The following is a 121954-nucleotide window of genomic DNA, read 5'->3' as shown; positions in this document are numbered from 1 at the left end:
TTTGGAACCCCTACCTAGTGTTGTTCTCCGACGCGTCTTCCACGGGGTGGGGAGCAACACTAGGGGGGAAGGAGGTGTCAGGCACCTGGAGAGGGGAACAGGTGTCCTGGCACATAAATCTCAAGGAACTTGCAGCAATTCATCTTGCGCTCCAGTTCTTTCAGGAAGAAGTCTCCAACAAAGTGGTGCAGATCAACTCGGACAACACCACAGCCCTGGCATACCTCAGGAAACAGGGAGGAACCCACTCTCGGTCTCTGTTCATCCTTGCGAAGGAAATCCTGTTATGGGCGAGGTCACACAACGTCACTATCCTGACAAGGTTCGTATCAGGAGTGGAAAACGTACGAGCAGACCTTCTCAGTCGGCAAGGTCAACTGCTGCCGACGGAATGGACCCTCCATCAGGACGTATGCCAGAGGCTGTGGAAGTTGTGGGGATGTCCTCTCGTGGACATATTCGCAACTTCCAGAACAAGGAGACTTCCGCTGTACTGCTCACCGGTTCTGGACCCAGGAGCAGTGGCAGTAGACGCCCTTCTTTGGGACTGGTCGGGACTAGACTTATACGCCTTTCCCCCGTTCAAGATCCTAGGGGAGGTAATGAGGAAATTCGCGGCATCAGAGGGAGCGAAGATGACCCTCATCGCCCCCTTCTGGCCGGCGACCGACTGGTTCACAGAGGTAATGTCCTTCCTGATAGACTTTCCGAGGACTCTGCTCCTAAGGAAAGATCTACTCAAACAGCCCCACTTCGAGAGGTACCACAAAAACCTCCCCGCTCTGAGTCTGACTGCGTTCAGACTATCCAGAAGTTGGCCAGAGCAAGGGGTTTTTCAAGATCTGTGGCAAAGGCGATCGCCACTGCAAGGAGACCTTCCTCTATTGCTGTGTACCAATCCAAGTGGGCTGTTTTCAGAAGTTGGTGCAGGAAGAAGGGCATTTCCTCCACCTCAACCTCTGTGAGCCAGATAGCGGACTTCCTTCTTTACTTGAGGGAGGAAGTGGAATTAGCGGTGCCTACGATAAAGGGCTACAGGAGCGTGCTTTCCGTAGTCTTCAGGCATAGAGGACTGGACTTGGCAAATAACAGAGACCTTCATGATCTCCTCAGATCTTTTGAGACTTCGAAGGTTCCTCAGCCTAAAGTACCATCTTGGAACTTAGACTTGGTTCTTAAGTTCCTTATGTCAAGCCAGTTCGAACCGCTCCACTCCGCTTCGCTTAAGAACCTAACGAGAAAGGCCCTTTTCCTAACTGCTCTGGCGACGGCGAAGAGAGTTAGCAAGATCCAGGTTATAAGCAAACATATTGGGTTTAAGGACCACAGTGCTGTATGTTCTTTGAGCCCTATGTTCTTAGCAAAGAACGAAAACCCTTCCAACCCTTGGCCGAAGACGTTTGAAATCAAGGGTTTGACAGAGATCGTGGGACGTGAACCAGAGAGAGTCCTGTGCCCTGCCAGGGCTCTCAAATTCTATTTAGAAAGAACTAAGGACTGCAGAGGCCCTTCTGATAACTTGTGGTGCTCTGTGAAGAAACCAGATCTTCCCATGTTGAAGAACGCACTGGCGTTCTTCTTGAGGAACACTATTAAAGAAGCCCATGCCACATGCAGTGATAGTGGCATGAAGCTTCTAAAAGTGAACGCCCTCGAGGTGAGGGCTGTCGCGACCTCGGTAGCTTTTCACAAAAATATGGCACTCAGTGACATTTTGAGTGCCACATATTGGCGAAGCAATTCGGTGTTCGCTTCACACTACCTGCTGGAGGTGAAAGCAACATACGAACATTGCTACTCGCTAGGACCATACGTTGCTGCAGACACTGTTTTGGGGGCAGGAGGTAGCACTCATCCTATCCTTTAGTGGTTAGGTGAGTTTTTAATATTGTGTGTTTTTTGGTTGTGGGGTCGACCGCCTGGGGTGGATCTCCCTTCCTTTAGTCTAGTCTAGTGGGATACCTTTGGTAGACTAGGCCAGGTGGTTGTTATTACTTCGTTGCCCTCATTGTATGGTCAATGGTCTTGTCACATCGTGGTCACGCCCCCGTTGACAGATCATTTGGAGTGCACCAGCTATATAGGTCTCTACCTCGCTGGCAACTCTAGTAAAGCAGAAGCAGACTTGGGTGACAGTAATCACGAAGTCAGCTATGCTAACAGGTAAGGAACCATGATATCAATTATCTGCATGTATATGTTTCCTAAATCTTCTATTCTGTCTCGTCCCACCACCAAAGGTGGGATTCAGCTATATATATATCTGACAGGTAAGTTTCATGAACAAAATGATATTGTAATGATACAATAAAGTTTGTTCATACTTACCGGGCAGGTATATATATTCAAAGTACCCACCCACCTCCCCTCAGGAGACAGTGGAAATAAAAAATATGAATAGAAAATGGGAATGGTTCCTGATCCCCGCCTGCCAGCGGCGGGAATGGGTACTAATCACCTGACTCCCACTACGTGTGTCGTAAGTTTTTAAAATTCTGTCGGACTTTGGAAAATACAGCTATATATATATCTGCCAGGTAAGTATGAACAAACTTTATTGTATCATTACAATATCATTTAGAGTAAATACATTAACATATTCACCTGTTCCCTGTATTCCTTATAACAAAAATCCAAAATGACCCTCATTTGACCATGTCTGTTATTAAATGTGGTATTGGTAAGGAATTTATTAGTAGTATTTGATATTCCTTGGCACCATTACTTGGAGTTGAGAATGAATCTCATTCTGATTTATTTTGGTGCAGACACAGGAAATGGATTTGGATGCTGTCAATTTGTTTTAGACTGGAGAACTTTAATTTACTTTTAATTGAATGTGTGATAAGATAGAGAGAGGCTTTTGTTTTTAGAAGGTTAAAGAAAAATTATGCAAGTTTGAGGGAGTAACATTTGATTATAATTGTAAAATATTAGCTTAAAACATTATACGGTATATTGGACAATTTCTGGTGTCATGTCACTCCATATCACAAAATGCACAAATGCTCGGCCTATTTTTAGAAGTTGATGTCTTCTTGGATTCTTGTTCAGAAACTTAAAAATTATTTGAATATGCATAAGCTATTCCAGATTGTAACATAGCACAAGGTAAAGATAAGTAAATCTCTTTTAGCTATAAAATTTGTAAAATATGAATGCAGCATGTAAGAGCAGTTTTGTCCTGTAAAAATAAATTGTCAGTACATTTTACATGCAAGAGAAAGGTAACTATTTTTACTGCAGTTTAAATGATAGGAAACTATTACTATACGAAGGACACAGATTGCTGAGACCAAGGAAAATAAATTATGTCAAGAATTCCAGATACCAAAGAAAAATTCCCCATTTGGTTTACAAATTTCTTGATAGAATATGGCTTTAGTTAATTCAGACATGAGTTAGTGTTTATGTTTTGGTGTTTTTTCAGGTGTATTAAATTCTTCAGACGATTTACATAGTGGAGAAGATGTATATGAAGCCATTGGAAGTTTGCTGGAAGATGCAGTTGGAGTGGAGAGAGAAGGAGAAATACGGTGAGTTGCTCATGTCAGATACTAGTTTTACAAGTCAAGTGTTTATTTATTATTGTAAGGTTGGTAAAGTTCGAACAAACGAATTTTGATTTGGTTATTAAACAGGGATTTGACTACCCTTTTATGCTTCCCATAAAGGAAGTGATATTCAGTTGTCTGTCAATAATTAGTGCAGTTCACTTTTTGGAGGTATGGTTACCCAGCTTTGCAGCTTTTCATTATATTTTTTCATGAAATGTTAGTGATAAATTAGGGAATTTACTGTTAAGGAAAAGTTGTGTTGGACAGTTTTTCAACCCATCTTTTGTATGGCTTCCACACGTTTTGCAAACAGGACATCCCTTTATAGGCTTTGTGGTCACTCAGCAGAACTAAATGTGTTGTCCTATTCTAAATGCATTACTACCAAACTGAAGCCTTTGTCATGCACAGTATACTGAGGCAAGATCCATAGTGTTAATTCCCATTTTATGTGGAACCACATATTTAAGGAGCAAGATAATTGTTGGAAAAATTATTATTGATTTTTTACCTGTAGGGGATTAGTGCCATCAGTGCACCTCACATGCTGCATTGTAGGCATTATGTAAGTGTTTTTTTTACAGTCCTGTTTGGCCCTAGCTGCAACCCCTTTCATTTCTTTTACAGTACCTCCATTCCCCTATTATTCTTCTTATTCTTACTCTCCATCTTCCCATAACCATTGTTTCATTGTCCAAATGTAAGGATGTCCTCCTGTTACACCTTGAAAACCCTCTACTCTAAGTTTCCTTTTCAGCACTGAATGACCTTATAGGTCCTAGCACTTGGCTCTTGGCCTAAATTTAAAATTCTATTCCTTTACTGTTGATTTTTTTATCACAGTGTTCCTTATTTTCCTAGGATTTTGTATGGCAAGAAAGTCTGTAAATTAACATGGCGAGATAGATATCAGACCACAATATGATAAATGAGATGTCAGTGATAAAGTGCTTGACTTATTATGATTTCTTTGTTAGCAGCCATGCCAATATCACTTTATTATAGTCAGTGGGTAATGACGTGCTTGTAAAAATATGTACTACAACTGCATTCCTAAAGACTGATTTAGAGCCCTGTCAAAATTTTAAATGATCTATAAAATAATTTTAAATCACTTCAAGAAAGAATATGAAGTTCAAAATTGAGAATTGAGAATTCTTTATTATTTGGCTAAGTTGCTTAATAGATTAAGCTAATTTCAAAGTATTTTGTCTTTTACAGGAAATTGTGTGACATGTTTGTACCAAATGTATCCATATCAAATGGTACCACCAGCGCTACTGCAGGAAATCGAATATTGGATGCCCCTGTTCAGTTGTCAGAAATGGCAGCCAATATGGAGCAGGAAGAAGAAGCTATAAAATCAGTGTGGTCAAAGGATCGAGATGAAGCTCTTGTAAGTTTGTTTTTTTTCTTTCTTTTTTCTAGGCTATTTTGTAGGGAGTAATTTGTAATCAGTTCTTTGACATACAACTGTTGCCATCATTCCGCATTATAGTAGTCACCACTTTAATAGTGCTCATTGCTCATCTCATAATTTTCCCTCACATTGTGTAATTGCTTTAACTATCTTGTTCCATTTTCAAGTCTTATTTAAGAACAAATCCTTTTGACAAACCCTATTTGAGTCTATCCATGTGGCTCAGTAGTGTTGTTAAACTTATTTACAATTTATTGATGATTGCATGGTGGTGGTTTGAAAAAATCAGTAATTTTAGAGAATTGCCAATGTTGCATGCCATCGTCAACTTGACATCTCATTCTAGATAGATGTGCAATATATAGCTAGTACAAGTAAAATCTCTAGTAACAAATTGACTTGTGATTATTTTTTACAGAAAGTTGACCAGCGAAAGCTAGATAAAGCTGAAGCAAAACTGAAAGAAAAGAAAGAGAAACGAACAAACTTGGATAAGAAAGATCAACCAGCCATTATCATAGATATGGCTACAGCATCCCAGGTAAGCATCTCTCTGTAATAGCACTGCAATCTGTTGGATTTCAGTTTCTTTACATTAACACAATTCATTAAGTTACGAAAACCCTATTTGCCAGCTGAGTAAGGGATAGACCATTCAGAAAGAATATCTTGTAAATGTAGTCAGACTCCATTGTTTTGTTCATGTTCTTGAAATGGTATTTATCACATTATCACTTTTACTCTGTTCAATTTTGAATTATATTTTCACCATTTTATAAGTTTTTTTTATTTTAGCTGAAATTATTGCTCACGTTTGGAAATATGGTTTACATAATGTTTGTATGTTTGAAAATTATGAAAGCGTAGCAGTGTATTTTTGCAATGCCCAAGACTTTTTATACATAATGCAAATCTGGATTTGAGTTGGCAGATACTTAGATTTTATGTCTTCTGATGGGGAAACAAAATTTCAAGTTTTCAAGCACCAGAAAGTATTGTTACACTTCAGCCCTTTTGCAAATGAATTATCATGGGTCATTTTGTAGTATGGGAGGTACTCTGGAAGTTGATTTTGCAGTAAAGGAAAAGGAATGTAAGCTTCATGTTGCTAATGGTCTTACACATTGTGGAACTCTCCTGAAGCTTCCTTATTTGCCTAGTCTTTAAAAGACCAGGATGTTTCTTTTTAGAAAAAGGGCTCTTAACCGATTAAATTTTGCAGTACTATAAGAAGAGACTGTATTTCACCATTTATGTGGCAAATTATTTTTGTTAAGAAAAAATAGGCTGATTTCATAATAGGTTTACAGAAAATTCTGTTTGACAATTTTTAGAACTATGTAAAGATTAACATATCTAACTGGTTTTAGAATATTAAAAACCTTGCATGTTGACAGTATTTTCAGCTTTTAATATGAAGTATGCAACCTACTTCTTATATATGGGCATCTTTGAAGTGCAAGCTACTTTGTTGTTGAAGCTGTTAAAGGTATGAGTGGGGAGTACAAGGAGAAACCTTTTTACTCACTTGACTCAACCACACTTTTTCCTCAGCTGCTGTGAAGTTAACAGATGGCTGTTTTGCAGCATAAACTACGTTGCTGAGATTTAGTGTTTTACCTTGGGAGAATTTTGTATGGTTAATTGTTGCAGAATGATATGTAGCATACATGTTTTTTAGTCTGCGGTTGCGACTGAGTGTAGGTCGCATTTAATGAGAATAGGTCCTGTGTGGTAGGATCATGTCTTCCATGATGTTGATCTACATGTGTTTATGCCAGTTGCAATGGATGGGATTGTTCCAAATCTACTATTAAAAGTTAGGAATGGCTGGGAAGCTTTTGAATTAATATCTTATTTCCATGTAGTGTTGAAAGCTAAAATTATTAGTTACGTGAACCATATATCTGACTTGCATGTCAAAAAGAAAATGTTAGATAACATCATGGAACCTTTGCAATTAACAATACATTTATATTTCTTGTAGATAGCTGTCTATCTCTGGTGAATACTCTAACTAATGGGACAATAGTATGGATACAAAATGACAATAGACATTTTTGTGAGGTCTGAATTCATATCAGAACCTGAGTGCTTAGCTTAATCAATGAAATTAAAATTGTAAATATAGACCAGTTATTCAGCTTCTTACTGGCATATTGTGATATGCGAATGTAATTTGTTTCAGGTTGTCAGTAAAAAGGAAAGAGTCTTAGATGCTAAAGGTGGCTGCAACACTAAAGACATCAGAATAGAAAGTTTCGATGTAGCATTTGGCGAAAGGTATGTATGTATAAAGCAAAACTTTTAAACTTGTTCAGTTTTCGTTTAAAGGATTGGTGTATATGAAATTACATTTTTAAACAAGGTTAATGATACTAAAGTTTTTGTATGATACTCTAGGTGGTTTTGTATGCATTATGTATCAGTAGCCACAAGTGTTTGTACTGGTGAATTGAAGCCTTTATGAAAGATATTACTAGATTAAAAGTTTTTTAGATTACCCTATTCTCATGCCCCATTTAATGTAATCACTGCTGACACTGTGTACTGGGGCTGTTTAATACAGTTTCTGATACTGTAATAATTTGGAAAAATGTCACAAACTATTAAAACCAAGGAAACTAAGCTGCAAAATTTAATTTTTTAATCAATGATGGCTTGTATGAGATTCATGGTTATAAATAACCATTCCATTGATTTCTATTTTAAGACTTGCATTGGGTGACCCTAAGAATATATTTTTATAAATATGGGATGAATTGCTTTATAGATTAACTTATTGAGTCTACTTAGTCACTTTTCCAAGCTCGTAAGGTTTCAACCAAAGATCTTGTTCATAACTGAGAGGTGAAAATTGATGCAAAGGAAAATGAAAGGAGTTAGCCATTTAATTTTGAAAGGACAATATTGAACAAATGAAAAGTAAAAGGCAGACGGTGATGCAGCAAAGAACTTGCAGTGTTTACTTAAATGTGCCACGCAAAAGACATCGTAAGTGGGACCTCCTACAAGGAGTGATGGGTGGAAATTTTGAATCAAAGTAATGTTACAGAATCTGGACTACACTTTGCACTGCAGTGGCTAATCCTTGGGGTTCATAATTGTTGATAGAATTCATATCTCCTATATCAAAAGATGTGAAGTAACAAAACCATTGTTTTATATTTGTGTGAAGAGCAAAGCCATTACTAGTGTATTTATGTGAACCATAAATATCTTGTTTTGTTAATTAGGTATAACTACTCAGTTTTCTATGACACTGAATACAGAAATTTCTTCAAATTATTTCAGGATCTTAAAGTGCTTTGTTGAGCATTGTTGATGTCTTTGTTATTAAGGCAGCTGTTGTAATTTTTATTTACTCATGATTTATGAGTAGTCTGTGCTTTAATTTGAATAGCCATTGTTACTTTTATCTGTTTTTCCCACTTTTCAGGTTCTTATTCAGAATGCCACCATATCTTTGGCTTTTGGAAGACGATATGCACTGGTTGGTAGGAATGGTTTGGGGAAAACGACATTATTGAGAATGATATCCAGGTAAATATTTAATTTGCATGTTGTGTGTTCATTTACAGTGAGGTTCTTGAAAAATATCTCAAGTTATATAGCTCCTTCAGAACAAAAATGTGTAAGCTTTAAATCTAGAAAGAAATATTAGAGGAATATTATTCAATGATTCAATTGATAGGACAATAGTGTCAAGTAATATGAAAGTGCAAATTGAAATAATCACGGTGTTATCAACTAATGAAGAAAATTATTGATTAGCATTTGTGAAGCTCTTAAAATCCACCACAGCACAGTGTGAATGCTACATATGATTCAGAACAGCCTTGTGAGAGCTTAATGGTATGGGTTAAGGAAGGAAAGATAGTAATCTTTTAAAAATACTATATAATTAACATTATACATTTTCAATATGATTCACCAGTTTAACCAGACCATTGACTTCAAAATTTAGTTCTCAAGTGGAGGGCCAGGCACGGATGCCGTTATTAGTAGTACTATATTGGGGAATTTTTTTACATGAACGTGACCTTTGAAAGAAATTGCATATAGCATTCATGAATTTGAAGCTTTCATTTTAATTATGTGAGTCAAATGTGCTCTTTATGATTATATATATATATATATATTATATATATATATATATATATATATATATATATATATATATATATATATATATAATATATATATATATATATATATATATATATATATATATATATTTTATATTTGAAAATACTGAGATTGATTTACCATGTTAATGGATGCAATTTTTCTTTCAGCCGATCGTTACGCAATCCCCTCCCAGTCATGTGTCCGTCTTACATGTTGAACAAGAAGTGACAGGTGATGACACAATAGCCTTGGAAAGCGTACTGGAATGTGATGTTCAGCGTAACACACTGCTTAAGAAAGAAAAGGAAATTCAAGCGAGAATGGCACAGGGGTAATGACCTTTGTTGTTTACTTAAATAAAAACACAAAGTACAATATAAAGAAGAAATGATGATGGGAATTTTCACTTTTTACTTACATAGGTATTTATAAATAAATCTCTTGGACGTGCACCAGGTAAATGACTCAACCTCTTTCTTTTATGTGGTAATTGATGATTTTTTAAGTATGCTGGAAAAATACTGATGCAGAAGCAAAATTGAATCTGCAAATGTACTGGCTAGTTAATTGTAGAAAATGAAGACAGGTAATGAGGGTAAAAGATAGAAATTATTGTAATGATTTTATATGTCAATGCTAGATGTAGTATATTCTTTGCTCTTCTGCTTAAAGAATTTTTGTAATTATCATTCTCAGTCTGTAAAATTAGTTCTTTTTTTTGAAGATTTATAGAAAGTTTATGGTTTTGTGGTACGTTTTATTATTTAAGATCCTGCGCTCCAGTCTTTTGGATAATGAGATTGATTGAATGACTCCTTTTCAACAGAGATCCCGACGAAACGTTGTCATCTCAGTTATCGGAGGTATATGCAGAGTTGCAAGCCATTGAAGCAGACAAAGCTCCGGCTAAAGCAAGTGTCATTCTTAGTGGTCTTGGGTTTAATCCTGAAATGCAGACAAGAAAGACAAAAGAATTTTCTGGTGGTTGGAGAATGAGAATAGCATTAGCCAGAGCACTGTTCTCCCAGTAAGTTCAACTCAATATGTTACCTATTTCCTCATAAGTGACTTACCAAACAATTACATTAGCTGTGTGCTTTCTTACGCATACAGCTAATGTAATTGTTTGGTAAGTATATGTGAAACCTTATTTTATCATTAAAATATCATTTTCACATAAGTGACTTACCAAACAATTACATTAGCTGTATGCTTAAGAAAGTGTACAGCTAATGTAATTGTTTGGTAAGAGTATGTGAAACGTTATTTCATCATTAAAATATCATTTTTTGAAAAAAGATTTACAGTATGTATTTTGCAATTTTTAATTTTTATCTTGTTATACTTTTTTGTATTCTTAAATATTTACTATCTTGTAATCTTTACCATGGCAGGTTTTTAGGATATTCATAAATTAAGTTCATTATGACCCTATCATTCTGGTCATTATTGAGCTTCTTTCACATTTATCTTTTGGAAAATTTGTAATTAATTCTCTCTGTGTAGAAGAAAGATTAAATTCAAAATTTTTTTTCCAGAAACCTGATTTATTGTTACTTGATGAACCTACGAACCTGTTGGATATGAAAGCCATTATTTGGTTAGAGAATTACCTCATGGGGTGGCCAACGACATTGTTAGTGGTCTCTCACGATCGTCACTTTCTGGATATTGTGCCAACTGATATATTGCACCTTCACACTCAGACCATAGACACTTATAAGTAAGATGTATTGCTCATTTTATATTTTATTTTTTTTGTACAAAATATGAAAAATGTATAATAGAATCTGTTCATCACTTATTTAAATGTATGCTATGCTCTAAGAAAGAATTATAGAGTGTATTCAAGTGTAGTAACTGGGTATATAATATTTTTTCAGGGGTAATTATGAAAACTTCGTTCGACCAAGAATGAACGTCAGAAGAACCAGCAGAGAGAATACGAAGCCCAGGCTCAGTTCAGAGCCCATGTGCAGAGTTCATAGACAAATTCCGTTACAATGCTAAGCGTGCGTCTTTAGTCCAGTCGAAAATTAAGATGTTAGAAAAGCTGTAAGTATATTCAGTATTTATTTTGAAAGGAAATATTAATATTGCAGAGTAATAGAATTGTGTCTTTAATTTTGGTAAGGTCTTGTTTTTATAATGTTCACCACTTTTTCCTTCTTCATCTTACAGACCTGAACTTAAACCTGTAGAGAAGGAAACTGGGGTAGTTTTACGTTTCCCCGAGGCTGAAAAACTGAATACGCCGTATTGCAGTGGATGAGGTGCAGTTTGAATACAAGAAAGGCACTGTAATTTTCTCAGGCGTTGTCAATCTATCTGCTGCCATGAACTCTAGAATATGTATTGTGAGTATACCTTCATTGCTTTTAGTCAGAAAGATATAGGTCCCATTTTAAATGAATGGTTCAGAGTTCAGATTAGAATGCTAGATTAGGTATTCATCTAATGAAATTAGTGTTGGGGTATTCTTATTCAGTGGCATATTTTATGGTGGAGATCATGATTGGGTAGAATTGCTGCATTGCAGAATTCAGTCTTGTAACAGGGAACTTTTTTTTTTTTTAAAGCTTGAGAGCCTTATCTGCTAGTAAATAAAGTTTTGCATGTCTCCCTCCTATGTGAGCCCCCTCATACACAAGTTAACCACCACTATCATGATTATTAGATATTGAAAACTTTGTCTTCTTGTATACTGAGCAACTCAGGTGAGAAACATCGTAATTGAGTTGTGGTTTGCATTTGTAAAATTAAATTTAAATTAAGTAGTTTAAAAATCACTTTCAAATATTCATGGCGTTCATTCTTAAACTTTCTAAATATTCATGTCATTTATTATTTAACTTATATTCACAGGTTGGTGAAAATGGCACAGGTAAAACTACGCTATTAAAGATTCTTTTAGGAGAATTGAGTCCTACCAAAGGTCATAGAGTCTGCAATAGGTAAGATTTGTCGTCACCATTATCATTAACTGTCATGCATGAAATTTGCACAGTTATTTTTATGTACCCATTCCAGCATGAATTGCCATCTTATGCAGTGCTTTTATCACTGTCCCTTTTCTGTGAATTTCTTTGCCTACCTACTAAAACCATCTCATTGTTTGAGATTTCACTCTGTTTTCATGCTGGATGCTACACCTCTCTTATACTTATTCATTTGTAATATCTCCCCACCTCTGCTCCTCCAGCTGTTTAATCTCGGCAATTTTATAGTTGTGCATCTTCAAAAATTGAGTGTCTTTTGTGTATCAGTTACTCATTACAAAACCAGCAGGATATTTTATATTCAGCTTTGAAAGGCAGTTATAATTTAAGTTACAAGAAAAAATTAACACCAATCATTCATAATTGTAAATGATATTTAAGGATGTTTCACTATCTTTTTTTATACTTGATTCCTTTTATGAAAAGTGATGGCATTTTTAGGTAACAGAATATTTTAAAAGATGGATTCTTAAGGTAAGAAATTAGCTGGACCTATTTGATAGCGCCCTTGCAGCTGATGCAACTAGGTTATCTTCCTTCCCTGTTGCCATCTTTGCACAAGTTACTACCCTGTGTCTTACATCAAAATGCCACAATTTTTTTTATTACTGTGTGTTTATAAGCTCTTTATGTAAAAATTTTAAGTTTTGGTGAAAGTTCTCTGTATCTGCCTTGACATTTATCATACTCATGTTACCCACTTTATTTGTTTACTGTATATTTATAATTAAATATTGTGATCTCTTTTCATTTTCAGGTCGTTACGTATAGGATATTTCACACAGCATCATGTGGATCAGCTAGATATGAGAGTATGTCCTGTAGAGCTACTACAAAATAAGTACAGAGGTGAGCAACTGACCTGTCACTCTACAAAAATATTAAATCTTTTAAAATGGTAATATTAAATCTTTTAAAATATGTCAAGTTTATGTATAACTTTGGTTGACCATTGTAAAATAAAAGTTGCATTAAATGTATTTTGTATTTTTATGGAAATTGTGCAACAGTCTATCATTATCAAACAGATTTAATTATACATTGCAATGTTCTTACTCAAAAGAGCTTCTGTAGTTATGAGATACAATTTTCTATGTTAATTTTACTTGTAGATCCAAAAGGGTGAAAATATGAGTAATGGAGATGCCTTAGGTTAAACCTATCCCAATATGTCCCAAACTTTTTTGGATAAGGGAGATGTCTTATGTTAGGCTACCCCTAACCGGAGCACAACTTTTGCAGTTTCTGAAGACTACTCTGTGCTAATGTGCAGTGCGTCAGTAACTTATAGAATCCACAGAAGCTGGATCACTACAATACTGAAATATTGACAATTTTTAATTAATTAATGCATATTTTACTACTTAAAATACGTTCATAAATACTGCAGGTAAGACAGCTAAATTTTTCACATGAGACAATTGTCACCATACATAAGCTACATATTTTCCCATGTTGGCGTGAATCAAGTATTTATCAAAGTAATTTGCATGTTTTGCACAAAAAGACTGAAGAGGCAATGTATGTGAAGATTAGAAACAATGTTCATTGTTGTGTAGGTAATTGTAACCATGAAAACTGTTAGGCCATTATACTTTAAACAAAAACAAACATGTATTTACTTTGCTAAACTTTCCTAACCATCCCCATTTTTTCTTATGTACATTGTATGTAAACAATCACTGACTAAAGAAAATAGTGCACACACGTATTCCTTAATTCTGTAAATTATTATTGATGCAAGTAAAATATGCGTTTAAAACCTCTTCAGCACCCTTCATATTTAAACTTTTCTTCTTCTTAGGTAAAACCGGTTGAAGAGTATCGTCGGCAACTGGGTTCATTTGGAATCAGTGGAGATTTAGCCCTTCAGCAGTTGGCAAGTCTTTCTGGTGGGCAGAAGTCTCGGGTAGCTTTCTCTTTAATGTGTATGGGGAATCCAAACTTCTTTATTCTTGATGAGCCTACCAATCATCTTGACATAGAAACCATAGAGGCTCTAGGAGAAGCTATTCAAAAGTTTAAGGTAAGGTTTAGTATTGATAATGACTCTTGTTTTTGGTGCCTTATATTCTTTATCTCATGAATTAAAAATCTATAGGAATGTTGTAAAGCACATAAATTGTCATATCATAGTGGCCTTTTCACCATTATTTTGTTTTCACAAAAATACGTAGTATAGGTTTCACCAGCCTACACCATTGTTTGATTGTTGAAAGAAATTTGTATTAGGCTCAGAGGTCTGGTAAAACTAATCTTTCATCTTTATCCTAATCCTAAACAAATTTTACCTCATATAATAAAATTTTCAGCAGTATACAGGACAGCACTAATATCGTTCTTTTATCAGTTTACAAATAGTTATTAAATTGATGCTTTTTATCAATTTGAAATACTATTTCATAAAATACCATTGGGTCTTATGTAGGTATATCTTAGTCTGGGAGCTGGAATTGTTTGTTGAAACTCGGTAAGAAAATCTTTACTTGGTGGTAAGAATTTGAATGGGGAGAAACAACAATTTCTTACCATCACCAAGCACTTTTCCTTTAGCCTCTGTCAGGAGAGACATCTAGCTGTGCTCCCTCTGATGGCCGAGTTTGAACTTTGTGTTTTTTTAAGTGTTTGTTCATTTTACGAGGGATAAGTAGTATATGAAATACATGTGTGAAATTGCTTAGTCCCTTATGCTGAAGGAAGTCCTGTATGATTGCTGGTGAGAGAGAGAGAGAGAGTCTTCCCGCATGTAACTTCCTACTGTCAGTTTACTGTACCTTGTTACCAAGTTCCAAACAGCTGAAATCAGCTCCCAATGAGGGATGCTCTATCATAAAAGGCTATGGTTTGTATACCAGAGAATACAAATTATGTACTTAAAAAAACTCAAGTTTGTTGTCATGTCATTTGGATTACGTCAATACAAAAGCTTGTTGCCATCCTTTGTGCCCAAGAACATGCTCATGATTTGATTTATTTTCAGGGAGGTGTAGTGTTGGTATCTCACGACGAACGCCTCATCCGCATGGTCTGTACAGAACTTTGGGTCTGCGGTGACAAGAAAGTTAGATGCATGGAAGGTGGCTTCGATGAATATAGAACACTAGTAGAAAAAGAAATACAAGCTACTTTATAGAATTGCTTTTGTTAGGTTTATGTCTATTACACCAAATTTTTGTTTTTATTGCAAAAAATATGTACAATAATTTTTTACATTTTAAGATACTGTAAAGATTATTGTATTAGGTATTTATATACATGCATTTTAATTTCAGTAAACACTTGACATGGATAATAAACCTCTTTAGGTTGTTCATGCAAAATGCAAATGAGAATTCCAAGTATGGTGTGTGAAGGTGAGTGACTAGTTAATGAGTACATTATAGCCATTCGGTACAAGAGTATATCATTCCAGAGATGCACGACTGCTATGCACTGGTCAAATATGGTTTATGCCTCTTTGAGTGTTTACTGCAATGAGTTAAGTGATATGTAAAGATACACATCCATCATGGCATACGTATTTGGAAAATGGCATTGTATGAGAATGCAAATATATACCGCTTTTTTTACTTTAAGAGTGTTTATAAATTTACGGCTTAAGTACTGTTACGTATTTAATACTTCAGCAGGTGCACATTAATAAAATATACTAAACTCTAATTTCTTTGTTATCCTAAGAAGGCAGTATTTTGCTGGTAGTTCAGTTAAACAAAAAATTAGGACTTATAGTCTTGAGCAAGTATTTAAGCAATCATATAATATTCTATCATTACCAATAGAAGATAAAAACAATATTTACTGCTTGTATTCTGTCATGTTCTATCATAGATAAAGCAGTTATCATTAGCAATCTTGCATTGCGAGGAAGGGTATCCAGATTGTAACAAATATACAGATTAATGCACCTACCCATTATCCAGGGAGTGTGTGGGTGTGTGCAGTATATCCAAACTGCAAAACAACAGGTAAGACAATATTATTAATTTAGGATACAATTCACTCATCTAAGTGATTATTAAATAACATAGTCCTTTTGCAATACTGTACTGTATGTGATAGGCTTAGATTTAACACAAGTTTACCTGAAATTATTAAAATCATAGTAATAGTATGCAAAAACTGAAAAAAATTGGCTAAATTTTGACACCAAAATATGAATCAATTGCATGTACAGGAAGTACATGTAGTATAATGATTAGCAATGTTCACCTTTATAAGACATCGTGATATATTTATTAGAAAATACCACATTTTAAAAGTAATTTGTAGATCCGAGTCTGATGTAATGTGGGCTGAGCAAGGTTATTGAAATTTGGTTATAAGGTTTTTAACAAAGTGCTTACAGGCACTGCGTGCATATGGTTGGTTACCTTGTAAATTATCTTAAATAATAATAAAATGACATTGATTAAAGATTTGTCAATTTGCTTAGTGTTAGGGCTATCACGCCTTTGAAGATGGACAGTAATAATGTGATTACAGTATGTCGTGCTTCATGTTTTATAATAGCTTATACAGCTAAACCTTGGTTTGTGTATGTATGCTCTAGTTTTCATACAGTTCGGTTTTCGTCAACTTTTTTCATAAAAATTTTGTCGCAGTTTTCATACATCTGCTCTGTTATTGTACAGTTGAAAATGCACTGTCCCAAACTTGTCCGCCTGATTGCGTGCCTCATAAAGCATCCCAAGCATTCATGACTCAGTCTGCCATTGTTTCTCGCTGAGTGACCACCACTTCGCCCGTTCATCCGAAACATTTTGTAATAATTCGTTGTTTTTTGTGTTTTGATTCAACTGCTAAATAAGCCACGATGGGGCTAAAGAAAGTTCCAAGTGCTAACCCTTTGATAAAGAAGACTAAGAAACATGACTGAATTCAAGAAAAAAAGATGGCCCCAATTGTCAGGATATAACATTGCTGTGTTTTGGGTTCTAACGGATATTCCTTCAAACAGAAAAATGCAGCCTAATTTCATGTAATTTATCACTATGCATGGAATATGGCCACAAAGAAATTTAGAGCAATGTGGAGGACGAAGTTAAGTGAAGGAGAGAGGAAAAAATGCTTTGGAAAACTGAAAAGGAAGAAAACAGCTGTGTCAAATGGCAAAAACAAGAAGTGTGAGGTTTTATGAAAAAGAGAAAAATATATTCAATCTGATTACAGAGAGCAGGAAAAAATAATTAGGGAAGATGGTCATTGAAACATGTTTGCTGAGATTATGCAAGAGATATGCAAGGACAGACTTGGTAAATATATGGAAGAATACTCAGTAGAGCATGAAATTAACAAGGTTACACAGTGTGGTTTGGAAATAATTGAGTATTAACAGTTAAGGCATTAATTATGACATACCTATGGATAATTATGAATTTAAAAAAATGGCAGAAAAGCCAAACCATTTGTTTATGTCTGTCGTGGACAAAAGCTGCAGTAAATTACTAATATGAGAACTTATTGGAAACGAGTAGCCATGTCATCAATACCAAGGTATATATCTATATAGGACTTCATTAAAGTCCCGTATAGATAGTATTGATGACATGGCCTTTTTATAGCCGCTTTTTTTTTTTTTATCTGTAAAACAGATAAAAAGGCTACCAAAGATGGAAGACGGTGTATTACCACGAAAAATACTGTGGACTACTACAGAAGTTACAGTCCGTAACAAAGAACGAATAAAAGTTTGAGAGCTACATCGAGAAAATAAGAAAAATATAGTATGAAACTGTATAAAAACACCATACAAACAAAGTAGAAAGGGGAAGATAAAGAGACAAAACTAAAAAGAGGCAAGGAACAAGGATTAGCGAATGAGAGAGGAGCCGATGCAAAGGCAATTACTTCGAAATGACCCGAAGCCGAACCTGTCAAAAAACAATCGTGGATTCACGAGGAATATTTTGGTGTTCTTCATTTAAAACTCAAATTATAAAGTATTGCGAATACAAACTGTAAGTATTTTTCATGGTTTGTACATTGCCATTGGTTAATGTTATTCGCCTTTACTTATTTAGTAAACGTTATACTAGCCCGTAATGATGGCGTTACTTGTTAAAATTCTTTGCACGTTTTCTTGCATCTCGAAGTTGTGTCAAGTAAAACACAATTTTATTTTTATTATTTGCGTAATTTTAACCTGCATAGCCTAGGCCTATGTTTTTTTAAAATTAAAATTGAACTGCCTAGGCCTAGGTCTAAAATGATATACCTAGCTAGCCTATGTCATCAGTTTAGGCTCATTCGTAATGCCAATTCACGAGAGTAGTAAATGAATACCTACTTAACTGTAGTGTTTTATTTTTTTTATATTTATTATTAATATTGCTTTACTATTTTATCATTTTTATTTTTACTTTTATTCATAATTTTAAGTCTTGGTATAGGGTATAAAACCGCATGGTACAGGGTTGGACCATGTACGATCAATGTGTACAACCCCATGAAAAGTACATTATAACGCGTCCTGACACCGGAGTAGAGGTCTTGAGCTCCGTTTCTCACCAACAACAAGTCGCATCTGATGCCCATCTCCGATGTCAGGACGCGTTAGCCTATAATGTACTTTTTTTGGGTTTGTACACATTGATCGTACATGGTCCACCCCTGTACCATGCGGTTTTTTACCCTAGTAGATAGGGCCGTGTCGGTTATTTCCTTTCGTATAGGTAATTGCAAATTGTTGCTTAACCTAGGTCAGGTCATGGCACTGTAGGATTAGAAATGGTATTTCGGTAGATCTAGGGTACCTATCCGCGGCGGCCGAGACTATGGCAGTTGCGGTTTGTTTATACAGTTTTAGCCACTGAATAAGAATTTTAAGTATAATAGTTATTCGGACGACTGTAATTAACCCCCAGGGGCCAGTACTAAACACGGCGAAATACATTGGACGCCCCAATTCCTAGTGGATGTTGTATCCGCGGTTACGTTTCTTGCAGGGTAATTCCTAAGAATAGTTCCCTACGTACTGCAAGGAACGTAACCGCGGATACGACATCCACTAGAGATTGGAGTGTTCAATGTATTTCTCCGTGTTTAGTACTGGCCCCTGGGGGTTAATTACAGTTGTCCGAATAAATATTACTTTAAATTCTTGTACAGTAAGTAAAATAACATAGGAAAACGTCAATTGCCATAGTCTAGGGCACCGCGGATTGCTTCTGTAGAAATACCGGTATTTCTAAGTGACAACTCTGCACAGACTGCAAGGAACGGTCTGCCAAATACAAAAGGCACTACTAGGGAATTGGGGGGTCAAATGCATTTTGTCATGTTTAGCATTACTTGCCCTTGAGTATTAATTACAGTCAACCGACAGAAAATAATAGTAAATTCTTAATGAGCAGTCAAAATACCAAAGGAAATGTAAATTTCCTAAGAAAAACCCAATGTGGAGCAATTAGGGTAAACTACCTAATGGCCAGCCTTTCCCGCAGCACGACCACCTTCCCGAAAAAGTACTTTTAACACATCCTGTAACCCAGGATAGACGCTAGTTAAGAGCCAGCGTCTGTCGAAGCAATACCTCGAGGCCTCTACTTTCTTCTTGAAGTAAGTTTTTTCTTCCAAGTCACAAATTAAGGCCATAATTTCCAAATTTTGGGAAGGTGATTGCACTATGGTAGAGGCCAGCCATTCAGAATTTTACCCTAAATAATGAAAATACTATAAAAAAAGTACATTTCTAATGGAAAACCCGACATGGGGCAATTACTTAGATCTACCTCTTCAGTCACCGTTCTTTTGTTTCTAGTTAGGCAGCTCGTAACAGATATTGCTGGTAATCCTACAGTTTAGGGGTCCAAATGCACTGCATTACATAAAGTAAAGATCAGCACACAGATTTATCAAATATTTATTGAATCATGGAAAACAATGCAAATACTATTGCAGTTTATCTGCTTTACAGATGCAGAGATCGTAAAAAAAGCAAAGGGGATAAAATTGGGAACGTAAATAAACAAAAACATGTCTAGGGGATACAGGCTCTTAGAATTTTAAGGAAATTGAAAGTCTGTGCTTCTGTAAGCAGATAAATTGCTAATTTTTTCAGATTTTTATTAAAAAGTGGCTGCTGAAGAGCCAGAGCCTGTGCCAGGTTCCCACATGGTTGGTAAGTGCTCACTCCACAAACACAGTTGCGGGTACATTACATATACTATTCGCATGAGGCGCAGAGCTTTATTCCCCTTTTTTTTTTAGCTTTTTTTTTTAGCTTAATTTTTATATTTTTATTTTTTATTTTTACAATCTCTGCTTCTGTAAGCAGATAAACTGCTCATTTTTTCAGTAAATAGACTTCTGTTTGCAGATCTGTTGAAAGAATAAATTGAAAATAGGAAAGAAAACTTGAACACACACAAGTGAGTAGTGAATTTGGACCCCTAAACTTTATGATTACTGATATTGCATTTCCCTTGTCATTTTTAGGAGCTTTTGTCTACATTCTTGTGACAAATAGTAACATTTGATCTCCAATTTATAGGATAATCTCAAGATAAGGGATAGACCTTCAGTAACCATCAAAATGCTATGGAGGGAGGAGGTTTCTCTTGATAATGAAGTAGTACAGGGTTTTTCTTCAGGAATAACAATGATTAGTAGTAGACCTGAACTACAGATAGTTCTAGTAGTGATAACAGTGAATCTAGGGATAATTTAGATAATTTTTTTTACCTCTGGTTTTGTTGGAGATGTTCATGGGTCAGAGGAAATGACAGATGAGGAAACAGATCTGTCAAGCACCAGAGTAAACAAAGAAAATGTGTAATGACCTAGAGTGCTTAGAATCACAGAGTCAAATATTGGGATGCATCCTAATCTAACCTAATCAAGCCTAAGACTGGGCCATAACCTAACCTGACATAGAGCACCATAAAGTATTAAGCAGTGGTGTATACAAGGGTACATTCCAATGGTTATATAACATAACCTATCCCAGTATTTATTACAGTTCCAGATGGAAATAAACAGATGTAGTAGAGGATTAAACAAGTGGTTTCTGATAAAAATTGCAGCTTAACATCTGGATCTAGTATTGTATGTAATTGACCTAAAAGGTTTAGCTGCCTACTGATGTGTTTTACCCAGGCATGAGATTTCAGACGTGATTCTATGTGGCTCAGAACTGTCAGCCTTTACACTGATGTGACAGGTTGTTTTAAAGGTTGGTGGAGTCATGCATTTCCTGATTTTTTTGGCAGCTTATTATTATTGTGGGGGTCACCATCACCTTCCCTTTTTAGGATTATCATTGTAAAGACATAAGTGAGATTTGGCTTTGTCTCATGAAAGGAGAATTAGACTGGATAGATGATTCTAGTAAGGGAGAAGTTATTGTAGAAACCATTTTCAGGTTACCCCGACAGGGAGATTGACAAGGAAGAAGGGTTGATGGTCATGGCTCTCTCTTTATAGCCATGTGGGAGATCCTTCTTACGCTCTTTATAGCTATGTGGGTGATCCTTCTTACGCTCTTTATAGCCATGTGGGTGATCCTTAAGTTTTTAGTGAGCATGATTATTTTTTTTGTAGATATAAAAGGGTCTTTTGATAAGCTAAAATAGTAGGTAGAACCTTTTGATGTGCACTAAGGCTCATAACACCTCTCCCACAAAAGGGGATTTTCCTGAGCTAAAGAAAATCTCACCAGGAAAAATAAGGTTTTCATAAGAGAAAAAATTTAGGAAAATGCAATTGCAGATAGAGAAAGAGATATGAGCAGCCATGGAATATCATGCAGTTTGAAAAAAAGAGAGTAATTTTTGGGCTTAATTAGAATAACATGTACGTCTAGAGTATGCAACTATGTGTGCCTTAAGCTAGATCTTGCAGCTAGAAGTTGTGTGCTTTCACACACTTTTTATTCATTTCTGTTACTCTTAAATTTTACCCACTTCTCAAAATGTGTTTCTGGAATGGCAGAGCAAAGTTACCAAATGATTCTGTTTATATGTACTGTATAAGAAGTCATTTAACTTCCAGTGTTTTTGTGATATTTGTCAGTTTTTCTTATGTATTTTGTACTTTTATTGGTAATAATTACTATTATTTTGCATGAAATATAGGGACACTTGTAATTCCTATGTAAATGTGTGATTGAAATTATTTAAATCTTTTCAGAATCACAGAAGATGCCTTTATCCAGTAAAATACAGGAGGACCTCAATGTAATAGTTGAGAGGAGTACTTATTTAAAATCTTGTCGAATTAGAACAGGCAGGTTAGTATTTCTCCATTTAGAGAGTATATAGAATTATTCAGTATTAGTATTGCATATGACTTCAAACTCATAATAGGCAGTATACATAATTGACCAGAACTCAAGGAAAAGGCTATGTTTTTATACTTTCGTATATATTTACTCCTTATTTTACCTGCATATATATGCCTGTGTATAATCATGTTTTCTGTAATGAGCTGTCTTGCTTTATCTCATGGTAATGTTAATGGTAATGTTAAAAAAGAGGGGACTTCCTTACAGAACCTATACTTTTGGCAAAAGAGGAGAAGGACAGTTCACCCTAAATCTAGATGGAGCAGTTGGGTCTCCCTATGGTTCATCGTTTCGGATGGAGAGAGTCTCAAATAAACTTTACAATGTAAAACTCATAGAGGATAACGTGGGTTCTCTGAACATTGGTGAGTATCAGGTCTTTGAAACTGTACCGAATTATTGAAAATTTAGGAAGTCGATGACTGTTTATTAGTTTTGCATGATTGCTTGATTTTAATTTTTTCTTAGAAATCAAGAAATATATTCTCATGCATAAAGAAATCTTCGATTGTCAGAGTGTACGTATGTTTAGGCTAGTGTAGATGATATTTAGTTCCAAGAACAGTGACTAGGTAATTTAATATTTGCATTATGATATTGTATTGTACTTCATGGTGGAAACCTGTTTGGTTTTAATACAAAACCTACCATTTCCTTTAGAGCTCACTTTTATTGTTGCAGTTAAAAGTGGCGGTGAAGACAACAGAGACCTTTGTGATGATGGTCGTTCTCAGAAATTAACACCAGAAGAAATTATACAGCTTAAGTCATCAGGATTAAGTGGAAGACAAGTAAGGCAAATGTACTTTTTTTTTTTTTTTTTTTTTTTTTTTTACAGAAAGAAGCAAAATTGGTCAATAAACCTGCATTTCATGGTAGTGGAGAATAATAAAAAAAACAGTACCGTAGTTTTATTTGTTTTCTGCATGAAGAATAATAATGTACAACATTGATAACTAGGAAAAACAGTACATTGATCATACAAAAATTTAAATAATTTTCTTTTATATAGGGGTATTCCATTACTAACTGAAATATTTTTGGTGCTTGTTAACTAGGCAGACAGTTAGCAGCAGGTAGGTAAGGTGTCAATTGAAGGATGGGGTTCTGGTGCCACTGACTAAAGCCCTGTCCACAAGGTTGAGCTTTGCTCGATGTGATGTAAGAAGCGTAAAAAGTCAGAACCTTATCCACTGTTTCCCAGCTTCTGACATCACTTCAAGCAGAGTTCGAGCAAAGCTTGACCGTATGGACGGGCCTTAAGGGGTGTCATCCACACTTTCTTGGACACCTGAGGGCCTAAGGTGGCTGCTCATTCCTTGGACACCTGAGGACCTAAGGTGGCTGCTCAGAATAGCATCTAGTGTTAAGCTCAAGAATGAGCATAAGCGTTGGATGAATGGGTGAATGATGGGAAATATTTTACCCTTCCTTTGATAGGACCTCAGCTGCCGAGACTATGTATATGTAGAGTGGGCCAGGTGCTGGCAAGTTACACAACAGAGCAACCTATCTTAGGCTTCAACCAGTAGATGTTTCTTTTTTGCCTTCCTTTCAACAAGAGGTTGCCAGGTGTGAAGCATTTTATAATAACTATATATTACTACCTGTATCTTCCCTAGTGTATGGAGAGAAAGGTTTCCCCTGATTTTTATTACAAGTACAGGGCCCTATCAGCTATTCCATCCTATGCTATCATCTATAAGTGGTTCAGGTATTATTTTTTTTGGGTGGTGAAGGAAGAACATGTCATGTTTCACAAGACTGTCAAGGAGTAAATCTCCTATAAAAAATTGAGGGTTTGTATTTTCATAAAAATAAGTATCAAATTATTAAAAACCCAAAAAAGTTTCAGGAACTGATTCAAGCTGGTGGCAGGAATTACAATATAAAATATATAGTGCTGTATCTTAATAATAATTTGCACTTTTAGCCCCATCATTGTGGATTTGGCCCTGACGAGGCTACTGCTTTCTCTAAGCGTCATACATTTAGAATTTCAAATCAACCACAAATACCATTAGTAAATATGCTTGATAGGTAGGTTTGCAACTTTTTAACATATATTTCTTTTGATTCACTTAACAGTAATTTATCCAAACCTAAGCATCCTTACTCAGCTCATACCCAGGTATGACTGGTTTTTTCCCGAGATGTGGTTTTTTAGGATAGAGTATTTGAATTATCCATATGTAAGGAAGGCTCTGACCACAAACCCCAGACTTTTTTTAGCTTTATTTTCATTACTCACAAGTTTTTGATTTTCATTTGTTTAGAACAAATAATTAATAACATAAATCTTGCAACATGAATCTGACCAGTGGTGTTTCCTACTCAGCTATGGGTAAATTTAGACAGAAGCTCCAGGGGTAGTATTTTTACAAGCAAGCAAATAAGGAAAATTATTAAAGCCTTTGGGAACATAATCCGTAGTTGTGTTAGCATTTTTCATATACATGTTTTAAAGCCCAAACCTTTGAGAATATACTTAAATTCAGAATTAGTCTTTAGGTTAAGTTGTTAAAAAGTATAGTACATAGACTGTGCATAATACTAAATGACATGATGGAATTGCAAGAATTTAATGTTCTATGAGAAATTTCATTGTGATTGACTCCTTTTTCAGGTTGTGCAGACTATAACTGAGAATAGTGCAACATTCAAGGAAAAGACTGTGTACTCACAAGAAAAATATGTAAACAAGAAACACAAAAAATATGCAGAAGTTCTAACCATACATAAACCTTCCATACGGCTCTTAAGTAGAATGTATTATCATCAAGATCCACTCAAGATATCGTAAGTAATATTAGACAGGTTTGGCACATAAGTCTTGAGGGTTTATAGTACAAAATTACAATTTCACCTGGATATACAGTGAATTAGCTATAGTTCAAAATTTGATAGAAACATTAGAAAGAGTACCAAATATGTAACTGTTGTCGTCATTAGCTGCAGGGCACCAGAGAACATCTACCAAAATCTGATTTATATCCTACTCAAAATAATTGCTCTAAATTATATTAGCAGACACTCTCTCAACCATTGCAATATTTCAAACATTTAAACTGTATAATAGTACTTATAGTTTCATCATAACCCTCACCCTTTGTTTGGAACAAGCTTGGTCCCAGTGATTCTGGGTAAGAGGCCCTTTATTTTACTTTGATGTTTTAGTTTTAACGTTGTGGGATAGGAAAACTTTCAAATTATCAAGAGTAGATGAAAATTATTTAATCTGTCTTAAATTAAAATTGTTCATTTTGCTATCTTCTCTTCCAGGAATCTTCGTGTTGACACACTTTCACAACTCCTCTGTTATGCAAATATCCAGCCAGGCGGTAATTTTGCTGTGTTTGAGTCTGGCACAGCGGGATTGGTAACTGCGGCCATGCTACATAGAATGGGCACAAGTGGTCATTTAGTACATGTCTATCATGGTAATCATCCACAGAGGTAGGTTATGTCCATGACTGAAATATTTTTGCCGTTAATTTGTGGCAACTGGAATGTGTAATTTTCATTGATAGCAGACACAGAAAGTCAGATTTAATGAGTGTTTTAGGCAATATAACAGTATGTATCTTGTTTCATAAGATACAGTCAAAGGTAATACAAAGTTTAAATTTGTAAATGATATTGTGTTGAATAAAAATAGCTAATGACTTCGCTGACTTTTTCTTTTAAAATAACTTGCCTTTTGATAATTCTGAGATTTTTTCATGAGTTTTTGTTTCTTCAGAGAAGCAGTGGACCTCATGAATTTTACCGTACCTGAACTGGAAGTTATGTCTTTTATTAATTTTACAAAAGTTCCGGATATAGAGGAGTTCAAATCAATAGAGAATGGTTCTGAAATACACCAAGATAATAGTACGTACAATTTTATATTTCTGATTGACAGGACTTTTTTATTTATGTTTTTATATTATGACTTATATTGGCAAAGTTTGGTATTTTTTAAATTAAATTTTTGTTTTAGTGTTTTATCTTGAAAAGGCCTTAACCCACAACCATTGTTGCCCTTACTTTTTTGTATCCCTTGCTTTATCTGTATCACATTGTATGCTCTGGGGTTGTAGGTTACCCATAATGGATGTGCTTCATTACCAGGAACATTGGATCTTTTTGTTTTCTTTTTCTGAGGATTGGCAGCTGAGATTTTCATAAAGGCAGGAATAAGACTTATGGTTAGAGATTACCTTCTTATTTAAAAATGGTGATTTCTCTGTCTTTAACTTCTTTTCAGAGGAAGAGTCATTGTCAAAGGAAGAGCATTGTACAAAGGAAGTAGGTGAAAATGAAATTAATAATGAAGCAAGTGATAAAGACACTCAACTTGGCAAACCTAAAGTTGTAAGTAGTACAGAAGACATTATTCAGTAACTATAGATCATTTTAAGTGTTAAGTATATTACATCCTTAATCAAAGGACAATTCCATTTGTGATCTTCTTGATTGATTGCTTACAGAATTGTAAATATTAATTTGGAATTTTTGTGGGTTAAGTTTTTGGAAATTCTGTTGTGATTTTTGTAGTGATATTCTTCATTTGTGATGTTTAACTGTGTATTTTGATGAAGATTTTTTTTTACCTGACAGAACAGAATATAAGAAATAGAGTGAAACATCATTGGAATGTTAAGGAATTTTGTTGAAGGAAAATTAAGAAAAAATTACTATAATAGTTTTGATTGCAAAACAAATGAGAACTTAAGGATACAGCCTTTTATAAAAATTATGTAATTATAAAGGTGGTGTATATGGCATTTTAAATAACTTTAATGTTTTTGCTGAAAAGGAGGGTAGGCTTAGAATACTTTCACAGCTCGTCTGTGTAATTAGGACTAATTTGAATAATTTTTCAGAAAATTTTGGCTTCAGTGTATTACTCAAAATCACATTTTTGTCTTTTCAGTTTGTTAGAAAACAAATTGAAGATGTCCAGGTATCATTATCAGTTTTGCAAGAAGGTATTGAAGGGTTGGTAGTAGCGTGCCGCCAGCATCCAGTTAACGTCACTACTCAGCTCCTCAAGTTTCTGAAACCTGGACTTCCTTTTGCAATATTCTCTCCATACAAAGAGGTAAGAATTGTACACGTTTGTTGTAGTTCTGATACTTTATACGTTTCACATGTTTTAAGATAGAAAATTATAGAACAATTATTCATTATTATTATTGTACCATTGTTAACCATCAACTTGTTGTGGGTGGCCTTAAAAGTTAAAGCCAGTTATTAAAGCATATTTCTTGGTGAATAGTTTAGACTGAAAAATGTATTTGCTGCCCAAAAAATATGCTTTGTTTTTGTAGCCATGTTTGAATGCTGGCAGTCTTCAGCCAGTTTTGAAGTGCACTTTTTCCACGGTACCAATTATTCATCGTTGTACAATAATATTATGGATAATTAGTTGGGCTCGGTAATATGTAACTTAACCAGTGTTACTGGAAATACTATGCAACCAATTCAAAAGTTCCCTTCAAACACTTTGATTATCACAGTTCACACATTTGATGTGGTATCCCTGGCAAGTATTTGTTTAGTAGGTATAGGAAGATGTGCAGTGCTAGTGGAAGAAAATTGTATATTTGAGAACTTCCTGATAATCTACTCAAGGTGATTTTACTTCATTAAATGGACAGTACTAGAATGCCATTCTTGTATGTATACTGTTTTGCCATTTTTACATCTTATCTGATTTTGGTTATATTTTACAGCCATTGATGACATTGTACTTTGAAGTTAAATCGCAGAATTGCACCAATTTACGACTAAGTGAAACATGGTTGCGTCATTATCAAGTCTTACCTCAGCGAACACATCCTGAAGTTAATATGTCTGGTGGTGGAGGATACCTTCTTTATGGAACTCGTATTTCTAAAGAGTAAATATATTTTTGTAGTTTCACTTCTGTTTCAATAAAGTTTCCATTTAATTTTCACCCAATGTTTGTTAAGTACTTTGCTACTTTGTATTGAATGTATAATCCTAGGGTGGTGGTCATACAAAAACAAGTATTAGTTTACAAATGCCTTTTTGCTAGTCTTGATAGAGAAGCAGCTCAAATGTCTAACTTGACATTTAAAAAGTTTTCTAACTTGACCTTTATAAATGTTGTTTAACACTTAATGGCAAGTATAGAACCTCCTGTATAAAAGTCCCCCACTGTCTTGCTACAGCTTTCACTATTATTGTAGTTTTTTTAATGCTAAGTTGATCTTAATTCCTTGGTAAAGTCACTACCCAGTGACAAGGGGCTAGGTGTCCAGGGGCATCTAACAAACAGGCCCTTTCTTTTTCTTGTATAACTCGGTAGTATTGAACCTCTCATGTTTTATTCCTGCTATGAACAATTGTTTAATGACTGTAACCTTACAGTTGATTCACTGGAAGTGCATGTGTCCTATCATCACAGGATGTCTCCTCCGATGAGTAGCATACTGATTGTATGTCATCAAAAGAGGACGTCTCCTCTGTTGGAGATGCATGTTTCCTTGGCAGCTCAAGGACTTTTCCCCTGTTTACAGTGCAATTATTATGACAATGCACAAGTTGACAGTAGGACATTTAGAACTTACCTGTGCTGAGCTTTTTGTAATAGGACATCACCTTGGGTGATCGTATTGTCTCTTCTGTCTACTTGGAAAGACCTATGTTAGACCTCTTCTCTTTGGAAGGAAGCTAGAGGTCTTTTGTTCATGGGCCCAGAATTTTTCATTGAAGACAACTCCTTCATGCCTTCTGGGAATTCTTTGGGAGGCAGAACGATGGAGTGCCATACCTGCCTTCCTCAAATATTCTAAGTCTGAGGAAGTTGCGCTCAACTCCAAAGTCTCTGATATGGACTTGGTTGTCAAGTAGTCATCTTCTCATGTATCGAGTTGATCAGTATGTCTTATGAGAGATCTTTCCTGTGAAACAGTGGCTCAACATGTAAGACTTACTTTGGAGGATCTTCATCAGCCATATACAGGGTAAGACATCTGGTGCTGTGATTGGTGAAATCAAAAGGGTTTCTCTCCACTCAGAGTTCTTGTTCGGTGGGCACGATCATCTGAATGTTTTCCAGAACAGGAAGTTCCTTCTGTTGATACTGGCAAGGTGCTACAGGTCTTGCTTGTGTTTGGTTTATCTGAAGGGTGCAGGCCTCTCTTTGCCCTCAGAATCCTCAGTGTGGTTCATGAGCTCGGAACAGTCTTGTTCACCTTGGAAGCTCAGACCTCCTTCAAGCCCGTGCATGAGTATCTCCCAGGAAACTACCTTTGTAAGGAGTTTTCCTTCTGATCTAGGCTACCATGGAAGGCTTGGGAAGCTTCAGGATTCCACCAAGCACTGCATAGTTACCAAAATGTCTTGTCTCCAAGAGGTTAGTTGTCGTAGACTTCATGTTAACACAGGCCAGGTTAAGAAAGAGGTGTACTAGTACAACCTTTTGGTTGTCTACACAAGGTGTTTAGACAAGCTGACTCCTCATTGTCAAGTTCTCCTACTGATTGGGTGCATGCAGAAGCACATATCACCAGAGGATGTTCCTCCCTGGCACTTTAAAGTACTTATCTGTCCATAGGTTGTGAATGCGGGTTCATGACTACCTCAAACCACAGATCCTTGGACACGTTTTTCTAGGGGCCAGTGGTGGCTGTTCAACAAGTGTGATTCATCCAGTGCCCCTGATGGGACAGTTTGTATCTTGCCTAAGATGACTGTGTGGAGTAGAGAATGAGGGAGGTTAAGGCATGTTATGATTAACAGGTTAAAATGAACAACTGTTATTGTAAAAAAAAAAAATGGTTTTACATTGGACTGGACACAATCATATCACCAATCAAATTGCAGAACTTTAGGGAGAAGCTGGTTAACACCTGGACTTGAGGTCCAAGAGTATTTTATAAATAGTTTAACCAAACTTACATGACACCTTTTAAAGCTCAAATGGTTAGTATGTGACAACTTGGTCCTCCTAAAATGCAATGCTCAAAATTACCAATAAAATGCTTTTTAAAGAAAAAGGAACATACAACAAGTGGCTTATATTTTTAAATTATAATTTGTACACTTAAATAACAGAAACTGTGTTGTCAGCTTCAGCTAATAAACAAGTTTAATCAGTCATACAATATTTACATGTACATTGGTTTACAATTATGTAAATTAAAAATCTATATAGTTCAACATTACATAATGTCCTAATAAATGCATATGTCTCATTTAACATTAATGTAAACACACCAAAATGCAGGAAAATTAATGTTTTATACAATCTCTGCAATTATAACCTATCATATACAACAGACATCAAAATTTTAAAATCTTATATGTTATCCTCTATTAGTACTATTTAAATGAAAGTTTCTTTAAACCCTTAACCAATTTAGACTTTGAAATCAATTAAAGCTGGTCAAGTTATATATATCATAACAATGTTTAGTACTCTCAACATAATCTCTATTATGGAAGACTGAAAAGAGGAGTGCAAACTCCCACAATTAAAATAGAGATAAGACTTTATTATTGCAAACTTCTGCTTTATAAAAAGAAAAAAATAATGTTATTAACAAAATCTATAGGAGCTATAATTTCAAGAGCCTGAATATGGAAAAAAACTCAACTCTGGTATTTCATGTGTATAACCTGATACCAAACTGCTTTCCATTCACTATTTTTTCATATTTCAGTTTTCATTTAATTTTTTAAATTCAGTTTATAATTGTATAGTCTACATTCTCAAGTTGAAAAGTTACTACTTTAGTTTTAAGGATGCTTTCAGTTTTTGGTTCTTGTTATACACATACCGAAAATAATATACATTTCTCATATTTCCCCACAATCAATATCAAGACTTCTGCTCAAGCAATGATATGAGATAAACACTTTTTACATAATAAAGATCATTACATATCTGATTACATACACTATTTATTCTAAAAATGTGGAAAAAACATAAGATACCAAGTGCTCATTCCATGTGAATGTGTAAATACTTTGACATGGTTGAACCACCATAGAAAGTGTCAAGGAAGTGAACATCAAACATTCTAAATAAACAAGTGTTTTCACAAGACAATGGTGTTCACTAGGTGGGCTAAAATCTGTAAACTAAAGAATTAAGTTCCTATATTATTTATATAATAATATATCCTTGACATTCATCCAAAGTCAAAGATCGAAGTGACAAGATGGGAGCAATCAGGTGTGGAAGGTATTCCATGAAGAAAGCTACCCTCCAAATATGAGTCACACTTCATATACTTAGAAAATAAAAGTGAACTTCAAAAACTTTTACCTGCTGTCCACAGATGCCAGGGATGCTTTCAAGGCATTAGCCCCTTGAGCTGACTAAATGACTTGAGTGAACTGAAAATAATGCTCTTTTAAAGATGGAAAACTACCATTTGAGAAATCAGAATAAATAAGAATGTAAATACCTGGAAAATCAAGCCTACAGATACTAACAATAAACAACATAGAGCACACTATTTACATGTTTATACATAAAACTGAATAAAATTTTATCTATAGCATTATCACGTCAAACTGCCAAGTAAAACAATTACATATACTGTACTTGGGTACACAGTTATGAACTTGTAGCTGAAAGCAGATTAAAATAATTATTAAACATTTCATAAAACAGATTGAAATGTGAGATACCCAAGAATAAAAAGAAAATGTATAGAGCAAAATTACTAGAGTATCAAAGGAAAAAACACTAAATTAGTCTATTTCATTAAAACTCTAGTATGTAGCTGATATTACGGTAAGAAGAAAACAGTTTAAGTTCTCAGTCTATTAAATATTTTTAGTCTCAAGCCACAAAGACCTCTTACTTCTAAACTACCTTCCTTACTTTGGATATACTTGATCAGAACTTACACATGTTGAGTTGCTGTAAACAACAATCCCATGCTTGCCTCACATTAATCAAATGTGTTGTTTCAAATCTCAACTGAAATGGTTGTAGTTTCTTCAAATAATTTGTGTTCTGATTTGATACATTTGCTAATGCATTTAAAAACTACTGTATTTTGAAACTTAAAAATAAGTAGTTTAATCAGATCCCTGAACTAATTTATTCAACTCTGGCAGGACCAAAGAATTTGTCTTGATGAAATATTAAAATGTAATTAGATTACATCTTTCTAGAAATTTTAAAATTTGGTTTAATTGAAAATTAAAGAAATTGAGAAGGTAAAGAGGTCAGAAGGCATAGCAAAGAGTACAAAGTATAAACAAAATTTTTTCATCGCAGATGAATGTGACCTCTTGATATTTATTCAAAATAGTTTACCTGAACCACAGAAAAACATTCTTAGCTCTTGTGGGGTTGGCCTGAAGGGTTTGTTCTTGACACATATATTAGCTGGTACTCAACTCAGTAAACTACAACTTTGACCAGATAAACTAGAAATGTTGAAGATTGACAAAATTCAAGAAACTTGTTCAAAAACTTGATAATGTATTTGTTGTACTATAGACTGAAAATCTGACATTCAAATAAAACATTTCACCACAATTGTTCAACATTTTGAGACCAAGTGATCAGCAACTTTCAGTTTTTTTACTTCCTCATACAGTTGGGATGTAATAACATACTGCAACATCTGAAAAGGCTTCATATAAAATGTAGAAACAAACTTAAATCTGTTGGACATACGGTAATTTTAAGACAATAAATCATTTCAAGGGGCTGCTACAACACTCTGTCACAGAAAATTATATCTTTCTCTGAAGGCATGTTTTTAATCATTTTAATGGCTGAACATATAATAGTTATATTTGCTCTGAAAATTATTAGAGTTCAGTGAAGCAAACTGACCTACGTATTTCATTATATGATACTCCCACAAATCAGTATACTATACAGCACAGTATGAACCTTTGTAAGTCTACAATCTATTGTGTTTTGCCTATGATGTTCAAGGATATAAGCATAAGTTTTGGATTCAGAAACCAGTTTGTGTTCTTAGTGATGATTTGTACATATAACTGTTAATTATCAACTAGCAATGTTGCTTATTGGTTTTCCAAAATTATTGCATACTTAAAATTATATTCAATATTAATAAACAATGTGACCCACTTAACATACTGTATTTGCTGGCATATAAGATACCCCCAATTTTGGTAAGAATATTCTGAAAAAATAAAAATACCCCCCGTTCTTCTCAATTTTCATAGTTCACACCATTTACCATGAATTTTCTTATCTACTGGCATTACAGCACCTGTATTTCTTTACTAAAACAACAGTATTACTGAAAATGTAATTTTAAGCCTACCAGAGATATTTTACACCATTATGCTGTATGGCATAACCTCCAAAAAATCATCGCAACACCAAAATGCATCTTAATAACTTGAAATTTACATAATTGTGTGCTGTACAAACTTATGTCTGTCTGACTAGGCTAAAAGGTATTTAATTCCTCTGTACCTCACAAACAACTATGCTGCTGATAGTGTACTTTTAAGTCTACTAGAGATATTATTTAAGTGGTATGCTAGATGAAAAGTTTGTCTATTGTTACAATGTGCAAAACACAAAATACACTTAATTAGATTTGGGAGTGGGAGTGACTTGTGACTGCATACCAAACAAAACATCTATTAATTTGCAATCTCTATCTCCTTCTATATTACAGATGGTATAATTTTAAATAGACCACAGATATTTTTCAATGCTAATAGAATAAAAATTAAAATATAAACTGGAGACAACAAACACTCACCAGTGATGGGAGTATGTTATGGAATGCAGAGGTGAAAGAGGGAAATTCAACATAATCTTACAAAATTCAATGCTTAGAAGAGACAAAATGATCAGATCAACGCATAGTGAGTGATTACATAAAACTCTTGTAATCAGACATTTGTATGAAGCACAAACAATATAATAATGTAATGCAACAATGTGTAAAACTGTCATGACTGATGCTCAATGATCAGTTTAAAACTGATGAAGTTAGTTGCTTGGATGTATATATAAAGAAATGATGACTAGTTACCAACATCTGTAAAGTACAGTAGTTAACAACAACCAAACATTAAGACATTTTTCTTGCGGCAAAACTTATTGTATTTATTTTTACTTAATTTTTTATATTATGTGTATGAGAAACAGAATGTTCCGACTTTAAAAGTAATATATTTTTACTTGAAAATATATTTTACTACATGGCTCTTCTCTGTTAAGTCAATGATAAAGGAGACCATGGTAATTGGTGTTTACATCCGAGGGTGGGATTATTTATTCACTGGAACCAGTTGCTCATAGCATGTGCTCATATGTTGATCTGGCACATTTGACATTCACCTTACAAAATGTACCACAATTTTTTTTCCTTGTACATACCAGCAATTACAGTAATTATAATCCCTGGCTGCCTAAATTCATCCACCAAGTCCCTAGACATTATAATTGCACGCCTTACTTTAAGATCTGATTTCTTCTATCTTACAAAAATACATTTTAGCTTTCCCTGGTGATGTTGCTTATCTATATGAAAAAAAAAGGGGGCACACCAGTTTGATAGGGTTTTCTACATACATATTTACGTATATGACTTTGAATTCTATAAACCTAGTATTTCTTTACTGTAAAGAAACTGAACTACTTGAACTCGGGGTCCATCAATATTTCTATTATCTATACTGCTTGGTCCTAAATCTGGGTCTACTTAGAAGTTTACTCACCTTTACTTGATTATTCTAATCATTTTCTTTCTTTGAGTCTCCTTCTGTTAGCTGACTTAAGCCAGCAATTTTTAGTCACTTGCGATTCAACTTTGTTCTTAATCTCATATCGTGATAAATTCTTTTCCTGGCTCAAGATCTATGGGCATGTTCTGTTCGTTATATGCCATGACATACTTATCTATAAATGTATATATATAATATATTCACTGCATGTATACATGTATAAAAAATAACAGTTGTCCCCTTCAAAACCCCAAGATGCACAATAAACTGAGCAAGGTATCTCATTAACATATACAGGCTCTTGAAAATGAATGCTACCGTTATAAAGGAACAATAGAGAAAAAATAACTTTTCTAGGCAAGCACACTTTGCACATATGTACAAGATATTCAAGAAGCACACTAGGTTAGAATAGCTTGGAAAAGGCTTACCTGAAAGGCACAAGAACACATCTTTTTTGACAATGCTGGAGATGACATTTCATCACCAACTTTCCATTTCAGTTCTTGACTTTTAATATACTAACAGAGCATTATTACTCCTTTCACTTTAAAGTACATGGAATATGGCATCAGCCACAGTTCATAATAAGTCACATAATCAACAGGATTAAGAGCACAATATATATGAAAAATCTTGGCAATTAAATAAAAAAAAATATCTACAGTCATTTGTGAAGTAGCATAACATACAGTCCTTAAATAGTTATTGGAAATGAGTAACCAGCAACTTTGCAGCTTTTGCTATATCATAAGCACACTGAATTACTTGTTGTGTTACAAACTTTGGGTCCAGGGTATTGGGTTGTGCAGTCAGGTGGCCTCGACATTCATTTTGCAATCTCGTTGCACTGCTTACCAACTGGCGCAGTCCTCCCTGCACCCCAGAAGAGCACCGATCCTATTGACAAAAGCAGGAAGAATTTGTTATTTATATTCATTACAAAATAGATTCTTGAAATATTTGTGTATTAATACAATAAAAATTTAAAGTTCTGAGAATCTTTGAGGAAAATATATTAGAAGAGATATGTGTACACTCTAATTTTCTTTTATTCCATGCCCATCATAAAGAAAAGGTATAAGTCATAATGGAAAATGGAATAAGCATTAAAATCTCACAAAAAGCCTTCAATTCTGATATTTTTAAAAACTACAAAAATATAAAATCTAGATGAATATAGGGTTAATAAAATGTAAAAAAGACTATAAAATAAACTATAAAATGTATCAATATGAAAATTAAGATTGAAAAAGTATTAATAGCAAAACAGGATCACACCTTCCTTAAACTGAAGGTATAACATGGTATCAACTGTTAAATAGGTTCCCTGTATTTCTCCTTCCATCCTTCCAAATTCTATGTAAATAATTTTTTTTTTCTTTTTTTTCCTTTCCCCTTTAGTTACAAAATTTACATATTTTCCATTATTTGAAACAAGGTCACATCTCTGGTTATTATTTTGAACTTTTATAAGGTTTGATTGCAGCAGATCTTTAATATTTCAATCTTTGATAAATTGCAGTTCTGTAAAAATCTGATTCCTGGATAAACTGAAAATTATGAATGGTCAAATGAGTGTCACTAATCAATGGCGTAATTACTTCAACATGAGGCTGTCTTTGGTAGAAAGACTGCCACACTCCATGACAGGTTTCAGGTGTTTTAATCTGTTACAAGATTCATTATCCTGCAAGTCTAACATTCAATAAAGATAAAGGATTTTACACATTAAATAATCAGACAAGAATGGCTAAATTTCATCTGGCCATAGCAGTTGTAGATTTGACTCCTATATCAGCATCATTATTTTCCTTTAATGCTTACGTAAGTAAGGTCCAATTTATTTAAAGATTTACACATCAGCATTTAAACCAGCTTTATGTTTGTGGGAACAAAAAGCTAATATGAGTGCTGTACTCCTAAACCTAAAGGTATGGAAACTTGGTCAACCAGAACATATTTTAACTTTCAAGAAACTATAGATGTGAAACCTTGCTATCAGATCTAGCATTTTTTGCAACAAACTGTCCACTTTGAATATAGTTTGCATGTATATAAATAATGAAGAAAATTATCATTATTACAGAACAGCTTCAAAACCAGTAAAAATATAAGACCTTTTGTTCATAAGTAATACATACTGAACAGTTTTAAAATATAAATTACCACTAATTATAAATGATAAAATTTGAAAAATTAACTGAAGTCATTAAGAAGAAATTTTATGTTGCAGAAAGCCCCTGAATTCACTTACCAAATTCAAGCTTGCTGACTCTGGATCCTAGTACAGTTTAACAAAGCCTTATTATTATCATTAACCAAACTGAGGAATTTAAAAAACTAGTATTCAATTATCTTGGCTATGTAATCTTGAGAGATGATTTACAGCTGTAAAATCTAGTAATGAGAAGAGGCTGAGCCATAAGTTGTTAGTTGATAACCAAAAAATTCATCATGGAAAGATACTATCTCAAAACGACAGTTGCCATAAGCGTAATTTTGTTCATTCCAACCTACATTCCTACCTAATGAATTAAGTGTTGGGAGGTGTCAGATGTACTTTTGGGTCCTTTTCATAAGGTATTTCACAGCAGTCACCCCCAATTTTGTATCACTTACTAAACTGCTTTCTGTCATAATAATTTGTGGAAAAAAAAAAAAGTTGATGGAATTACAGAACTAAAATATTTTTATAGAGTAAGTTGCTCTATTTCCCCTTCTTGGGTTTTGATGTGAACCGAGAGTTTTCTCCATGCTCGAAGAAGAGTCCTGTGCACTTTCTCCTGAAATTCCCACCTTTTTCTATGATTTTCCAGGCCTTCCTATTAGTCTCCATCCTTGCTACTTGCAACTCTACTAACAGTAATTTTCTGACTCAAAGATCTATTTTCTAGTCACTGGACACCACATCTCTCTATATATCACTTCATTCATAGAAATCTCAACTTAATTGTAATTTAAATGACTTTCATTATATGAATTATATTCATACACCTATTTTTTACACTGAACTTTCACTGATATTTAAACTGTATTAATAGACCTACTTGTTGCTTAGTGTGTATGTCCCTGTATAATTAACTTCATTAATCAAATTACTACTGGAATATAATGGTACATCATGTCTTGCACTGTAAGTATTTTTACCTTGATTAGTATCCATATAACCAGCATGTTTCTGCCCTGACATACAAAATTTATTAAAAATTTAACATAATATACTTCACAAACCTTAATTCAAGAAATGTAAAGGCAAAAGTACAAAATTATTTGACTTCATAGATTATCATGTGGGGTATTCATCAAATACCTAAAAGTCAGACAAGTGTGACAAATTCAAATATGGGATACTACTACTTCTTTGTGGCTTTCTTTTAGTAATCACCAACTTCCCTAATTCACCAACTGATCCCCTCTGTTTTAATTTGTCATGGCAACATTCATTATTTCACAAAGCCTGGCATCGTTACATATAGATTTAGGAGACACTAGTTAACCACTGATCCAAAATATTTAAACATTACTGCCAGATTCACATACTTTTTAGGTAGAAAACTTCATGTAATAGACAAAGGGATATTTAGACTAAAGACAGGTGCAATTTGAAACATCAAATTTGCAATTACACTTGAAAATTGCCCCCAAACCCATCACAAGATGACCATTTTAAGCGTACAGAGCATTCAAAGTAATTTTAAACCCTTCAAAATATGTACAAATCTTTTATGAACGTAAACACAATATTATGAGGTTACTTCACATACTTAGGACAAAAAACAAAAGCCCCTCATCAAGACCAAGAAATACATAATACATTATTTACATGTAACATTTATGAAGCAAATGGGGTCTATCATTGTAATTACTGTCATTCATATAAAGGGTTATTTTTTTAGGACATGAAATACAACTGGGCAATTCCGTCAATTACAATACTCTTAATAATCATGCATGGGTTGTTATCTGTTGGTTTAAATTCCAAACCCCCTACCAAATATACAGCAGTTTTTCTCTTGTGTACCTATCAAGTGAAAGAATGCATATAAATGTGCTTATACTGTAGTTAAAATGGCAGTTTAACTATTGGGTACTCCTTTAGAAAATGGGGAAAAATGTCACCATGTTTTACATGTCAAACTATTGCTCCTTTATAAAATGATTACATCTTCCACGTTATTCTTGAATCTCTTAAAATTAAGTAAGAAGACTAAATATATAATGTACAATACAGAAACCACAAAAAAGGCAATTCAAAGAAAAAATTACTTAATAGCTTTAGGGTAACATTATGTGAAATTGCTTTTAGTAGGTTAAAGTAATGATATCCATTTATTTTACTGCCCTGTTAACACAAAGCAGATTATAACATCATTCATACTTCTATCATTACAATTGGAAATAAGATTTTCTTGGCACCCCACTCACTCTAATTCATTAAATCACAAATTAATTGAAAGAACAAGACTGAGGTTCCACATAGATAATTAAGGAGGCCCCTTAGGGATCAACAAAGTGCAAATTGAAGAACAGGTGGTGATAAAGAGGCGTTATAAGCCTTTTTAAAGAACACCTAATTTACACATTACATAACACTCAGGAGTACTTGGCAAATAAATGTTTGTTTAAGAAAAAATTAGAAGGGTAACACACTATAACATCACTTTTCAATTGTGGAGACCAGATTCACATACTACCAGCCAATACACAACTTCTTTGAACTAGATTTTTTTTTAAACTCCTTTTTCACTGCTTTATTTTGTTGGTTCTGAACCAACCTCTCTTACCTTTGCATAACGTGCTATCATTAAAGTCCAAAACTACACAAGAAAAACTGATGAGGTACACTTTAGACGATTTCTTGTGTAAAGCCATCTAATCAAAGAAAGGGTTTTCATATGTAGAGAAATGTCCTGTCTTAACTTTAATATAAAAACTGTCAAAAATATCAGTAATCTAATTTATAGACAATGACACATCTGGGCCTTTCAGAAGGAATGTTGAAGCCTACAAGTAACAAAGCAATCCTCCCAGAACTTTAAACAAACATGATGAGGTCTCTTAAGAAAATCACTTAAGTAAGAGTAACAATTTGCTGCAGACAGTTGCCAAATTACAGAAAAAAGTTCAGAATTAAACCAAATGCTACCCCATAGAAAAAGGAATGACTCGTAAGCCAGTATTCTCTAAGAATACAACATGTGCTTATCTTATCCAGTTTTTACTGGATTATTATGTTATTTTTAAAGGCAGTTTGTGGAATATCTTGGGAATGAACGAGAACAAGGCATCTTAACTACCATGTGAACAATTTTATTTAAAAGTCTGATAATCATGTTTTGGCCATTTTTCATTCCCTAAATTTCAATTCAAAGTTTTTTAAAAGAACAGAATTTATGAATATAAATTCTAATGTTTAATTCAATTATCTCTATCTAAAAATTGCCACAACAATAAAAAAAAATCCTGCATGCCTTAAAATAACCTAAAAGTAGCCTGAAGAGGCCTAAATTTCTATCCGTTATTTAAAGTAATATGATAAACCAGATACCCAAAGTTCTCAATGGAATAGTGGATAATTCTTATGTACAAGTTTTTAAATATAATAGTTTCAATATACCGGAGATTGACTGCTACAAAAGTTACTAACCTCATTGCTCCCTGAATGTGAAAATATGGAAGTGAACTTTCACTAAGGCGGCCAGTATATGAATGCATGTTCCTAACTAAGCATTCATTAAGTATACTACAGGAGAGCCTCTCTATAAATGTTACAATTTCAGTTTAGGTATAATCATAGAAGCACCTAAACCCTTATGCTTAAGTAACTGAAAGCCAAGTATAGCTATAAATACGGTATTGTTAAATACATCATGTTATTGGGTAATTATTTGGACAGTCCAGCTGCTATGCAAACATCACAGGCTTAAGATTTTTACCAAAACAATGACAGACCTATTTACCATTGTTTAAGTAACCTGCCCTTGGTTTTAAAGCCTTGATCTTTTGCTTGTTTTTACCAGTTAGAATTAACTTCATATTTTTCGTATTGTAGAAACTAGATGTGAAAACAGAACCTCTGTTAAATTAGTTATAAAAGACAATTAGCCCACAAGCTAAAAATCTTACAAATGCAAGAAGTAACTCTAGCTTCTTTATGAGGAAGAAACAAGATAATAAACGCAAGTTCCTGGCTATGGTAAACAGCGAGCAAGTCAAATATTTCTGTTTTTTCATGTTTTGGAATACAGTTTAAATTTAAATTATGAGCAAATTAAGCCAACCATTATAAACACTACAGTTTACAATATTTATGATAACGAAAACCAGTGAATAGCTTACTCTGAGATATGTACCTCATCAAGTTTTTAAAATGGTTTCTTTTATTTTGTGATTTGTCATAAACCAAGAACAGAAAGTACATTCATGATGTAATTACACTTCCACTTTAATGCAAATACTGCACACACACATGATAAAGCTAAGGTTTTTATTATAATGCAGGTAGACAACAGACACTTCATTTTAGCATACAGATGAGTATTAGTGCACTGTTAAATTTCAGCCATATGTAAGCTGGCAATCCAATTTACTATCATTCCTTTCTCAATTGTTAATAAAACATTTTAGAAAAAATATTTTGCAGGGGTTTCAACTTCAGGAAAAATGGAAATTACCACAAATCTGATACTCTGAAATTATTGTAGATTAACAAAAATTACTGTCAAATTGTGGTTGCTCTGTAGTGAATAAACTCAGAAGTTTGCCTTGCATTTTAATTCATGACAGGATATTTTGCATGAGAGTTCACAATAGCAATGAAGGAACCTGGAAAGCATGTAATTCATACACTGTCACATAAGGCTAACAGGTTGTTGACTCACTACAGACACATCCATATACATCAAAGGGTCTCTGCATTGTTTTTTTCCTGAAAACTACATATCATATGATAAACAAACACTACCAGACATCTACCATCAACAAATTCACACTGGCAGATGATACTGTAGTTAGTACTGTAGCGCATCTACATTATCAACAAGAGGAGTAACTTGTACACCTGTATACTATATTGACCATCACTATAAATACTTATCAACTACTGACCTGTAAGTAGTAAATCCTTACCAACTAAAACTAACTGGTATAAACTGATGAAACATTTAAAAAATGCAATATATACTGCAACTTTTGTCAAATTTTAATACTGTAAAAAGATGACTAAAAGCATTTAAGCTTTGATGGATATGAAACCATATGTGCTGCAGCATAACTACATGAGGTGCATTGTTCTGAAGAAAGAACAGTAGGTGGATGCAGCAAGGGGACAGCACATGGTACTTTAATTATACACTGTCTCACCTTTTAAAAAACTCCTTGACTCCTTTAAATTTATTTTGCTTTTCCTGTTTATAAACATGGTTATTAAACATCAAAGAAAAAAATGCATCATGATGTCTAAAAAGTGTCCAACAAACCCTAATAGTAAAATATCATTAATATTCTTGTCTTGCTACCAAAATATGACACAATAAACTAATTTTTACCATCAGTACCATAGGTAAAAGCTTTTTAATACTGTACAGTAGTTCTCATATTCAAATAACAATGCGTGCAAAAAGAAAAAGAAAGTGAACTGAATTATTAGAGAATCACTGAAAAATGGTTTATTACCGACTAGGCATCTAAACATGAAAATGAAGCAGTGTTTATTAATATTCAATGCCATCCTGGACTCTTTTATTTCATAATAAATTAATAAAAATATTTCTTCCATGTCATGACTGGATAAATTTTATCTGCTAAATTTCATCAGCTAATGAAATGCATTAAAAATGAAATATTGTAAAAGTATAAAGAATTAGTTAAACACTTGTAGTTACTTTACAGCAGAATTACAGTCATTACAGTAAGACGTTTTTCTAAACAAGGTACAAAATTTTACCCAACAAAAACCTAAACATCCTGTTATAGCTGGAGTCTTTTGAATTACAGTTCTCAATGAATTTATCTTGTTCTAAAAGCAAAATGATAGGTTATAAAATATAGAATGACAAAATAGATACTTATAGACAAATGTTCTCTTGTGAAATATAGCTTAGCCTAGAAAAACAGGACTCACACTATATAGTGCTGAGCATATGATAAGATAACAATTTTTTCAGGAACGAGTCTCAGTCAGCCATCACACGATTTTAGATGGTGGTGGTTACCAACTGTTTACAAGTAATCTTCTGTAACTTGGAAATTTCACTAATCATGGACTCGGGGTCCCAATGTAGCCAAATTAGTGGAAGATTACCTGTATATTATAATAACCAGACAACTGAATTGACATTCTTAAATATGGTGGCCCACAGGAATTCTCATTAGCTTTATATAGATTCTATTTAATCATACTGCAACTCCTTAAAAATTTATTTACTGGATAATTAGAAATGTTGAAGATTCTGACAAAATTTCTTTCAAAGGTTTATTTCCAATTACTTGACATGTGCTGTTGGGTGAAGAATTGAGAATAATAACTAAAAATAATGTTTGGTCACCAATGTAATTCTGCACTCTGCATTCAGGAATTGAGTCATGTGGGCTATTCATGAAATACATGTGAGTGAAACAAGTGTACCAATTCAAAGAACACTACGTACATGGAAAACTTCAATATATGTAGGGTTCTTTTTGCTAGCAGAACACCCCAAAATGCCAGTTTGTTAAAACCGTTTTCATCTTTTATTTTCATAGCTATTATTCCTTAATGCCTGGCATTTTATACAGATAAAGGGTTTTCGAGATAATAACAAATCACTGAGAGGAATACATATTTGTAATTTAGTTATAGTAATTGTAGCTTTGGCTGCTTTGTCAGCAACATAATTTTCCTTTGATAACCACATATGCAAGGACCCAACATACTGTATTTCAAAATTTACATGTGAAAACCATGCAATTTTTTTTTTTTTTAGCTTCAAAAGGACTTTTAGTCACTGAAAACTACAAATTTCTGTGGTGCACATTTTTAATTCTCAACTTCTGTTGTGAAAACTGATGCATTATTGGGTAGAGAAAACTGGCTAGTCTTGTTAGATAATACTGCTATTGTTGCAGTGTCCTTGAAACTCAAATTTCTATAAAAAGAGTTGGGTGAGATTTGTCCAATACGCACCATCTCTACCACTGTTTTACTTCAATTTACTTCTTCAAACATACAAACATACAGCTTGGACACTTACCTTTGGAAAAATAGCATCCATATCTAGCACCGCAGAGTGTATTTGTTCAGCACAAGGTACAAAAGAATCCTGACGTCCCTCTTGTGCTGATATAAGTAACTCTTGAATTCTCTTAGTTATTACTTCAGTTTTCCTTACAACCTGAAATTACACCATCAGTTAAATAAATTCTCTTTCTACCATAAGCTTCCCTCCTATTACAAACAATTCACATTCTCTTAATCCAGCCTCCTTCAAAGGCCCTAAACCACTAACCAGTCTTATGTCGTGGTTCTCATACTATCTGATTAGTCTACTTTGCCTATCCTTGTGTAGTGGATGAATCATCCTGCTCCCAGCCAGTAGGAAGAGCTGCCTGAACTTGACAGCCAATCAAAAATCTCCTGAAAACTCTGTAAGCTCACTTGCAGATATAAATACGATGTCTGTAAATATTTTCCTAGCCTAACTCATCCAGTATGCTACAATCATGCAATCTACCCACCTATTCACATTTTTCTTGTTATAATCCAGCTTAAGACCACAAAAACAACACAAACCTGACTTACAACCCACAAACAACAACGTAACACAAAGAGCTCTCCATTCTAAGTATACACCAAACGCCTAGTCAGTTCATCGCTCATTTGGTTACATTTTTCTCCCTCCTGCGGCCGCCATCTTGCATCCTATGACATTACAATGCAAACAGTTTCACTTCCAAACATAAAGAATGTGTTGTTATAAAACATCTTGTAAAATTAAACGACTTTCTTATACTATATTTCGTAAATGAATGACGCTCACATTTCACCAAAGCAGAAAAATAAAAATAAAACAATACTGACTAAACTTTAAAAACTGATAGGTATATAATCAGTCTGTACCCCTAGCTTCAATTGCTTTCGGTAAATGAAAGAAAAAACTACCGAAACATTAAGGAATAAATGACCTTAGTAATACAGCTATTATACAGTTTACCTTCTACTTTAAAGAAACTCACTTAAGAAAATGAGAAATTACAATAAAAACTCAATGGCATCGAGATGGCCATTCTTTTTATTTTAGTTTGTTTGAATAAGGATTACTTTCTGAGATATTGTTGTGTTATTATTACTATTACTATTATTATATTATCATCTAGTAGTTTAACTATAACACTAGTACTTACTGATCAACTATCAGCTAACAACCTTCAAAACAACTGCTGTATCAACATAACACCTGTTATCAAACACATTACTGGATTTTGGAAAAAACGACAATTTGAAGAAGCTCCAAGTTTACATCAATAAAAGGAATGACAGGGTCTATCAAAGGAAGACCTCACTGGTTAAACTAATAATATACTTTTATGCAAATACTTGTACAGAATGTATGATTCATTTGCAAACTGAGCTTAAATTTATAACATACCTCTTCCTGAGAAGGCAATGACTGATGTGGATTTAGAGGTGTAGTTTCTGTTGGTTCTAAGCTCGGGCTTCTCATTTGAGTATTATCATATTCCCCTGACATTCGCTGAAAGGAAATGTGTCACATTTATAATTTAGCAAAAATTTAAAATATTCCACATTTTTATAGTAATTTTACTTGTAAATTGTGAATATTTATAGAAATGTAAGCAATTGTAATATAATGTAACGTTCAAAAGTGTGTATGGTGACTATAAATACTTGTAAAATCAAAAAACTAAAAAGACCAAAACAAGGATGAAGGCATATGTGATGAATTCTAAAAAGAAAGAACAAAATTGAGACAATCTTCAAACATACAACATACTGTTGATGGAATTTTGATAAAACTGGTTGCAGTGATATTCCGGTCAAATAGAGTTGTGGGCAAAGACAAAACTCCAGGTGATGTATGTCAAATACTCTCTTGTAATTTTGGTACGTACTGAACAATAATCTACTTATAATGAGGTTGATCAGTGAGATTCTAATTCGCAGGCTTTACGTCTTCTAAAATACACGAGTTTTTCAAGTGACAACTAAAAATGGCAGTGGTGTGAAATTCTCAGTGTGATGCACAAGAGAATACATTTTTGGTAGGTGCACAGATCACATTATAATGTGCACTTGGAAATCATGTCATAAATGTTGTAGTTACCAAGACATGTGAGGTCCAGCAGCTGGAAAACCAACTACAATAACATAGTGTGTAATTTTTCATGTGTAGAGAGGGAATGAAGAACAGTTAAGAGAATATAGTAATAAATACAGAAGTAGGAGGACGAAGACCAGCAGGAAGCTTCAGGTAACTAAGAAATGAGCATGATTGAAGAAGTTGATCAGACATGTATTTACCAAAAAGAAAAAATGACAGAAGAAACGAAACATAACTAATTTATGTTTAACCCCGTAAGGGGAAATTGGACACAAACATTACTGATGAGGATTATAATAAATAACACACAAACACACACAAAAGTCATTAACATGTATCCTAACTGAGATTTGATAAGGATACTGGTCTTGTTACTACTATCATTAACATAGTATACAGGATTATTATTACAAAAGAATAACTTAGCAAGCAAGTTCTGTAATGCAAACAAATTAATTCTCAGTCTCAAATGAGCTGGATAGCCCTCAAAACAACAAATAAGTGAATGGTTTCCTATTGAACCATAAATCAAGATCCTTTACAGAAAATACCTGATTCTACTGTACTTACAACGGTTGCCATCTGGTAGGAGGAAGTTCGGGCTTGATCCATATGATGACTTTGGCCAGGGGCATTCGGGGGGCCTTGACGAGCTTCAAACATACTAAAAGGTCTCTGGGATGGGACTCGACTAGTACAAGTTGTACGCATATTTACCTGAATCATAGTAATGTTAACCTACTAGTTATCTCCAAACATACATACTTATCAACTCAGATTAGCAATACAGTACTTTAAATCAACATGCTTGCACACAAATTTCAAATGCTCATACAAATTACTGTGTCAATTACAACCCCAAATACCTGAGGATCAACATCTCCATTATACAGAGACTGTGACATGGTGGAAGACAACAAGGGTGGTGGTGGGGTAGAATGTGTTGGGGGTCCCAAACCACTACTTCCACTGTTGTACATTGACCGCAAATTGATGTTTTCTTGCTGCAGGCTTTTTACCTAAAGTAATGTATGTACACATAAAATTATTATTCCCAATAATTACGAGTTTCCTGGGGTAATATTACTAAAACAAAATGACTTACAGAAAAGTATTTTCAAACAAATTTAACTTTAAGTTTCTGCTTTACTCAAAATTAAAAGAAGTTTGTTTGTAAGACCAAAAAAATCCTAAAAATTAGTAACAAACCTTTTACACTACCTATGAAATAATTTCATTAAAAGTAAACTTAAATGTACAGAGTGGGACATTCTGACCACCTATCCCTACTAAAGCACTTTCACATAAAATTAACCTTAGTGAACTGATGATGGTACTTTTTTTATATATCAGAAAACTGAGTCATAAATCCATGAAAAGATAATGGCCACAGAAGCCAATGCTAAGAAATGGATGACTTATATTGGAAGACATTAGTGAGCATAATGGTCACTCCTACATTGTTATTGCATATTATCAAAAACTCTTGATCAAAACTTACAGTAGAGGTAAGTTCACTCCACTTACTGCACTATTACCACAAACCCTTTGAGCAAAACTTACAGTAGAGCTAAGTTCATTCAACTTGTGGCGCATCTCAGCATTATTGCACTGTAATTCCTGTATTTTAGCTTCACTTGATTCCAGCTTTTCTTTCATTTGGAGATATGTCTCGAGGCTGATTTCCGCCTCCATCTGAGGAGAGTCCTGATCAAAGAACTGAAAGGAATAATACTCATAAATATGGCGACCAATACAGCACTGAATGCGTTATTTGCAAGACCCATTCTTAGTAAACGACTAAAATACACAAACAAGATTTGATGAAACAATCATTCTAAATATCTGTTAAGTAGTAGCACTAACTAGTGCAGTAATAATAATGGAAAAATTGTGCAAATAGATAAATCTGGAATTTTATTTTAAAAAAAAATCAAGCAAACTTGGAATTTTATAGTATATATATAGATATATATATATATATATATCTATATATATATATATATATATATATATATATATATATCTATATATATATCTATATATATATATAAAAAATTTTTTCAAGCAAAACCCATCATTCATATATGCCTGCACTCAAGGTCTCTGAACGTCACAAAATAAACTGCACTCTTGCTCAACAAATAGAAGATCAGCAGTGGCATGGCATGTGCACCACCAAAAGCTTCAGGTACCTATTAATTAATTGCCTCACTTTTTGTGTCACCTGGATATGAAGCTGTGAGAAAGAATTCACTTAGTTTCTTCACAACCTTATCATTTACAGATACAAAACTGCAATTTAGTTTAGAAAACGTGAAGGTGAATGCCCTAGACTAGTAATCAAGACCTCAAAGATCCTAGAGAGCACTGGGAGACTATGAGGTCCACGACTAAGACTCTGGTAAGAAAGAGGGTTACCATAAGTAAGGACTTTTTAATAATGCAAAGAAAGGTTCATTTTTTAAATGAAAGCCAATAAAATTTACAATATATGGCAGATGTAAAAGCTATTAGTCCCAAGGTACCTATATGTGTAGGATGCCATATATGAATGGAAAAGTTCAAAGAATTAGGAACACACTATACAATTTTCTCTGGGACTGTCAAATTACATGGAATGGATATCACAGTTATTCCCCACTGTATATCACCTTTACAACATTTGCATATGTGCCTGTTTATCAATTTTGACAAGCACATGTTCACAAGATACCATTCATTGATCTGTGTGAAAATTTACAAGATACCATTCATTGGTCTGTGTGAAAATTTACAAGATACCATTCATTGATCTGTGTGAAAATTTCTGTCAATTACTTAAGACTGATTGTAATTGTATTTCATGGCATTAGGGGGAATTTTTATAAATGGAAAATTGGAGCAAGAGGAAAAATTCATTCTGGATTTGTTTTTCTGTCCTCTTTCAACTACAACATCATCACAAGCACTTCTTTCTTTAATTGGGCTAAGATAAAATATATGTTGACAACCTGTGTTTTACGGCATTTAAGGAGATTTTTTTTTATTAAAGTAGGTAATGAAATTAAAATACATTTATTTAATAATTTCCTGTCTCATATCTTTAAGATGATTTTTTATATTCCCTTTCCTTTTCACCTGTAAACACTTGTTACTGTTTTCAAATGTGCATAAACCGGTAATACTTGTACAGTATTTTATGGTTAAATTTTTATAAAGTATGGAATCAAATGAAAATGGAACATAAAATTTCTAATTTTCAAGATATATAGTGTTCTATGATAAATTACATATCTACAGTCTTTCCATATGGTGGTCTATGAATGAAACAGATTAAAAGGATATTGTGTAAAATATGTAAAATACTTAAATAATACAGTATAAGACATCAGATATCGAGTTATATGCTTGGATAAAAATGACAATACCACAACAACTCACTGTAAAAGGCACAGATGTCACACGATAACTCAAAATGGGAAAGTGAATGGCACCCATTTCTAAAGTTGCCATCAATTTCAATAAAATATTTGCACTTCCACATATCAAAATCCTTGATAACTAACAGAAAACCTTTCAATCACCAATCCACATTTCAATGAGAAAAAATACAACACTCACATACAAACACAAGTAGTAACAATGGTACTGACTTAAGTCCAAAAGTGTTTATATCAACACTGACAACTTTGCAACACTATAAATCTGCAATGAAAGACAATACCACCACACTGAAGAGTCAACTCTCAAGAAAGACAAAGCCTATGCATGCTGGGGCTCAAGTGAGGAATAATAATGAGGTAGGAGGGGCAATACTCATAGCTTGAGGGCATACTCCACCTAACACACACACACACTAACACACACCCACCCCACCTGATCGCACTGTTGCACATGTACCTGCCCAACTCAGCTATATGAAGAAAGGTGGCAGCAGCAGCAGCAGGTGACTTTTTTAGGGTGGTGGTGGCAGTGGTGGATAGTGCATGAAGGGAGGGAGGGAGGGTAAGGTGATAACCAGAGGGACTCAACTATAGGCATGAGGACCAGAATATGAGATACACCTTCAAGGTCATCTTCTTTTATAACATACGTGTTTGGTAGAGATTTTTAAAACACTGAAAAACATATATATTACAAAAATTTCTCTTGCCCAAATTATGCCCAAGTAAAGAAGTAAAGATGGTTTACAAAAGAATAACAATACCTTACTGATGAGTCATCAAGTAAAAATCACTGTGGCAAGTCATGACTTACCAAACATGGAATGTCTTCAAACCAGTTTGACAGGGATTACCTTGGGCCCAGATAGAAAAATGCACTGTACTCTAGAAAGATTACTTCAGACTTCTCTAGGATCTTATGGCTTTATGTTTAATACAGTACTCTGCTTACAGAAATAAATGTTACAAAAGCAGATTTTATGATATATAAAAAGTAGACCCTAGGTTAAAATTAAAAAAAGTTATTACATACTGGAAATTATACAAAGAGAGAGAGAGAGAGAGAGAGAGAGAGAGAGAGAGAGAGAGAGAGAGAGAGAGAGAGAGAGAGAGAGAGAGAGAGAGAGAGAGAGAAGCCCACCCAGCCATCTTGTCTTAAACCACATTACTTGGCAGTTCACTGAACTTCCAAGTAGGAAAATACACAGGAAATACTTTCTATATAGAAAAAAATACGGTGTATACAAATGTTTTTCCTCTATACAAAGCCTTTAGTTTTCCTAGAGTATTATTACTGTTATAACTGAGGAAAGCATAGCACACAATAAAACTGATGTGAAATTTTCACCAAGTCACTCAGATATAATCTAAAATAACTTTTAAAGTATTATGCAGTTTATGCAAAATGAATTTTTCAGTTTATGCAAAATTAATTTTTAACTTAATGTCAAAACAAGCTAGAATGCTAGTTCTTGTTTGCATAAACAGTTTTTAAGTGCTTTTCTTTTGTATGTTTACTGTAATGAAAGAATGGTATCAGTCTCCTATCATAGCTACCGAGATGATAAGTACATTCATATGAAAGGTAGGATTGCATGTTTTTTAATTGAGACAGTCTCCAAGAATGACTCCAGTTTACAAAAGAAAAAATAAAAAAAATTTTCTTTTAAAGAGGGTCAACATTTGCAAACTGAAGTGTGTGTGGCTTAGCAGTTAAAATGTATGAGCTCATATGTAACAAACAGGGTTGCCCTATTTGACAAACTTGAGGAAACAATCAATAATAAAGACTACTGGATGTTGCACCGTCTTTGGGAACAGTATGATAAAAAGCCTGCAATGTGTTTCAAAAAATGCTACTGCTCTATTGCTCACCTCATGCATTTTCCACCATCCTTGAGTATTCCGATATTTCTGAGTAAAATCTGTCTACATTTAGAGGATAAGCTCATTCATACACTTCCTTTCTATAAAATGGCTAAGAATGGTTTGATGTCTCATTTCCTGGTCAATGTTCCCATGATATTTACAAAAATTTACAAACTTATCCTTATTGATTAGACCACTTTCTACAAACAATACAAATAAAACATTGTGATTAAATATATCTGAAATTTTTTTTTGTCAGAATCAAGAACATTTTCAGTTTATCTGTAAAAATTAAATCTAAACAACAGAGTATAATAAAATTAATGTTCACTTAACTTAGTCCCATAACAGTAAGAATGTGTTAACATTCTTACCATGGAAAGGTTACACTATAAAACTAAGCACTTCTTTAATAAGGAAATTATCCCTAGTTAAAAAACAAAAAACCATCCATTCAGTTTTTTTTTTATTATGCAATGCTTTATTACTGACACATCGCAACTATCAATTGAGGAAAGTTAAGTATGTACATGGATTTGCGTTTGCCTACAGAATACTAATTCTAATAAGATGCCCTTTTCTCATGTTAAAGCAGTTTCTGTTTTGCACCCTGAGCAACTTCTTGAATATGTGTATCTGACTGTGTTCAATATATTAGATCAAGAACTTGCATATTTTCACATTTCTTGATTACCTTTCTCAAGTTTCAATATAAAAAAGTGCATACTCGATGGAAGAAAGGAAATTTTACTCCAAGAAATTTAATGGTTAATTAACCAAATGGGATATGGAAGACAAGCTGAGAAGACAATGAGCATCCTATAATTAAGGAAGACATCAAACATTGTAAAAATGAAGAAAAAAGTACAACTTGTTGTGAATGTATAAGGCAACAACAATATTCAGGTACAACAAAACATTAAAAATACGATACACCTACCTTCAAAGTGATGAATGACTAAAAGCTATTGGAAAAAGAAAGGTGTGGGGGTACATGGATATTTTCCAATAAAGAGAGGTAGAAATCAATAGTTTATCAAATGATGATGTAATTGACAAAAACAGGTACAGCAGATTGGTGAAAAGTATTACAGAAATTAGGAACAGAAACAAGTGAAGCCTAAGTCTTTTGATGAGACGTAGTGGAAGAAATAGCTAAGTGGAACAAGACTGGTCCATTTTCATGCCCTTCTGTTTTATCCCAGGTTTCTGAGAAGGTCCTCTCTAAGCGTCTTTGAAGGTTTGTTGAAGATAACAACCTGATAGCAGCACTACAGTTTGGGTTTCATACAAGCCTTGGTAATTGTAAACCACTCTTGTCGATAACTACTGTCTTACAGAGTGCTCTTGATAAGGGTGTAGAGGCATAAATGGTTGGTCTAGATTTTGGTGCAGCCTTGGCCATGTGGATCATGAAGCTCTTATCCCCAAACTTAGACTATTGGGAATAAGTGAGATTTTTTAATAATATTTTAGATGAAATTTTGCCAACTTATAATACTGACTCGTGGCGTTGGATGTAAAGTGAGTTCATTATGTTTGTTACATATAACGTACTTCGACAGCAAACCCTCTGCTCTATTCTTTACCTGACCTAGCTGTTTCTACTCACTTTATTGGGCGGCAGACTGTTGCTGCAAACAGTTGTTTTCTGCTATCAGGTTTAATACTACTCAGTTTGCTACAAACAGTTGTTTTCTGTTATCAGGTTTAATATTACTGTTTGCTAAGAGTTTGATTTTGGATATACAACTCAAATGGGGAATAATTAGCTTAGTGCAACGGCAGAATCTTCTGATCTGATATTTAAGTGAGAAGCAAGTTCATTCCTGATCTCTGCTGTCTTCTCCTGAATTTCAGGTAGTATATCTTTTATTTCATAATTCCCTCAAATTTACTGCTGAATCTTATTCAAAAATGTTACATCTGCTGACTAGGGTAGAGCACCAGTGTCCCTGGGGGTGAAAGTGTTGTGAAGAAGTCCTATGGTGGTGACAGCAGGGGTGTAGCAACTGTATGAGACCCAGGGTCTAGACCATGGACCGTTTTCACTAGTGGCCGACTTGAACGAGTGACATAATACTGACAGATTGTCCAAAGACATAAGCAGGAATCTTGGGGGCACAGCGTTTATACTTTACTGTATTTATATTTTACTGTATTAAAAATGACCACAAATAAAGTGAGAGAAATACTGAGTTAATATTCTCCATCATTCAGAACAACAGTGAAACTAATACTCTATACACTTTATAGGGTTATTTTTGCCCGCTACTTCATGGTACCCTGAGAGAAAAAAAGATCCCAAATTTTTCATTCTGCAGGTACTCACTAATGCTATCTTTTGATAAATGCAAGTATAGTTACTGTCCATGGTATGATAAGTATCTTGGTCAATTCTGAGTTTCAAAATTTGTATTTAACTAAAGCAAGGGCAAAAGTAAATGAGCAAAATTAACCTGAACAAATTCTATGCTCCCTATTAACTTACCATAAGAAAAATACTTGCAAATATAAGAGCAACCATATGTAATTTTTCTTTGAAGGAAGTACAACTACATTATAGTGCCTCTCCAATTATATCGCAAATTCACAATCAATTGTATTTTTCCTTGATACAAAGTGAAGTCTTTTGTATGGTTATGGATAAACTTCAGCAACAGCTAGTTCAGTTGTTGAAACTTGGCTACAAAGTAGGCAATTAAAGGTGGCAGGGTACTGTCTACTCATTTGTAAGTAACCTAATCACTTTTACTTCAACTAAAGAGACAAATGTGAAGATAGGTATCCGTGGCTATCATTATTATCAATTAGTTTACCCAGATAAATGAGCTAATTTTTTTTTACCTTACAGGATTTGTCCCTATCAATGATAAAAGTTTCCATTTTAGTTTTCAATTTGTTTTTTTAAATACTATATACGCATAATTAGATAAAACTGAAAACTATGAAGATCCAGACAAAATTTCCTTGGTTGTTTCCAAAACTTGACATCATTGATTAAACTTTGGACACAAAAAAGTTTTAGAGTTAGTTTTACTCTAGTCTGTACAAATAGGGACTGGATCATGTGGCCTATTCATCAAATATCTAAGGGTCAAATGCAGAGGGCTACTTATCCAAATTCAACATTCACATAAAGGAGCGTGACGGCCAAAGAAAAAGTGACTGAGTAGCATTGGGCCAAGTAACTTATTGAACACCACCAACACACAAATAAAAATATCATATTAATTAATACAAAGGCTTAAATACAAAGTAGAGCTCTGTGACCAACGTACTGGAAAGTCTTATAGACTGAGTAACGAATAAAGGGAACGAGACTAGTTTACTGACAAGCGAGTGGGCAATAGCCTACCAATCACCTCCCTTGTTGCCAAGCTTTCAATAACTGAACCAGCTGTTGCTAGAGGTTATCAATACCCATACAGAAGATGAGGGTTTATATTTTTGCAGGAACAAATAAAGTTTGTTGCCAGTTATGCCAGCTACTACACAGTAAAGTGCCAGAATAAAACCATTTACATATTCTTAGTGATTATTCATGAAGTTAAAAAGGAGCTGGGTCTCTTAGTGGAAAGATTTCGGGTACTACTGGCTGAATAGTAAAAGGCATAATGCACTGCAGTTGGGTTGAGGGAGCACTGATCAGCACCCTGATCATCATCTGCAGTGTTCTGGGCAAGGCATGCTACACCCACTAAAACCTACAGTAACTCCTAAACTTTAGGAGCTAATCCTATCAAGAAATCAAATGTCAACCACAGTCAAAATTATGAAAACTGAGAGAAAAAATAAATAACCATAAACCATAACCTGAACATATAACAAGATGGAATACTTACAGATTCATGGAGCTGATTCTGTCTTGTCTGCTCTGCTAAAATAGCCTTTTGCTGCTCTAGCTTCTTATGCATCTCCACATAGGTGTAATCATCTTCTGAAGCCACGGAGTCGTACAAAGGTTCCCCGTCATCCGTCAGTTCGCCCTTATTGTTATTGTTTGCATTGTTGTTGATTAATGAAAGAGGAGGAGTTTGTGTTGTGGTCACCATAGGATCAGTGCTAGATGAAATAGAGGAAGTGATAGAAATCTGTGTATGTCTTAAATGATGAATATCATTACTATTTACGGGTGAAGAGTTAGCCGGGGTGCTTGTAGAAGAATGGGGTGCTTTCACAGGTGGTATTTTAGGAGAATTAGGCATTGTCAACGTCACGTCACCGAAGTCTAGAAAGAGAAGAAGAGAAAAGAAATAGGTTAATGCCATTTGACTGGTTATAACATGCAGTATATTTAATGACACTGATGAAATGACAAATTTCTGACATCAATGATGGAACAAGAACTACAATTTTCCCAAAAAAAACCAACACCTGAAATTATATAAATACAGGGGAGCTATAAAAATAAAACACATTACCTATTAGTAAGTACAGTATATCACAATGACACGACATATTTACAGGGAGTTAAAGCTGGAGTCAGCAGTCTAGGTCTACAGTTTGTTATGGATTCAATTAGTGGTCATTCAGTTAATACAGCTAAGCGTTCACATTTAGGTGTTAACAGCTCTTCCTTAAAACTAAAGGTATGCCTTCAGATGGCTGAATCTCAAGAATTGCCATTTACCATAAACAATATTCACAGAATAAACAAAATCACTGCAATTTGCAGTCTTCTTTGGAGGGCTTCCTCTTGTGTGCTTTTTCGTCTGCGTTACAGACATAACCCCTCGGGAGATTGCTTGCTTCTCCCCATATAGATGCATGTTGAATATTGGCAGCCACATTATGTGCACATGTGGCACAGGGCTCCAAGACTGGATTGTTACATGGCTCTGCATTAGCTGGTCGTTCTGAACGTACGGTAAATAAATTTCTAAATGATGACTGACGATTCAAACTTGACTTTCGAGTAGCTGCCTTTTGTGGGCTAGGGGCCTTAGGAGGTTTCCCTACAGCACCTGACTTTCCTTGTGACATCTTCCTTTTTGAATCCTGATTAGAAGTTTCAGAGGGTGATTTGCCCAATTGATTTTTATCTTCACAATTATGCATCTGAGTGTTCCAAGGTAAATTCACATTCCGATTTATTTGGTCTGGCCTTATATAGCTTCTTGTCACCTGATTACGACGTGGTAATACTGGGGTACTGGGCTGAGAGCGAGAGAAGACTTTGGTTAGGCTTTGTCGATGCTGAGCAGCATACTTGAGGGGTAGAGTGAGAGTTCTTACCAATAAAGACCTTGCACTTCCACTGCCAGAAACAACTCCAGATGGCTTGGATGATGAAGCAGTTGGCGATGAAAATGTTGAGGAGGAAGAATTCAAAGGGGTAAGAATATCATGTGACTTAGGCATCTCATCATCCACTTTTGCCCTAGGAGATAAGAGTTGCTCTTTGATAGATTTTGTTAACTGGGCAGCAAACTGACTAGGTGAAGGGTAATCTGGCTCATAGACTTCATCGTAATCTGCAAAATGATCATCATCTGAAAGATCACTATTACTGCTAAACCCACTCGAATATTTCCGCCCAAGAGGTTTAATGGGTTCCAATGTAGGACCATCACTTCTCTCAGGACCAGGGTCAGTGTCAGGACTCCAGTGATTACTTGACTGTTCTAAAGTATCAGTGTCACAATGATGTCTGTCATCTTCATCAATGCTAGTATCAACATCAGCTTCATTAGAATCAACAGCTGCTCCATCTATTGAGTCTTGATCATAACTACCTCTTGTTACATCATCTAATGACCCATTGACTTCATCATACGATCGATAAAGTGGGTTGTTTTGAGTGAGTAAAGCTATCCCACAACCATTATCATTAGTGTAGACAGGAGAGTAATGATGAAGGGACACACCAGAGAGTGGAACATCAGAAGAAACAGATAAAGCAGAAGGCAGGGAGTCTTCCTCAGGATTGGCTGACAGATGAGGAGGGGAGGAGAGAGAGGAATGGATGGGCTCCTGTGCCCCATCAGCTCTCTGGTCAGCTTGGGTTACTGCTAGCAGGAAGAAAGGGTACAAAAAAAATAAGGAAGACTTCAAAAGTAGTTCTGACATTACTTATTAATGAGAAGTTCTAATGCACTTAACACATCAAATAGGACGAAACTTCTGTGAACTGTTAAAACATAATCTAAAAAACTTCTGTGAACTGTTAAAACATAATCTAAGTGTAAATTCTGCCTTTGAATGCTCACATGCATCTGGACATATAAAAGTTTTCTAATGATCACTAAAATTAAAACTATCAATACATAAATGTTTTTTGACAAGAAAAAACTTTTTCAAGAATGAAGTTCTTGCTGATTCATAAGGAAATTTCCCAAATTTAAATATTATCAAAATTCCTCCATAAAAATCTTGATAAAACTTAAATTTTTTTATAAATCAATGCTTCTTTCATTTAGTATAGCAATACTGCAATTCTAAAAATAGGTTATTTTCATATTCACATCTAAATCTAAAAATTCAAGTTTCAAAATGATCTAATTACGGGATGTATAACATAGTAAATGTAATTCTAATGTACAGGTGACAAATACTTGAAATCATGATTGCTGTAAATAAAATAAAATAAACCAGGTCTGTAGCAGACACATAATAAGCTATAGTATTTGAAAATTTTACAATTGCTGGTAGGGGAAAATCTTTGCAGAGGTGACTTTCTGTTTCTATGGTGGACTTTCTCTTCAGAAGCAAATAATCTGTTTTGTCAACACACATTAGGATAAACGTCCCGTAAGTGGACAGGAAGCCTCCTACTAGAATATTCCCAATCTTTTTAACTTCATATCCTCAGTAGTACATACAAAATACCTGACTTCTGCTCCCATCCAACTTGCAGAAAGAACAGTAATCTTTATTCCTAGCCGAGAATAAGTACAAATACCTTAAAACTAACTCAAATTCAGTATAGTAACCCTTTTCAATATGGTTTATAACAGGTCTAAGTCTCCATTACACAGAAGTAAAATGAGGACAATGCTAACATTTTCATGACTTGCATCATACCAATACACTAAAATATGGGAGACTTCCTTTCATCTCCTTGACAAACAGATAATTATTATCTTGTATTTCATCTCCTTTTGTCATTAGGTACTTTTACAGTATTGGTACTTAAAAAATTACTATCATCCAATCATATAAAAACAACATTCTGTCATGAAAACTTGAAATCAGATGCAATAATACTACTAATAATGAAAGTCATTTCATAACATTATAAAACCTTATATAAAAGTACAATTCATAATTGTGTGGATTTTGTGGAAAATTTCCAAGTCTGTATTCTACTGAATAGAGATTTTAAGTATCTAAAATATAATGCTATATCAAATAAAACCTACTCAATTTTGTAAAGTATAATTCATTAACCAAACACCTCAGTCAGCCTTACATTAAACCAAGATCCAGCCCACCAACTCTGAATAAATATGTGTTCTTGAAACATTTTTCTTTGACCACTATAAAATTGTTAATTCTAAATTTCCTGTAAGAAAACACAGTACATACAAATCAAACTCTACTAATTCAGTAACTAATGTCATTACAATAACATATATCTTAATATATTATGAAACAATCTTGAATGTTTATAAAATTTATGCACTTTTCATGAGAAAACGATCAAATATGACTCAATTCTAAGAAAAAACATTAATATAAAATACCTTTTTCTTTTGGAGTTCCCGTTGGAGAGGAGATCCCAGTTTGTCTACGTTTTGCATCGGATAACACATCAATTATCAAAGTGGCAAATTCTCTGGCATTAAATCTGAAAAAAACCAACATTGGCAATTCTAATAATAATTCTATTGAGTTTATTTACTGTCACAGTTTTATTGCAATCTTGAATTTGAAGTGTTGAGAACCTGGTCCTCATAACAGGAGGCAACATCAATGGGACATTAAGCAGCAAACTAACATCTATTCTACAGTACTGTATATTTAGCGCTAAGCTTTGGCTTACCGATTCGTTAGTTCAAGTCCCCTCTCTGCCAACAAGGAATTAGTTTCTGGTAATTAGAAATTAATTTCTCGATATAATGTGGTTCGGATCCCACAATAAGCTGTAGGTCCCATTGCTAAGTAACCAATTGGTTCCTAGCTACGTCAAAATATCTGATCCTTCGGGCCAGCCCTAGGAGGGCTGTTAATCAGCTCAATGGTCTGGTTAAACTAAGATATATATTTAGTTTACTGTAAGTGCTAAGCTTTGACATATTAAAACTAAACAGAATTCAAATGGATTCAAAACCAAAGCTCAAACTGATTTACTTATGGAAAAGAAAATCTTATATAGGTTACTTGTGACAGCACATTGAAAAGAGTGGCAACAGAGAGTCGAGTTTTGGATATCAGTACCTGCTGTAAAGTGCTGAACACTAGCAAATCCTAAACACCCTTTGCAAAATCAGATTTACATGAACGCACCTGTTGGCTACATCTACATTTAGCTTAGCTTCCATTTCCATCTCACTTGGACAACCCTTTTGAGCCCCGTAATACGACGTGTTGGTTTTGCTCAATACATTTACAATAAAACACTATGGTTCCACCAAGCATCAGTGCTCAATGGTACATGGATAAATTACGCCATCTAAAACTCTCATCACATTTTTTGCACCTTCCTTCATCAATACTCGGCTCTTTCTAAACTTCTTCTGCCAGACTTTAGTTCTTGGTACTGTTCCCAATCATTAATTAAACAACCAGCAATACACTTGCATTTTTCAAGTTAAACTCTACATAAATAGTAAAGATTTACATGCTTCAAATTTGCCTTATCAAATGTATTATAATGGTTTTTATAAAAACTTCCTAATACTGAACAACTTCAATCCAATAAAGAAGAATATTTCACGCACCTATCCTGCACTGTTCATTAAACAGATTCTGTTGAAAAATCTGGATTCCACAAAATATATATAATACAAATCTTATCTAAACACAAGAATATAACTTCAATTGTATACAAGGAATGAATAAACAAACTGATTGCATGGAATGAATACACACCTGGCAAGCTTTTGTCTTCCTTGGTTCCTTGTGGACGAGTACTCTGGATTAACAGGAAGAAAGGGTACAGTACACCTATCACTAACCAAAGCACTCTGATTTTGTAGAGATAACCATGTAGAATCTGTCTCCCGACGATCAACCTGCACACAAAGGAGACGTGCATTCATAAAATTGAAATGTTTTCACTGGCTTCCCAGAGGATTTGAATTTTCTTTCTGCATTAATAATAATAAAATAATTGGTTTCTTTTCTGTGAAATACAAAATTGAAACTTTTATCCCAATAATAAAATAATAAATAAGATTAACAACAATAAATATCCCTAAGCATTTCTGTTATTACTGTTCATGATCAAATTATATTGTAGTTCAGAGGTGTCTTCTATTGTACTCAAACACAACATATTTCAGTTCACCATTTCAAGCAGATGTACAGACACTTTCAAACATAATACATTTTCTTCATCAAGAGATACCTTCCAAGGGTATCCAAGCCATACAAATGAAAGTTAAATATATAGAACCTAAACTTTGAAGAGCCTTACTGATGTACCATATAGGTAAAAATAATTTACAAGAGAAACTACTTAAAAGATACACTCTGACTTCATGGAACTAAGCCATGAACTAAGTGTTCATAGAAGAAAGAAAAAATTAATATTTGTAACTATAACTTGTACATATCCTTGACAAAAAATTACATCACATAAACAACAATTAATGAGCAATAAAAAAGTGGTGTGTGCTCTTGCCTAACTAGAAAAAAAAAAAAACTCTACACCCAAAGGCTTTTATCTATCATCGTTCTCAATCTTTTCCTTTTTTCTTTTTATCTTCGTATATACAATCCCCATATAACAGATGCCAAATCCCATCTATTCACCTCCACATTACCATGAACAAAAACATTAATCTCTCATTTTACTAAGAGTAGTCATTTTATGGATGGAAGCTGATCTAGGTCTGTAACTTTCTATACCACCTGGACATTAAACAAATTAAAAATTCTTATATTTCTGGTCTTGGAACTATCAGGATAATGTTCAACAGAGATGCAATATATAAAATATGGAACACATTTGTAAGGGAATGAGTATATCCTTTAATGACTACAAAGCCCCCTTAGAAGGTATCATCGACAGTGTGGATATCACCACTTAGGGGGTATACACCTTGTATGCCAGAGCACTGCTCAAAACCTGAATTTCTCCTCAGCTTCCAATACTTATTTCTGGTTTTACTTTTTGTTTCGTCTACAGATTTAAATTGCAAAATTCATCTTTATTAATTTATGAACAAAGACAATTACCAAGTGCTCAGCACTTAAGAAGAATTGACAAAATCAAGGTTGCACATTCTATGGATGACCTAAAATGCCATTAAAGGCCTCAAAGCAAAAATTTAATAGCTATCATGCTGATAGGCATTCATCAAGCAAAATAGCTTTTATCAAGAACAGGTCACAAATATGGTTTGCTATAATGAGATCCTTATCACTGGCAACATACTGTTAACAAAACCAGGAAAATTTTGTTGGTATAAAAACCTCAAATTCAAGGCGTACCTCATCATAAACATCACATGCTAACTCCTCAAACAGGTTATTGGATAAATTCTGTAATTTGGATCTTGCTTCTTTGGCTAAATCAGACATGTCCAATGAGTTAGCCATTTCAGGAATGATCCAGTGCTGCCCCATCGTGTGATCTGGTTTACGGCCACATAGATAAAACGCTAATCTATCTGTCAACTCATATTGACTTTCCAGCAAATGTTCTGCGAGACAGGAGTGGTTTGATTCACTGAAAAAGAAAGAGAAGGTTCAGTTTCTTCGCATATTACCAGTCAAAGTCCTCTGAATGGTGGCACCATTATAAACAATTTATAAAATGTTCATAACAAAAGCTAAATTGAGTCTCGCAAGCATTGCTCTAAAAGCATTTGTTTCCACTATAACTGCTTTTCAAATCTAGATGATAATCTTTCGTTTCATGATTTAATTCTCCGTATGATATTTAAGTCTAAATTTCTTTTCTTTTTATTTACAAAGGAGCAGGTGTTTTCTCAAGAACAACTGCTTCCCCATCAACATGCTTATAAATAATAAGCATTTTGCATAGGGTAAAAAACCTAACCTCAAAAGGGGAAGGACTCTCATACAAGACCAATTACCTTGCATAATGAGCAGGAGTGTTGTTTTTGGCATCAAGGGCACCGGGGTCAGCCCCATAAACTATCAACAACTCGGCCTGGGATGACTGGCCAGCTCGTGCTGCCACATGCAAGGGATAACAACCCTTTTCCTGCAAAAAAATTGCTTTATAATAGGTTCATGGATGCAACCAGAACCTAACTACTATATAACAGAATAAGGGAGCAAAATATCAATGTCACTTCAGGACATCAAACCCATTGTGAATAGTTAACAGTTACAACTTATCCACCCCTTAAGCATTTTCAGCAAAAAATATTCAATTTCCAAATTTTATTCAGCTTACCTATCATTCTGAAGATATATAATCATTGTATATTAAAAAACATCATCTATAAAATCTTATAAACACATATTTATAAAAAAAATCATGACTCTAAAGACTAAATAAGATGTTTTGACAAATGCAGAACCTGAAAACAAGCATTGATCAACCTTCTGAAGAAGACTTCCTTTAATTATGCATACCAAATGACAGGAAATCACCTATAGTTTTAGATAAAAAAAAACAGGTCTCAAACCCAGCACCTTACTTCATACCTTGTGGTAAAAATTTGGATCAGCTCCTTGGGAGAGTAATCTGAGCGAAGTTTCTAAGTTGGCAGTTCTTACACTGGAATGAAGCTGACGAGATAAATCAACATCACTCCCGTTGGAGTCCTCTCTCTGAGGTCGGTAAACAAAGGAGAGCATCTGGTGCTTGGCCCTTATGAAATCAGCTTTGGTTGGGCTGCAAGATAAAATACATTACTATGCGTCCAGATTCAAAATATGGGTTCCTTGTAAAAAAAAAAATACCCTCAACAAGAATTTGAAGTAATATACGATTAAATTCTTCATTACCTTCACCTAAACCTACCAATTCTCTGCAACTTATACTGTACTCTACAGAATACTACTTTTCTATCCAGAAATTTATGAAACTTTAAGGTAATTATATAAAAACCTAAGCTGTCCAAACAAAATGATAGTTAAACTACAATAAAGTTTTGTACATACTTACCTGGCAGATATATACTTAGCTATAGTCTCCGACGTTCCCGACAGAATTTCAAATCTCACGGCACACGCGACAGGTAGGTCAGGTGGTCTACCTTACCCGCCGCTGGGTGGCGGATGTACGAACCAATCCCCCTTGCTCGTCAGATTTTTCTCTTCCACCTGTCTCCTGAGGGGAGGCTGGGTGGGCCATTAATCGTATATATCTGCCAGGTAAGTATGTACAAAACTTTATTGTAGTTTAACAATATCATTTTTGTACATGAACTTCCCTGACAGATAGATACTTAGCTGATTGGCACCCTTGGTGGAGGGTAAGAGACAGCTAAATAATACAGGTAAGACGGGAAACAACTAATGTTGTAGGATATAAAAACCTTGGTTCTCACCTTTTCAGGATGAAGACTTCATAGATACTGTCTCTGAGTCTGCAATGCCTGGAGAGCTACAGCTAGGACGTGACCTGATGCTGAAAGACTCTCGGATCTACCACTGGGATATGTGATCCCCTATTGTGGTAGAATCCAAGTCGGATACTGTTAGAGGGACCTTGTCCGCTTACCTAACAGATCCTTACCACTACCTCTGCAAGGAGCCAAAACCCACCAGACCACCTAACCAAAATACAAAGGGTTAATATTACGACAAAAAGAGGTGCCTCCTGCAACCTCTTTCAGACAACCAAAAAACACCCAATATAAAATATAGGGTAACATATATTTACACAGGATAAGTTTCAGCTCCCTGCCCCAGCACCGAATCCGCCGATACGAAAGGACCCAAGGCGAAGCATTTATCATATGTGATTTTTACATCACGTAGGTAGTGGTTTGCGAAAACCGATTGGCATCTCCAAAAAGTCGCCTCCATCAAGTTCCGCACAGACATTTTTTCTGAATGCAAGCGAAGTTGCAATGGCTCTCACCTCGTGAGCTTTCACTTTCAGTAGTCTAAAATGTTCTTCCGCTTAACAGGCAACATGTGGCCTCTGTAATAAGGCTTCTCAGAAAAAAGGAAAGAGCATTCTTCGACATGGGCCGAGTGGGGTCCTTTACGGAGCACCAAAGCACATCTTGATTAGCCTTAAGTTGTTCCTTCCCTTAAGGAAATATACTCATAATTCTCATAGGGCAAAGAGTTCTTTCAGGCTCTTCCCTACTAGAAAAGATAAACTACGAACTTCAAAGCTCCTGGGCCAAGGGCGTGATGGGTTTTCATTCTTTGCAAGAAAACCTGGAAGAAACGAACACACCATAGAATCTTCCTTAAACCCGACATTGCCCTCAATATCTTGGAGCTCACTCACCCTCTTAGCTGTAGCTAGGGCCAAAAGGAAGATAGCCTTCTTTTCGTCAGATCCTTGAAAGAGGCTAAGCCAGGAGGTTCGAATCTAGACGATCCAAGGAATTGTAGAACTACGTCTAGATTCCAGTTCGGTACCACATGAGGACGCTTAATGAATTCAAATGATCTAATAAGATCATGCAGGTCCTTATCATCGGATATATTTAAGACTCTATGCCGAAATACTGCCGCCAACATACTGCGGTATCCCTTAATAGTTGACACAACAAGATGACATTCTTCTTTGAGGAAAATAAGGAAATCCGCAATTTGGGTCACAGAGGTACCGGAAGAGGAAATGTTCTTCCTCTTGCACCAACGTCTGAAGACATCCCACTTTGACTGGTATACACGCAAGGTGGAAGGTCTTCTCGCTCTTGCGATTGCTTTAGCAGCTGTTGCTGAAAAGCCTTTCGCTCTGACCAAACTTTGGACAGTCTGAAGCCAGTCAGACTGAGAGCGAGGATATTTTTGTGGTACCTGTCGAAGTGGGGTTGTCTGAGTAGATCGCTCCTTAGCGGGAGCGATCTTGGAAGGTCCACTAACCATTCCAGTACCTCTGTGAACCATTCTTGGGCCGGCCAAAAGGGAGCGATTAAGGTCATTCTCGTTGAATCGGACTCTACGAACTTCTTGATGGTTAGCCCCAGGATCTTGAAGGGGGGAAACGCGTAGACGTCGAGTTCGCTCCAGTCTAGAAGAAGATCATCTATTGCTAATGCCTCTGGATCCGATATCGGAGAGCAGTAAGGATCCAGTCTCTTGTTCTTTGACGTGGCAAAGAGGTCTATGTGTGGCCTGCCCCATAACTCCCACAGGCTCTGACATACATCCAGATGAAGGGTCCACTCTGTGGGAAGGACCTGATCTTTCCTGCTGAGGAGATCTGCTCTTACATTCCTTTCTCCCTGCACGAACCTGGTGAGAAGCTTGATTCCTCTTTCTTCTGCCCACAGAAGAAGGTCTCTTGCTGTCTCGTACAGGGAGAAGGAATGCGTCCCCCCCGTTTCCTGATATATGCCAGAGCTGTAGTGTTGTCCGCGTTGACCTGCACTACCGATCTTCTGACTTTGGGCTCGAAAGCCTTCAGAGCCAACCACACAGCCATCAACTCCTTTCTGTTGATGTGCCAGGCTACCTGGTCCCCCACCCAGGTACCTGACACTTCGCTGGTTCCCAGAGTTGGCCCCCACCCCGTGTCCGACGCGTCGGAGAACAACACCAGGTTGGGGGTCTGGGATTGAAGAGAGTCCCTTCGCAAAGAGGTTGGGATCTGTCCACCAACATAGATGTTTCTTGACGTCCTGGGATAACGACAGGGAGAACGTCAAATCCTGAGAACGACGACTCCAATTCCGATGAAGAAAGAATTGGAGCGGTCTCAGGTGCAACCTTCCTATGGAAACGAATTGCTCCAGCAAGGAGAGCGTCCCCAGCAGACTCATCCACTCCCTCACTGTGCATACTTCTTTCCCTAAGAAGGTTGTTACTCTCTCGAATCCTCGGGCTATCCTTTCCTGAGAGGGAAAAGCCCGAAAACTCAGAGAGTTCATCTGTATCCCGAGATACACACACTCTTGCTCTGGAATTAGTGACGACTTCTTGAAATTGACGAGAAGTCCCAACGCCTTCGTCAATTCTAGTGTTACTTGTAAGTCCTTCAAACAACGATCTTCTGAATTGGCCCTTATCAGCCAATCGTCGAGGTACATGGATATCCTCACCCCTTTCAAATGAAGCCATTGAGCCACATTCCTCAAAATCCCCGTGAACACTTGAGGGGCCGTCAAGAGGCCGAAACACAGAGCCCTGAACTGAAAAATTTTCCCCCCCATCATGAATCTGAGAAACTTCCTCGAGGAAGGATGGATCGGTACGTGGAAGTAAGCGTCCTGTAAATCCAAGGAAACCATCCAGTCCCCTGGACGAAGTGCTGCCAGCACTGATGAAGGCGTTTACCATCGTGAACTTCTTTTCTTTTCTACGAAGAAGTTCAGGGCGCTTACGTCCAACACCGGTCTCCATCCCCCTGAGGACTTCGGAACTAGGAAAAGGCGGTTGTAGAAGCCCGATGAACGATGGTCTGTCACTAGTTTGATAGCCCCCTTCTCCAGCATCTGATCTACTGCTAGATGGAGAGCTTGATTCATGATGGGGTCTCTGTACCTGACCGTCAGTTCCCTTGGGATGGTCGTCAAGGGAGGTCTTTCGACAAAAGGGATGAGGTAACCTTTCCTCAAAATAGAAAGGGTCCAAGGATCCGCCCCTTTTTGGGCCCAGACTTCTGCAAACTCTAAGAGTCTGGCGCCCACCGTTGTTTGAAGGACTTGCAAGTTATTTGGGGGCTTTAACTGACTTGGCGAAAGTCTTACCCCTTCTTGAAGGTCTACGACCTCTAAACGTAGAGGTTCTTGAGGAAGACGCCCCTCGAAAACCCAAGGGTTCTCGACACTTGACTTTTCCTTCTTAGCCTTGGTAGGGAAGGAAGGGCGAGGTTTTCTTGCCGACTGTGGCAAAAGGTCCTGGGTGGCTTTAGCCGAAAGCGATCTCGAAATGTCCTGCACTAGATGTTTAGGGAACAACTGAACGGACAGAGGAGCAAACAGCAAAGAAGACCTCTGGGCATGGGAGACAGACTTCGTTAAGAAGGAACAATAAACAGACCTCTTCTTCACGATTCCGGCCCCATACCGACTTGTCCATACAAGACAAAACACACATGAGATCTTCTGGCGAAAATGACTCTGGCACTTCAATTTTCTTGGCTAGGACCCCCAACGACCAATCAAGGAAGCTAAATACCTCCAGCACTCTAAACATGCCTTTTAGCATGTGATCTAGTTCATTCATTGCCCAAGTCGTCTTTGCAGAGTTAAGGGCAGCTTCTCCTGTCGAATCTACCAGCGCCGAAAAATCCGAATCAGCCGAAGACGGTAGACCCAATCCTAAGGACTCGCCTGTTTCGTACCAGAAACCAGCACGTCCTGATAACTTCGAAGGAGGAAAAGCGAACATCGTTTTCCCCGCTTCTTCTTTGGAAGCCATCCAGGAACCAAAACTCCTCAGTGCCTTCTTCATTGAAAGAGTTGGCTTCATCCTCACACAAGAAGAACTCTTCGCTGTCTTCGCCGTTGAAAAAAGAGAGTGAGGAGAGGGGAGCCGTAGGAGTAAGGGAATCCCCAAAAACTTGCAAAAGTAGCTCTGTAAGCTTCTTGTAAGAAGACACAGCAGCAGAAGTGTTCGGTTCCTCACCCGAACCTTCTAGGACGTCTTGTCGAGGCGACCGCGGAAGATCCTTAGGTGATGAAGGGATCCTAGTAGGAGTTGAGCGAGAGGTTGGAGAACGCCCTCTCGTAGAAGAGTTCACATCCACTGGAGAACGAAGAGAAGATCTGGGTTGTCTACGATGAGACTCCCTCTTCGAGGTAGACGGAATCTCAGCAGAAGGAGAGGTAGGGCTCCTACTCCGAGAATCCTTGGAAACATCCACAGGGCGCTACGAGGAGGCGAGCGCCTGCTAGACTCTTTGCGCCTATCCTGAGGCGAGCGGACCATAAGAGAGCGCCTATCGGGAGCAGAGCGCTTGCACGGCTCTCCATACTTGTCCAGTTGAGTATGATCAACGGAAGTTCGACTGGAAGGCGAAATGCGCCTACTAGGAGAAGGCTGCTTGCGAGACTCTTGACGTCTAACAAGAGGGTAACATTCAGGAGAAGGGCGCTTCAAAGCTAACGAGCGCCTACCTGGCGAAGGGCGCTTCCGAGATTCCTGGTGCCTACCAAGAGACGAACGGTCAGGAGTAGTGCGCCTAGAAGAGGAAGAGCGCCTACACGGAGAAGGGCGCTTGAAAGACTCTTGTTGTCTGCCCCGAGGAGAATAATCAGGAGTAGGACGCCTTAAAAGAGACGAGCGCCTACTAGGAGATTGATGTGCAGTAGGCTCTTGGCGCCTACCTTGCGGGGAGCGGCTAACAGCAGGCCGTCTATCATGCACACGACTCCTACCAGACTCTTGACGCCTGTAAGGAGAGAAGTCACGATCCGACACTCGAGGAGAGCGACATCTGGAAGAAGAACGCCTACTTGTATAAGGGCGCCTTCTAGGATCTTGAGGCTGCTGAGGAGAAGTCCCACGCGAGGGAGTCGAAGAAATAGCGTGGTGAGCAGGTGCAGTGCGCTTACCGGAAGCGGGAATCCAATCTAGAGAAAAATGATATTGTTAAGATACAATAAAGTTTTGTACATACTTACCTGGCAGATATATACTTAGCTATAGACTTCGGTCGTCCCGACAGAATTTCAAAAACTCGCGGCACACGCGACAGGTAGTCAGGTGATCCACCATTCCCGCCGCTGGGTGGCGGGGTCTGGAACTATTCCCGTTTTCTAAGCCATAATTTCTCTTCCACCTGTCTCCTGAGGGGAGGCTGGGTGGGCCATTAAATCGTATATATCTGCCAGGTAAGTATGTACAAAACTTTATTGTATCTTAACAATATCATTTTTGGTACAAGTAACTTACCCAGCAGATATATACTTAGCTGATTGGCACCCTTGGTGCGGGCAAGAGACAGCTACAAACAAAATAATACTTAAACTAAATACATTAAAAAACAGGGAAAAAACAACCTATGTTCTTGGATAACATAATCCATAGTTCCTACCTTATTGGGCTGAAGACTTCATGACTACTGTCGATGAGTCCTGCTTGCCTCAAGAGTTTCAACGAGGAATGAACCTATGGTTGAATAACTCTTTGGATCGTGTCAATGGGGGCTAGCCCGCTTACGCGACAGAGCCATACTGGATCGTACCAATGGGGGCTGACCCACTTACATGGTAGAGCCTTGACCTTTTGTCATATCAATGGGGGACTCGCCCTCTTACATGACAGAGTTAAGGTTATAAAACAAATCACAAAGAGCACTGAAGCCAATCCCGATCACCTGAACCATGTTAGTCTTGTTACACTCTATGAATTGTAAGAGGGTCCCTATTCCCTCTGACAATTAACCAATAAAAAACAACCACCATAAACCGTAATTTAAGCCTTAAACTAAATAGGAAGGATTAGCCTCAGCCCCTTCTCCCAGCACTGAATTGCCGCCCAAACATAGCTCCCAGAGCAAAGCACTTTTCGTACGAAACTTTTAACATCTCTGAGGTAATTCGAGGCGAACACCGAATTACATCTCCAAAATGTCGACTCTATCAGAGCCTGAAGACCATGTTTTGTGAATGCCATAGACGTAGCTATGGCTCTCACTTCATGAGCTCTCACTCTGAGAACCTTGAAATGCTCTTCTTCGCATTTAAGGTGAGCTTCCCTTATTACATCTTTTTATGAAGAATGTAAGGGCGTTCTTAGAAATCGCTCTTTTCGGATCTCTTACAGAGCACCAAAGACTTCCTCTGTACCTTTCAGCAACTTCTTCTTCTCCAGGTAGAACTTGAGTGCCCTAGACTGGACAAAGTCCTTTCTAGTTCTATCCCGTTAATGAAGATATTCCTTTTATCTCAAAAGCTTCTTGGCCAAGGCTTTGAGGGATTTTCATTTTCGCTAGAAAAAATGGTTGAAAGGAGCAAATCGCTGAATCTTTCTTAAACCCCACTTTACCTTCCAAAGCTTGCAACTCGCTCACTCTCTTGGCTGTTGCTAACGCAAAAAGGAATAAAGACTTTCTTGTTAAGTCCCTAAAAGAAGCTGCGTGAGACGGTACAAATTTTCCCCCGCCACATTAGGAACTTGAGGACCACATCCAAGTTCCAGCTAGGCTTCTTGATGACATGTCCTTTCGTGGTCTCAAAAGACCTTATAAGGTCATGAAGATCTTTATTGTTTGTCAGATCTATTCCTCTATGTCGAAAAACTGAGGCCAGCATACTTCTGTAACCCTTCACTGTTGAAACTGCTAGGTTACAGTCTTTTTCTCAAATATAGGAGAAAATCTGCGATTTCAGTTACAGAGGTACTGGAGGAGGATATTTTTCTTTTCCTTACACCATCTTCTAAACAACTCCCACTTCGACTGATATACTTTAGAAGTGGAGACTCTTCTGGCTCTTGCAATAGCCTTCGCCACTTCTCGTGAAAAGCCCCTTGCTCTGACAAGTCCTTCGACAGTCTGAAGGCGTCAGACTTAGAGCGGGGAGGTTTTTGTGAAACCTGTCGAAGTGGGGTTGTTTGAGAAGATCGTTCCTTAGTGGAAGCGATCTTGGAAAACTCCACTAACCACTCCCAGCACCTCTGTGAACCAATCGAGAGCCGGCCAAAAGGAGCGATGAGGGTCATTCTTGTTCCTTCCGAGCAAGCGAACTTCCTCAATACTTCTCCTACTATCTTGAAAGGAGGGAAGGCGTAAGCGTCCAAGCCCGTCCAATCTAGCAGAAAGCTGTCTACTGCTACTGCTGAGGATCCGGAGATCGGGGAGCAATAGGTTTCTAATCTGTGATTCTTGTTGGTGGGTCGCGAACAGGTCTATATTGGGCCTTCCCCACAGCTGCCAAAGTTGTTGGCAAATCTGAGGATTGAGAGTCCATTCCGTGGGTAGGACTTGTTCTTTTCTGCTTAACAGATCTGCCCGGGACATTTTTCTCTCCCTGGCACAAACCTTGTGAGGAGAGAGATCTTCTTTCCTGTGCCCAAAATCAGCAGATCCTTTGCTGACTCGTAAGGAAAAAGGAATGCGTCCCCCCTTGCTTCTTTATATAAGCGAGGGCTGTTGTGTTGTCCGAGTGAATCTGAATCCCAGACCTGAGACCTGTTCCTCGAAATGAACCAAAGCTAGATGAATGGCTGTTAGCTCTTTCTTGTTTATGTGCCAGGACACTTGTTCTCCTTCCCAAATGCCTGACACCTCTTGCGAACCTAGGGTCGCTCCCCACCCTGAATCTGAGGCGTCTGCAAACAACGCTAGGCGAGGGTTCTGTAAGCGAAGGGAGATTCCTTTGCTTAGTTTCTGTGGATCTAACCACCAACGGATATTCTCCTTGATCCGTTTCGAGATTGGAAAAGTCTCTCCCAGATTGTTGGACTTCCAATCCCACTTCTCCTTCAAATAAAATTGAAGGGGTCTTAGGTGAAGTCTTCCTAAGGAAACGAACTGTTCCATCGAGGAGAGGGTCCCCAGCAAGCTCATCCATTCCCTCGCGGAAACAATGTTCTTTCCTTAAGAAGACTGACACCTTTTTCAGGCAGCGTTGTCTCCTTTCCTGCGAAGGATACGCTAGAAAATCCCGAGAATCCATCTGAATCCCCAGATAGACAATACTTTGCTGGGGAGTCAGCATGGATTTCTCGTGATTTTACTAAAAGTCCTAAGGACTTTGTCAACTTCAGAGTAACTAAAAGGTCCGTCCAGACATTTTTCCTCCGATTGGGCTCTTATTAGCCAATCGTCCAGATATAACGAGATCCTGATCCCTTCCAGATGTAGCCAAAATAAGCTACATTCTTCATGATGTCCGTAAAGACTTGAGGGGCAGTCGAAAGTCCGAAGCACATCGCTCGGAACTGGAACACTTCCCCTTGGAACATGAACCTCAGATACTTCCTTGCTGCCGGATGAATTGGCACATGGAAATACGCATCCTGAAGGTCCAGGGACACCATCCAGTCCCCTGGACGAAGAGCAGATAGAACAGAGGAAGACGTCTCCATCGAAAATTTCTTCTTCAAGACAAAGAAATTCAGGGCACTGACGTCTAGAACTGGTCTCCATCCCCCCGATGCTTTCGGTACCAGGAATAGCCGATTGTAGAATCCTGGAGACTGGAGATCTTGAACCAGTTCTACCGCTTCCTTGGAAATCATCTGTTCCACTGCTTGCAACATAGCAAGCTTTCGGACCGGGTCCGAGTATCTTGCGGTCAAACTCCCTGGAGTTGTCGTCAAGGGAGGATTTTCCCTGAAGGGGATCAAGTATCCTTTTGTCAGGATAGAGAGGGACCAGGAGTCCGCTCCCTTCTGCGCCCAGACTTTGGCAAAGTGGAGTAGCCTGGCGCCTACTTTCGTCTGGGGACTTGCTGTTCATCTAGACTTCCCGAAGGACCTTCTAGATGGTCTATTCTTTCTCTCTGGTCTTCTACCTCTAAGAGGGGCTCTAGAAGAGGAGGACCCTCGAAAGGGCTGAACAAAAGAGGGTCTCTCTTTCTTCTCTATAGGCACTGCCGGCCTAAACTTCTTGGCTGAGTGCGTGAGGAGATCTTGAGTTGCCTTCTCAGTAAGAGATTTCGAAACCTCTCTAACCGTCTCTTGTGGAAAAATGGTGCGGGGATAAAGGAGCAAAAAAAGAAGAGATGTCCTTTGTAAGGGTGATACTGCTCTTGCTAAGAAAGAGCTAAAGACAGATCTCTTCTTCAATACTCCCGTACCAAAAAGAGCAACTTCCACAGAACCATCCATGACCGCTCTGTCCAGGCAAGCCAGGACGCTCGAAAGTTCCTCCATGGAAACAAAGTCCGTGTCCTGCGATCTCTTTGCTAAAGCTCCTAATGCCCAGTCCCATAAAGTTGAAGACTTCTAGGGTTTTAAAGAGGCCCTTTAGAAGGTGGTCCAGCTCACACATGCCCCAAGTCGCCTTAGCAGACAGCAACGACTTCCTCCTAGCAGAGTCCCACTAAGGAAGCAAAATCCGCATCCGCGGAAGAAGGCAGACCTAACCCCATCGGCTCTTTGGTCTCGTACCACCTTCCTGGTTTGCCTGTTAATTGGAAGGAGGGCAGGAAAAACTGTCTTGCCCGCTTCCCTTCTGGAAGTCAACCACTCTGAAAAAGTAAGTAATGCCTTTTTCATACAAAGAGCGGGCGCATCTTAACGAAGGAAGACGATTTGAGAGCTTTAGTGCTGGACATCAACGATCCTGGTGAAGGAGGGTCCGCAGGATGAAGGGAGTCTCCGAACTCCTTTAGCAGCAAAAGAGAAAGTCTCTTGTAGTCCGAAACTGCTACATCTACAGGCTCTTCGTCTTCCGATACCTGGTCCAACTGATCTACAGAAGGAGATCGTTTTGGAGTGATCTGGCTCTTCCCGGGAGAAGAACTCCTCCCAGGAAGGGGAGGCGCGGAACATTAGCACTCCTATACGAGGAGTGAGGCTCCTGTCTGTCGGCAACACTCTTGTGCCTACTAGACTCTTGTCTATGTTCGTCGGGTTCGTGGCGCTTGCTAGGCTCCTGGCGTCCTGATTCAGGGCGCTTGAAAAGATCCTCACGTCCTGAATCCTGCTGCTTAACAGGCTCTTGGCGCCCTAACTTGACGCCTAACGTACTCCTGGCGTCCTGTTTTTCTGGCGTCCTAACTCTGGCGCCCTGACTCCCGACGTCCTGACTCCTGGCGCCCTGACTCCTGGCGCCCTGACTCCTGGCGCCCTGACTCATGGCGCCCTGACTCATGGCGCCCTGACTCATAGCGTCCTGATTCCTGCCTTCTAGCCGAATCCTGACGTCCTGATCCTGCGTTCTAAGAGGCTCTTGACGCCCTTTCTTGCGTCTTGCTGCCTCTTTGCGCCTGTCTGGTCCTGGTCCTGAAGACCCAAGGGATCCTGATACCTAAACATCGGTTTTCCGGTTCCTTGCACCTAAACCGATCGAGACTTCTGCTCGATTCGCTGCGATTAAGAGGGCGCTTCGGGGAAGACAGCCTATAGGGCGAAAGGGCTCTTCTCTCAGGAGAACAACTCCTATCAGACGAGTCTCTCGACGAAGGCGATAAACGCCCTGGAGATCGTGAGTTAGTTTCTCTCCTATACGAAGAAGGACGCTTAGCGAACTCTTAACCGGGAGCGAGACATCCTTCCTCCTTGTAGAGTCCTTCGCAAAAGAGCCTACGAGCGAAGCTAACTGCTCTTGCAGATTAACCAAAAACTTCTTGGTCGGATCCTGAAGAGCAGGCTCCTCTAGTCTAGTCTTCTTAGGTCCCGAAGGCCAATCCTCGGGAAAACGCTCTGGGCTGGAGTCAGCCGCGTCTCCTTTAGGCGCCTTCCAGGCTCTCTTCAAAGGGCGCGAACGGGGAGGCCGAACTCCATCCTCGTTTAGGAGAGGAAGAGTCTGAGGCCGAAAAACACTCCTTTAGGACGCCTTTTTCTGCGGCAATCCGAGGCAGCCTGGGACTTAACAACAGATCTGCCGAAGGGACGCCTGACCGTTGGGGATGTTCTGCATCCTCCCTGCGGCTTTCGCATTCCTCCTCCCCTGGTCCTGGGAGTTTGGAAGAGGTCTAGGCTAGGAGCAATGAGGAACCGGTCAGACGCCCCCTCCACTGCACTTGGGACACTGCCACAAGTCACTATCACCACTCTTACCTTGGTTTAGAGCTCGTAGCTGAGCTTGAAGTTTCTTAATAGAAGCGTTTACATTTTTCCCTCTCTGACGAAGAATCTTTGGATTCAGAACAGGGAGAAGCAGCTGAGGCTAAGGGAAAATTGTTAGATGGAGAGTTAATTTCTTGTTCTAATGAGCAAGATCTACTAGATGACCTAGCTGAAAGCCTTTCTCACTCTATCTCTCTCAAGCTTCCTAACATATGATGATAATTCCTTCCATTCAAGCTCCGTAAGGTTCTCGCATTCCACAGGTGTTAATAAAAGGCAGGTGTTAATAAAAGAACATTCATTCTCCCTGCATTTAGCGCAAATACTATGCGGATCCAATGCCGATTTAGGCAGCCTACCTTACATTCTTCCCTACTGCAAACTCTAAACATAGGTGAAGCCTTAGCGTCAGACATCGTGAAAGAGTAGTCAAAACCAAAGTCGAAAAACAGTCCACAATAAGCGTATGCCAAGCCAGAGAAAAAACAAGAATACGTCACCCCCCCAAAAAACCATCCAAATTCTCGGCAAACGAGTTGAAATCCAAGATGGTAGGAACGAACAATAGGTGTTGTCCGTTCAACCGACAGAGAAATTATGGCTTAGAAAACGGACTAGTTCCAGACCCCCGCCGCCACCCAGCGGCGGGAATGGTGGATCACCTGACCTACCTGTCGCGTGTGCCGCGAGTTTTGAAATTCTGTCGGGACGACCGAGTCTATAGCTAAGTATATATCTGCTGGGTAAGTTACTTGTACAAAAACTTCTTTCTCCATAGAGCGTCCTACCGATGTTTGGCGCCTTGAAGTCGAAAGAGAGCCAGGAGAGCGAGGGCGCTCATGTGAGCCCCTACCTTCATACGAAACCTCCCCATATGAGGAGACCACCTAAAAGAGGAGAACGATCCTCTGAAGAGCAGCGCCTAGATCTCTTGATCGGAAGAGAAACGTCCTTCTTCCTACGTGATCTAACTGCTAGAGAATCTGCTAGCGCCATGATCTGAGCTTGAAGTCCCGCGAGTACTCTCGTAGGAGAATCTTGTTGTTCTTCCTCGGAAGCAGGCGCAGAGCGAGGAGCGCGAGAAGAAGAACGATCACAGGATTTCTTGGGTTTCTTCGCCTCCACCGACAATTCTTCCGGGAAAACCTCCGGACTAGAAGCCAAAGGACTGCAGGGAGCCTTCTAAGCCCTCTTCAACGGGCGCGACGCATCCTGGGAGTTCCAACCTCTCTTCGGAGAGGGAGAAGACGAAGAGGAGAAGCATTGGCGTAGGAGCTCCTTCTTGTAGCGATCCGAGGCAGCCTGGGAGCGAACTTCAGGATCTGCCGAGGGGACGCCTGACCGGTGCGGGTTCTCCCTAGCCCTCTTGCGGCTTTCGACTTTCCTACTCCACTGGAACTGGGAGTCTGGAAGAGGTCTAGGCCTAGAGGCACTAAGGAGCCGGTCAGACGCACCCTCCACAACACTGGGGACACTGCACTGATCACTAACACTCTCCTTACCTTCCAACTGACGAATCTTCTATCCATAGATAGAATCGTGGCTCTCAGAGCTGCCGCCTCCGAAGGCGAATCTTCGGCTTCGGTGCTGGGAGCAGGGGCTGCAACTTGGGAAGAAGGTTCTAATTCTACATTAGCATTAGGATCCACATCAACTCACTCATTCTAGACCTACTAGAACTTCTAGAGGAAGCCTTACGTACTCTATCACGTTCCAACTTCCTAACATAAGAAGAGAGAGCCTTATATTCTTCTTCATTCAATCCCTTACATTCACTACAAGGGTTAGCAAAAAAAAAGAACATTCATTCCCCTGCATTTCATGCAAACCGTGTGGGGGTCTACCAAAGCTTTCGGCAACCTCACCTTACATCCTTCATTCACGCAAACCCTAAACAAAACAGAAGTTTTAACTACTGAATCTAGGTCAGACATCGTTAAAGAAAATCAAAATCAAAATCAAAACGGTCCACAATTAGCGTATGCCAAGCCAAACAAAGCGAATACGTCACCAAAAGAAGTCCAAATTAACTCCAGGCAAGCGAGAATCGAAAAACTATCGAGAGGAACCGACAACAGTTGTTATCGTTCCCGTGACAGAGAAAAATCTGACAAGCAAGGGGGATTGGTTCGTACATCCGCAACCCAGCGGCGGGTAAGGTAGACCACCTGACCTACCTGTCGCGTGTGCCGCGAGATTTGAAATTCTGTCGGGAACGTCGGAGACTATAGCTAAGTATATATCTGTCAGGGAAGTTCATGTACAAAAACAGCCACTACCTCCAGCATTAGCAAATAGTTTGAACAATTTCATCACAGCACAGACAAGATCTGCAATATGTAGGTCAAATAATTAGAAAAGAAAAGCAATAAAAAATATGATCAACTGTGGCTGAAAGAAAATCTGCTGGATAAACCACATAAATTTAACACAAAAATCATGATTTTCCCAATGTAATACATTATACTGAACAGTTGAAAAATTTGAGTACTCTCGCTGAATACCTACTACTAAAGTTTCACTGCAGTTCCATGGAGTAACATTAAATAAAAAAAGAATCTTTGGGAAAAGAAAGGTACTGTACTTACTGAACTGGATCTTTGGGTTGTGGTTTGCGTCTTCCAGTTCTTGCCACGCTTGGATCTAATAACGTATGTTCCCATATATGATTGGCCCCACTGCTGCTGAGGGTATGCACCATCTAACAAAACAACACAAGATAAATATTAAGCAAACTGACTAAATAAATGTTACGTTAACTACACCAATTGTTCAATATTCTAAAATGGTCCAATTTATTTCTATATTAAAATGAAAAATTTCCTTATTATCAAGAAAGGCAACACAGGCAGTCCCCAGTTATTGGAGGAATTGGTTATCGGCGATCCGGTTTTATGGTGCTGGTCTAGTGCCATAAAATTGCCAATTTATGGCGCCGTAACAGACCGAGTTGCAGTTATTGGCACCATAACATGCCTAACAGAGGTGCCATAATGGTGCTTATGATATTAGTGCCATAAGCGCATCGCCGAGTTTTGGTTAGTGGCAGTTTCCGCTTATCGCCACCCCCTCAGGAACAGAACCCCTGCCAACAACCAGGGACTGCCTGTAATGATCCATGTATGACCAAAACTACAATGTAATTACAATTTTGGACCTCTGGTAAGTGCATAAGCAGCTAGTAAAAGAAACACTAAATAACTACGAGCCTTGATTGGGTCTTTTCCAAAGTTAACTACATGTATAACTATGGCACTGCCTCATTCCTTTGGAAGGAATTGAATTTTTCCTTGTACTACTGCATTGCATGTCCACAAATAAAGGTGATAGGAATAGGGTTGTGTTATTGGAAGTAATGATTTTTTCTGTTTTGTCTCCTCTGCATGAGTTGCTGTTACTTTTCAACTTGTATACCACTTTGGAAAGATGTGAAGATATTTCTGCTTCTATATCAAGGTCATCAATATTTAGGGGATTTTGTTAAACTTGCCATAAGATGATTCTTATTTTTCACCTGGTTATTTTCTCATGCCTTTCTCGAAGCCATGGAGTATTACTAAATGCACAAGCAAACTATTTTCTTATCAGCATCTTAGGGCTTGCACTCAATATACAAACCCAAGTGCCTCTACAGTTATCAGACCATCAAGACTTGATCCAGCACTACAATGAAACTGAAAATGGGACTTTATATTATGCAAAGCAGCACACTACCCTACCTAAATTTCATGTTTTAAGACAGAACAAACTGACAATTTGTCGAAAATTGCATTTTTTCCTAACTATACAAACCTGAGGTCCTTTAACAATAGGAAGTAGCTAGCGGCAGCTGGAAACGGTCGTAAGCTTCGAACAAAGGGGAGAACGTAGTTAACTGCTTGTCCGATCGTCGCGCGCCGCGCGACTGGGAGGTAAACAAATCACTTTTGCTTTTGGCCCATGCAAAATACGCAGAGTGAGGGGTGGCATGAGGAGGGACTATATGTAAAGGACCTCAGTTTGTATAGTTAGGAAAATGCAATTTTCGACAAATTGTCATTTGTTCCGATACGTAATACAAACCCTCGGTCCTTTAACAATAGGAAGACTCACTTTTTGGTGGGAGGAATCTGAGTCTTTTTGATGAACAGACTGGTGTTTCGCCATCCCTGGAATGCCTCCCTGGTCGTAAGAGCGAGGGAGGGATCCAAGCCTCTGTCCGATTGATCGGGGTGTGCACCGCAGGATCAATGGTCAGACCTCTGGGCCGAGTACTAAGAGAGAGGCAAAGCGTATCTCTTTGTACCAGCATTGTAAGAACTTTTCCTTTACATGAGCAAATATAAAGTAATGGGTTTGTCTCATGTCGGCATCCACTTTCTCCCCCTTGTTGGAGAAAGTGGTGGATATACACTCCTATCTCTAGTTAAAGAGGTAGGATGGAGCTCTGTTGAATAGCTTACCTGCATCTGACTCCCCTTCCAGCAAGGTAACGACGTCTCCCTCTGCCCCACAGGTAGAGGTAGAAAAAGATGGTGAAGAGAAGCCAGTCACTCTCTCATTCACGCATTCATTCTCCCAGTCATACCAGGAATCGATGCTGTTCTGCCTGCTCGGGTGCTGGTAAGCTTACACAACGTGTTGAGCAGCCACCACAGGTCCCAAGGAAAAAGTATCCCCAAGGACTTGTGGGCAATATCCCGAAGGTAGAAGGACGTGAAGGTGGTCTGGTTGGCCCAGACACCTGCCTTCAGGACCTGCGCCACGGAGAAGTTCTTACGGAACGCTAAGGAGGGTCCGATACCTCTGACTTCGTGGGCTCTCGTCGGAGCGTACGGATGTCGTCGCTACCATCAGCTTCGTACGCTCTCCTGATCACCTCACGCAGCCAGAAAGAAAGCGTGTTCTTGGAGACTTCTTTCTTGGTAACCCCAGTGCTTAACGAGAGGCGTCGACACTCAGGCCTGAGATGTCGAGTTCTCTTCAGATAGCGCCGTAGCGCCCTCACAGGACAAAGCAGCATCTCATCCGCATCGTTATCGGTGAAGTCCAGGAGGGAGGGGATCGTGAAAGACTCGAACCTGTCGTCAGGGATCGACGGATTCTGAGTCTTAGCTACGAAGTTCGGGACGAAATCGAGCGTCACAGATCCCCAGCCTCTGGTATGTTTAACATCATAAGAAAGGCCATGTAGTTCCCCTACTCTCTTCGCCGATGCCAGGGCCAGCAGAAGAGGGTCTTGAGGGTCAGATCCCTGTCTACGACTCTCGGAGTGGCTCGAATGGTCTTCGAGTCAAACTCCCTAAGTACGAGAGTCACACCACGCAGGGGGCCATGAGTTCCCTGGGTGGGCAAGACCTTTCGAAGCTCCTCATTAGCAAGGATATCTCGAACGAATTCGAGATGTCCAGTCCCCTCAGTTTTAGGACGAGAGCCAGGGCGGCTCTATATCCCTTAACTGGGGTACCGAGAGGAGCTTCTCTCGGCGAAGAAACACGAGGAAATCCGCTACCTGCTGAAGAGTGGCTCTGAGAGGAGACAGACCCTGTCTACGACACCAACCACAGAAGACGGCCCACTTCCCCTGTACCACAGCTGCAGAGGACTGTCTGACGTGTCCAGCCATCTCTGTTGCTGCGCTACGAGAAAAGCCTCTCGTTCGCAAGAGATGGTGGATAACAGCCAGCCGTGAAGTTGAAGGGACTGGACTGCTTGGTGGTACCGTTCTACGTGTGGCTGGGCTAGAAGGTTGTGCCAAGTGGTAGCTCTCTCGGTGCAATCCGCAAGAAGAGCCAGCAGGTCCGGATACCAAACGGCTTGTGGCCGTTTGGGAGCCACCAGGATCATTCTGAGATTGGAGTGACCAGCGCTCGACTGATCACTTTCCGAATCAGACAGAAGGGAGGAAAGGCGTACGCGAAGAGGTTGTCCCAGGGGTGTTGGAGAGCGTCCTCTGCAGCTGCCCATGGGTCCGGCACAGCTGAAAAGAAACCCTGAAGTTTTCTGTTGTGCCGGGTGGCGAACAGGTCTGCGACCGGTCGCCCCCACAGTTGAAGAGCCTTTCCGCCACGTCTTGGTGTAAGAGACCATTCGGTCCCTATCACCTGATCCCGACGGCCTGAGCTTTGTCTGCTACTACATTCCTCTTGCCTGGAATGTAGCGTGCTGACAGCTCTATCGAGTGAGCCGTGGCCCACTCGTGCACCTGCACCGTCAACTGATGGAGCGGAAGAGACACTAGCCCCCCCTCCCCCCCTGCTTGTTGACATATGCCACTACTGTGGTGTTGTCGCACATCAACACCACTGAGTGTCCCACCAAGCGGTCCTGAAACTCTTGGAGAGCGTTGAACGCCGCCTTGAGTTCCAGGACTTATTGATGTGAAGGTGCTTCTCGTGATGGTCCCACACACCCCTGCAGCCAGCAACTCTCCAGGTGTGGCGCCCCATCCCTCGGTTCGATGCGTCTGAGAACAGAAGCATCTCCGGGGGGGGGGAGTGCGTATGGGCCACTCCTCTTAAGAGGTTCTTGTCGTCAGAGCCACCAGGCTAGGTCCTGCCTCACCTTGTCCGTGATAGCCCCACGGGAAAGTAAGGTGGATCCTTGGCCTGAGACCAACTCTCCCTTAGTCTCCACTGGAGAGACCGCAGGTGAAGACGCCCGTGAGGGACTAACTTCTCGAGTGACGACAGATGGCCGATCACGACTTGCCATTGCTGTGCTGCCTGTTCCTGCCGAGACAGGAACCGGCCGGCTGCCATCCCTGAATTTGCTGATACGCAAGTCTGCGGGAAAGACTTGCCCTGCTACCGTGTCTATCAGCATACCCAGGTACTTCATCTTCTTGCTTGGGTTCGAGGTCGGACTTCTCGTAGTTTTATCACGATCCCCAGATCGCGACAAAACTTGAGGAGTCGATCTCTGTCCTGTAGCAACTGCGAGCGGAGCTCGCCAGGACTAGCCAATCGTCGAGATACCTCAGAAGACGTATCCCGTTCGAATGGGCCCAAGCCGACACCAGAGTGACACTCGCGGGTGAACACCTGTGGGGCGGTTTAGAGACCCGAAACAAAGTGCCCTGAATTGGTACACCGTCCCGTCGAAGATAAAGCGGAGGTACTTTCTGGAGGACTGATGGATGGGTATTTGAAAATACGCGTCCTTCAGATCCACTGAAAGCATGAAATCGTTCCCCCTGATCGAGTCGAGCACTGAGCGTGCCGACCTCCATCGTGAACCGCGTCGTGCGAACGAAGCGGTTCAGGGGAGAGAGGTCTATCACCGGACGCCCAGCCCCCCGATGCCTTCTCCACTAGGAAGAGGCGGCTGTAAAAGCCCGGTGACTGGTCCTCCACGATTTCTACAGCTCGTTTCGCCAGCATGGTCTTGATCTCCTGCCGAAGAGCGTTGTCCTTTGTTGATCCCCGGACATAGGTCTGTAGATGGACCGGTTTGGAGATGATGGGGGGGCGAGACTCGAAGGGTAGTAGATATCCCTCCCGAAGGACGTCTACTATCCAGTTCTCGGCGCCGTAGTAGTGTCGCCAAGTCGCCCAATGGCTCGCTAGGCACCCCCCCCGACTTCCGGCAGCATGGTGAGGGGGAACGCCGTCCCTAGCGTTTCCCTCCTCGTTTCGACTTCTTTCCAGCACCTCCTCGGGGAAAGGAGGCTGGGAGGAGGGCTGGTTGCGGCCTCCTCTAGCAGAAGTTGAAACAGCTGGAGTCTTCACACGGGGTTTGGACGGTGCAACCGTCTTCGCCGCCGTGGAAGCGCTAGCCAAGCTCTTTGGTTTGGCCGCAGTTTACTCGAGGTTGCCCAGAAACCTTCGAGACTGCCTGGTGGACTAAGCGGTCACTCTCGTCAGTGCGCCGCCGTTCCACCGCAGCGTCCACCATCTCTCCAGGAAAGAGAGCTGGGGAACTCCTAAGAGGTCCATTTCGTAGCCCGAGTGCCGCTTCACGCCCGCCCCCCGGGCCCCCTTGGTCACTCGGGTAAGGACTGCGTCCCTACGTCGAAGAACCAAGTTGGCCCACAGGTTAGCAGTCTGATGGGCGAGGTAAGAGATTTGCTCTTCCTCCAGACTGGCACAGTCTCCTGAAAGAAGCGTCGTCTTCGAGAGCAGAACTCCCAGAGCCGGCCGCTACTTTGGATATTGTGAGGGACCACAAATCCAACAGGAAACTGCCTGGAATGCTGCCATAGCGGTAGATTCCAGGGCAAGTGCCTCCTGCTGCGAGAACCATAAGTTCTCCGACAGGAGCTGCTGCAGGGACACACCTGGAGTCAGCCTCGCTAACTCCGGGTTAACCTGTTTCGGCAATATCGGGTCTTCCGATGGCACGTAAAATCGCCTCTGCCGCTGTAGAGGAGGAGGAAGCAGCTTAGAGGACCGTCCGGATTTTAGCGAGTCCTCCCGTCCGGAGACGAGATTCTCCACCTGATCCAGGACCGAGTCCGCAAGCTCCGATCGTGGCAAACCCCATCATCATTTTGGGCTCCCTCTTGGGACCCCAAAATGATTCGAGCCGGGACGTGGGCTCTGCTGGTGGTAGCGGCGATCCTTCCGCAAGGTCATTATGCAGACGCATCAACTTAATGACCTCTGCGAAGTTCCTCTGTATCTCAGGCGTTACAGCGTCTTGTGGAGTAGGACCGTCCAGTCCCTCCAGCAAGAGCATATCCCTCGATACTCCTCCTTCAGAAGGAGGAACAGCGACAGACCCCTGACGGTCGCCTCCAACTACTTGCGCGTACGTTCTGGTCAGTCCTAAGACCGTGCCTGAGCCGCACGGCGTCATAGCTGGGTCACGAGCGGCGCACCTCTCGTGATCGCTCTTGGTACCTCACCTCCTCCCGGTATAGCCCGAGGAGGTTGAAGGTACAGGAGAGGCAGACCTGACGCTCCCCCCTCGCTCGCTGGCAGGACCAGCGTGCGTGGAGGGCTGCTGCTGATCGTCAACCCGCGGTGACGGTCGAGCAGCAGGCCTAGCCTTGCCGCTCGCCTGGGGCGATTGGCTCGGCTGAGAACGTCGAGACCGATCTCTAGCGTCAGGCGAGCTGCCGCTGGTCACCGTCTCCGCCCGGTCCCATCGGGAGCGGCGGACGGGTGACCTGCTAGGCTCCCTTTCGCGTCGAGACCGGTCAGCGTCCTCTCGGCGCGTCAAACCGCTGGTACCAGCCGTGGCTGGTACCGGCGGCCGTGGGGACTCCTTCCTCGCCTCAACCCGTGGCCGGTCAGCGACCGTCACGTCAGCCCGAGCAGCCAGTTGATCGCTGCGAGAGCGTCCACTGGCCTGGCGAGAGTCGTGTGCACGACTCTCGCCAGTCTTCTGCTCCGCGCCGCTGTCTTGACGGCGAGCGAGCTCGGGCGTCAAAACTTTGGCTGGACGGTCCTCTTTGGAAGAGCGTCCACTCGGTGCTTCTCGCGACGAGAAGCGCCGAGACGGAACCTGGTTTAGCGGCAGAACCGCTAGCACCAGGTGAGGACGTACCAGCCGAGGCTGGTGCACCTCTGGTCCCGTCGACTTCTTCTTTGCAGAAGAAGCGACGGGCCCCGTTCCCGAAGGAACAGGAGGACAGCAGAAGAGCTCCCCAGCTCGCCTGAGCGAGCCGGGCCCTTAGAAGATCCCGAAGGAGTCTTCTTAGGGGGGGAGGAGGCAGCCTTCTTCTTCTTCGGCTGTTTGGCCTTAGAAGTCGAAGGGGAAGGAGAGGCAGCAGACGACGAAGAAGACGATGAAGACGACGACGACACCTTCTTCCTCTTCCTCTTCTTCTTCGCCAGGCTCCGCAGAACAGACGTCAGGTCTTCCATCCAGAGGGAGCCGGGGCAGTTGCCAAAGCAACAGGGCCCGACTGCACCTGTCCGGAAAGACCTGAGACTGTGACAGCAACACCAGCAGCAGGAACAACAGGAACAGGTCCGGGAACAGCAGGAACGGCAGGAACATCTGAAAGGGAATGTGCAGGCCGATCTGAATGGAAAGAGTAGCTGGAACGGCAACAGGTACGGCAGGCACGGCAGGTACCACGGGAGAGCCAGGCGTCCTGTCGGCAGTTATCGACATCCGTGGCACTGGCGGCAGGTCCAGGGGGGTACTCTTTGGGCAGCGGAAGTCCGGGGTCGGCAAAGGAAAAAATCCAGGTGGTGGTGGCAACCGTCCTCCTTGGCACGGCAGCAATTGGTTTTGTATAGCCACCGTGGGTTGTCACCGAACATTATATGGGGCGTATATACCAGATGTGGTGGCATCATCATACGCTGGTGTCGTTATTGTGGTGGTAGTTGTGGTCACCGCACCATGAGTGACCACCGCCGACCCCGCCAACCGCTGAAGCAACCCCTGGATGCTGGGCACTCCCTGCAGTCCCAGCGACTCCCACACCTCCGTCCAAGTCCGTCCTTCACTGATGGCACACCTGCGGAGACAATAGTCGGGTTAGTTGGAGGGGCTTCCTCACGCCCTGGGGAAGAAACACCCCCCCTCCGAGCGTACGGAAGACCCCGAGTACAGCTGTAACGTCCGGGTAGCGGGCGCCCTCCTCCACACTCGACGGATCGAGAGAGGAGGACTCCGCTACCCCCCCGCAGGGGAAGGCGCGAAACGTGGGGGCTGGCCGGGGGGCAGGAAAGAGGACGAAGTGTCCCCTCACCAAAGGAGTCACTGGACTTTCCGATGACTTCTTGGCCGGCCTAGTCTCTTCCTGCCCTCGTACAGCACCCACTGCGACCTCGGACCAATTAACACAAATGACACAAGGTTCGTTGCGGGGAGCACTCTCGCCCCCGGCAACGGGTACAAACCTCATGGGGGTCCACGTCAACGAATGACCTGAACCCTCCACATCTACGCCCCTCCAGCCCGGGACACACTCTACGGGCGACTGGAGGGCCGCGGTGAAATCTCCATTTCTTCCATTCACTCATTGCAAGATCAATAGAATTGTAAAAGTACTTACAGTCACTCCTGATTTATACAGAAAGAGAGGCAATACTCAAAGTCAAAGCAAACGACAAAGCGGGCAGAGCGATGGCGAAACACGTCCTTCCCACATACGGCCGAAAGCAAAAGGATTGTTTACCTCCCAGTCGCGCGGCGCGCGACGATCGGACAAGCAGTTAACTACCGTTCTCCCCATTGTTCGAAGCTTACGACCGTTCCAGCTGCCGCTAGCTACTTCCTATTGTTAAAGGACCGAGGGTTTGTATTACGTATCGGAACAAATCATATTCAATAGAGGACAAGAACTGTCAAGCAAAGATCAATCCTGACAACGCAAAGGCAACAGAGGGAGTTGGGAAAAGGCACGAAAGCCAACTGTGGGCTTTGTGATGCACGAGAAAGAAAGTGTAAATAATCATATGCATTTATTATTTTTGTTTTATCCCAGTTCTACACACACGCACACACACACACATCACTTGACTACTTTACACTTATAAGTTTCATACTAGATTGATAGATGATGATCTTTAATAATGCAGTATTTTTTGCTTCTTTCTTATAAACCTAGCACTTCCTTCTCCCACACTTACCTACAAATACTGCAAACTGAAATAAGTTCATGTTATCACTGGATATTTTAGCCATTCCATTCTATAAAACTTTCAATATCCAAAACATTTAAAAATGCATGAAAAATCCCAATAACAGAAATATTACTGGAGAACAGCAGTGGAAGAACATTAATATAATATATTCAGCACAAATGAACACTTTGGCTGTAAACCACAATACAAAATACAGAACTGTAACTTACTGAAAGCTGTATTGGATTCCATGTTCCTTTCTTGAGGGATTTGATTTGAGATATATGTCTCCCAAGGGATCTATGGACACTACAACATTCATCACAGATTAAAATGCCTCTATTAATAGATGCCCAGCCAGCGTCTGTAATGAAAAGGATTCAAGAAAATAAAAAACATCAAACACTTCTTGCCTGAAAACAGTCGTTATAAATCGCAGACTTAACACAATATAATTAACATGAGACAAATTTTTATGTTCCCCCTTAATAAAATCTCATTTATTTCATATAGCCTTTTCCAGTTACAGATGGAAAGGTGAACTGAAGTGAAATATTGATGAAATTGCAAACATGGTACCAGTAACAAATAATTAATGAAGATAGTGCATCATCTTCACTGTAATCTCCTTGTTTGTATAGTAAGGGATCAATACAATTTTAAGCAAGTTTTAATACTCTGACACACTGAACATCTATATAAAATGTGAACTGGATAGGCCACTTGAGCAGTTTTCTGACTGCAAGTCACACATTGCTTCATCAAACTGCTAGTGCTGTATACTGACAGCTAGAAATGAAAGCTTTTGGAGGCTGGGAACAGAAAACCTTAGTTATCCTGAAATATTTCAAAAGCTTTAGTAATCCAAGTGCAATAGAAAATGCATACCAGTAGGCACAGGTTAGGCTAGGTTTTCTCACCAGGCCTTTGTAACTAATGACGCAAGCCTACTCCATCTACACGACATCATCCATGTCCGGGTGATGTCGTGTAGATGGAGTAGGCTAAGGTGAATGATAATGGTAACATATGCTAAACAAACATTTTACTTCTGGGCATCACAGATGTCATAGGCAATGTAGGAGTTATTTTCTGATTTTGTTAAGACTGACTAGCCTATACTGCACCTGACTGGGTGTATGACATAACCTAAGTTCTCTGTGTATATGAATCGCATCTCCTGAAAATACTTATACATAAACCATTATTTTTTTACCTAATGATCTTAAATTTTATGAGTTTCAGACCATTCATATTACTGCAGTTCACCTATTTTTGGCTGACTCCAAGAGCTCAAACTCCCACTGGCACAGTAGCAAAAGATTTTTACTGTGTTAAAACTAAAATATTAAGGAATAGTGACAAACACCATATAGGAGTGTAATATAAGTTCACTATACTATCATAATTCAGCACTGGTTCGGAATGACTCACAAGCAGTTCAGCAAACTAACCAATCTGGTAGGATGTTATGTATGATTCAAAATTACCTTCAACTCTAGCCTATTTACTAAGACTTCACACATAGGCCTTCTGTTATTACAGGTAGTTTTAAAAGTTTTTTCAATTTCTAGAATGGTATTCTTAGAAATTCTACTTTAAAAATCATTTCAACAAATAAATGCCAATGGAATAGTGGTAAATTGTGATGTGGATATGAATTGAATTGAATATAGAATTTAGGCCAAAGGCCAAGCACTGGGACCTAGAGGTCATTTAGCACTGAAAGAGAACTTGACAGTAAAAGATTTGAAAGGTGTAACAGGAGGTAAAATTTCACCATAATTGTTATAGGTGGTAGTAAGCATTGGGGAAATAAAAAACCTCAGGTAATACTAGTATGGTAGTGAAAAATAAATTAAGGGATGAATGCAGAGTACGGGGTCAGGAGTAATGTAGACCTAGTATTTCTGAAGTAGGGCATTGGATAACCTCTCCCCCCTCCCCACAATTAAGTCATGACTGTACTATTCTACCCTGGGTTAAATTTTACTTTAATACCACAACTACTCCCATGAGGGCCATGTTTAGTACTAGTCCCATGGGAATGAACGTTACAATATAAAAGTTGGTATAAATATCGCAGTAAAAGTAAATTTGCAGGGGATTTCATTATGATTTTTGTATAACACATATTAAGGATACCGAGCTTAGGGTAAATGGTCAAGGGGCGGCATAGCGGCCACTGATCCCAGAATGTGGCCACCTTCCCAGAAAAGTACTTGAATCCGCTGCCATGAGCATCAGTCAAAGAGTTGTGGCCCATCCTGGCAGCATACCGTGACCTCTACGTTCCTCTCGAAGTAATGTTTTCTCCTAAATTACGAAACAATGGCATAATTCAAGCGCTTTTTTGGGAAGTGGCCACATTCTGAGAGGTGGCTGCTATGTTGCCATTTGGTCATTCGCCCTATGATTTTCATATACAGGCAGTCCCCGGGTTATGACGGGTTTGGCTTACGACGTTCCAAGGTTAAGGGGCTTTTCAATTATATTCATCGGAAATTATTTCCCAGGTTACGATGCATGTTCCAGGGTTATGGTGCCTACAATGCTGATCTGGCACAAGAAATGACACCAAAAATGCAAAATAATCAATATTTGAAGGTTTTTTTTATGAAAAATACAATAAGAATACACTTTACATAGTTTTTAATGCACCCAAAACATTAAAAGTAAGGTTTTCTTAGGATTTTTGATGATGTTCCGACTTACGACGATTTTCGGCTTGCAACGCGTCTCAAGAACAGAACCCCCATTGTAACCCGGGGACTGCCTGTATAGTAAGGTGCCGAGCATAGCAGAAAAACTCTAATACTATTAAATTTGGTATCAAAGTAAAATTATGAAAAATAGATATGGTTTATGCATCTGGTGCATCCGGCAAAACATTAACGTAGCTTAGCCTGTTGTAGGATTATCCTTCATCCTAGGTCTGGTTAGACAATGTGAGGTAGCTTATTTTCTATGGGTATATACCCCATTTTGTCACCAATACGGTTCGTCACCAAAAATACTCCATTGTGAAATCTGTTTTGTTACCATTAATCACGATTTCCTTAGACTGCGATAATAAACTCCTTAGGTACCTATATTATTCTCTTTCGCTTTTGTGTTGTACGTCGATATTCACTAATTAGGGCATTCACTACCGAATTTTTACGGGTTTAGCACGACACTGAAATTAGGTATTCTACCTAGGCTAGTACATTGGGAGGCAAACTGTTACACTGATAAACTGTTTTTGTCCTCCAAAACAACTAGTATTTTACAGGTCAGTTTGACCAACATTTTTCTATTGTTGCATCTTAACATTTTTATGCAGTGATGAAATGGGCTCAAATGATAGCGAAGAAACGACTTGGTGACGAGATGGGCAGACCCCTTTTCTATACACTGGTAGGCCTAAATGGGTACATTTCGACGGTTAGGGTACGTCTACTAAATGGGCAGCATGTTAGCATAGGGTACATTAAATCGGCTCCAATTACCCTACGTAATTATAAGATGCAATGGCCTACATCACATTGGGTACCCAGGACGTACCTCCCTATGGTACACCCTACGGTACATTTAGAATTCCCGAATCTCCCCGTCTACCTATGACCTTAAAATGATTATCACGGTAAAATACGAAGCGGAAGACTGGCATAAGGCCACTCCTGATCGCGAAACTGTTCACAGAAAAGCGAGAAATTAATGGGGAGGGGGGAAATCACAGTCCCGTCTGTCAGCTGAGAGCATCGCATTTACCTGGCGCCCCACAGTCTGCACACACATCCTGCGAAGTCCTGGGCTTCGTTCTAGCCCCTCCCCCTACTCGAGACATCGTGGGAGTCGCCGCCGCATCCTATTCATTCATTTTCGGTGAAATTATCCTCGAGACATTGGGTTTGGAAACTTGTATTGGTGGTGTTCGGGGTCCCCCGTCCTGACAAAGTTGTTGTTGGTTGTTTTCATTCACATTCACTCGGATGCTGTCGCGTTAACTCTTCTAAAAGGACGTTGAAAACCATTCTTTATTATTTCTCGAAGCGATAATTCACACGATACTTATATTAGAAATATTACGATAATATTAATTCATGATATGAGAGTAAAAACACGTCGCGAAATACCACGCGGAGAAATAAGCGGACATTGCTGGAACGGTGGGTAGGGTTCGGGAGATATTATTATAATCTCATAACGGATTTCCAGGCTCGCCATATTAAAAATGAGACGAAAATAAAAATTCGCGATGTAAAGTTACCTAATTTTTATGAACATCGCACGGAGAAATAACAGAACATTATTGGAACAAGTGGGTAGGGTTCAAGAGATTCAGATCAAAAGGTTGGGGAAGGATCACGATACCTTCATTCATTCATTCCGAACGTACCCACAAATCTTTCCTTTCCCCTTCTAAACCGAGCAAAAATTATCAGCAACACTTACCCAGACGTCATTTATGCCGGTTAATTTAATTCCGTCAATTATAGTGCCATAAAGGACGGGAGAAATTTAATAACAAGATAAATTAGCAACGTTTTCTTTATTAATGACGACCACCCCACGTTTTCTTTCAATGTTTCACCATATACTATGCTATTCTCAAGGTGAACACAACGTCTCGAATTTTTATGGTGCAAGAAGAACCATTCTTCATTTAGAGAAGGAACAGTAGCCAATTAACAACACACTGGTTACTTTAAAACCAAACATGTTAGTTACTAAAAATTATGAATTTTATATCATTAGGTTCTAATAAATATGGATATGACTAAGCAGTATTGCACAAGCCTGCATGTTATTCAACCTTAGCTAATTCCATAAATTCTTGGCAGTTTAATCTCTGTCATGGGGACGAATGTGTTATGACGTCTGTTGCTTACACCAATTTTTACGGGCTGCTCTGTGAGCAAGAGCCCGTGCTGACACAAGGTCAGCTAAATCAAAAACAACATACACCAATCTCTCTCTTTCTCTCTCTACAAGAAATAAATAATTAAATAACCACAATAATGCGAGGGCAAATTTACTTTTTACAGTGACATGATAAAAAAAGCTGGACAAGTCTTAAGATACGATAAGACCTTATCTCTCCACTTTCGACAACGTTGACGGTGACTAACAACACGTCATAAAAGTTCTACTCATGATCTGTGGTTTAATTTCGGATATCTGTTTTCGTGCACTGGTTTTATAAAGTTTTCTAAGCCATTTGTTTGGTCTAAGTTCGACATAAAAGAATCGTGTACCTCAATATAGCCTAATGGGTCACGGCCTTGAAATTTTTGTCTTAAAGATAGGTTTAACGAAAGGGTTTGTAGATTTTGTTAGGCCTATATGAAGCCATCTGGGAGGAAAAAGAGTATAGTAAAGCATTAAGTATGCGTATACTTAAAGCATACAAACAAAATAATGTGTGCTTATTAACTTTGTATATGTACGTAGTATACAATAAATGGCAGACTATACAGTGGTGCTATGCTCTGTCCTCATCAAAGATTCCGTGGGAACGGAGCCTTTGATTCTGCGGGCGTTAACAAACTGGCCACCTGCTCCAGGCATTCCAAACGCAGCCGTCCCGGCCACATGACAATGGGAAAATTCCAGTCGAGTGCTGCGATTCGCGTGGCCCCTATTTTCCCCAAAGGAATCTCCGTTCCCATTCCCGATTCACTTCCTACATTTCCCGCGAGCAAGGAGAGTGGAGAGGTGAAGAAACGTTACATTTAGAATTGTTGTAAGCCTAATGCAAATGCTACAATATCTGCTGGTGACCAATTATGATGGGAAAAAGGATAAATTGTCCGTAAATGAATCGATAAGTGATTATTCATTAGGAAATATATATTAAAATGTATATTTTTTACTTAACCAACTGCACTTCACCGACTATCCCTCCGGTTCTTGGTTTTTTATTTGAAAGTACACCGTCACATTTTTTCCCACTTTCTTCATGTAACGTGTGACGAATTACCGCTCGCACTACCTCCCTACAGTTCGTTGTATTTTCCAGTGTAGACGATACCTTCAAGATTTCTTTGAATTCTCCTTTTATCAGGATTTGTAACAGGCGTGAGTTTGAATGCATCGCACAGTGTGTGTGTGTGTGTGGTGTGCACGCGGATACACAGACATGTGTTCATTATCATATACGCAAACAAATATACGAGAAAAACAATCAGAATGTGGAAAAGGACCAAAGTTCCAGTAAAAGGGACGTATCTCTTTAAAAATGAACGAAAAACATACAGTAAAAGTGCTTTCTATCGCTGACACAGCCCAATACAGTTATATACCTAAGAATGTAAAATGTTCCATTAAAAACAACTTAGGAAACTAGCCGGTTGCCTGTAAACAAAGCTATATAGATATTTGCTAGGTTTATCTTATAAGTTATGGAGAGATTACGAAGCCCTATAGAATTGGATGCAAACCCGTCAATTGGTTCTTGTACTGCCTATGAGAGAGAGACAGACAGGGTGACAACGTATCTCTCGGTAGATAACTGAAGCTTCCGGAATGAGCACATCCAGGAAAGTTTGTTATTATTCCTTTATTATAGTTCTCATAGAATTTAATCTTACTCTGATTCAAGAATGAAACTTTCTGTACGCGTACCGGTAGCAATTACACTGCCGTCATTTCAAATGAGTGTTCTCCTTCAGGTATAACGCTTCAGTACTAATACCAGAGTATCCAAGAATACCGTTCATCTATACATATACGTACGTTCATACGCACAGAAAGAATCATAGCTACATTCTTCGTTAATTTACTTATAAAACTAGAGCTCATTGAGGAAGGAGACAGAAAAATAAACCAATTCAGTTACTATTAGACTGTTATTAAACTCGTAAAATTTCATTAAAGTAAAGCAACAGATTTTGAAGTCTTTCCCGTTGTGGACATATGGGATGGGGGAGGGGGGAGGAGACTGAGGACAGGGTTGGGGTGGGGGTGCGGTTGGCGGGGGGGGGGGGGATTAAGGATAATCGTTACGTATTATTATCCAGCGGACTGTCAGACTCAAAAAATAGCATCCGCGCCCCTATCAAAAGGGGGTGACGACTCCCAAAATATAAAGGACCGCACATCTAGACCCACCCACCCCACCTCTCCCCTTCCCCACCACGACTTTCCACCCCCCTATCCCTCCCTTCCCTCAAAGCCTTACAGGAGTCAAAGGATGAAGCAGGTGTTAACATGCCGTCCTTCTGTTCCTTTTGTGCGCCGGGAATAGGGCAGCATTGTTCCTCGCATTCCAGAATTCCATGTGGATGTCTGGTTACCCATGCGGATTTTCGAGAGCTTTAATGTATACTAAAACTGGAGCGTATAGTTAGTGGCGAAATATATACGGAAAAAGAATTATAGTAGTGTTCTTTCATATATTTGAAGATGGACCAGAGTTAGAAAAAAATCAGTTATTATTATTATTATTATTATTATTATTATTATTATATTATATTTATTATTATATTATTTATTATTATTATATTATTACTGAAAAGAAGAGCGTTAATACTGAACAAGACCAAACATCTCTTGAAAATGGGCCACAGATAGGGCCTGAAAGTACTCGAGTGTGTAATAAAAAAACTAAATGTAAATACTTAGAAGTAAACAAGTTACCAAAGTGATTTTGTGGATTTCTTTTTCAATTATTATCATTATTGTTGTTGTACTTAGGAAGCAGACCCTCTCTCAAGCATACTGTATTATTATTATTATTATTATTATTATTATTATTATTATTATTATTATTATTATTATTATTATTATTATTAGTTATTAGTAGTAGTAGTAGTATAGTAGTAGTAGTAGTAGTAATATACTCTAATATATAAATGTGGATTTTTATGACACATTATTATCATTATTATTATTATTAGTAGTAGTAGCAGCAGTAGTAATATATAATTGTGGCTTTTTATGACACATTATTATTATTATTATTATTATTATTATTATATTATTATTATTATTATTATTATTATTATTATTATTATTATTCTGTTGAATAAAATGGCACAATTCAGCGAATTAATCTGATATATTATCTTTCCTCATTTTATTTTAATATATAAGATTAAATCGCTGAATTTTGCCATTTTATCCAACAGAATTAGTTTAAAAGAGGGTCTTCTTCCAAAATATTATTATCATTATTATTATTATTATTTTTATTTATTTATTTATTTATTTATTTTGCTCTATCACAGTCCTCCAATTCGACTGGGTGGTATTTATAGTGTGGGGTTCCGGGTTGCATCCTGCCTCCTTAGGAGTCCATCACTTTTCTTACTATGTGCGCCGTTTCTAGGATCACACTCTTCTGCATGAGTCCTGGAGCTACTTCAGCCTCTAGTTTTTCCAGATTCCTTTTCAAGGATCTTGGGATTGTGTCTAGTGTTCCTATGATTATGGGTACAATTTCCACTGGCATATCCCATATCCTTCTTATTTCTATTTTCAGATCTTGATACTTATCCATTTTTTTCCCTCTCTTTCTCTTCAACTCTGGTATCCCATGGTATTGTGACATCAATGAGTGATACTTTCTTCTTGATTTTGTCAATCAACGTCACGTCTGGTCTATTTGCACGTATCACCCTATCTGTTCTGATACCATAGTCCCAGAGGATCTTTGCCTGATCGTTTTCCTATCACTCCCTTCACGTTGGTGCTTCGTAACTACTTATTACTGCAAGGTAGCTGGTGCTTCTTGCACAGGCTCCAGTGGAGGGCTTTTGCTACTGAATCATGCCTCTTTTTGTACTGGTTCTGTGCAAGTGCCGGACATTCGCTTGCAATGTGGTTTATGGTTTCATTTTTCGTATTGCACTTCCTACATATGGGAGAGATGTTATTTCCATCTATCGTTCTTTGGACATATCTTGCTCTTAGGGCCTGATCTTGTGCCGCTGTTATCATTCCTTCAGTTTCCTTCTTGAGCTCTCCTCTCAGTAGCCATTGCTACGTGTCATCGCTGGCTAGTTCTTTAGTCTGTCTCATGTATTGTCCGTGCATTGGTTTGTTGTGCCATTCCTCTGTTCTGTTTGTCTTACTCCTGTCTCTATATATTTCTGGGTCTTCGTCTGCTTTTATCAGTCCTTCTTCCCATGCACTCTTGAGCCACTCGTCTTCACTGGTTTTCAGATATTGCCCCAGTGCTCTGTTCTCGATGTTGACGCAGTCCTCTATGCTTAGTAGGCCCCTCCCTCCTTCCTTTCGTGTTATGTATAGTCTGTCCGTATTTGTTCTTGGGTGTAGTGCTTTGTGTATTGTCATATGTTTCCTGGTTTTCTGGTCTATGCTGCGAAGTTCTGCCTTCGTCCATTCCACTATTCCTGCGCTGTATCTGATTACTGGCACTGCCCATGTGTTTGTGGCTTTTATCATATTTCCGGCGTTGAGTTTTGACTTGAGTATCGCCTTGAGTCTCTGCATATATTCCTTCCTGATTGTGTCCTTCATCTCTTGGTGTTTTATATCCCCTCCTTCCATTATTCCCAGGTATCTATATCCCGTCTCATCTATGTGTTTGATGTTGTTCCCACCTGGTAGCTTTATCCCTTCAGTTCTGTTACTTTGCCCTTTTGTATGTTGACTAAGGCGCATTTTTCTATTCCAAAACTCCATCTCATGTCCCCAGATACAATCCTTACAGTCTGGATTAGTATCTATTTCCTTGATGCTCTTACCATAAAGCTTGATGTCGTCCATGAACATCAGATGGTTAATTCTGTTGCCTCTTTTCTTGAGTTGGTACCAGCATCCATCTTCTGCAGTACTTTTGTCATGGGAATCATGGCTACTACGAAGAGTAGTGGGGACAGTGAGTCGCCCTGGAAGATCCCTCTCCTGATATTAACCTCTGCTAGTCTTATTCCAGAGCTTGTAAGTATTGTATTCCAGCTGTGCATTGTATTTTTGAAGGAAGCTGATGGTTGTTTTCCTTCTGCCCCAATATTTTTCAGGCATTCTATTAGCCATGTGTGTGGCTTTCTTATAGTCTATCCATGCCATGCTTATTATTATTATTATTTATTATTATTATTATTATTATTATTATTATTATTATTATTATATTATTATTATTATTATTATTATTATTATCATTATGTTTCATAAAAAAAGAGGGTCTTCTTCAGAGATATTATCATTATTAGTATTCTCATTATTATTATTATTATTTAATAAAAAGAGGGTCTTCTTCCGAAATATTATTATTATTATTATTATTATTATTATTATTATTAATTATTATTATTTCAAATACGTGGACACTCATGTTATTTTATCTTTAATCCTAAAACCATGTCTAACCTACTAGCAACTAAGGAACTGGCTTATAATTCCTGTATGAAACGACAAATGGAAGTTCTCTTCACAGAGGGTCCATTTATTATTCAGTAGTTGGTTCGAATATAGCCACTGAGGATGAAAAATCTGACAATTTCTTGGTTTGTTCCCTGCTCGAATATTGGTCCGTATTGGTAAGTGCAAGATCGGAAGAAAACACCGCTAATAAAATTATGCATCCATCTGGTAAAGGTGACATGTCGAATTATGAATGTATATATGTTTGTATATATATGTCTTAAGTATAAAATGCCCATTAAAACACTCTGGTTTAAAGCTATAAGGACTAAATTTCGGTGGACAAACTTCCACCCTTATCAAGCAGTGAATGAGAGAAGGAGTTACATTAGCGTGATAATTGGTGATGCCTGGGGTCACCGCTAAGCCGACGACGTTGTGTTCTGTTAATTGTCTTAATCCGCTTCATTGTTGCCTTAAGGAAGATGCTGTCTATATGGTCAGAGTCCCAGGCTCCATTGGAGAGGTTGATGCTATTATCTTGTTGTTTTATCAGTGAACATCTGACATTTGCATCGACAGCTGCTCTTGTATAAAATTCGGGATGAGTTCTAATCCATGGTCTATATATATATATATATATATATATATATATATATATATATATATATATATATATATATATATATGTGTGTGTGTGTGTGTGTGTGTGTGTGTGTGTGTGTGTGTAGACAAGGAGTTCCCCCTCACCCCACCTTAACGAGCGGCTTCAGCGATAGGACAACGGTCACTTACAAGAGGCAATAAGCTTTCCCACACGATGACTTCCCCATTTACGATCTGAACCGGAGACCACTGGACGAAGAACATCTTCATGTACGTAATCCAGGGCGGTATCTGAGATGTGCGGGGGTGGGGATACATCAGTAGAAGAGGCTGTGTTGTATGTAACTAGGAAAGGGGGAGGGGGAGGGGGCGGGGAAGGCTTCTTCGCTCCATAAACCACAGACGTGGCATCGGTTTCATAGAGCGCGTCACACGAGTGGGTTTCGGGGTAAGGAGCGTAACATGCCTGCGGTCGGTCACCATGCTTGGCGGGCTTCGCTCCCAGGGTCCAGATCAGAGAGATGGGAAGAAGGACTCTCTCTCAAGTGGGACTTGAGCTTGTATTGGCAAGATCCCTACCTCCTCCTCCTCCTCCTCCTCCTACCTCCCCCTCCTCCTTCTCACAGGTGCGCCAATGCGACCAGGTCAGATTTCGTCTTGTATGTAAGGTGGTAATGTCGCCCTCTCGGTATCAGAGTACTGCACCCATCTATCTATCCACCCATCCATCCAGACCGAAGAGGGAGGGAGGGAGGGAGGGAGGGAAGGAGCGTTCAGTTACCTCTGAGCAAATCCTCATTTCGTAATTCTATCCTGGGATGTTTTCTGGGTCAGTGTGCCTGCATAAATTAATTAGCAGCGAGGAAACCCTTTTTCTACTGCGGATCGTCTTTTCAAAGTTCTGCCCATGATGGAGTTCGTGTCCTGGTGTAGCGCCACATGTCCATGAAACTATACATGACATCCAACATAATCATGTTATTGCTATTTTTTTTTCTTATGGCAATTACATCCTGCACTTGAATAGGATACTGAGATTAAATGAAATCCATTGTTTTCATTAACTGCAAGGCCTATCCCTAAAACAATAATTTTTAAAAATTGTCACACTCAAGATGAAAACACTTACAAAATTCTCTCTCTCTCTCTCTCTCTCTCTCTCTCTCTCTCTCTCTGAGTCAGATATTTATTTTTTCTGTTCAACACGTAATTGTGTTGCTTACTTCATATATATAGTATACCTACATACACACACATATATATATTATATATGTATATATATATATATATATATATATATATATATATATATATATATATATATTATATATTTACTCTGACGGGGGGAGGGGAATGAGGCGTGACTAAGATATCTGCTTGACCGCAACTTCTTCTTCATCATCTCTCGAGGAGAGATAGAGACGGAGCCTCCATGTATAATTAGGGCATTCCGAGAACACGACGATCATGCCCACATAATGCATGCCTGTGCAAGAACGACATTTCTCCTCATGCCCACAAACATGCCTGTGCAAGAACGACATTTCTCCGAGTGCGTCTGGTAAACATTTCTCTGTCAGATGCCACAATTAAGTTGTTAAGCTGATGGAGGGGGCGTGGCGCAACTGAAATGTTGAAGCATATTATTATGATTATTATTTTTTTTGTTTATTATTATTATAACTGGTTAATACTGCACAAAATAAAAATTATATATATATATATATATATATATATATATATATATATATATATATATAAATTTGTGTGCGTGCGTGCGAAAAGCAACTGCCCAAGCCTGACTTATTTATAAATAAATAAGTAGGCACTCCAAGTGTCACACGGTTCCAGACCTCCCTAGACTAGAATGGTAAAGCATGTTGCAGTTAAGAAGGTTTTTGACATCACCATTGCTTATTTAAATAGTGCAGTACTATCTTCGTTAACGCCCAGTTGTAACTGACACGATTTACTTCACGAGAAGCATGATTTTTGTCATGAAGTAGTGTTTCTCAGTTTCCACTTAAGGATTGTTTTTGTATTGTGTCTCATTTAACCGCCAGTTTTGGCTGACGTTTTCCCTCGAGTCGTTGCTGTCATTAATAATGGTAGTTGCAGTAGAAGTTGTTGTAGTAATAGAAGTACCATTAGTAATAGTAGCAGTATGATAATAGTCATGGTAGTATCATTATTCAAAGGAGTAGTATTACCACAACCCTTCCAGAGTGTGGGTGTTATCCTATATTCCTTCTTATTTAACCCCCCAATACCCGCCCCCCCCCACCCACAACACCCCTCCCCCTATTCCCTTCGTTGGTCACTTTGAGGGAAAACTGAGATGTAACAGAGACCCCGTTCGACCACGAATGAAGGACAACCCGATACCCCAACACCTGTGCCCTTCTCGGAGAGGGCAGAAGGGATTTTTGGGTCGGCACTGGGGTCCCCTTAAGTATACGAGACAATGTATAGGGTTAGTCTTCAGGATAATGAGATGGCTTCGGCTCAAGCCTTTATGGTGTTTTGTGGGGGTATAATGAACGCGTAAGTACGATGAATGCCAACGACATTTGGTATACTGTTAATGAAAATATTTCTATATGATCTGAGTTATTGTAAGTGCATTGTATAGTAGTATATTGTTAATGATGAATGGTGTTTTGACACTATGGAATACACAAAAAGGATGATGCATTACATTCATAAATCATCCACTTAAATGAAATAAAAAAATAAGTGTATATAAAAAAACCTTATGTATTGTTTAGAAAGAATAGGTACACTTCATTGTGAAGTACGCATAAGAGAACCTGTATACAGATGAAGTACTGATGATATGAATGAGTTCCTGGAAATGGTGATATATTATATCAGTTATACCAACCTGAAACTTACAGTTTAATTGTTATCTACGCAAAAAATGCATTTTTTGTAGCCTATGTAATTCTAACTCCGCGCCAAAATGTCAAATTAACTATGTCTCTTGGGACTTTGGAATTCAGATTAGGGTCTCTGAACGTCCTCGCTTTTATTCAAGTCCTAATCGGTGGTTCGGAATAAAAGAAAATACACAAATTAACTCATTAATTGAAAACATGAGAGTAGCAGAGACGATCGTTAGTAAAAAAGTGAAATTAATAAATAAAATCAAATATAAATATCGAAAGCCGGATCCAGTTAGGCGGCCATCGATATCATCACTACAAGGTGAGTATGATGCTCCCTCTCAAAAAAATACTGAGAGGGGGAGCGGAATCGAGTGACCGTGACAAGTCCATCACCGCAACGCTAAAAAGTCCTTCACCTGATCCTTTCTAAAAAGAGGCTTCATTGGCCCTCCTTATCCTCACGTCATAGGACACCACCCTCCCCACTTTCCTCCTATACCCCCTCCTACCCATACCCCTAACCTCCATCCCCCTAAACTCCCTGTTTCCCACCATAAAGGCCATCGTGTATGATCATCAGATACTATATAATAATATGTCTCCCTCTCCCACCCATCTCCTTCCGTTCAGTCTTACCACCCCCCCCCCCCACCCCAGCCCCCCCTCCCCCCTTCTATCTTACCTGGTACTACTTATTTCTTAAGGTTTCATGATATTTGCTTACATGCATCTCCTCCTGCCTTCTCAAGTGATGCACGATATCTCACCGAAGTCCTCTCTCTCTCTCTCTCTCTCTCTCTCTCTCTCTCTGAGTAGCAATTAAACGAACGAACGAACGAGAGAGAGAGAATGGGAGAGGGAGGGAGAGAGGACTATTCATATCTTTTTTCCAGTATCAATTGCAAGATACTGAGAGTATCACTTCAACGAACGAACAAGAGAACAAGAGAGAGAGGAGAGAGAGAGAGAGAGAGAGAGAGAGAGAGAGAGAGAGGCTATACTGCTAACATCCCACTTGATTTAATTTTGTTTGCCTCGTGAGAGAAACAGGTTCTGGAAAAAAATAAAAATAAAAAAGGCGTTCGACCAATTAATTGCACTAGATCTTCCTTCTTAAAAAACCAAAATGTCAACAGGAAGTTGAACAAAGAGAATCGAGCATACTTATCACTCCAACCATCTTTTTAATTACCACTAGTCGATCTCATTGTCTATACCCCGGGGGTGGGCAATGCTACCCATCATATAGATACATGCGTATTTATGCATGAGAGAGAGAGAATGCTGAACCTTCTCTAAGGAGGGGATGGGGATTGTGACCACAGATTGGCAGGCTCAAACTGGCTCTGGGATCACACAAAAACGCATTGGGCATCGATCAGCACTACTGCGATCTCACGCTTCCTCTCCGCTAGCTAGCTAGTGTGTTTGTGTTCGTATTTTGTTGTTATGTTATTCGGAATGCACCTCTTGAGGTAGACAATTCTGGAATGGGGGGTGGTGGCGGGGTTGAGAACTACTGGATTATAAACTGTTCTTGTATTAACTTTGATCATAACTTTAGTTGCTGTACTCTCATGTCTTTTGTATTTCTGTAAACTGTATTTGTAAAATGCCATGAGGTGAAATTATTATTATTATTATTATTATATTATTATTATTATTATTATTATTATTATTATTATTATTATTATTATTGGTGAAGGAATCCACAATGATTGGACCCCGGTTAAGAAACTGTATTTAAATGTAATTTTTGATGATAATAATAATAATAATAATAATAATAATAATAATAATAATAATAATAATAATAATAATAATAATAATAATAATAATCTCGTAAGTCCCTCATATGACGAAGAATTCCACTATGATTTCAGTGTAAATACGTATCAATCAATAACTTCACATACATATATATATCTATATATATATATATATTATATAATATTATATATATATATATATATATATATATCTCCCCACTAACTTCATTATGAATTTCTTCACCATTCAGTGACTCATGAAATGATGATGATTACTATCATTATGATTAAAAAACCTAAATTTAAATACAATTAATTTCCTTCCCTTTTGCCAGCGACGAGATCTCTTCACCCACCACGTGAGACCAGAGAATAATATTTTCAGGGAGGTCTCCCTTGTATCCGCTTGCATCCCCAGGCTATTTGCTCGAACATTTTTATTTATTACTTTTTTTTATCATCATCACCATTATGCTGTTTTCCCTCGGTCTCGTTGCTGTTGTTGTTGCTTTATGCCGACTAACGGTAGGGTGAGCGAGTACTCTATACTCTATCGTAACCTTGAGAGAGGTCTTGCGCCGCCCGGAGGTAGATCCAGAGTTCGTCTTTGTTATCATCACTCGGTTCCCTTTAAACAAAAGAGGCGGTTTGGGTGTGTTTGTGTGTGTGTGTGTGTTCGTCCGTCTTGCTTCCTGAGAGACGTCGACGTCGAAGGCGGTGGAGATGCCCTTGGGGGCACTGAGTGCCACGGAACAAAGGAACGGGGGCATATTGCTCAAGGGATTGGCGGCGTAATTATCAGGAGGGTGGGAGATAAGCCAGGGGGTCCAATAGAACACCAGCAGCATCAATAATCATTTACCAGTAGCTCCCAGGCCTCACTGTGACCCATTAACTCATTGTCACTTGCATCAGATGCAGGAGGGTGGGAGATAAGTCTGGGAGTCTATCAGAATAACAGCAACAATGATAATAAGAGTGGGTGGGTCTCAGGTCTCACTGTGACTCACTAGCTCATTACCACTTGCATCAGACACCTGAGGTCTGTTGCACGTTGCCGTGACGATAGTTATTTTTTTTTAACATTTATTACATCATACTACTGCAACTACAGACGAAATATATTAAATTACTATTATTCCTATTCTGCTCATAATAATAATAATGATAATAATAATAATAAGTTAGTCGTTCGTAAATTTGGTATCGGCTTTTATTATTAAAATGACATGTTTAAGAAAGGGTGTACTTCCTTCCTATTATTATTATTATTATTGTTAAGAAATTCACAGTATCGCGAAAACAATTTGTAAAAAAATCCACGATTATATATTTACATAGAAATATATTTTTAATACAATATCGAGGATTTTTAAAAATTATTATTATTATTATTGTATTATTATTATTATTATTATTATTATTATTATTATTTTTTTTTTTTTTTTTTTTTTTACTCTATCACAGTCCTCCAATTCGACTGGGTGGTATTTATAGTGTGGGGTTCCGGGTTGCATCCTGCCTCCTTAGGAGTCCATCACTTTTCTTACTATGTGTGCCGTTTCTAGGATCACACTCTTCTGCATGAGTCCTGGAGCTACTTCAGCCTCTAGTTTTTCTAGATTCCTTTTCAGGGGATCTTGGGATCGTGCCTAGTGCTCCTATGATTATGGGTACGATTTCCACTGGCATATCCCATATCCTTCTTATTTCTATTTTCAGATCTTGATACTTATCCATTTTTTCCCTCTCTTTCTCTTCAACTCTGGTGTCCCATGGTATTGCGACATCAATGAGTGATACTTTCTTCTTGACTTTGTCAATCAACGTCACGTCTGGTCTGTTTTGCACGTATCACCCTATCCGTTCTGATACCATAGTCCCAGAGGATCTTTGCCTGATCGTTTTCTATCACTCCTTCAGGTTGGTGCTCGTACCACTTATTACTGCAAGGTAGCTGATGTTTCTTGCACAGGCTCCAGTGGAGGGCTTTTGCCACTGAATCATGCCTCTTTTTGTACTGGTTCTGTGCAAGTGCCGGGCATTCACTTGCTATGTGGTTTATGGTTTCATTTTTCGTATTGCACTTCCTACATATGGGAGAGATGTTATTTCCGTCTATCGTTCTTTGAACATATCTGGTTCTTAGGGCCTGATCTTGTGCCGCTGTTATCATTCCTTCAGTTTCCTTCTTTAGCTCTCCCCTCTGTAGCCATTGCCAATTGTCATCGCTGGCTAGTTCTTTAGTCTGTCTCATGTATTGTCCGTGCATTGGTTTGTTGTGCCAGTCCTCTGTTCTCTTTGTCTTTCTCCTGTCTCTGTATATTTCTGGGTCTTCGTCTACTTATATTAGTCCTTCTTCCCATGCACTCTTTAGCCACTCGTCTTCACTGGTTTTCAGATATTGCCCTAGTGGTCTGTTCTCGATGTTGACGCAGTCCTCTATACTTAGTAGTCCTCTCCCTCCTTCCTTTCGTGTTATGTATAGTCTGTCCGTATTTGCTCTTGGGTGTAGTGCTTTGTGTATTGTCATATGTTTCCTGGTTTTCTGATCTATGCTGCGGAGTTCTGCCTTCGTCCATTCCACTATTCCTGCGCTGTATCTGATTACTGGCACTGCCCATGTGTTTATGGCTTTTATCATATTTCCGCGTTGTTGAGTTTTGACTTGAGTATCCCCTTGAGTCTCTGCATATATTCTTTCCTGATCGTGTCCTTCATCTCTTGGTGTTTTATATCCCCTCCTTCCATTATTCCCAGGTATTTGTATCCTGTCTCATCTATGTGTTTGATGTTGCTCCCATCTGGTAGCTTTATCCCTTCAGTTCTCGTTACTTTGCCTTTTTGTATGTTGACTAAGGCGCATTTTTCTATTCCAAACTCCATCCTGATGTCCCCAGATACAATCCTTACAGTCTGGATTAGGGTATCTATTTCCTTGATGCTCTTACCATACAGCTTGATGGTTTCCGTCTTTTTCCATGAACATCAGATGGTTGATTCTGTTGCCTCTTTTTCTTGAGTTGGTACCCGGCATCCATCTTCTGTAGTACTTTTTGTCATGGGAATCTGGCTACTACGAAGAGTAGTGGGGACAGTGAGTCGCCCTGGAAGATCCCTCTCCTGATATTAACCTCTGCTAGTCTTATTCCAGAGCTTGTAAGTATTGTATTCCAGTTGCGCATTGTATTTTTGAGGAAGCTGATGGTGTTTTCCTCTGCCCCATATATTTTCAGGCATTCTATTAGCCATGTGTGTGGTATCATGTCGAAGGCTTTCTTATAGTCTATCCATGCCATGCTTAGGTTGGTTTTCCTTCTCCTACTGTTCTTCATCACCATTTTGTCTATCAGGAGCTGGTCTTTTGTGCCCCTACACTTCCTTCTGCAGCCTTTCTGTTGGTGGGGGATGGTGTTTGTCTCCTCTAGGTAGTTGTATAGCCTTTCACTGATGATACCTGTTAGTAACTTCCACATTATTGGTAGGCAGGTGATAGGCCTGTAGTTACTGGCTATATTTCCCTTACTCTTGTCTTTTTGTACTAAGGATGTTCTTCCTGTGGTCATCCATTTGGGTGCTTGGTGATTTGAGATACAATGCTGGAGTTGTTCTGCTATTCGTGGGTGTAGGGCCTTGAAGTTTTTGAGCCAGTATCCATGGACTTCATCGGGACCTGGGGCTTTCCAGTTTGGCATTTTCTTTAGTTGGTGTCTGACTGTGTCTGTCGTGATGTCTGTGAATCTTTGTTTTATTCTCCCTGTTTATTATTATTATTATTATTATTATTATTATTATTATTATTATTATTATTATTATTATTATTATTATTATTATTATTATGTATCAGAAGTGGTTTGAAGTAATCACCATTCCCAAACGGCTGTCTTAAATAAGGTTCTGTCTTCCACGCCGAAGAGGCCCATGTTGGCACGACGGTTACTACGCCATTTCCTTCCTTTCTCTCTCTCGGGGCACTTTCCTCTGGCCGTGCGTGCCCCTATCCATCACTTAGGAGTCACCAGGAACCATTTCTTTTTTCTTCTCCCATCCTTTCCACCTTGTCCTTGTCATCTAACACCTTTTTTTTTTTCTCTATTCCTCCACGGCGCGTCATACCCGCTAATTCACCTTTCCTCCTGCCCCCTAATGCCCCTCCCAAGCTCCCTTGCCCATATCCTTCAACTGCCGACTCGGTGCCCCCAAAATATAAAAGGTTACGGTAACATTATTATTATTATTATTATTATTATTATTATTATTATTATTATTATTATTCAAAGAAAACTCATAAACACATGAGACAATAAAATGGGAAAGTAAATCCACAGCAGTATGTCTGTTTGATTCTGTTTTTTTAAGTATACAAAATATTTATTATACATTTTAAATAAATAACAAAATCAAACAGACATACTACTACTGTTGTTATTATTATAATTCAGAAGGTGAGCTTTATTCATATGGAACGAGCCCACCACTTGAAATTTCAATCTTCCAAACAATATTAAGGTGTTCATTAGAAAGAAGTAATAGAAGGATACAGAGAGAGATCTCACCTTTTATAAAAGAACAAAATAAAAGAACAAATTGATAAATATAGGAAAAAATGTTAGTAAATCAAAACCCAATGAGAATTGCATCATAGTAGTGACGCAATGCATCGTCGCCTGAACTTGAGAGGTTCCAGTCGCACGGCGGCAGCCTCGGTAAGGTGGGCGTGAACGCAACATGAGCGCGTGGGCGTGGGCGTGGGCGTCTGCGCCCGATCATCGGCCAAAAAGAGCTTCTGCTGCTGGGCACGTCGGAGGAGCCCCCGAGGTCTATATACAAACCTCGAGGAGGAGGAGGAGGAGGAGGAGCCCCTTGGATAACCCGACACCTTAATCACTTCCAAGTGATCGGGTATTCTTCTTGTTGCCCCCGCCCCCCCCTAACCCCCCCCCCCCCAACCCCCCCCCCCCCCCCCACCATCTTCGGCTCACACCCACTGGGGCTGATAATTCTCTCCCTCCCGAGGTTCTCTGTTTACAGAGAGAGAAATAAATGAGAGGAATAACAGAAGGAGGAAACACGAACTCCCCGATCACTACTGTTGGTTTATCCCACAACAGAGAGAGAGAGAGAGAGAGAGAGAGAGAGAGAGAGAGAGAAAGGCCCTGAAAAAGACCGCCTGATCGCTCAGGAGGAAAAGTAGTTTGGGTTTCCTTTCTCTCTCTCTCTCTCTCGTGAGAGAGAGAGAGAGAGAGAGAGAGAGAGAGAGAGAGAGAGTATATGAATTATAACCACAGAAAGAGAGAGAAAAAAAGACATGTAAAATATAACAACCGATGATTTGAAATAGCACTTTTGAGAGAGAGAGAGAGAGAGAGAGAGAGAGAGAGAGAGAGAGAAGAAGAAGTTTCTGTATGCTGAGGGCAAAATTCTTACCTTGTTGTGCCTGTGACAACAATGCAGGATAACTGTTGCAGTAGTAGCGGTATTAGCGTTGATAATAATAATAACAATGATAATAATAATAACAATGATAATAATAATAACAATGACCATCAAATTAGTAACATAAATCAACTTGTACGAATTGTTAAAATAAATGAAAACCTTTTATTTATTTCCAGAAAGAGATGTTTGTTTAAAATAACAGTTGATAGAAGTAATGAAACTGTTAATGACATGGCGTAAATCGTCAGTGGAATATTAAAAAATAAAAAAAATAAAATAATAAATATGGTCAATAATATCACCAGAGGGTGTTTCAGTTTTCTTAACAACCAAGAGACGCTACAAAAAATAACAAATGAAAAAATGCGACGAAGTTTCTTCGGCGCAATCGAGTTTTCTGTCTGCTGGTGGCCTGCCTCAGCCACGGCCCAAAAAAAAACTCTTAGACACGGTCCATTGGTGGCCTATGTTGTTGGTACCTATAACGCTGCCAGAAGTGTGATAAATATAATAGAAACTGCTGAGGCTAGAGGGCTGCAATTTGGTATGTTTAATGAGAGTGGATGGTAAACATACCAATTTGCGGCCCCCTGGCATCAGTAGTTTTTAAGATCTGAGGGCGGACGGACGGACGGACTGACAAAAAGCCGGAACAATAGTCTTCCTTTACAGAAAACTAACAAGGATCAATCATTCCTACACAGATATGGAGGAGCTGCTCGCATGAACAGTTTCTCAGGATCGGAATTCGTTAAGTCTCACATGTTTCCAAAAACGAAAAACACAACAGAGTTAGGCAGCGCAGTTCCAGTTCTGGAACTAAAGGAATGTTTCAAAGAATGCTTAGTCTCACAACATATTCCGAAAACCAAAAACACAACAGATATAGGATGCGCAGTTCCAGTTCTAGAACTAATGGAATGTTTGAAAGAATCCCTTTCCTGGAATTCGGGAAACACGTGCATCTCGTAGACAATTACATACACGTCGTGTGTTACGCGCCCAAATTGAGGTATAGCGACTCAGAGAGAAGGGAGGGTAGGAAAGGAAAAACCCTTTTCCCCCTTGTCAAATCATCTGCATATGAGCAGAAAGAGCTTGCACGAGGGTTTGAAGGTGGTCATACAGGACGGGCGAAGGAGGGAAGATGGGTAGGTACCCTGGCGATGCCCATGTAATAAGGGCATTCGCAGTTTATGATTTTTGCCCAGAAAAAAGGTAACTGCTTATATTAAATCTTAACATATATATATATATATATATTATATATATATATATATATATATATATATATATATATATATATATATAATAACAAGCTAACAAGAAGGCTGAAAGAATGGCTTAATATAGAGGAAATAAACTTTTCTCAGAGACTTCCGTGCTTTGAAAGAAAAATGAAAAAGGAGAAAGAGAATTATTGACAATGTTAGAAACAAGAAGTGTAGAATAATCTTGAGTCTGAGAAAGAAACTGCTTCGGAGTCTTAATTGCTCTCAAAGACAACAAGAAAACAGGCGAAAAAGAACATTGGTAATGAAAGAAACAGGAAGATTTATTCTTTATTGCATGAGGTACACTAAACGATGGGGGAACTTCGGTGTTGAAGTGTTTTCTGGAAGCCGGAGATCTTCGTACTATATATAGGCTATACTTGGCAACAGAGATGCCTTTGCCAAGGATGATATTATTGCTTGTTTGTATGGTGTTTTTTCGTTGTATGGAACCAGTGGTTATTCAGCAACGGGACCAACGGCTTTTTACGTGACTTCCGAACCACGTCGAGAGCGAACTTCTATCACTAGAAATACACATTTCTCACACCTCAGTGGATTGCCCGAGAATCGAACTCGCGGCCACCGAGGTGGCAGGCCAAGACCATACCGATCACGCCACTGAGGCGCTTTTTATTGAGGATTACTATCCACTGTTCTACGGAAGAGCAACAATTAAGTGTTGACCGTTACGTACGTACGTACGTCAATGAAATACTGACTTGAAATTCAATCTGTGGGTGGAAATCTTGAAGTAAACAAAAGTCGCTAGAGTAAACCAAGCGGCCACCCCCCACACAAAAAAAAAAAAACTACGTTCCTACCTCAAAATATCTTTTAAAAAGTTTTAAAAGGTTTTTTTAAAAAAATTGTACGAACCATGTTTTCTGTGCTGTATAGTAGGTAGCAGCGTGGCTAGAGAGAGAGAGAGAGAGAGAGAGAGAGAGAGAGAGAGAGAGAGAGAGAGAGAGAGCTACTTCCTTACAACAGTCATCAACAGTGTAAGTTTCAACAATCAGATTTTCTTTTCTGTTGCCAATAATAATAATAATAATAATAATAATAATAATAATAATAATAATAATAATAATAATAACGCAAGTCCAATGGAGTCACGGCTCCTTGAATCAAGCGAGCCATCTCCTATTTGACCAACAGTTATAAAACAAAAGGCCGCACCAAAAAAAAAAACGAAAATAAAAACGTATATATTTCAGCAACTCAAACAAAGCCCAAGGCAAGAACGTCAAATACACACACAAACGACTTTCGTCATTCTGGCAGGGACGTTTAAGACGAATAAAAAAAAAATAAAGTATTTTATTTTAAGAATAAAATGTAAGAACGAAGCAGATCGGGACGTGTTGACTTCTGTCCGATGTACAGAAGTTATGTGCTTAAAGGAGAGGGATAGATTTTTTTGTATTCAGGAGTGAAATATAAAAAATTATATATATATATATTATATATATATATATATATATATATATATATTATATATAAATATATTATATATATATATACAGACACACACACACACACACACCACACACATATATATATATCACATATATACATATATATATATATATATATATATATATATATATATATAAAATATATAATTCACAAGCATGCAAAATATTTTGTGCAGTCTTCAACGGTTTTGAAAATTGACACATGCTGCCTCACATCATGACATTATCACTTATATAACTTATGTATGCGAGCACATGGAGAGAGAGAGAGAGAGAGAGAGAGAGAGAAATGATAGAGAGAGAGAGAGAGAGAGAGAGAGCGAGAGAGAGAGAGAGAGAGATTCGTTACTCTCATATCGACGACAATCGGTTCCCAAGACGTTAAAAGACGAACTACATCAGCGGCGGCTTCCTTCAGCCACTGGCGTTCTTGTTCGTCCAACAATGACTTTTTTTCTCTCCAAGAGTCAATCGCGGGGAGGGGGAAGGGGAGAGGAGGGGGAGGAGGAAGGGGGAGGTCCTTACCGAGGTACTCGATGGAGTTGGTCATGACAATACCAAATGGGGAGCATAAAGCAATCTACCTTTTCGAATCCACCCTTTGGATTCTCTTTAAACGCTCCTTCCTAGGAACAACCGTCCTTCTCCTTCCTATGTCCATGTCCTTGTTGTCCTCCTTCTCCTCCTTCAACGGCACAGAGGAGACGGCGGACGGAGGCGCCCTTTGTCTCACTCTCCTGTCAGCCAGTCTCTCGCCTCTTCGGTCCACGCCGGAAACCGCCAACCTCAAGAAGAGAGTAGTGTAGTCATACGATAGTGTCTCGGGCGGCACGGCCCTTGTCTTATACGGAGGGTGTCAACGTGACAAAAAAAAGGAACCCCTTAAAAAAAAGGGGGCGGGGGAGAAAGTAATAGAGGAGAAGTGGTCTAGAGGCCCACCAAGAGAGAGAGACAGAAAGGATCTGATTATCTAATATGGGAAGAAGAGAGCTAAACGAGAGAGAGAGAGAGAGAGAGAGAGAGAGAGAGAGAGAGAGAGAGAGAGAGAGGCCTTAGACATAACTCGAAAGAAACGAGGGGTGAAGAACTAATGGGCTCTCTCTCTCTCTCTCTCTCTCTCTCTCTCTTTCTCTCTTTCTCGTGGCCCAGTGAATAGAGCGCTGTAAGAACTGACATTTTACAAAGGACCTATTTCCACACTGAGTCCCACCATAATGGGTTGTTAACTGACTTCTGCTTAGTAAGGGTTATATACGAGAAGGACGTGTCTAGATATATATATATTATATATATATATATATCTATATATATATATATATATATTATATATATATATATATTTTCCTGATTACTCGGGGAGTAAGCCTACAAACTATACTTTGTGGTTGCTGTTCTTGGTCTTGTGGGAGGAGGGGGGGGGTAGGAGAGCCCTATGGAGCCTAAAAAAGGTTACCTTAAAGCTACAGGAATTTAAACATAGCATATTTATGATTCATTTATTAGAATGAAAATGTAAAAAAAAAATAAATAAATAAATGAAGCGCATGTTAAACAGTGCAGAACAATTATTTCTAATAAAATATGGCGTATTTATTTTAATCATCGTTGGTGAAATGACGCTCTATTTGACCGTAGATTTTAGCAGGCGCCCCGAGTAAGCTGGACGTCGCATCACGCCTTCATTTGGAATAACAACGTTACTTACGATTTGCAAAGAGTTATGAAAGCTGTGTGACACTGTATAAAAATTTTCTGTATAACACCAATCACAGAAAACATACCTAGTTTAGTATATAAATAAACACGGGCTCTTGCAAAGAACTATATAACAATACCAGTTACGCAGTATGAATTTAACCTTTGAATGACTATCACAGAGAGAGAGAGAGAGGGGGGGAGGGGCGAGGGTAGGGGAGGGGAGGAGGGGTTTGCTGCTGAGATTTTCTCCTCCACTAACACTATTATTTCTTTGCTATGGGTGAAATCCTCCATCGATCTAACTACCACGAAAGGATGCGTGTCTTCCCACGAGAAAGGAGGGTCCTCTGTGGTCCAGAAGGATCTCACGTGTGAAGAAGAAGAAGAAGAAGAAGAAGAAGAAGAAGAAGAAGAAGAAGAATCTCAGAATGAGAAGCGCAATGTTGTAGACTGTGGAGTAATCTTATCGATAAATGTAACATCAGCAATATATAAGTAACAGTTACAAATTGCCCATTTTCAAGGGACATTTGACCAAATTTTAAAATAGGGATGATCCACTGAACACATGCTATGTTTTCTTATGTGATTTCAGAAGTAAATAAGAAAATTACGAAAAAAACTTAAAGAATAGCATGATGCTGAAGATGTATATCTTACTATGGATGACACAAAGTTAAAACTTCCTGAACTTTCAATTATTATTATTATTATTATTATTATATTATTATTATTATTATTATTATTATTATTATTATTCATTATTATATTATTATTCAGTAGATGAAGCCTATTCATATGGAGCAAGCCCACCACAGGAGCCATTGGCTTGAAATTCAAGCTTCCAAAGAATATGGGGTTTATCAGGAAGAATTAAGAGGGAGTAAAGGGAAATACAGACAGAAGACATGCCACTTATCAAAAATAATTAATAAAAAGATAAATAGATAAAAGAAAGTAATAAAATGCAAGACGAATAGTACTAGGACAGTAATGCACGTTCATTTAAACTTACTGTTTGGAATTGAGATGGTTATACTTAACAGTTGATCCATCTTATTTCTGTTCTTGACTCTGACAAATGAAATAATCCAGAACAGGAAAGAGAGGAAGGAAGCCTGTAGATCCCATGTACAAACACCAGGGACATCCTCGCCTTGGGTCGAGTGTGGTTTCACGACTTCGGCGGTTTCCTTTTTGAAAACTTCTTTTCAAGGGTTGACCGGAAGCGGCCCCACGAGGACACCCACCTTCCCCCACCCTCCAACCACTCTGCTTGAAGAAGAGGGGCATATCGGGCCATCGGACATGGTTTAGGGCAACGAGCTTTTGAAGGTCCCGCGATCGGTGACGACAACTTCTGCCTGATTACGGTGACCGACTCGGAGAGCTCATATACTAGTCGATGGGACCCCTAATGAACTGCGTGGGACAAAAGAGCGGACCTGAGGGACGCCGCAGGAGTGGAGGGCGGACGGGTTGGTGCTTTGCATAATGCGACCTCCACCTCTTGAAGACCTCAAGGGTTAGCCTTTCTCCTGAGAGAGAGAGAGAGAGAGAGAGAGTTTACCAGCTGACAAAAACAATATTTATTCAGTTGCTAGATAAGTCTATGCTACAATATCGACGAAACGTCCAGTAATCCCACAACATGGGAAACCAAGGTCTACAGACCTTGAAGGAAACAGCACCACTCTTCAGTCCAATACAACTAGACATCATTAAGTGGGGGAATTTATATTTCCGCCCTGGACCGCCCATATACAACCTCCTTTCTTTCTTTCTCTCTCCCTTTCAATCAGCAGTCACTCAAGTCCACAGAACCAGGTAAAGAGCAGACTCAAAACCGGAGCAAATGCCTCAATGCTCACGATGGCGGAGGTATACTACAGACCTCACACACCTCTTATCCATTTTTCTTCACTCCTCCTCTTCCTCCCTCTCACAGTCACTTGACCATCGAGGTCACAAAAGCCCCTCCCCCCCTCAAATCTATGTGGCTGACCCTTTCACACAAAAGGTTACCTGCCATTTTCATGTCCCAGATCACTGATGTTTATTTTCGGTGCGTGTTTGCAACAACAAAACACAACCTAACGCCTCGTGTTTATATCTGAAGACACGAATATATAACGTACCAACCGTAAACACTACGCACTTTCATGCATATATTATATACACATATACATGGTAGAGGGGGTTGGATATCGATTCTAATCACGAATAACCGAGTTCGATGGTGATTTGTAAGGTCAGAATCGGTATAAACTTATAACCTCACTTGTTAGCCGAATCGATAACATCACTGTCGTCTTGATTTCGTCCACTGTCTTCTTGATTTTCGTGTGTCCGCCCTGGACGGTGGTTCGATCCCACGGAGAAGGACGAAATTATTATCAACTAAAAATACCCCTTCGGTTTACATATATGAAAATATATCAACTCCGAGGTAGAGCGAATTAGATATTAAAGGACATTTGTAGTTCGAATAATTTATATTAATCACAGTGATGTGATAATTATTCATATATATATTATATATATATATATATATATATATATATATACATATATATATATATATATATATATATTATATATATATATATATTATATATATATAGATAGAGAGAGAGAGAGAGAGAGAGAGAGAGAGAGAGAGTTACAAGGATTAGGATGTCTCAAAGACTCGTTAGTCCATCCGAGGAGATATCGTGTGCTCATTTATCTGTAGGAGCAGTGTCCTAATGAGAGAGAGAGAGTTAGAGAGAGAGAGAGAGAGAGCAACAAACTTGAATCAGATACTCAGTAACAAGTCGTTGGTGTGCTTCAATGATGAAGTGGCCTAGTGTAATATAAGAGAGGATCGACCTAGTTTGTATGGCGTTTTTACGTTGCATGGAACCAGTGGTTATTCAGCAATAGGACCAACGGCTTGACGTGACTTCCGAACTACGTCGAGAGTTTGTGAATTTCTATCACCAGAAATACACATCTCTCACCCCTCGATGGAATGCCCGGGAATCGAAATCACGGCCGCCGAGATGGCTGGCCAAGACCATACCGATCACGCCACTGAGGCACAACCAAGCTGCAGTCTATGTGGTCGATTGTGAATTTTTCCGCGAGAGGTTTATTATTATGGGAAACCAAACCAATTATTGGGGGGGGGGGGAGAACATAAAAACAGATGAGAGAGATAGAGAGATGGGAGAAGAAGAAGAAAAAGAAGAAGAAGAAGAAGAAGAAGAGAGAGAGAGAGAGAGAGAGAGAGAGAGTGCAGTATACGTGCAAAGCTGCACTCGAAGACTTGATTCTCGCAAAGAAAGTGCAACAGCACTTCGACGACGTTTAAGACCTTTTGCGAAGAAGGCCTGGCGGTGGCGGCGGCCGGGGTGGGGGGGTGTTGGCAGACAAATTTTCCGTCTTCGTCGCTTCGGTAACACGAAAATATAGAGAGAAAACTGCAGTCTCACGTTTGATCTCATCCCTCACGTCAGAAAGGAATCTCAGGTCTTTATTATACGAGTAATGTAAACAGAGGAAATCCGGAGATAAAGTCCACACGTTCTCTTGAACGTCGCCCCCTCCCCTCCATATCCCTCCCCCCCTTGCAATGAAGTCAAGCGTGCGAACGTTCGTATCTAGAGGTTCCATAGGCCTTGACGTCATCATCGATGAGAGAGAGAGAGAGAGAGAGAGAGAGAGAGAGAGAGAGAGAGAGAGAGTACACAAATTCTGAGTAGTCAGGGAAAAAATATGAATATGGGTAATTAGTTGACTCAATGTATATATATCTATATATATATATATATTATATATATATCTTATATATATATATATATATATATATATATCTCCGAGGGTGGTCCTAAACAGTGTTAATAGCGTGTCACGGTTTCCAACGAAAATTCTAGAGTGAGGTTGCAAGCCAATATGCCTTTACCACCTTAGCTACGTCTCACAATAGTCGACGCATTACCAGGTACGTAATTCCCCAGCTTAGGCCAGAGGAACTGTATACAATGGATACACTCGCTGGTTGTGAGGTTTACACCTATGAACTTACATACACGAACAATATATATATATAAGTTAAATTAAGTATATCTTAGTTTGAAGGATTAGATATTTTTTTTTACATGGCTAGGAACCAATTGGTTACCTAGCAATGGGACCTACCTACAGCTTATTGTGGGATCTGAACCACATTATATCGTGAAATGAATTTCTGAGCACCAGAAATACATTCCTTTCTGATTCCACGTTGGCAGAGCGTGGGGAGGGGGGGTGGGTTATCGACCTCGCGACTGCCGAATAGGTAGGCGAGCACGTATCCTACTCATGCAACGAGGAACACACAATATATATATATATATATATATATATATATATATATATATATATATATATATATATATATATATATATATATGTGTGTGTGTGTTATAAAACTGATACAATAGATAAGCAAATCGATATATAACCCATAAATAAAGTAACCGCCTATATCTTTAACTAATAATCCATTTCAAATTGTTAATACTAACGCAAAGTTCCACCATAACATATTCACCTTCAGGGAGCCCAGCCTTCTTAGTATGCATTCTTCCCCAAGAGAAAACGTGTCTATATCGATACTTATGTTTCATAACCACTGATCATGAGAGAGAGAGAGAGAGAGAGAGAGAGAGAGAGAGAGAGAGCACGGGCCAACTCGGTCACTGACCTTCGACAAGAGAACTCGATCAGATCTGAGCTGCAACAATTATTCATTTAGCGACAAAAGTATATATTACAGGTCACATTCTTAGACACGCTCCAAGAAGCATTCCATGGGAGGACGAAACTGTTGGGCATATTCTTAAAAAAAAAAAAAAAAAAAAAAAAAAAAAAAAACCTCAAGACCGCTGTAATAGTGACAGATCGTATACTATCTTTTATAAGTCATTATATCATTATAGTAGTACCAATATTATCCACATCAACAATTACAATTATCATCATAAGCATTAGTACACTATTAAGACTACGACTGTTATTACTGCGATTAATAGTGGCAGTAGTAGTAGTGGCAGCAATAATAGTTGTAGTGGTATATACAAGTAGTAGTATACCAAAAAACCAGTCGTTCTGCTACTATGCTACTAGCAATAACACCTACCATGCAGATTACACCCATATAGGCACTATCGTCAAAAGTAAGATATCTGCTATCAGTCGTAATATTAGTAGTTAGTTATACCAGTAATACCACCGCAATCTGTTATACTACTAGTAGTAAGTAATATCTAAGTAGCATCAATATCGGCACCATCACCAGGTTTACTGCTAGTAGCCCTACTAGCAATACCATATACTACTACTCCCCACTCACACCCAGAAGCAAACAAGCAAGCAATCCAGCACGAGCGCCAATTCGAACCAAATATTGCAACATGGATTTGTTTAATATTCCGGAAACGTCGGCGGTCATGACCGGCTCGATCAGGACGTGTCATTCTCCCGTAGGAGGCGTTGACGGGACCACCTTCGCCTCCTTCAGCGGTCGACAGTGATGCTGACCGCTTAGCCATCAAAATGCATCGTGGCTGAGCGGTCGAAGTCATTGTCTATCAGTGTACGTAAACCGGGGAGCAACGGTTCGAATCCTATACAGGTGACGAAGCGCTTGCAAGCACTTCTTACTAAAGTATAGTGAAGTAGATATGAAATAGCATTTTGGCTTATATATATATATATATATATATATATATATATATATAATATATAGTATAAAATGTCCATTAAAACACTGGTTTAAAGCTTTAAACAAGTGTGTTTTAATGGGCCTTCTATACTTGAGACGTATCTTGTTTTAACAGATTTTATTTGCACACACACATATATATGTATATATATATATATATATATATATATATATATATAATATATAAATAATATATATATATATGATATATATACCTATCCGCCTCTCTGAGGAAACAGAGCGAGAGAAACAGGAGTGTTGGACGAGAATTCCGAAGCGTAGAACTTGACAGAAAAATAAACGATGTAACAAGATACAATACTAAGTACGATTTTTAGGTGCTTGCACTGTCATTAATACTACTACCTGGCCGGCGTTAACATGCAGTACAAGATTGGGGTAACTCTAATATTACAAAGCAATTTAGCCGACTTTAGTACATCGTGCATACAAGTGGGATATTAAAGCTAATTTTATCTTTTCTTTATAAAAAAAAAATCGGTTTCATACTACGATACCTCATCGACAGTTCAATGCACGTGCCAGGGGCCGAGTTATTTTGGGCATGGGGCCTACTGGCTAACGTGGCCTCTGAATCGCTACCTCGTTGAATAGTCACATGATGTAGAGACGCTTAGTCTGCCTGCAGTCCTGTTCGGATAATAAATGACTATGGCTATATTGTCATTAGTATTTCCCAATAATAAAACCTTTTTAGTTTTATATTCAGACCAATATTTTTTTGACCGAGATTTTTTTGACATATCTCGGTCATACTAATGTCTTTTGTAAAGTATACTTAATTTTTTCTTGCTGCTCTCACAAAAGTTTAATCACAAGAAATGTGAAACTGGATATCCTCTCTCTTTCTCAGAAAAAAAAAATATGAGCAGAACTTTATTTTCATTAAATTTCCTACTGCTTGAGTCTGGGAAAACAGCATATGTTGTCTATGTGATATATTTTTCCTAAAACAGATATTCGGCATCCGCTCTGATTTTTTTTTTTTGTAAAATTAATGTGCTTATTTGTCTTGTTCATGAACATTATATTTTCAGTACTCATTTTCTTGATATACTGATTACCTGAATACTGCAGGCGAATTTACACTTCTTTTGGTGTTAATTAAAGTTCAATGTCAAACATCATATTTTGTCCTATTAATCTTTCTTATTCAGGAAATTGTGAAGATTGCATAAAGACCCATATTGTTATTCGTTCATACATTGTGCATTAAATTGTACATGTTATTATTTGTGCATTAAATTTCAAGTTGATTTATTTTTCTTCTTTCACTGTGTATTCATTGTCAGTGTCTCAAGATTCTTCATAATTATCATGAATGAAAGAATGAATTAATCGTTCATTGCATTATTCGTTTATTTCTTGGTTATTCTGGGTGCTGACATTATTAAAAAAAACAACTGAACTCTTAAGAATTCACAATATTTTCAATGACTTGAAATAAAAGTTAAATATCTGAAATACTTTTTTTCATCAATGCTTTAAAAAGATACTCAGTCTGTATTCATGGATATGTCACCATAGAAAAATAAATATTAAATACATTATAAGACTCATTTTCTAAAAGTCTTGAATATCTTAATATGCCAGACTTAAACATGATAATCCAGAACAAGAGCATAAAATTTTAAAAAATGCAAGAAGTCGACGGACTAAAAATGATAACCAAAACCAAAAATTAATAACAAAAGCATAAATACAAAAAAAAGAAGAAGTAAAACATGAAGATGAAGAAACCAAAGTCTTTTATTTCATCACAGTGGTTGGTATCACAATTTACAAAAATAGTCAACAAAGAAACAACAGGAGGAGCTGAGGTCGCTCTCGGCCCCACGGCACTTCCTGTCCATTTGTAATTTATTGTACTAAGTGCTGAGCAGATATATATAATAATACTATAAAGCAAACTGTGAACAGGAGAATTCAAAACAATAATCATACACGAAAAGGGGAAAACAGAGAAGTGAAAACCATATCATACACGAAAAGGGGAAAACAGAGAAGTGAAAACCATACAAAAATAGAAATAGTAATAGACATATTACAACATTACACACAAACGCACACACACGCAAATAAGAGAATTGTGGAAAGAAACATTACACCATAATGCAACACATCTCTTTAAGTAGAACTTGCAGGTAATACTACGTTTCGGTAGTAACTACTGAATAACAGTGGAGGGAAAACAAAATAACAAATACTTTGTGACATGAATGGGCATTCAATTAACTTAACATCAAAAGTTAATTACGGCCACAATCTCTCTAAAACTGGAATTACGACTCTATACTATATTATAAATATAAACTGTATATCGAAATCTATTTTATACAACACGTGAGCTCAATCAATGCAATTGTTTATTTAAGAGACACTATTATTTTTTATTTTTATTCATCTTTCCTCTGTACAAATTCTGAAAGACAGCAGGTATAGGGGTCTTCCTCTTAATGAGGGATAGTTTGCTAATTGTAACGGGGTTTACTATTTACATGGAAATCAAAAGAGAACTGTTTTTTTTCTTTATAAAAGTATTATCACAGTATTGAACTCTTAAAAAAAACTGATTCTATATACAAAAATATCTATACTCTATCACAAACTATATCACAACAGCAACAAAACACCGTGGAGGAATTGTTATAACCTCCATATTGTAGGGGGTTGGGTGGGGTTTGTCACAGTTTACATACACCAACAGAAATGGGGAAGGGGTACGTTGGGGAGGGTGGGTGGGCGGGTGGTGGTATGAAATATATTTTATGTATATAAAATCCACATGGGGCTATGTATTTGGCACGATGAATCCACACTTGCTTGGCACTTTCCTCCAACAGGTAAAATGTCCCGATAATCACATTCCTCCTCCTCCTCCTCCTCCTACGTCTCCTGATGGGGATCCTCCTTCGAGATCAAGACGACGAAAGCCAAGAGGCGCCTATATCCTAATCACCACGGCCTCCAAGAGCTCTTCCCTTCGTGCAGGTTCTCCTCCCTTGGCTGCTGAGGGCGTCGCATGGATAAATCCTGAGGGCCCACGGGCATTTCGCGGATGGGCATGGGCGCTACGATCTTAGGCGGTGCCGGAGGGGGAGGGGCGGGCTTCATGCTCAGGTCCATCAGCGGGGGAGGAGACATCGAAGGCGGCGACATCGAAGGAGACACTGACGGAACCATAATTGGTCTGGGGGGAGGAGGCACAACCACCACCGCTCGGGGGGAACCCATAACTACTGGCGAAGCCCACAGGAGACGCAGTCGGGGGCATGGTGTAGTGGTGGTGGTGGTGGGCGGGGGGGCTGCTGCTGCTGGGGCTGGTGCTGACGGGCGCGGGGGCGGGGGAAGTCGGGACGCCCGACATGGCCGAGGCGCAGGACGTCAGGTGGGAAATCAGCCTGGAGGACACCGAGGGCTCGAGCGACGGAGACGCGATCAGGAACGACTGCACCTGCTGGGCGGCTGCGACGAATCCCTGCTGGAACTTGAGGGCGTCGTGGCGGGGATCGTGATGGCCGCCGCCGGGGGGCAGCGTGAGGCGGCGCCTCTGGTTGAGCCGTCGGACGTGGCGGACCGTCAGCTCCAAGATGTCAGCCTTCTC

At 38.7% G+C, this 121954-nt stretch overlaps 3 protein-coding genes and 1 pseudogene across 4 annotated transcripts in view; 2 read left to right on the top strand and 2 right to left on the bottom strand.

Annotated features, from left to right (window-relative positions):
• Positions 1-286: 286 nt before the first annotated feature.
• On the top strand, positions 287-15278 carry LOC135197658 (ATP-binding cassette sub-family F member 3-like; annotated as a pseudogene).
• Positions 15279-17906: 2628 nt separating this feature from the next.
• On the top strand, positions 17907-28333 carry LOC135197741 (tRNA (adenine(58)-N(1))-methyltransferase non-catalytic subunit TRM6-like). The gene is made up of 10 exons (XM_064224796.1): positions 17907-18064; positions 22236-22335; positions 22597-22754; positions 23071-23180; positions 25016-25188; positions 25672-25845; positions 26132-26262; positions 26639-26745; positions 27308-27475; positions 28110-28333. The coding sequence occupies exons 2-10, from the start codon at positions 22247-22249 to the stop codon at positions 28278-28280; spliced, it is 1281 nt and encodes a 426-aa protein (XP_064080866.1). The 5' UTR covers positions 17907-18064; positions 22236-22246; the 3' UTR covers positions 28281-28333.
• Positions 28334-30407: 2074 nt separating this feature from the next.
• Positions 30408-91090, bottom strand: LOC135197740 (ARF GTPase-activating protein GIT1-like). Of its 2 annotated transcripts, XM_064224794.1 has the most exons (16): positions 90868-91090; positions 87345-87478; positions 78196-78308; positions 63497-63686; positions 62917-63047; positions 62309-62546; positions 60743-60885; positions 59395-59498; positions 57577-57720; positions 55552-55937; positions 47976-48131; positions 47279-47431; positions 46983-47129; positions 45720-45824; positions 44325-44465; positions 30408-35991 (listed from the first exon to the last, which is right to left on the bottom strand). In XM_064224794.1, exons 1-16 carry the CDS (start codon positions 90941-90943, stop codon positions 35797-35799), a joined length of 2556 nt encoding a protein of 851 aa, XP_064080864.1. In that variant the 5' UTR covers positions 90944-91090; the 3' UTR covers positions 30408-35796. The 2 variants fall into 2 exon arrangements, with proteins under 2 accessions (XP_064080864.1, XP_064080865.1); XM_064224795.1 differs by lacking the exon at positions 57577-57720.
• Positions 91091-120333: 29243 nt separating this feature from the next.
• Positions 120334-121954, bottom strand: part of LOC135197739 (enhancer of split mbeta protein-like) — a 1948-nt gene continuing 327 nt past the window's right edge. Inside the window, exons 1-2 of the mRNA XM_064224793.1 lie at positions 121645-121954; positions 120334-121595 (exon numbers count right to left, since the gene is read on the bottom strand). The exon at positions 121645-121954 is cut by the window's right edge and continues 327 nt beyond it. Of these exons, the coding sequence (XP_064080863.1) occupies positions 121306-121595; positions 121645-121954 (600 nt within the window). The 3' untranslated portion in view covers positions 120334-121305. The remainder of the gene's footprint in view (positions 121596-121644) is intronic.

Source organism: Macrobrachium nipponense, chromosome 21 (assembly GCF_015104395.2).
Source record: "Macrobrachium nipponense isolate FS-2020 chromosome 21, ASM1510439v2, whole genome shotgun sequence".
In the NCBI taxonomy this organism is placed as follows: domain Eukaryota; kingdom Metazoa; phylum Arthropoda; class Malacostraca; order Decapoda; family Palaemonidae; genus Macrobrachium; species Macrobrachium nipponense.
The sequence above is the reverse complement of the archived record's forward strand: the minus strand, read 5'-3'. Positions and strand labels throughout refer to the sequence as shown.

Bases quoted from the DNA above. Each gene is read 5' to 3' on its own strand.
- LOC135197741 (XM_064224796.1), top strand. From the start codon at position 22,247: ATGCCTTTATCCAGTAAAATACAGGAGGACCTCAATGTAATAGTTGAG. The intron at 22,755-23,070 runs GTGAGTATCAGG...TTATTGTTGCAG, and splicing joins CGTGGGTTCTCTGAACATTG to TTAAAAGTGGCGGTGAAGAC. The intron at 26,263-26,638 runs GTACGTACAATT...ACTTCTTTTCAG, and splicing joins TGAAATACACCAAGATAATA to AGGAAGAGTCATTGTCAAAG.
- LOC135197740 (XM_064224794.1), bottom strand. From the start codon at position 90,943: ATGTCTCGAGTAGGGGGAGGGGCTAGAACGAAGCCCAGGACTTCGCAG. The intron at 63,687-78,195 runs GTAAGTACAGTA...TTTATCTTGCAG, and splicing joins CAACCCAAAGATCCAGTTCA to CCCAACCAAAGCTGATTTCA. The intron at 47,432-47,975 runs GTAAGTTTTGCT...ACATTACTTTAG, and splicing joins TGAATGAACTTAGCTCTACT to GTAAAAAGCCTGCAGCAAGA.